This window comes from Gallinula chloropus (genome assembly GCF_964237585.1).
Source record: "Gallinula chloropus genome assembly, chromosome: Z".
NCBI lineage: Eukaryota > Metazoa > Chordata > Aves > Gruiformes > Rallidae > Gallinula > Gallinula chloropus.
The window spans coordinates 76,035,301-76,179,479 of record NC_140089.1 but is presented as its reverse complement, the minus strand read 5'-3'; the positions used below and the strand labels follow the sequence as shown (position 1 = coordinate 76,179,479).

General features: G+C 37.5%; 1 protein-coding gene across 2 annotated transcripts; it reads left to right on the top strand.

Annotated features, from left to right (window-relative positions):
* Nucleotides 1–49,423: 49,423 nt before the first annotated feature.
* Nucleotides 49,424–141,243, top strand: NIPBL (NIPBL cohesin loading factor). Of its 2 annotated transcripts, none has more exons than XM_084277870.1 (47): nucleotides 49,424–49,556; nucleotides 52,250–52,415; nucleotides 53,484–53,614; nucleotides 57,309–57,408; nucleotides 58,991–59,142; nucleotides 59,990–60,150; nucleotides 61,785–61,878; nucleotides 73,699–74,331; nucleotides 87,699–88,406; nucleotides 92,703–93,500; nucleotides 98,808–98,990; nucleotides 102,378–102,575; nucleotides 102,761–102,832; nucleotides 102,918–103,007; nucleotides 104,196–104,299; nucleotides 105,740–105,826; nucleotides 107,233–107,464; nucleotides 108,095–108,246; nucleotides 109,372–109,452; nucleotides 110,457–110,557; nucleotides 112,312–112,450; nucleotides 112,662–112,744; nucleotides 113,684–113,816; nucleotides 114,653–114,796; nucleotides 120,103–120,192; nucleotides 120,438–120,652; nucleotides 120,751–120,853; nucleotides 121,728–121,826; nucleotides 121,928–122,074; nucleotides 123,205–123,339; nucleotides 124,696–124,794; nucleotides 125,305–125,358; nucleotides 126,388–126,496; nucleotides 127,068–127,204; nucleotides 128,259–128,399; nucleotides 128,696–128,789; nucleotides 128,883–129,037; nucleotides 129,308–129,398; nucleotides 132,544–132,717; nucleotides 133,265–133,455; nucleotides 134,212–134,319; nucleotides 136,250–136,450; nucleotides 136,649–136,795; nucleotides 138,155–138,450; nucleotides 138,771–138,945; nucleotides 139,483–139,668; nucleotides 140,231–141,243. In XM_084277870.1, the coding sequence occupies exons 1-47, from the start codon at nucleotides 49,493–49,495 to the stop codon at nucleotides 140,594–140,596; spliced, it is 8,319 nt and encodes a 2,772-aa protein (XP_084133996.1). In that variant the 5' UTR covers nucleotides 49,424–49,492; the 3' UTR covers nucleotides 140,597–141,243. The 2 variants fall into 2 exon arrangements, with proteins under 2 accessions (XP_084133996.1, XP_084133997.1); XM_084277871.1 differs by having other exon boundaries at nucleotides 87,699–88,446; nucleotides 92,743–93,500.
* Nucleotides 141,244–144,179: the final 2,936 nt, after the last annotated feature.

Genomic DNA, 144,179 nt, shown 5'->3' with positions numbered 1-144,179 from the left:
TCTCGTAAATATTATCATGTATGTCAAAGCATACAGACAATAGTATCAACTATGTGGTTCTTAAAGCTCTAATTTATGGTTTCCCATGGCAACTATTAGAGAGAAAAAAAAAAGATTATGAATTGAGATATGTCCCTGGGTCATGTCCTGTAAGTTTAATGTGAAGAATATATATTTTTTTCAGAGATAAACAGCCTGTTGCCACAGGAACAGACCTTTTCCTTGTTGCTGCTACTTCTCTCAGATGTATGTTGTATCACAGCAGTTGGTGGTAAATTGGTGATTACACTACTGGAAAACAGGACAGAAACTCTGACCTGGATGAATAGGTAGCAAAGGACAGTGTCCCTACTTGTGTAAGTGCCTCAGCATCTGATGCCAAAAGGAAAGACTGACAGCTAGCTACTCCTTATTGCTACCATAGTGCATATGACAGTTTTGATGCAGGTTTGAGGTAGTTGAGGCCTGATCCATTTCAGTTGTTTCTGATTTCTGTTCAAATGATGTGTGAGTGAAACTAGAAGAGTATCACGCTTAGTTTTTAATGCTTCTGTATTGCCAGAATGTTCCCATAAATACGTGCAGTCTCAGGGTCTCCTTCACGCTAAAGTAATTTCCAGTTTGGAAACCCCCCTGCACATATTGATTCTCTTCCTTCTACAGTGGCAAAGTTGCAGAGAACTGAGAATCATTTCCAAAATAGCCTGTGACTTGTGAAATAAATTCAGTGTTTCATGCTAGAAAGGTTGAGCTACCTCTCTAAAAGGTGGGTGTTATCACCTGTGTTTCAGGGAAGACTGTAAAGGGTCAGCTTCAGTTTTCCCTTAAAGGTGACATATGTATATTTATAGCTGTGCTGTGGCTTACATCTTCCTTTGTCCGTACTCATTTTCATTCATCAGTGAATGATGATAGGCAAACAGATGTAACAGTATTTTTCTCATAACTGGGTGACCTAAAATGCTTAATACACTTACTTTAGGATGTTTAGAATGTTTAGTTTTTAAGTAACTAAAAGACATAGTGATGATAATCCAGTTTCCTTGGGATTTTTATATGTTTTTTCAACATAAGTTAAACTCTTTGTGACACTTCAAACCTAATTTACCTGAATTTTAAAATCCATCCCTATAAAAAAAAGGAATACTTCATTGCAAATTGTTGCAGTTCAAGAAGTTAGGAAAACAAAGGGCTCAGCATGCAACTGTGTGAATTCTATTAAAAAGTAGGCATGATTGAGTAGTCTTTGAGTTATTTATTAATTTGATTTATCTACATGGTCAATTTGGTTCATGTATCTGTAGCATAGGGGCCACAGTTCACCTTTGCTGTAGCAGCAGCTGGGATAATAGCGCTGTCTGAATTCTGTAGCAGACAGTTTGTATTAAGGCCTCAGAGAAACCGAGGGCTGTAATTAGCCCTCCCTTCCACAGTAGTGAGTTTTTGGTCATCATTTGGAGTGAAGTGCCTGGAGAAAAAGTACATGAAGAAAAAAAAAAAGCAGAGTATCTCTGGATTGGATACAAGCAGGGATGGAAGAATTCAGTGTGAATTGTCTTGGCATGATTCTGTGAGGACTAATTTAACCTTCATGGAGCAGTTCTTGGCCTTCTCCATATGGCCATAACACAGTCAGCGTTCAATCAGTAACTTGGAACTGTGTCCATTGCCATGCTTCTCTTTGATTTTAATATCAGTTTAGAATTTAGAGTTGTATTTATAGGATGCATGTGGATTTTTATTTAATCAGTAAAACAACAGCTGTATCTCCCAGAAATAAAGGTCACAAATGGGAAAATACAATTTTTACTCTTACAGTTATTAATTGGTGACCAACTTTCTCATACTGGAATTTGTGACATAGAAAGAATGAAACAATATTTGTCATATGTTAATGAATAGCAGAGTAGCAGCAGTACATTTATCATCTGAGATTTTACCGGTCACTTACTCTAAGAAGTAAGCTTAAAAGCACCTTTTCCCTTTTACTCTGTAGGGTTTTTTGCCATGGTTTTTATTTGTCAACCTCATTATCTCCTTGCTTTTGTAAGTGAGAGCATGTATATGTGACATAATTAGAATATACTTTCTGGAATGGCCATGTGAATACTTCAGTAAGTGAAGTTTTAAGCAGGCTTAACTAAACCAAAACAAGCTGGTGTTATCATAGAATCATAGAATGGTCTGGGTTGGAAGGGACCCCAAGGATCATAGAGCTCCAACCCCCCTGCCACAGGCAGGGCCACCAACCTCAGGCCTGGATCTACACAAGGTTGCCCAGGGCCCCATCCAGCCTGGCCTTGAACACTTCCAGGAACGGGGCATCCACTACTTCTCTGGGCAGCCTGTTCCAGCACCTCACCACTCTCTCTGTAAAAAACTTGCCCCTAATATCTAATCTGAACCTTCATTCCTTTAGTTTTAATCCATTCCCCTTGGCCTGCCATTATCTATCCTTTTAAAAAGTTGAATCCCCTCCTGCTTATAAGCTCCCTTCAGGTACTGGAAGGCTGCAATGAGGTACCCCTGCAGCCTTCTCTTCTCCAGGCTGAACAAGCCCAGCTCCCTCAGCCTCTCTTGTAGGGCAGGTGCTCCAGCCCTCTAATCATCTTTGTGGCCCTCCTCTGAACCCTCTCCAACAGTTCTATATCTTTCTTCTACTGGGGGCCCCAGATCTGGACACAGTACTCCAGATGGGGCCTCACAAGGGCAGAGTAGAGAGGGACAATCACCTCCCTGTCCCTGCTGGCCACCCCTCCTCTGATGGAGCCCAGGATCCCATTGGCCTTGCGAGCTGCAAGAGCACACTGCTTGCTCATGTTAAGTTTCTCATCCACCAATCCACTTATACTGAGACTTAGATTTCTGCATTTCTTTAACATTAGTTTAAATATCCTAGGTTTTTCAAAGTGTAATCCTTTTTCATTATTAAAGACTTGCTTATTTCTCCCCCTTACCTCTCTCCCCACAATTTTGAAATCGGCTGTTTATTCACTAACCACTGAAGAAGCCACATAATGAAAGACTGCTCTGGGGATGGGGAGAATTAAAAATCTATCTTGTCCTCTTTTACTTTGGAACACTTGACAGAAGAGGTTGGGTGGATGGCAGCTGTCTTTCTCTGGTACATATGTTCTAACAGGTTAGCAAATGAGAGCCTTGCTAGTGTGTGATGTGATCAAGATGGAGAGGCTTTAGTCCTTTCTCACCTTGCAAAATACAAACAAATGTATTTTGACTTGGGTGAGTTAGAAGTTTTGTGTGAGAACTTGATTTCTGTGGGTTTTCTGAGAGGGCATGTTTGGTGATCTGTAATAATTTCACCTTTTATTTGCCAGTATTGTAGTGTTTGATTAGAAGTATTTCTAAATGATTTAGGAACCCAGACTTTTAAAATGTGTTACTAAAATAGATCCTGATAAATTTTTTGACTGATAATACTTACTTAGCAACCAAAAATTTTCTGTTTACCAGATGTGAATATAGAAAATGCAAGGCGTAATGTGCTGAGGTGTCTATAGTTCAGTTTGTCACCTCTCATCCACTACTCTGTCTAGGATGCTTTTTTGGTCAGGTTCATGTGACAGGACAGTGGTCCCATGGTTGTGCAACTTCCCATCTTCAATATTCCTACATCTAAATGTTCTTAAGCTTGAAAAAATACTGTACGTACAGTGACTCTATCAAGACCAGCTAGGGAAATTATGGTAGTCAATGAAGTTTAACTTAATAGCTGAATTTTCTAATTTCTTCTACTATAAAATATTCAGTGTAGGTATACGTTTTTGGCAGTATAGTATTTGGGGAGTATAATACAAACTTCTGAGGATACTGTGAAATTTATTTTGTCTTTTCAGAAGAGTATGGGAGCTTATTAGGAGTGACCATATTTAGTCATTGCACACCCCTATCCTAAATTATTGAATAGTTACTTTGTGTAGTCAGCTTGTTTACTTTCTCCACAATGTTTTGAAAGTTACTAAAATTAAACTACTTTATTCAGAACTGTTGAGTTTTGAGAAACAGTTGATACACAGGGCGATGATCTTCTGACTGAATAGAACTAGGAAAGTAAGGAAAAATGCTTTTATTCAAAATTAATAAATCTTTTCTATCAGGTTTTATTTATATTGTTGTGGTAAGAAATCTCCTTAACACTGCAGTTTAATTTACACCTTTGTAAAGGACACTCTAAAAAGCAGGTTAAAGATCTGGGATAGTGCTGTTGTTGCTTGCAGTCATTACATACTGACTGAAGTGTTCATTCTGGATTAAGTATTTCTGCTTTCTCTTGTTTCATGTTTGAGGTGGAAAATGTAGGTGTTTGTGTGTGTGTTTTAAATCTCGTTACAGAATATTGTCATATGCAAGAGTTTGTCAGAGAAAAACAGTAATAAAACTTGAAACCCTCGAATAATTTTCTAGTTCTACACTGTTTCTTTTTTTAAACCTCATTTTGATTTTGCTCATCCAGCCATGCCTGTAACCACAACTATAATTTTTTGCTAAATTAAAATAGTTGTTCATTTAGGTGTTGTTACTGTGGAAGTGTTACTAGCCAGAATTTTTTCTGCTTGTGTTATTTATCTGAATGTGCATTTATATGTAAAACACTGAGAACTGAAAAATTAATAATTTGAAAAAATTAATTATCAGACAAAAAGCCCCAACTGACAGACAATTGAGCAGTGACTCTTAAAAAATGTCCCTTCCAATTCCTAAAAAAAGTAGCCAGTAAGAATGTTTGATTATTTCAGTATGTTGTCAGTTGCCCTCCAGTCTGTTTTCTGAAACTATGGAGGATATTTGTCAGTATAGGAATTTTTTTTTCCTGAATATATTAAACCACTGAGAGAGTTTGAGACCAGAGCTTAATATTAGCGGTAACCATGTTACTTTTTTCTGTACTTAGACTGAGAGGGGATGTGATCAATGTTTATAAATATCTGAATTGTGTGAGATAGAGGCAAACAGCCAGCCTCTTTTCAGTGCTCTGTGGAGACAGGACAAGGGGCAATGGCTGCAAGTTGGAGCACAGGAAGTTCTGCACCAACATGTGAAAGAACTTTGTCACAGTGAGGGTGACAGAGCCCTGGGACAGGCTGCCCAGGGAGGTGGTGGAGTCTCCATCTCTGGAGATATTCAAGACCCGTCTGGATGCCTATCTGAGTGATACGTCCTAGGGAGCTGCTTTGGCAGGGGGGTTGGACCCGATGATCTCTCGAGGTCCCTTCCAACACTTAGGATTCTGTGATTCTGTGATACTTCATAGAATCATAGAATGGTATGGGTTGGAAGGGACCTCAAGGATCACAGAGTTCTACCCCCCCGCCACAGGTTACCTGTGTAGTATAATTTCTTAGCTTCTCAAGTTCCTAGCTTAGAGACCAAGTAGATGAAACATGGTAAGATCATGTAGAAGGTGGTGGCATTACAGGAGGAAAAAACCCCAAGAGTTTTCCAGTTTTCAAAGTTTCCAGCACCTTATTAGCAGAGACCATTTCTGTACCCTCTGTCTAGTCAGGTATCATACACGGCTTAGATTGCTTGTACCTTATGACTCTTCAAATATGGCGACTGATAGGAGTTACAAAATGCCTTTTTTTCACCTAATGCTTGATACATCTTGGTTGCTCTGTGGCAGTAATCCTGACAAATAGACAACTAAATACTTTTTTTTGTTTGGTTGGGTTTTTTTAGGCTGGGTTTTTTTAGGCTAACCACCAGAATTACAATGCTTTGTTTTTGGGAAATGCCATACAAATTGTTATTTTTAAAGAATGTGTCTGTTGGTTAAGCTGTGTATTTTGAATTTAACTTTGGATTTGTCATTTCTTTAGGTTTCACTGAATTCCCGTGTAAGCTTACTATATATCATACAAATTATACTTTGATTTCAAATATGGTTGGTGGTACTTGGTTGACGCAGTCTCAAAGATTCTCTAAGTTTCTATAGCCAAAGACTGCCTTTGTGTTCCTTGCTCATAATTTCTCAGAAGCAGCAGGTGTTGGAACATGCAGGCTGACACTGGTAAAAGTGAGGGAAAATTTTCTTAGCTGACCTAGGCAATTGAATTGCTTTTCAGAGCAATTAAAACCTCAAACAAGTGTTATAAGTTTATAACCTTAGAAGTGTAACCTTATAAGTGTTACATTAAAAGTTTTTGGAGAAGGGTGTTTTCCTTTGTGTTGGACATTAGATAATATGAGATCTATTCTTAATTGAACTCTTGCTGCTAGAGGACCTGCGTCTGATTGTGAATAGTATAAAAACTGACATGGCCTATCCTTTGTACTGTTTGGTAAAGAAGAAATAGTAGAGAGAAATACTGCACCTAAAAATGCTGTAGTGTTAAAAATTGAAAGTGGATTGAATAACAACAAAATACTGGAAGCAATTCTAAATCAATATTCTCCAGAGACAATTTTTTTACTTCTCTTGATTGCTACTATCCTTGTTTTTTAAAATCCTATAGAATATACTGAGTAGGAAGGGACCCATAAGGATCATCAAGTCCATCTCCAATCCTTTCCAGCTTTGCTTCTGCAAAGATTAACATGTGGCCGAGGAATTGCAGGAGCCATGCTCTCACACAGGCATTCAGTGACCTAAACAAATTTCTACAGGGTCAGTTAATACCTTAGCAGCTTTCATCCCACACAGAATGCTGAAGTATGCTTCCCCCATCATATCAGAGTAATGAAATATCAGTGATACACTAGTGTTCGCCATTCTTTCTTTTTTTAAACAACCTCTCTTCTCCCTCTGTTCTGTCGTCTTAACAGTGCAACAGAAGTACCATGAATGCCTACCTTAGCACAAAATCTAACAACTGCATCAAACTGAGGCCAACTATTTTCTTTAGCTTTCTTCTCTATGCAGCGGACAGCCTCACCTCCACAACTTTTTCATATTTTGATATTACAATTTTCAGATAGCACATGTTGTGTTCAAAATTACCTCTTTGTGATCAAGAGGAAGGAAAGCCACAAAATGAAATAATATCAGAAGTTATGTACTTCGAAAGTGCTTGTTCTCAGTAAATTTAATTACATATTTAATTTTGTGATATTAATTTCCCAAAATATGGAAAGGATGTAGAGGTACAATGATGATGTCATTGTATAATTATGCCTTATTCTTTGCTCACAGAATTTAAGCGTAAGATTTTTTGTTTTTTTTCCCCTGAAGGCTGTAAATAACTACCTATAGTTTAATGAACAAGCCCCTCTCCCTGTCCACTGTATCAGTATAACTGTTGATCATGCATTTTTGCCTATAACCTTCGAAAACTTAGGCAACTTTCTGTTCCTTGACAAGCCAGTGAACAAATCTGCAGGACTTCAAATATTTTTGAGAAATATTGCTCCTTAAGACCAGGTTTTTACTTGCCTCTTCATAAAAGTGCAACTTATTTTTTAGTATTTACTAAATACTGTTACTGGTAAAACGTATATCATTTTGGGTCGTTAAGGTTTTTGAAGACAGCATTGGAGGTGTTGCCAAAATACTCCTGAAGTTTTGCCCAGAAGCTGTACTACTGTAAATGCATGTATGTGTAAATTGGAGTTTAAAGTCAGGCTGCAGACTGAATAGAATTCAAGTAAGACAAGAGCTTGCCCTTAATATCTGAAATAAGAACCTGTGTAAAATAAGCCGGTTTTAGTGGACAGTGAAAATTAAATTCAAGGCAGACTATATATTCATGACTGCCATCTACGCAATGTTGCATAGCATGTTAAGCATCTACATACATACAGATATTCCAGACCTCAGCTGTGAGTTGGCTTCAGTCAGTCTGTTCAGTGGACCAAAATTTCCTTCCGTTGGACTGCTGGGGGTTTAGGGGTTTGCTGGCAAGTGAAACATCAGGTGGAGTCCGAGTTCAGTTCTCCAGAGATGAACATGAGTAATTCTTGTACAGTATGAAATTAGAAATCGTGATGATTTTGCTGACTTCCCAGTAACTTAGTTAAGCCTTCACTGTTCTTCTCTACAGTAGTATCAGTGAAAATGGACAGAGCTCGCCAGTGTTGTTATTCTGCTGTATTGTAGAACAGTGTAGGGTAAAGTTCTATGAATTCTACAGAAAAGCATGATGGAAATTCTTGAGTGACTAAAGTCTTTGAATAATGGATGTTACAGTGGTTGTATGTATTTATTCAGATATAAATATACTAGAAGGTGTTATTTAAATCCAACTTTTTTTTACACTGTTCTTGCACATGATTTTTAGCATACTGGTGTCATTATATAGTTACCCTCCCAGAGGTAGAGGTAATACTAGGTTTATGCTAGAATAGCTGAAGGCTTTTGCAAATGTGGGACCAAATAGGGTGTTTGACAGTGGACTGAATGTTGGTATGTGAATGTTTTATGTGACCAGTTGCCCCATTTAGACCAACTCTTGATAAGATGGAAGCAAGATGTGAAACAAAAAAAATTACCTGTTTAGATCACTAGATAGTCTCTGTAGTACTGGGAGACAGGAGCATTTTCATTAGAGAGTAATTTTCATCATTGATGATCAAGTTACCCTGATTTTTTTGTTGTTGTTGTTGTTTCGTTTTCTTGTAGCTTTTTTGTCCTCCTGTGGCTAGGATCAATATACATCTCAGGTTTAAATTATTACCAAAGCAATCACAGAGACATGGTGGGACAGTCTGGACGACTGGCACACTGTCATGGATGGCTGTGTGCTTTGTAGGAAAGACAGGCTAGGGCGGCGTGGTGGAGGAGTTGCTCTTTATGTGAGAGAGCAGTTAGAATGTATTGAGCTCCACCTGGGAAAGGATGAACCATCCCTCGAGTGCTTGTGGGTAAGAATCTAGGGACAGGCAAGTGTGAGTGACACTGTTGTGGGTGTGTACTACAGGCCCACTGATCAGGAGGAGTGAGTTGCATTCTGTAAGCAGCTAGAAGCAGCCTCGAGATCCCAGGTGCTGGTTGTTACGGGGGACTTCAATTACCCAGATACTTGCTGGGCGAGCAACAGGACCAGTCGTATGCAGTCCAGACAATTTCTGCAGTGTGTAGAAGACAATTTCCTGCTACAGATGGTGCAGGAACCTACAAGGGGAGGGCGGGTACTGGACCTTGTTTTTACTAACAAGGAGGGACTCGTTGGAGAAGTGAAGGTTGGGGGCAGCTTGGGACAAAGTGACCATGAAATGGTCGAGTTCAAGTTCTGGAGTGGAAGAAGCAAGCCAAAAAGTAGGATAACAACCCTGAGTTTTGGAAGAGCTAACTTTGATCTCTTCCACAGCCGAGTAGGAGCTATCCCGTGGGCTACACTGTTAGAAGGTAAAGGAGACTGAGAGCTGGGTAGCATTCAAACAGCGCTTCTTCCAAGCACAGGACCAGTGCATCCATTTGAGCAAGAAATCGAGGAAGAGAGGCAGAAGACCTGCATGGATGAGCAGGGAGCTAATGAGTAAACTCAAAGGGAAGCAGATGGTCTATGAACTGTGGAAAAAGGGTCTGAGCACTTGGGAAGAATATAGGAACATTGTCAGGCCCTGTAGGGATGCGACTAGGAGGGCTAAAGCCCACTTGGAATTGAAACTGGCAAGGGACATAAAGGATAATAAAAAGGGTTTTTTTTAGATATGTGAATAGTAAGAGGATGACCAGGGATAATGTAGGTCCCTTGCTGAATGAGGCGGGTGTCTTGATAACAGGAGATGATGAGAAGGTGGAGATAGTGAATGCCTTCTTTGCTTCGGTCTTCACTTCAAAGGCCCCTGGGGACTCACAGACACTGGATGAAAGAAGTAATGTTTGGGAAATGAAGAGCTTCCCTCTGGTTGAGGTGGGGGTGGTCCAGGAGCGTTTCAAAGGGATTAATGCACACAAATCCATGGGCCCTGATGGGTTACATCCACATGTGCTGGGGGAGCTGGCAGAGGTGATTGCTGAGCCACTCTCTATCATCTTCAACAGGTCTTGGAGGACAGGAGAAGTGCCTGAAGACTGGAGGAGACCCAATGTCACTCCAGTCTTTAAAAGGGCAAGAAGGAGGAACCTAGTAACTATAGGCCAGTCAGCCTCACTTCTGTCCCTGGAAAGGTAATGGAACAACTTGTTCTGGATGCCATCTCCAAGCAATTGGAAGAGAAGAAGGTCATGAGGAGCAGTCAGCATGGATTCACCAAGGGGAGATTGTGCTCGACCAATCTCACAGCCTTCTGTAATCTCATAACAGGCTGGATAGATGGAGGGAGAGAAGTGGATGTCATCTACCTTGACTTCAGCAAGGCCTTTGATACTGTCTCCCATGACACCCTGATAGCAAAGCTGAGAAAGCATGGGATAGATGAGTGGACAGTGAGGTGGGTTGAGAATTGGCTGTCGGACCGAGCCCAGAGGGTTGTCATTCGAGGAGCAGAATCTGACTGGAGGCCTGTTACTAGTGGTGTTCCCCAGGGCTCGGTGTTGGGTCCAGTTCTGTTTAATATCTTCATTGACAACCTTGATGAGGGAAGAGCATCCACCCACAGCAAGTGCCCGATGATACAAAGCTGGGAGGAGTGGCTGACACGCAGGAACACTGCGCTGCCATCCAGCAAGACCTGGACAGGCTGGAGAGCTGGGCAGGGAGAAACCAGATGAGATTCAACAAAAGCAAGTGTAAAGTTTTGCACCTGGGAAGGAACAACCATTTGTATCAGTACAGGCTGGGGGATGACCTGCTGGAGAAGAGCTCAGTGGAGAAGGACCTGGCGGTCCTGGTGATGACAGGTTGGCCATGAGCCAGCAGTGTGCCCTGGTGGCTAAGAGAGCCAATGGGATCCTGGGGTGCATCCGGAGGAGTGTGGCCAGCAGGTCAAAGGAGGTGATTCTCTCCCTCTACTCTGCCCTGGTCAGGCCCCACCTGGAGTATTGTGTCCAATTCTTAGCTCCTTGGTATAAAAAGGACAGGGATCTCCTGGAGAGAGCCCATAGAAGGGCTATGAAGATGATTAAGGGCCTGGAACATCTCCCCTATGAGGAAAGGCTGAGCAAGTTGGGACTGTTCAGCCTAGAAGAAAGAAGGCTAAGGGGGATCTAATTAATGTTTATAATTATCTTAAGCATGGGATGCAGGGGGAAATGGCCAGCCACTTTTTAATGCTCTGTGGGGATAGGACAAGGGGCAATGGCTGCAAATTGTAGCACAGGAAGTTCAACACCAACATGGGGAAGAACTTTTTCATGGTGAGGGTGACAGAGCCATGGGACTGGCTGCCCAGGGAGGTGGTGGAGTCTCCTTCTCTGGAGATATTCAAGACCCGTCTGGACGCCTGTCTGAGTGATATGTCCTAGGGAGCTGCTTTGGCAGGGGGGTTGGACCGGATGATCTCTGGAGGTCCCTTCCAACCCCTACGTTTCTGTGATTCTATGTTTAAGAATTTTGACATATTGGTAGACTAGACAGAAGAATTTAGCACATCTGTGCTCCCAAAGATTACATCACGTACTGTTTCTACTAAGTCTTCTCTACCAGAAGAGAAGGAGGGCAGGATTAATCCTAGATTTCCCTGACATTTCTGTAGTAATTGTTTCTCTTAATCTTCGTGTGAAGCAGTGAGGACAGCGTGGAAGGAAACATGGCTAATGAATAGAACTAAAAGAAAAGGAAAGCAGTAAGAGGAATTGAATTTGAGGATTTTTTTTTTTTTGCAAAATAGTTTTATTGAATTGTTGCCGATAGCAACAGTCGTAGAAAAGGAGTCATATTTGGTTTGCTTTAGTGGTAGAAAATACACAGAAGGAGGCAAAAGCAGTTAAAGTAGTAAATGGCTTTGTCCTGTTTCTTAATACAGTTTTTAGTTGGATTAGAAATTTAAACTGGAGAATCATAGAATGGCTTGGGTTGGAAGGGACCTCAAAGCCCATCTAATCCCACCCCTCTGCCATAGGCAGGGACACCCTCACCTAGCCCAGGCTGCCTAAAGCCCTGTCCAGCCTGGCCTTGGACACTGCTAGGTAGAGGGACAGCCACGGCTTCTCTGGGCAGCCTGTGCCAGGGCCTCACCACCCTCACAGGGAAGAATGTCTTCCTGATGTCTAATCTAAATCTACTCTTGGATCAAAACCGTAATCCCTTGTACACTCCTTGTTAAAGAGTCCCTCTCTGGCTTTTCTGTAGTTCCCTTTAGATACTGTATATCATGTTCCTGGAGCCTTTTCATCTCAGGGATGAACAAACCCAGCTGTCTCAGCCTGTCCTCACAGCTGGGGTGCTACAACCCTCTGATCATATTTGTGGACTACTCTGGACTCACTCTTAACAGGTTCGTGTTGTTCTTGTACTGTGCACCCCAGAGCTGGATGCAGCGCTCCAGGTGGGGTCTCACCATAGCAGAGTAGAGGCAGAGAATCACCTCCTTCAATCTGCTGCTCTTGCTTCTTTTGATGTAGCCCAGGATCTGCTTGGCTTTCTGGGCTGCAAGCACACGTTGCTGGCTCATGTTCAGCTTTTGGTCCACCATCATTCCATAGTCCTTTTCCTCATTGCTGCCCTCGAGTCAGTCTCTACTCAGCCTGTATTTGTGCTTGGGGTTGCCCTGACCCATGTTCAGGAACATGCACTTGGCCTTGTTGAATTCAATGTGGTTCACCCAGGCCCACCCCTCTTGCAGTTTGTGTAGCTGGGTGCTGTTAGAGAACGGGGGTCTGCAAAGATGGCAGCTGCAGAAAGCAGCTAAAAGCTCTCTGCAGGCCCCAGAGAGTAAACATCAGCCATTTCAAGGCCAGAGTTGCTGCTGACCCCATGGAGGCTTGGGACTGAGACATTGTGATTTAGGACTGCCCACCATAGAAGTGACTCATGCCAGGGCAGCTGGTGAAGAGCTGAAGTCTCAAGGGAAAGGACTCGGGTTGGAGAAGTTTGTGAAGGACACAGTGCAGCAGGGGAAGGGTGTGTGGAATGAATGCCCCCCCAGCCAAGAACAAAACCAACTTGTAAGGAACTGTCCAAAGCCCCCGTTCCTCCAGTCCCTGCCCCTCCCTGTGCCACAATGTGGGGGGAGAAGAGAGTAAAATCATGACTAAAGTGAAGTCTGCTAAGAAGAGGGGGGGGTGGTAGGAGGAAGATGCTTTAAGATCTGATCACGTTTCACATTACCCCACTCTGGTTTCACTGGGTGTGCAGTGCAGTGTCATCAATTAGAGAGTTTTGTTTCCTTCACTCTCTGTTGAGTCTGTTTTGCCCATGTCATTGATTACAGGATGATCTCTCCCTGCCCTTACCTCGACTCCTAAGCCTCTCAATATGTATTATCTCCCTTGTCCAACTAAAAAGGGGAGTGATAGACTGACTTTGGTGGGTGTCTGGCCTCCAGCCAGGCCTAAACCACCACAACTCTTCAAAGCTTTCAGGGGGCCTCTGGATGGCATCCCTTCCCTCCAGCATGTTGACCTCACCATACAGCTTGGTGGTGTTGGCAAACTTGCTGAATGTGCACGCTGTCCCTCTGTCCGTGTCTGTGACACAAATGTTAGACGACACTGGTTCCAGTACCGTGTGAGGAACACCACACGTCACTGGTCTCCACTGGGACATTGAGCTTTTGACTGCAAAACTTTGAGTGCCACCATCCAATTCCTTATCCACAAAGTCCATCTACCAAATCCATGTCTCAGCAGTTTAGAGACAGGGGTATCATGAGGGACAGTGTCAATGCTTTGCACAGGTTGATGACATCTGTCACTCTTCCTTTACCCACTAGTGCTGTAACTCTGTTACAGAATGCCACTGAATTTGTTAGCCATAATTTGCCTTTAGTAAAGCCATGCTGGCTGTCAGCACCCAGCTCCTAATTTTTTAAGCACCTGAGTGTAGCTTACAGGAGGATGTGCTCTATGATCTTGCCTGGTATCAAGGTGAAACTAATGGGCCTGTAGTTCCCTGGAACTTCTATTTTTCCCTTTTTAGAAATGTTTCCCTTTCCCGGTCCATGGGAACTTCACCAGAGTGCCATGAGTTCTCACATATCGTGGGTGGTGGTTAGTGGCTTAGCTATTTCATCCCTCAGTTGATTCCTTCTTGAATATTCCTTTTCAGGATAAAATTAGTTCATCTCATTCTTACATTCCTATTTGTGTACAGTATTTTCCTTTCTTGTTGAAATAAATAACGAATCAGACACAGTGCTGTGAGAGCAATGGCTTTCAGTGGCTGTAAGCCACTGAAGCAGTTCAGCTGTTACATGGAACTTTATCCTGTGCTTTAAGTCAGTACCTTGAGTGCTACTGCTTCACTCAGCATCTCTGATTCCCAGGTTGTCCTGCATTTATTGTTTTGTATAGTAATTTCTATTACTATTCCTGTTTCCTCATACGTAATTTTAGAGAAAGTGATGGACTAACTTTTGTCAACTGATCATGCTACTTCTTCCTCCAGTTTTTCTGTTTATATACACAATGCACTAAAGCCATTTAAATTATCTTGTAAATGGTCTAAATTAAAAATATATGAACAACAGTGAAATGAGTCAGACTCCTGCTTCTGCATCCTTAATTCAAACTTACAATGTGAACACGTATTTTGATAGAATTACCACACTAATACAAAAGTAAATGAAACCAGAAGCTTCCCGAAGTATAAAGCGTATCTTTTGTAGGGCTAAACTTCCATCGTCAGAGTATGATAGCATTTTGTATATTGACAAAGGCATATCACAGAATCATAGAATCATAGAATTGTAGGGGTTGGAAGGGACCTCCAGAGATCATCCAGTCCAACCCCCCTGCCAAAGCAGCTCCCTAGGACATATCACTCAGATAGGCGTCCAGACGGGTCTTGAATATCTCCAGAGATGGAGACTCCACCACCTCCCTGGGCAGCCTGTCCCAGGGCTCCCTCACCCTCACTGTGAAAAAGTTCTTCCACATGTTGGTGTTGAACTTCCTACGTTCCAACTTCCAGCCATTGCCCCTTGTCCTTTCCCCACAGACCACTGAAAAGGGGCTGGCTGATTCCCCCTGCATCCCATGCTTCAGATAATTATAAACTTTAATTAGGTCCCCCCTTAGTCTTCTCTTCTCAAGGCTGAACAGTCCCAACTTACTCAGCCTATCCTCACAGGGGAGATGTTCCAGGCCCCTAATCATCTTCGTGGCCCTTCTCTGGACTCTCTCCAGGAGATCCCTGTCCTTTTTAACCAAAGGAGCCCAGAACTGGACACAATACTCCAGGTGTGGCCTGACCAGGGCAGAGTAGAGGGGGAGGATCACCTCCTTTGACCTGCTGGCCACACTCCTCCGGATGCACCCCAGGATCCCATTGGCTCTCTTAGCCACCAGGGCACACTGCTGGCTCATGGCCAACCTGTCATCTACCAGGACCGCCAGGTCCTTCTCCACTGAGCTCTTCTCCAGCAGGTCATCCCCCAGCCTGTACTGATACAAACAGTTGTTCCTTCCCAGGTGCAAGACTTTACACTTGCTTTTCTTGAACTTCATCCAGTTTCTCCCTGCCCAGCTCTCCAGCCTGTCCAGGTCTCTCTGGATGGCAGCGCAGTGTTCCTGCATGTCAGCAACCCCTCCCAGCTTTGTATCATCGGGTACCTGCTGAGGGTGGATGCTATTCCCTCATCAAGGTCGTCAACGAAGATATTAAACAGAACTGGACCCAACACCGAGCCCTGGGGAACACCACTAGTAACAGGCCTCTAGTCAGATTCTGCTCCTCGAATGACAACCCTCTGGGCTCGGTCCGACAGCCAATTCTCAACCCACCTCACTGTCCACTCATCTATCCCATGCTTTCTCAGCTTTGCTATCAGGATGTCATGGGAGACAGTATCAAAGGCCTTGCTGAAGTCAAGGTAGATAACATCCACTTCTCTCCCTCCATCTACCCAGCCTGTTATGAGATTACAGAAGGCTGTGAGATTGGTCGAGCACAATCTCCCCTTGGTGAATCCATGCTGACTGCTCCTCATGACCTTCTTCTCTTCCAATTGCTTGGAGATGGCATCCAGAACAAGTTGTTCCATTACCTTTCCAGGGACAGAAGTGAGGCTGACTGGCCTATAGTTACTAGGTTCCTCCTTCTTGCCCTTTTAAAGACTGGAGTGACACTGGGTCTCCTCCAGTCTTCAGGCACTTCTCCTGTCCTCCAAGACCTGTTGAAGATGATAGAGAGTGGCTCAGCAATCACCTCCACCAGCTCCCCCAGCACATGTGGATGAAACCCGTCTGGGCCCATGTATTTGTGTGCATTAATCCCTTTGAGCCGCTCCTGGACCTCCCCTACCTCAACCAGAGGGAAATTCTTCGTTTCCCCAACACTCCAACTTTCATACAGGATCTGTGGGTCTATTGCACTTCTACAATGTATGAGTTGCAAGGCGGCACAGTGTCATCACATACAGTTAAAATAGCTCAGCTGATGCAGTGTAGCTTGAAGAAGAGCCCATAGCCAGGTTACTGACAAATGTATGGATAGAGGAAATCTTGATGAGCACAGTTCTTGTACTGGACTAAACTAACACTCATCTCACCTGTATGACTGCCTTCTAACCCAGAAGTTGCAGTAACATTTGAAAAATTGGGTAATTTGTAGTTAGATAAAGTAGGTAAATGCAGTTATATTTACAAGTTTATATAAACAGGATGTACAAGTTGTACCTTGTGTATGACAATCAGCAAGTGTTCCACACTTTTCAATGCGATCATTGTGCAAAAGAGATTTCAGGGTGGAGAAAACAAAGGTCTTGTGGTCAATTTAGGAAATGCAAGTTGCATAATAAAAGAACAAAGCATTTGACTGTGTGAAAGGTATAGGGACCTGACCTTACGGAGGGTATGGAGGAGGTATGGAGGAGGTGAATAAAGTGTGAAAGTGATACGTAACATCAAATGTAGCAAACCATGCACAGTATTACAGGTATTAACATTGTGTGGTTAAAGATGGAAGCTTGTTGAAGATAGAGGACATAACTTGTGGGACGTCCCGTAGTAGCCTGACTTTGAAGTTGCTCCTCCTTTGAGCAGAGGGTTAGTCCAGAAGCCTAAATAGAAGTATCATTTTGCAGCAATTTCTGTTCAGAATCTTCATCTATACTTGTAGCAACAGGAATTACTGAGGGTAGGCATTATTAAAACACTGGATGAATTAAATCTTACTTGGATGTTATATTCAGTCCTGTTTAATATCTTCATTGACGACCTTGATGAGGGAAGAGCATCGACCCTCAGCAAGTGCCGATGATACAAAGCTGGGAGGAGTGGGTGACACGCAGGAACACTGCGCTGCCATCCAGAGAGACCTGGACAGGCTGGAGAGCTGGGCAGTAAGAAACCAGATGAGATTCAACAAAAGCAACTGTAGAGTCTTGCACCTGGGAAGGAACAACTGTTTGTATCAGTACAGGCTGGGGGATGACCTGCTGGAGAAGAGCTCAGAGCTGGAGAAGGATCTGGGGGTCCTGGTTGATGACAGGTTGGCCATGAGCCAGCAGTGTGCCCTGGTGGCTAAGAGAGCCAATGGGATCCTGGGGTGCATCTGGAGGAGTGTAGCCAGCAGGTCAAAGGAGGTGATCCTCCCCTTCTACTCTGCCCTGGTCAGGCCCCACCTGGAGTATCGCGTCCAGTTCTGGGCTCCTTTGGTTAAAAAGGACAGGGATCTCCTGGAGAGAGTCCAGAGAAGGGCTATGAAGACGATTAAGGGCCTGGAGCATCTCCCCTATGAGAAAAGGCTGAGCAAGTTGGGACTGTTCAGCCTTGAGAAGAGAAGACTAAGGGGGGACCTAATTAAAGTTTATAATTATCTTAAGCATGGGATGCAGGGGGAATCAGCCAGCCCCTTTTCAGTGGTCTGTGGGGATAGGACCAAGGGTCAATGGCTGCAAGTTGGAACACAGGAAGTTCTGCACCAACATGTGGAAGAACTTTTTCACAGTGAGGGTGAGGGAGCCCTGGGACAGGCTGCCCAGGGAGGTGGTGGAGTCTCCATCTCTGGAGATATTCAAGACCTGTCTGGATGCCTATCTGAGTGAAATGTCCTAGGGAGCTGCTTTGGCAGGGGGGTTGGACTGGATGATCTCTGGAGGTCCCTTCCAACCCCTACAATTCTGTGATTCTGTGATTCTATGATTCAGTGCAATCCAAACGTGTGTAAAGTTTCATTTAAGCACAACACTTGGAAGTTATTATCCTAAAATGAGGTATAGGAGTTTTGATGAGATTAAGTATTACTGTAGGATTAAGATGTTTATCTAAAAGGTAACTTTTAAAAATTGTTTCTGACTTACTGCATTTGCATATCAAGTTTTTGAAAATCTATGTTTAGAATATGAAAGAGTAGAAATATTTGTACTGAAGTATCTTGCATAGAGGTATTTCCTACAGGATGTTACTCAAAGCAGTCGTAATGACAAGTTCAGTTTTTTCCTAATACTTTGTATTCTTTCTCCCCGTTCCAGTGGCTGGACTTTTTTTTTTTTTTTGTGGTTGGAGGCTGTTGTATAGCTTTAGTTCAGTGTTCTTTCACAATAGTGATACTTAAAGAAGCTAATTTGATCTTTTGTAAAGAACATTTTGTTCTTTTAGCTACTGAGAAGTTATTTTGTATGTAAGTACAAGAAGAACACACTTTTGTTGTAAAGCAGTGTTAAGCATTAAAATAGTGTTAATAGTAAATACAAGTTCTGGAGATGGATCTGCCAGCTAGAATACCTGTCATGAAAAATGTGATGACCTTGAGAGCTGGAAAACCAGAAGTATGGTGAAATTTAAGTGCCAAATGTTGATACAGTTAGAGATTCATTACTAGAATTTCTGCTGTAAGCAGACAGCTTTTCAGCTGAGTACGATCAAGGAAGCATAAGATCTGTGTATATTAATATTATTATAAAATACCTAGTCAGTCATCAGTAAAATGATACTATTAAAAAACATAAGCAATTTTTTTTTAATCCATCACGAGATGTATGGCTGTGTAGAGATATTAAAGTATCAGTTTATAGGTATTGAGAATTTACTGGTTCACAGTTCCTATGTGCTCATGAAAAAAATAATCAGCCAGTATCAAATATCGAGGTTAATAAGAAGATTGGGAAAATTTATTTTATGTGAAACTTACTTTGTAAAAAGTGACTTAACTTACAGCACAGCAGGCTGAACTAATTTGTTTACATGGCTTCTGGGGTACAGGTGGCTCATGTCTTGACTAGCTCAGAGTGTTTACTGAGTGCTGCAGTACTCTTAACAATTTCACCTTTTCATTCAGCAATTCTAAATCTTTTCTTCTGTCTTGTTCTGTTTCTGAGCCTGTGACCATGCTTCTTTTGGAAGTGATGTTCCTGCTGTTAACTTTGTAAAATCTGTAAACTCCTTGTGTTCTATACCTTCGTCTTTAGGGGGTTGCTGAGGGGCAGTACAAATGAGCTCTCTAAATATACAGGAAGGAATCACATCTGGAAAGGAGGGGAGCTTCAGGCAGAGATGATGCAAGAAAAAGGGAATATTAGCTGACTGAATAATTCCAGTATGGAAATGGATAAAAAGCTCTAAAATGCAAAAGAATGAAATACTGGAAATACATTTCAATATGAATGAAGAAAGCAAAATGTTTAATTAGTTAAAGTAAGTTGATTGAATGCTTGAAATGATATAATGATGATATAAATGATAAGGGTCAGGACTTAATGATCAGGGAAATAATTTCTTAAGCAAACAGTGGGATAAATTAATAATTTATCACATATTTAATGTGAAAAGATGAACTCTCTAAAAGAGAGTAAAAGATACAAGAAATAGAAAATTACATTACAGGAGTACTATATTTAGCCGTATTTGCTGTGATGGAATTACTGCTATACCTTAAGCTTCTGGTACTTTAGACTGCACCTCTCTCTGGAAAGGAACTTTGTATCTAATTTACTCAGATAGCTTTCTGAAGTGGATTCTGAATATCAGATTTTTTACAGAGATAGCTAAAATACCTGTTCTTACTTTTCTTTTGCGAACAAAGAGTCACTGCTTCTACTAGAAGGTGAGATTAGTTTGTCCCCCTCACTTTGCTTAGCTGGAATTTACTATTCATATGTAAATGTGTTGGTCCTAATAGGATTAATGTTTCTGAGTATCTTAAGGTGGAAATTAAACAGATATTTATAGTGGTGAATTGTTTTCATTGATGGATTTGTGCAAGTATAATGCAGAATCTAGGAAAGTGGTGTGTTTGAAAGGACGAACCGGGTTTGATGCTGTGTCTGTAGGTGAACACATGTAAAAATCTACTTGCTTTGCATGTTGGGGGGTTTTTAAATTAATGTAATAAATGGTGATGTTTTGTAGTCATAGTGCTATAGGAGCTACTTGTTTCAGATACAAGAATGGCATTGTGCTATGTGATTCACTAAACAGTAGTTAAGACCCTGTTTCAAAAGCCTACTTCTAAATGCATATTTTTATTACTTAGTATTTTTACCAAAACTATTTCTATTGCTAAGGTACATTTCTTTGTTTCTAAGGAGTAGGCTTAGCTCTTTAATTTCTAGTTCAAAATAGTTTTAGATTGTCTTCATGACTTTTCAGAGGAGGCATTTGTTTTGTGAGTGCTTTTGTGAATGACTGTGTTTGCTAGGTTTTCAGAAATGTGTGTGGAAGGGAGGAGGGAGGCTGAGAAGTTTTGCATTCTGCTCCCTGTATATCTTATGGCAGAAATGCCAGATCCTTGAGCAGATGTACAATTCTGTTTCTGTTTAAATCTGAAGAAAAAATGAAGCACCCAGAGGTGAATTTGACTAGATCAAAATCATATAACAAATTAATTGATAGCCAAAGAAATGAAATGTAGTCTTTCTAGTGCAATTTGAAGCCCTGTTCTTGCGCTGTGATTTCAGTCCAAATGCTAGGAGCTAAAGAATGTGTTGGGTATGATAGAGAAACCTATGTTATATGAAAATCAGAGAGCACTAGTTTAATCACCACCATGGACTGCATCCCTGTAAAGGCGAAGGACTTCCCTTCTTTCCCCAGCAGGATCAGATCCTCAGCTGAGGAATGGAAGACAGTTGTCTAATTTCCCTATCCCACTAACGTATTAAATAGAGTGAATGGCATCCTGTTACTTGGCTGTATTATTCTTTACTTGGTGCTAATATAATGAAAGTTTCAGATAGTATTACCCATTTATTCCAAATCACTTGTAGTCATTGATACATAATTTCTGTCCCTGGCAATAGAAGAAGCATGAAAACTTTCAGACTACTGATTCTGTTGTGCTTTGTACAGTATTTGCAACTGCTTTGGAAGAAAAAACTTTTAAATTTGACAGTTACAGAGAGATATTAGTGCTGCTGTCATCTGTATCTGGAAGAGGACGGGTAGTATTTAAGTTTTAAGACAATTTTTTATTGCAGGCCTCATGAAAACTGTCTTGGCTGAATGTGATATAAGCTCTAATTAACCCACCACTGCAATGTTACCTCAGAATAAAATCAGTCATAACTTCACTTTATTGCACTGACCAGTATCCATGTAGCACTGAATTAGGAGTAAGATGCTGTGTTATCTATACATAACTATCCAGAGACAGCTATTACTAAGTGTTAAAGGGAGAAATTCAACTTAATATGAATATAGGATATAGAGCTACAAGTTCTCCTTGGTTGTGCTGCATGTGGGACAGTTTGTTTTGCTCTTTCTGTCTCCTGGTATGGAGATAGGGAGAGAAACAGAGAGTGTTTAAGGGTTATATCTAGAGCTTCTGATTATGCCTTACTTCTTTCCACCCTGCCAAAATACTTGGATTTCAGGAAGTGTGCCAGAGTTCTCAGATTACAGGCTGAGTAATTGTAGTTAAATTAGCTGTTTTAAACTGTTCTAGCAATAGGAGACACGGGTTTGAGAAGGCAAAACTTGCAATTTTAGGCTACTTTCTTATTAGGAGGTACACTTAAAATAATAAAAAAAAAATTCAGCCCCCCCCAACCTGAAAGCAGTTTTGCAGAGCTGAAATACAGTTTTCTCACATGCTTTCTTTCTAAAACCTAAAAATTCTTCAAATTACAAAGGTGTTAATTTCCATTATTCTGGTTATTTTTTTAAGATATGGAATTCTGCTCAACTGGATAAGTTTCTGTTTGTTGTTTTGGGGTTCCTTTACATTAAATTCTTCAGTTTGTGTTTAAATGATAATTCCATTCTCCTTTACTACTAGTTTTCATTGGTAATAACAGGTAGTTTGTAAGGTAAACTGTCTTGACTTGCCTGTCTGTCTCTCCTACTCCATGTGCAGTGTTTGTTGCAGAAATCAAGTGCTCAGAATTTTGGAAATACTTCCCAGCATGCAGCTTGAGCAAAAATGAATTTCATGGCATTTGGAAGGTGAAGAGTGCACACTCAACATAGCTCTCAATTGAGAAGTACAATAGTTAACTTTGAGGAGGAGCAGATGACTTAAAAAACCGTGGACTCTCCAATGGTGCCTCTTTTCCCATCCAAAATCTTAGAGAATCATTGGTAGATAGTCATCCTGTCCTTGTCTGTGCAATCCATGGTTTAAATGTGATTTAGCTGTCCTATAAGGGAGAATTGAAAATAACAACATTGTGTTTCCATTCCAGCATGATAATGCTACATTCTTGAAACCTTCCTTTAGTTATCTTAGAATATTTAAATTGTAACAATCTGGATCATGTTAATTTGTGTAGGTTGTGTGTGATGCTCACTGAGGATTTTTATTGACAATGACTTGCAATTTTATAGTCAAAGTATGCAAGTTTAGTCTTTATTTTTTCCTGCCATAAATTCCTCCTAGCTTCTACAATCTTGAGCTGCATTAGTTTCCTGAGGTTTGACTTGTGATCAGGCAGCTAGAACTGTGAGCGTAAACTTCATGATGTGTAAATACATAGCATATGCTTTCTGGTCTTAATAAGTAAACTGAAACTTTTATTTCTAAAAATTACCGAAATCAAAAATGTAGACTGTTGTCATCCATGTTGTATTTTGCAGGTAACATGTATAGATATAAAATATTAAGGGATTGCATATAATTTAATCACTATTTTTAAATGTTACATTAGTTACTGTTTTTAAATGTAATCTTACTAGTTTACTTAAAGTTCATATAATATTACTATGTTTTAAAAAGAAAGAAATGTGTTCACTGTTCTCAAGGTAATGTTTGAGTCATTTCTTGAGGAAGATTCTACACAGAATCAAGAGTCAGTTTTGTTTCTGATTTGAGATGGAGGACAGACCTTTAGGAGTTCCTGCAAAAAGTGCAGAAACTAAGGGATAAATGTGAAAACCAGTATTAGGAAGTCTAAAAGTTTAATTGGTTGTGTTTAGTCCTCAGTAATCTGACAATGAGGAAAACCCATCCGTGCTGGTTGCTGGTCAGTTCTGAAGTTTCTTACACATTGTGTAGAGTATTGATGAACAATGTCAAAATTACAGAATAACTTGTAAAAAATGGTTGTGTTCACAGGTAAAAGAAAATGGTAACGTATCTCAATATCTGTACAGTAGTTCAAAGCAGTAGTAGTCCAGTAGTTGACGGTATAATTCTTTGCATCCAGAAACTGTAGCTAAAATTTAAAACAATCTTGTGTTACTGAGTAGTTAAATAAAACAAACAAAAAGCCCAAACAAAACAAACAACAAAACCCCAAACAAAGCCAAAACAAAACTATGCAACCATATAACTATCATATGCTTCAGTTTTGCAAGGGCCAGTATTTGTTTACCTTCATGAGATAAAACTCCAACTGAAACCGTAGGAAGTGTGTAAAGTAAGTGCCACAGGATCATACATAGTTTTTATCTTGGTTACTCAATACATACACGCTTATTTTAGATCAGCACAAGTCGATGGGTCTGGATGGGATACACCCAAGGGTACTGAGGAAGCTGGCAGAAGTGCTCGCCAAGCCACTTTCCCCTATTTACCTGCAGCCCTGGCTGACTGGGGTGGTTCTGCTTGGCTGGAAACTGACGCATCTGATGGCCATCTACACTAAGGGCCATAGGGAGAACCTGGGGAACTACAGGTCTGACGGCCTTACCCCAGTGCTGGGGTAGGTGATGGAACAAATCATGCAACACATGAAGTGCACATGCGATCAGGCCCTGCCAGCATGGGTTTATGAAAGGTGGATCGTGCTTGACCAACCTGATCTCATTCTAGACCTGCTTAGTGGATATGGGGAAGGCTGTGGATGTTGTCTACCTGGACTTCAGTAAAGTCTTCAACACTGTTCCCCACAGCTTCCTCCTGGAGAAACGAGCCACTCATGGATTAGATGAGTATACTCTTCACTGGGTTAAAAACTGTCTGGATGGCTGGGCCCAAAGAGTTGTGGTGGACAGAATTAAATCCAGCTTGTGGCAGGTTGTGAGTGGTGTTCCCCAGAGCTCAGTGCTGGTGCGAGTCCTCGTTAACATTTTTATTCAAGATCTGGATAAGGGGATTGAGTGCACCCATGGTAAGTTTGCAGGTGACACCAAATTGTGTGGAAGTGTCAATCTGGAAGGCAGGAAGTGTCTGCAGAGGGACCTGGACAGGCTGAATCAATGGGCAGGGCCCAGCTTTATGGGGTTCAACAAGGCCAAGTGCTGGGTCCCGTACTTTGGTCACAGTAACTTCAAGCAATGCTACAGGCTTGGGGCAGAGTGGCTGGAGAACTCCTTGGAGGAAAAGAACTTGGGGGTGTTAGTGGATAGCTGGCTGAACATGAACCGGCAGTGTGTCCAGGTGGCCAGGAAGGCCAACAGCATCCTGGCCTGTGTCAGGAATAGTGTGATCAGCAGGAGTAGGGAAGTGATTGTTCCATTATGCTCAGCTCAGCTCTGGTGAGCCCACACCTCCAGTCCACTTTTGGGCACCTCACTGCAAGAAAGACGTTGAGATGCTAGAGCATGTCTAGAGAAGGGCAATGAAGCTGGTGAAGGATTTGGAGCACAAATCCTATGAGGAGTGGCCGAGGGAACTGGGGCTTTTTAGTCTTAAGAAAAGGAGACTGAGGGGGGGGAGACCTTATCACTGTCTACAAGTACCTGCAAGGATGGTATAGGGAGGTGGGGGTCAGTTTCTTCTCTCAGGTAACAAGCGATAGGACAAGAGGAGATGGTTTCAAATTGCACCAGGGGAAATTTAGGTTAGATACTAGTAAGATTTTCTTTACTGAAAAGGTAGTCCAGCATTGGAACAGGCTGATGGAGTCACTAGCCCTGGAGGTACTTAAAAGGCATATAGATTTTGTGCTTGAGGACATAGTCTAGAGGTGAACTAGGCAGGGTTAGGCTGTGGTTGGAGTCAGTGATCTTAAAGGTCTCTTCCAACCTAAGAGATTCTATGATTCTCTTTTTAATGCTGTCATAAGAGGTTATCTGAATTTACCCATATAAGCTATATCTCATGGCTTTAACTATACCCAGAGAAGGAGCCACTGCTGTGATTTTTAGGATAGGCGTTTATTAAAACAAAATTCCTGGGGATTATCTCTTCAGAAGATGGAAGAATTTAATCTTTATTAGTCTGTAGATAATTGATCCCTGAAAAATGTAGAATGAAGCTTACTGTAAGTCTATCAGTGTCAAACCTGTAGAGACAATTTCTCTATTGCAAGACTTGCTTTGTCAAGTGAGATACTGAATCAGTTGGTGCTTTGGTGGGTAATTTAACTTAAGTAGATAATAAAAAAATTTAAGGATCTGTCATCCATTTCATAGAGATTTTCAAAGATGAGATTTTAGTTAGAAAAACTAAGTTCAACATCTCACAAGAGATCATATGCTGAGATCTTGACTGTTCTATAATTGTTACTAATTTTGTTTCAGTGTTCAGAAGGATATTGCCCTGAAACTTTTAAATGCCTTGTATGTCCAACCAGAATTACTGCAGAAGTTGCACTTAACTGCAACTGGAAATCCTAAGTGTATTACCTAACATCTGACATGAAGCATGACACAAAATAACTTTGTATTGTAAGGAGAATCTTCTTTTTAAAAATCTCATTACTATAACTGAGTCCATATGATTAGTCAAACACTCGAATGAGATTTTTTTTAATCTTTGGCAGTGTTTCTGATATTAGAATTTTCGATTTCTTTCACGGTATTTTGTGGTTTAGTTTGATCTTGTTGGAGTAGGTCTAGAGGAGGGCCACAGAGATGATCAGAGGCCTGATGTACCTTTCATATGAGGACAGGCTGAGAGGGTTGGACTTGTTCAGACTGAAGAAGAGAAGGCTCCAGGGAGGTGTTATGGCAGCCTTCCAGTGACCTGAAGTGCAGGAAAGCTGGAGAAGGGACTCTTTTATCAGGGAGTATAGTGATAGGACGAGGGGTAATCGCTTCAAGCTGAAAGAGGTAGGTTTAGATTTGGTGTGAGAAATAAATTATTTGCTGTGAGGGTAATGAGGCCCTGGCACAGGCTACCCAGAGAGGCTGTGGAAACCCCATCCTTGGCAGTGTTCAAAGCCAGGTTGGATGGGGCATTGGGCATCCTAGACTAGTGGAGGGTGTGCCTGCCCATGGCAGGGGTGTTGGGACTAGCTGAAATGTGAGGTCCTTTCCAGCCTAAACCAGTCTGTGATTTTATGATCTTTGCTGTATTAAATGTTGAGATGTTATGCATGTTGTAGAGCTGTTTGCCTTTTTCTAGTGTTTTTGATCTTTGATTTTATTAGCCAATATAACAAATGCTCTGTGAAAGCGAGTAATTTTATTTCCAAAAATACTGATGATCAGTGTTTTCATCAAGTTACAGCTACTTTAGGAAAATTCTGTTGGATTCCTGACTTGTTGGTGATTGTGGGGTTTTTTAAATTCTAATAAATCATCCTTAAAAGGATACTGTTACCTCTTTCCTTTCAAGTTACCAAATAGATTTTGCTAAACAAATAAGAAAATGAAGTAGCTAATCAACAAAACCTGTCTGATTAAGCCCAAGTCTCTGTTTTAGATGGAGTAAGTGGGGATGTTAAAATTGAGAAGAGTTTATTTGATTTCTTTCTTGTTCTACACACTCTCCCCCTCTCTTCTTCACGGCAAAGCTTTGTAGAGAGTTTTTCTGCTTGCCTTACATTCTTTTTCATATGTGGCTTCACTGTCTTGATGGAAGTTTTTGTTGCTTGTTCCCTGTGTAGAGGGAAGGAAGCATACTGAGCCGGGGTGCCTCTGGATTATCATCAGTAATGGTGATGTTATTCTGTAACAAAAAGGAAATTGTGAGAACTTGTCATGTGCATATGAAGACACCTTAGACTCCAGGAGAGCCATTTCTTTCCTGCATAGTACATACTTCAGATCTTTTGTTTGTCTCTCTGCATAAAGTGCTACATTAAAAAATCATTTGCGGTTAGAAGCTTTCTGAAGTTGTATGTGAATATTTTCAGTCAGTCTTGTGCTGATGTTATGAAGGGCTGTGATATTCAGTATGGGCACAAGGACGAAAAGTCAGCTGCTCAAGGATTTTACCCTACATGTGTAGAGAGATTTTTAGTAGGCTTACATGAGCCTATGCAGGTGTGTTTCTGGTAAAATGATAGGGGCTTCTGGAAAGGAGCTCTTTGTTTTATCTTTATACTTGTTGGCCAGAAGAAAAGTTAGTTGAATATATAGTCCAGGTAATGTATGTTTTGTGGTGGCGTATGCTTACAGTTTATTGACATACAGTTTTATCTCAAGGGTTTTAACACCTTTGAGAAAAGAACATTTCAGTCATACTAATTCCTTCCTATTAATCTCCAAATCTAAATAAAATAAGAATTTGAACATGTAGTGGGTACACATCTTCCCTCACTATCTCCTTGTACCCTTTTTCATTTTGGAAATCAGTGCTGGAAGCCCCCAAACCCATCTTTTTTGGCAGTGAAGACTAGGCAATTTGAGGCTCTTCATTAATTGTTGGTTTTGAAGCCATAAGCTCCCCTTGTAACAGTATTTGAAACTCTGTCTTTTGAACATTTCCTAAGAAACAGTCATTTAGTGGCAGGAAGGTTCTTTATTCCGGCCCCCCTTCACATACTTTTTCTGCTATGGATTTGTTTTAACTGTTTAAGTATAACATATTCTAAAGGTTTAGATTTTTTAGTTTTAGATTTTTTTTCTTAAATCCGTGTAATAAATAGAACTACTTTTGCAGTTCCAACGAGATCCATAACTTTACTTCGGTTGGAGGTTAGGCATGTGAACCTATATTCAGGTGATAATGTGTGAGCTGTTCAGTGTGAAGAGTCAAAACACTTGCAGCTCACTAGGAAGGAACTGAGTATTTTAATTTATCTTTCGGTAAGCTTAAAACCTTTCAATTGTGGGAAATATGTGGAAATAAAATCTCAAGGTGGTGGTATAAGGTTGCATTCTCCAATAGTCAGTACACAGCTACAGTAGGCCACATATACCAGTTTAAATGTTTCTCTAGAATGTTACTGTACTGCCTCTCACATCTCCAACAAAAATAATCCTGTGCTGGAATGGAGAGATTGTATAAAGCTTACAATATTTATACCTGCAAATACATGTTAGTGGTTCAATTTATCACAGCTATATTTGTCTAGTTTTGTAATTCATTCGATTTCAATTAGAGGTTGCAAACATTTAATTGGGGGTGGTGATGGGGGGAAGTGTTAACGTGACTTTCATGCAGTTTTAGCACGCAACACAGAAATGCTGAATTTATTACCGCTGTTCTGTAGTGTGCACCACAGCCCCACAGAATCCTGTGCTTTTTTGAATACTGCATAATCCCTGGTATAGCACTGTTCCTCTTAGCCTTCAGCATTACATAGTCCAGCCAGACTGCTATCATCACTCACAATCCTTTCCCTATCCCTCATGGATGTTTGGAAAATGCTTATTATATAGTATGCAAGTAAATTTCATGCTTGAAGTTTATGATGCCTTATCAGGATTGGGGGACAGAGATACTTAAAGTTACATTAAAAATGTTCAGCTGTATAATGATAGTGTATTTTGGTTTGGTAGTTAAAGAACTTCCTGTACTTCGTCCAAGAAATTAGGGTGATATGGGACCAGTGGGGACCAGCCAGGTCGTCAAGTTTAGCTCCTGCAGTAGCTATAATGGTACAGCAGACATCTACCTCAGAAGCCATCACATAAAACTCACTCTGTGTACCATTTCAATTTGTCTCCTACTTTCATTCTGACATTACCATGCAGACATTATTATCTTCTTTCTTTTTTTTTGTCTTTTCTTTTTTTTCTTTCTTCTATCCAGAGTTGAGGGATTATTTATGATAGGAATTAATCAGGAAGAAGCCTGGCCCTAGATGGAGAGCAGAGTAGTAGTTTCTGCTGCTGAGGAGGCCTGAGACTTGTAGGGTTTGATATGGCTTTACTTTCTGCGACTCAGTCTGTCCTTCCTGTCCTTTCTTCCTTCTTGCCCTTCCTGCGTGAAATAACACCTTGTGCAATACATGTACCATATGGTAATATCAGTGGGACTGGGTACACAGGTTTTAGGAACTGATGGTGATGTTATTCTTGCAAAGCAAGTAGTAAATTTCTCAAACAAGTCATACTTCAGTGTGGAGTTTTAAATGAAAAAAATCTAAGCACAGCACATGAATCACTAGCTCGGGAAGAAGACACCAGAGAGATCTTATTTAAAAAAAACCCTAACCAACCATACAAACAAAAAAACCCCCAGCAATAACACAAAGCCAACACCACACCCTCACCCCCAAGCCCCAACAAAAACCTGCCTTGTTTTGGTAAGGAAAAGGGAAGGCTTTTGTTAGTTAAGGCTTTTAAAGCAAGGTACTTGGTTTGAAAGGTAAAGAAATTGTTTTAATTGCTTGGTGGTATGCAGTAAATGTTTATGCTTTTATGCCTCTCAGAGACAACTTGTAAAACATGGATGGTTAATTAGCAAGAACTGCTGCTTTTAAAACACTGTTTCGAAATACCTTGATGCTTTTTAGAAAGCACAAGCATATGAAGTTTGTATTTTAAAAATACCCTGTACTTTAAATACAGGATCATTTGTATATTGCAATGTTAAGCTGGTGTCATCATAATGCCTTTCTGTCATTTTAAGGAAAATTTAAGAGGAAACAAATTGACCTCCTTATGTTGTTTCTCTTGCTAAAGTCTTGACTATCAGTAATATGCGTTAATTGAACTAAGGACTGGTATTTTATGTGGCCGCTATGCTGTATTTTCCACTGCAGATGTGCTCTGCTGTGTATTGAGGATGTTTTGGAAAGTGGAAAAATAAGACACATAACACAGTGTGAAATATTTTCTCCAGTAAGAATTAGTATAAGATAGAAGAGATATGTAAAATTGTGAATTACAGAATGACTGACCTTTACCCGCTTTATCAGTCTTTACCTCTTACTGATATGATTTATCTTCTTTATCTATCGGATCATGTCATGAATCTCATGCCATTGATGATGGCAGTGTTTAAATACCTGTTCAGAAGGGGGCAACAAGAATGCTAAGGGTAAAGATATGCGAAGTGTTCAAAGATGAAGCAACTGACATCTTCTAGAACAGTGTACATTCTCAAAAGCAAACATGCCTGGGAAATCTGGTGGTCCTGCTGATCGTGCTCCCATATTTCTGTCATACATATCTCCCTATTTAGTTCATTTATTAAGGTCTTGGTATGCAAGTATAAAGCAGTGGATAGAGAGAATATGTGTGGCAGGGTGTTCTAGGAGGGGTTTTTTTGCAGTTTTTAAACTTATTTTCCAGCTTTTCTGTATAAGAGCACTTATATGGTACTTTGTTGCTGTATTGTGTTAAACAGCTGTGAAAGGTCCTGCGTTGAGTAGTTTCAGTAGTGATATGAAAACTGTTCTGTGGACCAGGAAGTTCATACTTGCATTTGTAATTGGTGTATGTCCTATAGGTCAGCTAAAAGCAAAAACTGTTCCTGTTGCCACTGAGAGACTTTCAAGAGAGACTTTCGTTATTAATTTTCAGGCTTTATGTGGAAGTTTCTATTTTGAGGGCAGAATATTTCAGCATGCATTTATACATTAAATTTTAAAAATCTGTTGTAGTATGTTGTTGTATCCTAACAGTTATTTAATCATGAACTTATGATCTGATAAGTCTTAAAGTGAAAGAACACTAAAAAAGTGCATATTTAAATGCAACTATATAGTTTTCTAGTTTTGGAAAGACATCTAACATTGAATGGTCAGGTTAAAGCAAGATGAGGAAACAATGTGTGGCAGATTGTGATAACGCATTTGAAAGTATTGCTCAGTTCTTGATTGAGTGTCTGTGCTCAGCTCTGATCATTTAGTCCTATTTCATAAGGTTTGTGGGTTTTGGTTTTTGGGCTTTTTTGTGTGTATGCCTAAATCAGCTTTTAATTTACTTGCTTCTCTCTGCTTGCTTAGTCACCAGTTTCTGTTATGAAGTCTCTTACAAGTTGTTCTACAAACCGTTTGAAATCAGTTATATGTAATTTATGTCTTCACAAGCAATCTGTAGCCATACTTTTCATCCTTACGTAGTTCTTGCAGTTAAAATGCCATAACTTGGAATCTTCATGAGTTTTATAGAATTTGGTTTCTGAGTATCATAGTTCTGTGTTTAATAGTTTTATGTTTTAATGGGCACTTAAGATAGTTTTTCTGATGCTGAAAGTAGGACTTCATTGTATAACAATCAGAAGGTCATTTGGTGCCTTTTGAAAGAGCTCTGCAGTTTTGACCACTGTACATCCCTTGAGAAACTGGTCTTGATCATTCTCATTTTTCAGTTTGTTCTTTGATCTTAAGACCTTTCAAAACTGTCAGATGAATGCCACCAAATCCTTGTCATTAATCACACTGCTTAAAGCAGCTCCAGTATTTTGGATAGACTCTCATATTTGACCATAACCTGTGCTAAAAAGTAGGAAACTTGCTTTACAGTTCTTGTCAAGACTGTAATGATGGTGTGAAATTCAGAAAATCATCTGGCATCTGATTGTAATTTCTTCTGTATCTGGAGATTGTCTTGCGTGTCCAGATATTTCTGCATAGCCTTAGTAGTGCAACTGTTACCTAAAGGGTATGTGTATTTAGGTATTTTATATTATACACAGAATTGAGCATTTAACTGCCTGCCTCTCCTTCATCAGTAAGTTCTGTTACAAAGTCTCTTACAGATCATTCTAGATTCAGTTTGAAATCTGCTTGAAGTTACACACTGAAAATCACCATCTGTAGTGGTATTGATGTTTACCAATTTCTTGGATTTAAAATGTCAGGAAGAAATAGCAGCTCAGGCCTTCTTCAGGTAACTGGAAGTATCCTCACATTTGTAGGCTCTGGTCCTTATAGGAGACTTTAACCACCACAGTATGTGCTGGAGGGACACAACCATTGAGCACAAGTAATTCAGGACATTTCTAGAGTTTAATGCCAAAAACTTCCTGGCACCAGGGACTTGTTGGCCAACAAGGGAGGTGATGTGCATCACTTTCAAATAAGCAAAACCCAATTGGGAATACGAGCTAAGGCAGCTTTCTCTGCAGCTGTATGAGAGTTCAGGATCCTGAGAGGAGGGAACATGGCAAATAACAGGTTTGTAACCATGGATTTAAGAAAAGCAGGCTTTGGTCTGTTCAGGGATCTGGTTGGAAGAATGTCTGAGGATACAGCTCTGGAGAGAAGAGGAATCCTGGAAAGCTGTTTAATGTTGTAAGGATCACCTTCTCCCAGCTCAGAAATGATCCATGCTAACACAGAAAGACAAGCAAAGGTAGCAGGAGGTCAGCTCAAAGAAAAAAAAAATGGAGCTCCTGAAATAAATCAAATGTAAAAGGAAATGTAGAAGAGTAATCAGGTGACCCATAAGCATGCTGGTCTCCTGAGCATACAGGGGTGGAGTCTGGAAAAGCACACATCATCTGGAGCTGTTGCTGTCAAAATGTGATGGGCAGGAATGGTTTCTGTGGGTAGAGCAGCAGCCAGTTGAAGACAAGGGAAAATGAGGAACCACTGCTCACTGGGTATAGGGACCTGGTGACAAAGAACGTAAGAGAGTGAAGTATGCAGTGTTTCCTTCACCTTGGTCTTAGTAGGTAAGACTGACCTGCAGGAACCCCAGCCACCAAGGCCAGTGGGAAAGTCCAAATCAGTGAAGACTTACCCTTGATGAAGGAAGATTATGCTAGGGGACATTTAAACAAATTGGATATACACAAGTCCATGGGAGCTGGTGAGATGCATTCACGAGTGCTGAGGGAGTTGGCGGATGTAATTTTGAGACCACTCTCAGTAATGTTTGATAGGTCATGGTGAGGGTAGAAGGCACCAGAGGACTGAAAGCTAAAAAAAAAAAAAGCACATTACCCACATCTTCAAGCAGGGCGGGAGGGAGTAATCTGGAAAAGTGAAGGCCAGTAAAGTTTACCTCATTCCCTGCGATGGCAGTGCAGCCAATAACTGCAAACTATTTCCAAAGATAGGAAGGATAAGAATGTGATCAGGAGTAGCCCACACAGATTTATGGAGGGGAGAACATGCTTAATAACCCTACTTACCTTCAATGATGACATCACTTACAGTGAGGATGGAGGGCATTTTTATTTTGTACTTTAGTAAGGCTTTCAGCACTGTGTTCCATAACATCTGTGATAGACAAATCAATGAAGTATAGACTAGGTAACTGGAAAATGAGGTAGATCAAAAAACAGCTGAACTGCTGGGCTTAGAGCATTGTGAACAGTGGTCTGAAGTGCAGCAGGAATCCAGTCATGGATGGTGTAGTCCATGGGTTAACTCTGGGGCTAGTACTGTTTAGCATCTTCCTCAATGACCTAGATGATGAGACCTTCACTCACAGCCAGCCAATTTGCAGGCAAAGTGGGAAGAAGTGGGTGATACACCACATCAGTGTGCTGCTATTCAGAGAGACCTCATGTACTGGAGAGCTAGACAAACAAAACCAGTGCAACAAAAGGAGGTGCCAAGTTCTGCACCTGGGAATAAGTAACTTCATGCAACAGTACGAGCTGGGAGGCAGGTTGGCATAAAAGGGCCTGGGGGTCCTGGTGGATAGAATTGAGTGAGCATAGATAAATATTGTTCCCTGTGTCAAATAAAGGCAAACAGCATTCTGTGCTTCATTAGGATGAGCATTGCCAGAAGGTCAAAGGAGGTGATTCTTTCACTATTCATCAGTGGTAAGACACATATGGAATGCTGGGTTCTGTTCTGGGCAAGAACTGAAAGTAGAAGCACGATTGGACTGAAGTGAGTCTAGTGAAGAAACATGAAGACAGTTCAGAGATTGGAGCATCTGGTACTTGAGAAACTGAGAGAGCTGGGACTGGGAAGTTACCAGTGTGTTACTAAAATATGTGATGAAGCCATACACTTCTCAGTGGTGCCCAGTGGAAGGACAAGAGACAGTGAACACAAACTGAAATACGGGAAAATCTGTCTAGAGGAGAATCTTTTTGACTTAAGGTTGATGAAAGGCTGGACTACGGGGTAGTGGAGTTGAGTAGCTGCTGCTCTTGGGTTACTCAAACCTGACAAGACACAGCCCTGAGCAACGTGCTGTAGCTGACACTGTTCTGAACAGGGGCATTGGTCTAGATAGACTCGAGGTCCCTTCTGACCTTAAATGTTACAGGATTCTATGATTTTTTTTTTTTTTTTGGTCATACTTAATTCCCTTAAGACATAAAACATACTTGTGTTATGCAAATCACCACAGCTGATAAATGTCAGCTATTTATTACAAAAGTTTTTTATATCATTACTTCCTGACTTCAGTAACTTACCTTTCACGTATATTTTACTGCCAGAAAATAAAATATCTGTTTCTTGTCCCACGTTTCAGAAGTGATGATCTATTGCTTCAATAATTTATCACATTTTTACTTTTAAGACACTTTCGTTAGCATATATGGGAAGTCTTATGGGAAGTAGCGATTAAAAAAAAAAAAACCTAACTAAATATGCCCTTTCATATGTGCTAACTGTACCAATTAAAAATACCTTTTTTCACTCTTATTTTGTTGTGGAAAGCCATTAAGTATTCAATAACTTACTTGGGCAACTTTAAAGGTATGCTAGTGGAAATTGTGATGACAGCTTTCTGCCACGAAAAACTGTGCTTTCACTTAAAGGCCACATCCTGCTGTCCTTACTGCGTTGTCACTTCATTCTGAGGAATACATATGATAACAAGATACTGCATTTAGATTTATGCCTGATTTTACTGTATGAGGAGATGTATTGGTTCCAAAAGGAGAGTGCATAGTTGTAAAAGATGCTACTGATATTTCATGAAAGCGGAGGAAAGTTGCTAGGCATTTCTCATGATCAGTGATGAAAAAAAAAAAAAGGCTATTGAACTGTTAGAGCTTAACTTGAGTTTCATTATATTTCATTTGAGCTTAATGTTTGATAAGAATTCTGCTTTATAGATAGATGTGTACTCTGTTTTTTGTACTAACTGTAGTAAGCATAGTCAGTCTTGATTTGGGGGAAAAAAAAAAAGATAAGCTAGGTCTCCTAAATGGTTTTCAAAGTCAACTATGCTCTAAATGACTAGAGAGGGAATCGTTCCTTTAGAGACTGGCAGTGTGAATCTTTCCAGTTTCCTCAAGTTATCTCAAATGTATATCCAGCTAGAATTTATTCATGTGTGATATGAAGTGGAATTAAAATTTCCTTTCATATTAGACACCCTTTTTGCCCATTATGTATTAATAAGCAGTGAGGTCTTTCTCACTAGATTTACTTCAAAAGAGGTAGACAAACGTAATGGAAATTTTATGCTAGTGATTGACTGCATACAGCTTCCCAAGACTGCTTGTCTCACATAGTATCCAGGACAATGAAATAGCACTTGTATTACAGAATATGCGGGGTTTGTGAATTCTAGATATTGAAATTGCCTTCTGAACTGAGAACTTGGTATCAGCTCAAGACCTATGGCAGGTCCACTCCTTTTTCCATCTGATTTTAAAGTTTGTGGTGATGAATGATTCCAAAGGGCTTTAATTTTTCCCAGAGAAACTGAGGTCTAGTAAAGGCATTTACAAGAACATACATCTGAAGATGTTTTGTAAGGTTTTTGTGGAGGTGTGAGTGGGTTTTGCTGCATGTGATTATTTTTGCTTGTTTAACTAGAATGCAATTTTCAGCATCGTTCAAGCTTTGGATGACATAATGCAAAGTTTTATGTGACAGATAACAATTATTTCCCTTGGGAGAAGTACTTGGTTACAAAGTGCTGTGGGAAGACTGAACTGAATTGAGAGAAGTCAGTAAAAGGAAGCCAGATGGTCATTGCAAGCAGCCACAGACATTTCTGCAACAGTTGCAAAGGCTACGCCCCTTGCTTTAAAGCCAGCAAAAAAGTTTCAAGTGTGTCAGGTGCAGTAGAAGTTCCTTCAGAAGAACTGAGCAATTGCCCAAAATACTTTGTTCCTTCAAGGCTTAGGAAGCAAACCTTTTTACAAAATATCTGTATGCTGAGTGTTAATAATTGTTACTTCAGCAGATGAAATGCATTTTACTTAGTGACCTAAGTGAAGGATCACTAGAAAAGGTAAAATTGTATTAACAGGGAGGTTTTCATCTTTATCCAATAGTGCACCTTATTGAAAATAGTTTGGTCTTATTGGAGCTCTTATTTTCTCTTACAGATTTTAGCAAAGTTCTGGGCATTGTAGTTAAGATTTTGCCATTTCCTTTTCATATTTCCGAACTGTATTTTATATTATCCAAAAGAAGACAGGCAAGCACAACAGAAGTAGCAAATGAAGTAGTTAGGTTTGATTAGATAACAATTGATAACATCTTGTAATCATTCTGCTACATCAAGGCTCAGCTTTGTAGTGCATCATCTACTGTTCAGGGTAGCTTACCTGTAAAATTCTGCTGATGTATTAAACAAAAGTTCAATAAAATGGAATATCAGGTTTATATATAAAGTGTTGTAATGCAGTAATACATGTAACTACTGCATGTAACTACTACAGTAATGCGTGTAACTACTTCACTACTACAGCCCACCCCCATTAGGAGAGGCATGGCTTCGCTGGTTGGAGATGTATCCTTCAGGGGTGAACATACCTGGCTGAATAACTCTAGTGGCTGTACTAAAGTTATAGATGCAGTATAGTGGGGAAGGAGAAAAGTTAGATCCCTGGATCCAGTGTTTCCGGATTGTTCACTTCATCTGTTTTCAGAAAGCTTATTTAACCAAGGTCTTAATATTTGTCAACACAAGAATAGGAAGCTTGTGGCATGTAGTGAATACTAACGCTTAAAACTGGAAGCCGAATCTTTTCCAGTTGCACCAAGGTGAATAGACCAGTGAAGACTTTGTTCCATTCACTAGTATCATACTGTCCTGGTTTCAGCTGAGATTAGAGTTAATTTTCTCTATAGTAGCTGGAATGGAGCAATGTTTTGGATTTGTACTGAAAACAGTGTTGATAATGCAGAGTTGTTTTTGTTCTTATTGAGCAGGGCTCACAGAGAGCCAAGACCTTTTCTGCTCCTCACACCACCGCACCAGCAAGTAGGGTGGAGGTGTACAAGGTGTTAGGAGGGGACACAGCTGGGACAGCTGACCCAGAAGAGATATCTCATACCATATGGTGTCATCCTCAGTCTATAAGGGGCTTGAGAAACAAGGAGGACGGGGGGTGGGGTGGTGTGGAGCAGCAGCATTCAGAGTGATGGTGTTGGTCTTCCCAAGTCAGCATTAGGCGTGATGTCACCCTGCTTCCCTGGGGATGGCTGAACACCTGCCTGCCCATGGCAAGTGGGGAATGAATCCCTTGGTTTGCTTGTGCATGTGGCTTTTGCTTTATTTATGAAACTGTCTACCCCAACTGATGCGTTTTCTCACTTTTACAGTTCTCTCCCCCATCCCACTGCAGGGAAGTAAGCAAGCAGCTTCATGGTGCTGAGCTGATGGGTGGGTTTAAACCATGACACATAGCAAAAAAATACCTCTGTCGTTATGTATATTTCTAATTTTGTTTAAAAATACCATTCCAGTTGGAGATGTTTAGATACCTATTTCTTTTTGCAAGATAGATTTAAAAAACCTCTGGTAGTTTGTGTTGGGTTTTGTTCTTTATTATTATTCTTTCTTACAGTAAAAGGGTTTTTTTTTTTTTAGTATAGCTATTCAGTGTACATGTCAACTCTGCCAGCAAGTAACTTATTTTCTGCCTTCCATATAGTAGTATGCAAATAGGATTATTATAAACCAAAACTAAAAACTTGGACATGGAATGCATTAGGAAACAAGCAAACTTAAGTGTAGATGTAATTCTTTGCAGAATTTAGTACATGTATGGATTGCTGATGCTTTTTTTAAGTTGTGATGACTTTTCTAGCTGTAAGTACTCGATGTGTGGTTATGTGTTAATTGTAACTTATTTGGTCTAAAGAGATTAAGGTGGTGAACTTCAGGGAAAGAAATAGGAGTTGAAATAATAAAGTATTCTGCAATTTTGAAAATATTAATTCTGTTAATATAATGATGGTCAATGGATTGCTTATGCATTTATTTTTGAATAGGGTCCTCAGGTTTTGGGACATACTTCCTTCCTCAGTTTAATAAATTGCATCTAGGTGGTTGAGTTGTCTTTGTATTTGTTTTGTTGTAGAGCAAGTCAGGCAGTTATGGGCCAGGTATAGTAAAGATTACTGCTATATAAAATAAATTTTGAGTACATCTTTGCCGCGACGGTGAGAGATGGGACACAGCTTGATGCAAGCAAGAGTCGATTTATTGTAAAGAATCATTCCGTTTTATATGCTCTGCAGACGGCTGCTTTCTTTCAAACATACGGTGTTCGTGGGCTGCATCTGATTGGTCAACGTTTTGCTGTCACAGCAGCATCTCTATCTTATCATGCTAATAGAACTTCTAAAACCTCGTCAGACAGCAGCTATACCTTAACAATAGAGGACACTTTTTCCTGGAGCCTGTCTCAGCAGGGGGCCGGCAACGATGCTGCCACATTGTTTAGTTTCCCCGAGATTCATGGCCTAAAGGCTCCATCCCGTTATCTGTTAACCTGGCAGTGCTTGAGCCTTTGTTTCTCAAGCTGCATGCCACACATCTTTTCTTAAAAAAATGTGGTTTACACCTCTTCCCTCTCCCCAGTTTCTGCCGAACTTTTCTTTGTGTCCCGGCTTCATGGGAAGATTATGATGTGACCTCCAGAAGTCACTTCTCACCTCAACAATTCTGTGAATTGGGAGAAAGAGAGTAAATTATGCAACATCATCGTTGTATGATCACAGCAGTAATCCTCTATTCCTTACTTCTGATGAGTGTAGATTGAGATGGGAAGACAGGTGTATGCAATGTCTTTGTTACTTTTCTCATGGATGACCTGCCTCATTGGTACTAAAAGGCATTGTTCAGTGCAGTGTAGGGTAGTTGCACTGTTGCTTGATGGTAATTTCCAGTCCTGTCAAATTTAAAGTGATTTGTTTTCTGCTGTTCTTTTTGTTGCATACTGAAAAGGAGAGTTCAGCAGAAATACATGCATGTGCAGACCATGTTTTATGGAGGAATGGGATTAATACGTAAATCATGGACACAAGAAAAATGAGAAGCAGTTGGGGCAGGAGGAGGGCAGGTCAAGAAACAATAAGTTTGTGTGCGGTGTCCTTAGTCCACTAAAGCTGTGGTCATAAAATTTTTGGGAAGTATAACTGTCTTCCTTTTTGCTCATTTGTCTTTGTGCCGTCTTCTGAGTCAGCAAAAGCCCTATTCTGTAAGAGGATGGGAATCCCAGTTGCAGTTACTGATTGCAAGTAATTCTTCTGTCTTCATCCCCAGCCTCTATACATGGGCATGCATGTGTGCATGCCCACTTGTCTGAGCTGCAGCTGTCTGGCTCTGTGACTCAGCCTTATCCATGGGAATTGTGAAAGACAGCTGGCAAAGCATAGACCTAAAGGAGCAGAACAAAACCAAAGTAGAATACAAAGACATGAAATTTAAAAAAATACAGTCTTGGATGTAGGAAAAAGGGCAGCAGAGGATAACTTGTTTTGTTAGTAATCACATTAGTTTCATAGACTGTTCTGTAAGCCCTTCGGCCATCTCCTGTAGCCTTGTGTCTTCGGGAACTGTGGATGCAGGAGGTAGCCATTATAGAAGGGGGTTCTCTGTTTTTACCTAAATAGTCTGCAAATGAAGTTAAATTTTTAGTGCAGTTCCTCAGTGGGAAAATTTATCTGCTTTTTATGTCATGGATTGTGATCAGGCTTTGCTCTTTAGAGTGAAAATAAAATCTACTATTGATCATCTACAGTCTAATCCCTTCATATGACCTGCATTACTTTTACTTGGTCTCCAGTGTGGTGTGCCATGGTTTTGACATTGTTCTCCCCTAGATTGACAGTGGTTCAATCTTGAAATGTCACAATGAATCTTCTTTTATATTTGTTCTACCCACTTTTATTCTGATTGATAAGCTTGTACCAGAAGTTATGGTAGAAGTTTATGGGAAACTTAGACTTTTCCCTATTCTTTGGGGGGAAAAAAAATCCCACAGCTATTTCACAAATGTATTATTTGTGTTCAGATGAACTATTTCAAGATGTGTGAGTGACTTCTTCCAAATAATTAGAAATAAAGGGATTACTCAGACCTTGTCTACATAATGACACTTGAGGCTTTTAATGTAAATTAACAGGAGAAATTAAAGTAATTTAGTTGAGCAGTGTTATACATTTGAGTTTATATTCATAGCTTGAATTTACTTGATTTTATTTTACTGTAAAATTAAGTTGCATTGAGTGAACTTTACTAAGTATGAAGAAAATTCTGAACTGCTTTGAGGTAGAAGTTTGTTGAAAAAAATCAGATGTGTGTTTTAGGGATTTTCAGTGCATAAGGAGATTTTGTTCAAAGTAATGTTCGTCATTGTACATGTTTTATACTAACTGGGTCATGGTAGTCCTGTTCACACAAATACTTACCTTTTGTTTTGCTCCAAATTACTTCTATAAGTATGACAGCTGTTTTGTGTTTCTTTGTATTGTTGCAGTGCCCAGTGGAGGTAAGCAGAGAATGTTTCACATGGACAGGCCAAAAATTAAAAATCTCCAAGCCTTTTTGTGCATAGTAATTATCTTACTGAGAATGCATCCGAGTGATATTGATGGAGTTGTTGATAAACATTGATAGGTTTGGAAAATTTAGAAGTTGGGGTGTTTGTTTGAAGCTATGAGCTTGACTAAGCCTGTGAACAGCTTTGCAAATGAATTAGTGCAATTCTTAGGTAGGTTTGGTTTAGTTTTCTAAAATCAATTACTAAAGAGATGAAAATGTTCATACATACGAAGTCTTTCACACAATTATTTTATTTGACACAACACTGCATTTATTTCTCTAACAGTTACTTTTGCTCTCATATTCAAACTTTCCAAGTAAGACATTATTAATCTTAATTAAAACTTTAAGTTGTATTGATTATTTTGGTTTTTTCTGTCTTAAATGTTAGAATCATGTCCTTTAGAGATAATATATTTTTTCTGTATGTTGCCTGAGCAATGTAACTTTTGCAGAATTAGTAAAGTGGAACAAATTTTGGGTAGTAAATGCTAGAAAATTACAAAAATAATTGCATTACAAGTAATTGTGCAAATGTGTACAGTAGGAAAGTATAACCAAAGTTCTTTAGGTGTTTCTGCACAGAGTCAGTAAAAACACTGATTTAATTTAATGGTTTTCTGCCTAATGATCATGACATTTGTTTATCTTTTAAGTCCCTCAACCTAATAATTTTGGAAAGCATCAGCTAATTTCAGTTATTTTTCAGGTGATGGAAGTCTCAGGACAATTTATTGCTGAAAATTGGTTGTTGGATAGAGGAGATACTCATGTCCACCTTGAGGAAGAGGCTGCATCTTGTGCAGTCTCTCCTCCATCTACCTGAGAGATGTGGAGATGGATTTGGTATGAGGGGAGGAACCTGGTTGTGTTACTGAGGGCCATTATAGATGGATTTTGGCCTTTGGATGGAGTAAATTGCACCTCTGTGGTGAAGGGGCAAAGGGGCATAATACACCACACCAGAAGAAAAGCATCTTAACCACTTGCACTGCTGCACATCTCTCTTGAATGTGCATGGTGCTTAAGTTCAAAAGCAACAGGCAACAAGATGAGTGTTAGGACAAGGAGAATAACATACCATGGGTCAGTATTAATTCCAGTATAAAAAGGCAGTGAGGTGCTTTTGAAATGCAACACTAAATCTGTTTATATAGAACTTTACATTGGTGCTTGTTGTGGATCTCTTAAGAATGTTACACTTGTGTATCTGTTTTCTTAGTGTGTGTTAAGCTTGGAGGGATTTTAATTGCTTTCCAAAGTCAAAAAGAGGCAAATCAGCTGCTACTTGAACAGGTTCATTTCTTCAGTGGCTGAAGTGTTCTCCCTTTGACAGAGCTGACCTAATGAACTGTTCTAATTGCTCTTCCACACATATTTTAGCTATTTTCTTTCAATAAAATGAACTGTATCTAGTACCAGCCACTGGATGTGTGTCTGAGCAAGCAAAAGGGCTATGCTCACCAAAGAGCGTTATTACAGATGTACTTTTTTGAAATAGAAGTTGCATGCAGACTATGTAGTGCAGATGGGAAATAAATGTGTGAACTGAGGTAGTTTGGGGTTTTGTTTTCTCTTTGTGTTTGAATTTCTCAACTACACTTAATATGCTGTAAAGTTAAGTGCTTTTAGCTTTTTATATAAAATAAATATGAATAATTTAAAAAAAGCTTTGTGTGCTTTTGATAGAAGGAAATGGGTTTAACAGAAAAAGGTCCTACTGCTGCTGGAGACCTATTCCTTCTTTTCAGGAAATTGTGTTAGTGAATTTTCACCCTTTGTAATTGCAAGATGGCAATAACAGTCAACATTTCCTGCTAAACATTTGCGTAGGGTGGGCCAGGGAAGCTGCATACTACACAGGTATCTGCTTTCTGCACATGGCTTAATCCGTTGAGTTTTGGTTTGTTTTTTTCATGGTGGTCTGATGGTGTAGATTTCCCTTTCCTCCCCGGGAAGGGTTGGTAGGTGTGCAAAGCATTATTTATGCTTCGTGTTACTTTAAGTGTGGGAGAGTGTGCGCATCTTTCCTTGAATCCACAGGCTGCTCATACTGTGCAGCTTCCACCACCTTCACTGGGGCTTCTCTTGCCACCGCTGTCGCGTGCCATTGTTACCAAACAGAACCGTGGAGACCCAAGGGATGTGGCAGTAGCCCGGCAGGAAGAAGCTGGTTGCGATAAAATATTTTTTGTAAAGTGTTTTTTTTCTGTTCACATGTAACAACAATTGGCACAGTACAGTACTTTAAAACTACCGTTTCTTTTCTTGCAGTGGTTGTCATTTGTAGAGATTTGAGCACCTACTGTTGGAACAGTTTTAGAAAAACACATTATGGTAATATTGGCTTAGAAATTGTGCTAGGTAATTTCTATCTCAAACCTTTTAATTTTCCACTTGCTTTGTGAACATCACTGATTCTGCTGGCTTATCTGTTTATGAGCCAAACACACATATTTCACTAGTCCACTGAATTTTATCTGGGTTTGTACTTCTGGGATTTCTGTATCTGTATTTTCAAACTTAATTTTTTGTAACCAGTGGTGGTAGAAAGTGAAACTATTCTGTACACATTGTGAACTTCCTGGTTTTATAAATGCTGAAATGCTTGTGTGGGATTTTTATTGTTAATAATGAGTCTTCTGAATTTCTGACACCACTCCCACCTCTCCACCCCCTCCATTCTCTTCACCTCCTTCCACATGGTGCAACCAGCACCCCTCTGTAGGGTCACATTCATACTGGGTGGCTTCACAGTTTCTTGCTGTACTGTTTTAACCTTAGACAGCTGTATCAGTGATTAGTAACTGTTCACTACCAATACGGACTTCCGAGATTGAATTAGTGTTAAGATGCTTTATATTGTGAATGTGGTTCAATTGGCAGCTTTTAAAATACTCCTGAAAGCGTTTAGGTCTGGAAGCTTATATCAGTTTTATCAAACTTTAGTTCTGGAACCAGAGCTCTGCCCTCTTGTGGGTATCTATGATGCACCTCAGTCACAGTGATGCCTTTCAATGAGAGCTAGAGGAGAATCATTCATTCTCTTTCTCCTCTGTCATTCTTAAAAGTTTTTTTGTTTTCTTTCAAGGGCAGTTTATGGACTGATAACTAGCAGAGAATCATGTAGTAACTAACCAGAAAAGTAGCTTATTGCAAAGCGTGGAAGTTTAAAAACTGGCTATTAGGCAAGGCTTCTTAAAATTATAATAGTGTGTTTGATAATCAGAAAGGAAAGAAAAAAGTCTAGTGCTCACCTAAATTATAAAATAGCTAATATATCAGTTTTACTGGTTTACTTGGATTGTTCAGCTGCAGAAATCAACTTTGATGTAACCACAGTGCTATGATTAATGGGATGCTACTCATAAGAAATGGAAACCACTTCTAAAAGTATTTTCAGTCTAAGTATTGATTTCGTAATCTAAGGAAAATAAAACATAATCTTGCTTAAAATATTCTATTTAATATAATGCTTTTAAAATGGAAAAATACAGAGACCTAATACTACAGCCCTTCTTTAAAATTTAATTTTAATCCACCTAATTTTGTCTGTAATCTTAGTCTCAGAGATATATTAGGTCAGTCATACATAAGTTTTTTGGTTTATGTTTTGTTGTTGTTTTGTTGTGTTTTTTTTTTAAATCCAAACATGTCATAAATTATAGAATACCCTGGAGTAGGGGGAATGAATCATTTAAACATACATAGGAAATTTTTGAATCCTGAGATTGGTTACTTATCTTTGCTGCTGAGCCTATGTATTGCTGCACATAAACATTTTTCCTTTTATTTAGTATTCTGGCCTTTTCATGCAAGCACATAGATAATCTACAGAAGAAATGGTGTGTATTTTTGTTAAGGAGACATGGCCATTTCTTAACCAAGAGGAATTTTTCATAAATTCAGAGTTTGAACTTTTTTGTGGTAACCAGTGGTCAGAGACCTCTCATTAATTGTTTTATTAGTTGTCCGATGCTGCAATATCTGAAAAAAAATACAATTGCACTTTGTTTCTTCTTTCTTTCTTTTTTATTTTATATTCTGTGTGAGGTAATGTTTTGTTTGCTTGAGTTGTGGTGGATTATTTTCCTTTGCTGGTTATAGTCTCTTTTCACTGGACAATCACTATACCTGAGGCGAGACCTTATCACCACCTACAGCTACCTGAAAGGAGGGTGCAGAGTGATGGGCGATGGTCTCTTCAGCCAGGTGACAGGAGATAGGACAAGGGGAAATGGCACAAAGCTCCCCCAGGGCAGGGTCAGATGAGATGTTAGGAAAAGATTTTTCACTGCAAGAGTCAGGGCCTGGAACAGGCTGCCCAGGGAGGTGGTTCAGTTGCCTTCCCTGGATGTGTTTAAAAAAGGGGTAGATGAGGTACTGATGGATATGGTTTAGCTTAGGACAGGGATGGTTGAACTCAGTCTTAAAGGTCTTTTCTAACCTTGTAATTCTGTGATTCCACTCTGCCATTAATCCAGTACCATGGTGGGAAATGCAGAATATGTAGATGTGAGCTGTAGAGAGGATCCACATAAAATAGATCTTGCCCCACTGAAGGCAGTCACTATCTTCCATGTTATGGGCTGTTTTGCCGAAAAAAAAAAATATATATACACATATTTACTTTTTACTTTTATAAAAAAACAAAACCACCAAAACCCAAGAAGGCACATTTTAAATATAACATATTGAATGGAGTTTTTTCTAAAATACTAATATACAGTAAAGGAGAATATGCATAATTGACTGAAAAGGAAGATAACATACAGAAGTAACACTTAAACTGTATACTTATTATCCATATTGTATACTTTTAAAATCTCACTTTCCTTGCTAACTTGGCTTCACTTTATTATTGTGTATTATGATAGATTTTTAATTTATTATTCTCAATACATGCTGCCATTTCACTGTTTTCCTTTCACTAAGGGGTTCTTTGTATCACTTCCTTTGTGTGTTGTAGCTTCTTCCTCCCTGAAACTTTATAATAAAAGTATGGTGTGAGTTACTTATTTTAAAGAAACAGAAGCCTAAATATGTACAGGTGGAATATGCAAGATCTCATTTGCATATATGTAAACTGCCTTTATATCTCTGTTTGAACTCCTACACTACACCCTGATGCAGTTTAAAAGCTTTCCAGTGCATCAGTTCGTTGATTTCCTTAATGCAGCTTCCTTTTTTCCTTAATTTAGCCTCATTTTTTCATTAATGCAGTTTCATTTTTTCAGTCTAGAGATGGAAATGCTGTACTACTTGTAATAGCTACAAAGCTGATAATACAAATTTTTCTAAATACTGAAAAACACTGATGATTACTAATTATGAGCTGCTGTCATGTAGTACTTTTAACTCTTTACTTCAGTTGGAGAAGGGGTGTTAGGAGGGGCACAGGACCAGAAAAAAAACAAAACCAACAAAAACCCCAAGCCACAAAAATCCCCAACCAAACCATAAAAAAACCCACTTGTCTCTCAATCAAGCCATTAATTGTTGCATGCTGTTCTGATGTTTCATGTCGATGAATCTGCCTCATCTTGAACTGTCAATTTTTCCGCCTTAGTGCTTGATACTGTAAATTCTGTAAAGGAATGAGTTTGCTAATGTTCTCAGTGACATAAAATTTTGAGTTCTGCTTTCCTGGGATCTCAGTTTCTAGTTCTGGAATTGACTACCACCTTTTTCACCAGCTGTATAACAGATGCAACTTTGCTCATAACAGATGTAATATTTGGACCCAGACACTTCTATGTGGTTTCTTCATACTGTGTTTGTTGTATAAACTAATCCCATCACTTAAATCCTATTGGTCTCTCTTTGTCTTTAGTTTACGCTGCTCATCTGTTTACTCACAACATCATACTTACACAAACTTTGTAGTGTAAGAGACAGACCTCTTGAATTTCTGTGCTTAGTTCCCAGCTGGTGCATGCAACCACATCCTGTCCCCTCTGTAACATCTCTATGATCCATCTTGCTGCTTATCTCTACCACACCTAATGGAAGACTGTACCAGAAAGTGCCCGCTCTGGTGAGAAGCTCTGTTCTAGGTTTCCACTCGCTTGTGTTCATGCCCCCATTTATTGTTGTGACAGCACTGTCTTGTGCATTCTTCCTTTGTAACCACCTTCGGCTGCCTTTAGTGCAACTCTTGCATTCCCTCTTCACCTTGGTTGTGTGAGCTAAACAAACCAACTCCTTCTTCTCTCCTCTTACAAAGAATTTACTCTTCCACTGACCATCCTAGCTTGCTGCACTTGCACTGCTCTGGATCTAGAATCAGTTAAGGTGTTTTTATCGTATCTGTGGAGAAGGTTTCTAATTTAAGTGTCTGGTTTTGGAGGATTTTTTTTCCTATTTAATATCTGCATAAGTGAATTTCTGTTGCAGTAAGACTAGGAAAGAACTTAAATTCGTACTGACAGGTTCTGATGTTTACAGCTTTCTCAGGTGATCAGGAAGGGAAAGTGAGCAGATTTATTTATCTGTCTATTTATTTATTTATTTTTGCATTGTTCCTGTGTTGCATACAGGATTTTCAACAATACTGACTAGTGACATGGCCTTGGTCAGCTTTGATATGGTTTCAGGCAGGAGAGAAGAGATCATGATGACCTTTTTTATTGTACATATAATTTATTTGTGAAAGGTATTCTTTTATGTCTTTAATTACTAAACTTTCAATGAAAACAAATTGTAAAGGTGTTAGCTCCTGTGGGTTTAATGTTGCAGACTTACTGTGGGAAAAATTAGGTCCTTTCTTTAAGTTACGTTGTTTTTAAGAATTGCTGATTTATGGAACTGTAATTCTATGTATATTGCTCTTCATTTCAGGTAAAAGATCTTGGGTATCCAGTAGTATTTGAAACTGCTCTGGATGTTTAAAGACTGTTTTCTCCTGGATTGAAAAACACAAAACACAACAGCCCACACAAGAATAACTGTCTGTAGCAGTTTCCTTAAGTAGATTTCTGTACCTGTACTGTACTATATTTTTTAATCAACATGCAATTTAGTGGTGAGAATGAGACTGTGGCAGGTGCAGCAAAGGAAGTCAGCTCATTCTGAGTTCTGTTTAACCTCAGTGCTGGGGTTTGTTTTTTGTTTTTTTTTTTTTTTTTTCAAAGAATTCGGTTGTGTGTAGATAGGGAAACTGAAAAGTTAACTTCAGTGGTGCATGAAAACTTTCAGCAGGAAAAAGACTGAGAACGTTTTGTTTCCTTGTTTTACTTGGAGTCTGTGTGTTAGACATGGTGGTCCTATATACTGTCATTGGTGGGGCATAAGAAAGAATGAAATAAAAATTACTAAGGGAAATGACAGTGATCATTTGGGTTGTATGTATTGTATATGCAGTGTTGGCTTATAAAGTTACCATAAACAAATTAAGATTTCAGCGTCTTCAGTAGAACAAATCTTCACTATTTCACAAACTGCTAACACAGGTGTCTCTCTTTAATAGGCACATATATATATACATAAAAAATTCCTTTCCTTTATTTTGTCTTCACAAAATATGCTAATTTTTTGTCATTTTAATTAGCATAATAGTGGATTGTAATCCTTGATCCGTGCAAATTTGTGTTGTTTTGAAACTGCAGTTGAAATTGTAATGAGTTGCTTGTTGTTGGAAAGTTTTAGGGGGTTTTTTGGTGCTGAGTTTTTTCTTTTAGCAGTATGGCCTTGATTACACGTGTGATCTTTATAATTAGTGAAAACTGAGTCAATCCCTTTTTCAGTAGTTGCATATTTCCTGTTTTACAGGAAATAAATTGGCTGTTTCTTTTTGTGGAAGGCATGATACAATTTCTGGTAGTAGTTTGATCAGGTAGTGTTTAATATTAAATATTTTCAGATCAATTTTGAAATAGCTTGTACTTATAAAATATATTAGTAAGGCTTTGTATTTTCCACTCAGTGTACTCCTTGATTTTTGCATTTGTAAACTATTGCTGTTTTTGCTAGCCTTTTCTTATGAAAAAGATCTCCTGCAAAGCTAAGAATATAACCGCTGATTTCTTAAATTGGTTGTGCATTGTTTTCCAGTGCAGTATGAACTAACAGGAGTTATATTACCAGTTTTTGAGTTGGTGCTGTATAACCTGGGCAAACTTTCTTTTGGTTGCTTGCATCTTTTTTTTTGGTGAAGGTCTTTGCTTCTGAGTCTAGAAGCTTGTCTTTAAATTGCTTAAAACAATTTGAAATTGTTCTACTTGTTCTTGACAAAAATAAATTAGTATACAGCTGAGACTATGGTCTAAGTTTCATTTATGTTATTGAATTGAAAATTCTAAAAAAGTAAAATGATAATTTTAATTTAGTTTTGTTCTTTTTTTTTCTTTTTTCTTTGTTTTCTTTTTTATTTTAGTGCTTGGGAGATGGGAAGTAATGATAGCTGGCACCTGAACTAGAATATCTGTGTAGGCACTACTATCCCAGAACTTCAGGATGAATGGGGATATGCCTCATGTTCCCATCACTACTCTTGCAGGGATTGCTAGTCTTACAGACCGTAAGTACTCTTAATTTTCTTGTCTTTGCTATGCTATTTTCTACCTCTTCAATAAATATCTGCATTTTCAAAATCCTAAAATGTGGTTTATTTTTAAAAATCTTAGATAAATCTAGTCAGAATCACATTTGGCATTAAATATGTTAATTTTTTCATTGCTTGGGCTTTAAAAATCTATTGAAATAAAACATGCTAATTTGAACCTGAAATGAAATGTACATTAAAAAAATCAGGGATACATGAAACAAAATATAGGGATTAATTATTTGCAGTACCATTCAGTAGCATGGAAAATATATAAATTATAAAATACTTCTCTAAAATGTACATCTCTGTCTTCACTGAAAAGAGGCAAAGAGAGATGATTAGATTGACTATACTGACTTTCTTGGAAAGAGTTGTGGAATATACTTGAAACTTAGTTCCTTGGCTTTTACAAGGTACAGAACAGTTGCTGTACTTAATGGGTGCAAAGAATGGCTGCTAGAATGGAAATCAGCAGCTGTACTTACCAGATTTCTTAACTGCTCAGCCTACAAGAGGAGCAGATAAGGTGTGTGTACTGTCTTTAGGTAAGTCAGGAGAAAATGTGCAAGGAAAGGAAAAGAACTATTTACATTTAAGGCTGATACTGGCATATAGGCAAAATATTATAACATGACTCAAAATAAGTTTCTAGTGAAAACTTAAGAGGACATTTGTTATTATTATAATGAGCTTCTAGAATAACCATTGCAGTAAGAGCATTTGGGACAAAGATGCATCTTGTTTACAAAGTCATAGAAAGAGTTTATAGCGCAGTTGTCTGTCTGAGGATAATTGGACTCAGTGGCTCAGATGCCTTTTCTGAGCTCTTTTTTATTATTTTACTGTTGACATTTGGAGACTTTCCAAAAGACACTGAAAGTTACATACCCAGCAACTGAATTTAATTGCTTATAGTAAAAAAGTATATGTATTGGAGGAAAAACCCACAGTTCTTCATGTCCTTCTGAAATATCAAATTGGAAGATGCTGCTTATGTGTATAGATGTATGCATACATGTATCATTATGTATGTCTGATAATGGACCATCAGGATGCAAATAATAAGTGTCTGGGCTATGGGCAATTTTCCAGCTTTTAAGTATTTGCAGGTAAGGTTCTAAAGTAAGTCAAAATATTTAACTGCTAGAAATCACTGGACAGACTCCTAGAGCAGGATTTTCTTGAAACACTGAACTGCCTTTGGTGGGATTAGTAATTGTGATTGGTGGATTTGCTCTTCATCTGTTGTATTTATCTGATGCTTAGAAACTCAGGAGCAGCTGAGAGTGAAAGGCTTGGAACTGCTGCACCATGTTTATATCTGTGTTAAAAGAAGGAACTGGTATGGACAAGACTAGTGCCCCTAAAAACATGGAAATTGTAGAGTAGAATAGTTAACTAGCTGAATTGATACTGTTTTAATTACTATGTTTTGATGATCTTGTTAATTTTTCCAAGTTTCAGGAACAAGTAATGAAAGCTAGCTATTTTAATATGTGATGCACTATTTGAATTGCAATTTATCTCTAAATGCAGTAATGATATCCATTAAGTAGGGGACAAAACCTGGGATTCACACACACACACACCCCTTTTGAAAAAAAAAATTCAAAATATAAAAAGAGTGTATTCCACGTAAGTTCTTTTTTTTTCTAAAGCTATTTCTGATGCTTCATTTAGGACCTTTATCTTAGAGCTGTAATCAGCCTGAGAACTTGAAGCTATAGTCTCTTTTTTTCCATGGACCTGTGAAAGTGACTGTTCCATGTAGCTAGCTTTTTAGGCTCTTCTGGCTTACTCTCCCCTTGCTTATGTAGCTCTGCCTGGTCAAGGCTTCTTATATGAGACACTTCCTTTTTATGCCTGTAGAGCTAAGACATTCTGAAGACACAGTGTGCTTGGTTATAGTCTGCTTGAAATACTGTCATGGTTGTTTTCATTAAATCTTTTACTAAGATTTACGAATGGGAATGTTGGGTGAACTGACATTTTAGTGATCATACCAAACTTTTCTTGAGAAGATGACTTGGCATAGACGTAAATATAGGAGAAGATTAAAGTGAAAACTTAATTACTGGATTAAATTGGGTTTTGGACGGCTCAGATTTTCTTGGTGGGTTGGGGTGGTTTGTTGCCTTTATTTTGTTGGGGTTTTTTATTTTTTTAAATATACCCTGACTGCACGAAGAGGGAATACTAATTAAATACGATGATCGGAGGAGAAGCCTTAAAGTATATGCTCACTGCACTTACAGTGCTGCACATGACCACAAGGATTTTGCATTTCTTTCCTTTATCAATACTTTCAGCTCCAAAAGAAAGCTGCCATAATGCATTAAGTAACTTAAAATTATGGAATGTTTAAAAGTGTGGTTTTATTCATAATGCTTGCCACAGCACAGTTAAATAGTTACAATAATGATATAATTTATGGACTTGACTGAATTACTTTTTTAAAAAGAAAGTTGAGCCTCTGTGCGTGTGTGTCTGTGTGTGTGTGTGTGTGTGTGTGTTCATGATTTTTAAAAAAAACCAGAAATTTTAACTTTATTTTAAATGTAGTTGACAAGTTGTCTTAATCACATGACGGAGTAAAGAGGTGTCCGTACTCATCTGATTGTGTTTCATTAAACAATTCTGAACTTCTTTCCCTTTTCTGGTAACAGTTTTGAACCAGCTGCCTCTTCCATCACCTTTACCTGCTACAACAACAAAAAGCCTGCTTTTCAATGGACGGATAGCGGAAGAGGTGAATTGCCTTCTGGCTTGCAGGGATGAAAATCTGGTTTCACAGCTCGTCCACAGTCTCAATCAGGTGTCAACAGATCACATGTATGTATCTTGAACTTCAGCTGTATCAGATCACCATCCTTATTCCTTCAAATCACAATTAACTGGATTGCAAAAGATGTTTGTGAGAATTTGAAAATTAGAACATACAGGTTTTTTATTAGTCTTGCTTAGCAGATGATTGCTGTGACAGCCATTACGCACAACTCCAGGTGTTATTTTATAGATCTGCTACTTACTCCATTCTTGCAAGATAGTAGTGCAGACTTCGGTGTTCATTGTGCAGTACTCATTTGTGCTCCACTTTGTTTAATAATGGGCATATACAAATTATACATCCAGTATATATATTTTTAAAAATCAAATTTTTTGAGACACATGTCAGTTGTGGGCAGTGTTGAGCTTAAATACTTCAAGAATTGAACCAGCAAGTGTACTTCCTGTTTGTTCATTTCCCACTCCCCATGTCCTTTGAGTTGTCTTACTTTGAAAGCTCTTTTACCTACATGTTATAATCAATTATTTTGACCAGATGGAAGTAGCTTTAAAAAGTCCTCAAAACAAATAATAAGTAAAAGCGTGAATGCATTTGCAGAAAATCCAGTACTTATATTTAAAATGGCTCAACAGGAATCCTGTGATGTTAAAGATATCCCAATTTCCCTTTATAAAATAAAAGATTCTCAAAGCATTGGGCTGCAACCTGAACAGTATACATTCATGTATATGTTATTTTCATTCCTACAATAATGCTCGATGTTAAGCCAAAACTTTCTTTTGTGGAGAAGATCACAATATAAAAGTGAGCATAAGATAATTTTGTAACAGTCTGAAACTGACAGCCATGTATAAATAAGTCCTTGGTAACCAAAAGAACTTTAAAGAATACCTCTTCTGCCACTAATTAAACAAGAGAGAAAAAAGAGGCAGAGAACAGTGCTTTTCAGACTATTTATATATATATTAACAGTAAATTGTCTTCTTTCATTTTGGTTTTTTGTTGTGGTTGTTTTTTTTGGTTTTTTTCTTTTTTCTTTTTTACTTGACTCATAGTTTCTTATAATTTGAAAATGCATTTGCCTCTTTATTTGCTTACTTCCACAATTCCAGAGAGTTGAAAGATAACCTTGGCAGCGATGATCCAGAGGGAGATATACCAGTCTTGCTGCAGGCTATCCTGGCAAGGAATCCTAATGTTTTCAGGGAGAAAAGCATGCAAAACAGATATGGGGTACAAAGTGGTAAGAATTTTTCATTATTTATTGATTGCAGTGTTATATTCTGTAATCTTAGGAAACTGATACTAGCACCAAATACATACGAAGCACAACTGTGGTATTTATGCTTTACTTTGTATTTGATTGCAATACAGCGCTCTGTATCTTGACATCTTCTAAGGGTGATTATCTTAAAATAACCACGGAAATGGACTCTACTGGGTATTTTTGTAAAAAATGTTTCATCACAAAATTTATTGTCTAGGATGAGTGATTCAGTTTTATTTTTAAATAATTTTATTTTAATTTCTTTATGTCTAGATTTATATATTTGAATTGGTAAATTGTTGAAATTTGAAGAACAGGCCTTGATCTTACTGAAGATCTGTATTGTGTCATTGCAATGTGTAGTTCTCAATAGTTCTGGGGTAACGAATAAGGTTAAATGAATCATACCTAACAGCTCTTCCCTGCAATTCCTCCGCTTAGAAGTATGTGATGCCCTACAGACTTTACTTATTTTAAGAGTTAATTCTCTTCTGAGGTGGAGTGAGATGTACTGCAGGATAGCAAAGATGAAGTAGTAGAGAGACCAAGCAAAGGATTAAGGAGGCAGATTCTAGTTGTAGATCTGGAGACTTGCACCTGAAGTATGTTCTTTAAATACCATGCTGTGAAGTAGCTAGGAGAATTTCCATGGTTTCCACAGCGTATGGTTAAAGCTTTGCTAGCACTGTAGAGATATAGATAGCAGTGTTAGAGGTCCACAAGGGATAGAAAGTGTAAGGTGGTTTTGTAGAAGATGACAATTAAAATGAGATTAGGCATATTCACCTAGGTTAATGAGTAAAAAGCCATTTCCAAAGTATCTGGAAATATTTGAAAATTGCTAAGGCCAGAGGATGTAATGCTTATTTCAAGAAGGCAGACCTTTCCCATTTTCCTTCCAGGAAATGCACTGCTAATTATTTTTTAAGTTCACTTATAAGTTCATGATAAGTTAATCATTAAATCTGAGCTACGGAAAGTCTTCGGATCCTGTGATCAGTGGATTGTCCTGTCAATTTGCAAAGAACTTGAGCTTGAATTAGGGTTTTCCACTGGCTTTGTAAGCAGAGTTGTTTTTTTTTTTTTTTTTTTTGCCAGTGGAAAAAGGAAGACAAGGTTTTTGAAATTACCTGTTCCAGGAGAGATTTTTAAAAGAAAAAAACAAAGCTAGTTCATTTCTTTGTAATTTTCACTTATTCTATGCTTCACAGTGAGAAATAGTTTTGTAGTTTGGTTAAATAGGTTAATAATAATAATCTTCAATGAAATAAAAGCACACTCTATCTTTAGAAGGATAATATACATACATACATAAATACCTTTAGGAAGCTGTTAGGACAGAATAAAAAAGTAAAATCCCTTGAATATTTAATTTTGTTTTACATGACTCTGAATACTTGTATGAGTGCAAGCATTGCAGTGTAATTGTGAATTATGAAAACAGGAAAGGAAGGGAGAAGAGGGGGAAAGCATATAGCTGTTGACACAGGATTTTGAGAGGAGGAGCCCCTTGGAATCAGAGTTTGGAAAAAGTGTGTGAGGCATGATGTCATTTTCAGTGAGAAAAGGCCACAGGCTTACCTGGAAATTGATGGTTCTTTAAGATAGATGTTAGCAAATTGTGGTAGCCTTATTAGCTATTAAATATGTTCTATTCAAATCTCCAAGGCCAAAGGAGGCTGTAGTGGTGTGTTGGGGCAGCAAAGGCTGCATTTTCTTCTGCTTTCTGAAGTAGATATTGTAATCTCTGTAGAGTCATTATGTGTAGAACAATTGGGGATTCGTAGAGATCTTACGTAATGCATTTTGCCAGCTAGAGTAAAATTTAGATTATTTTCTAGTATTTAAAACAATAGATTCTGCTTTCCTTGCTGTATTCCTTCTGAATATTGTTATCGCCTTCAGTTAGATCCAGCGTTCTGTGAAGTCAGTTCTGGGAACTGTGACCCAGTATTTGTAATGCCCACAATTGAGGAGGAGTGACAGCAGCAGGACCAACCCTCAGCCTGTTTATTCAGCCTGGGAAGGGTCTATGCACCATAATACCCTGACTGTCAGCATTAATATGGACAAAGTGAACTCAGATTAACTTCTATCTTTCCTTCCTGATGCAAGAACAGGAAGACAACCTGACCGAAGAATTACATTAAACACAGTTTGGTACAGTTTGTCAGGAAATGCAGGCATTGTCAGCAAGCTAAATACTATGTTTTGAATTCTTGTGAATACAATTTAAAATGCAAGCAGTATTCTGTGCTTATGCTTTTTCCCAAGTTCATAACGATTGAACATTCTTGTCATAGAACAAGAATTGGTTTTAGTCTTTAGTTATGATGGACAAATAGTGCAAGAAGGATATGAACGCTTTTGCAGGCACCAGGTGAAGTGCATTTCCTGATTATTTAAAATTAAGATATTACTTAGTTTCAGTTTTCATAATGTTTTTTTCTCTTTCCTCTCTCAACACTTTGGCTTTGTCTTTCAACAGATAGGTGTTGGAAGATCAGATAAAATAGTATGTTGCAATAGGTATTAATAGCATTGCTTAGGGTTCAGAAAGGACCTAATATTTGCTTTAAGCTATTTAATAGAACTTGTGAATTTGGGAGGAATAAAATCTTGTGCATCTCTCCATAAACTTTAATTATTTGCTTAAATTTTGTAACTTGAAGTATTCAAGTGCACATGTAGCTGTAAAAACAAAAGTTTAATCAGACGACTTCTGTGAATGCTAAAATGGATTTATGCCTATCACTTTTTTTCCAAGCAAAAAAATAATAATAAAGACTGAGGGTGTTAAGAAAACTCATTGGGGTTGGACCCGATGAACTCTTGAGGGGCCTTCCAATCCCGCAATTCTGTGATTCATTCTACTAATATTACTACTGGAATGATGTTTTCTGAACATTATCAACATTCAAAATTAAGGTTGCATTTAGAAGGAAATAACGATGTGAGTTAGAGTAGAATTGTTTCATTTGTAAGGGACCTACAAAGATCATGTAGTCCAATGCTTGACTGCCTCAGAGCTGACCAAAAGTCCAAGCAAATAATTCAGAACATCATCAAATGCCTCTTAAATTAATTAGTTTCAAGCACATTGGTACTTGTGACTTAGCAGCTAGTACAACTCCTGAATTTCCAAAGCAGAACTGTGGGGATTAACAGACAGTTGAGTTATTCGTTCTACTTTGCAATTGAAATATGTCAGCACCTTCTTTGGTAACATTCCTTATAAGTGCAGTGATGGTGGAAATAGCTTTTATCCCTAGCTATAAAGGAACCACTAAGGCACTATGGGAGCACTGAGACTATCTTGCAGCACTCAGCACCAAATGATTGTTTGCTGTACTTGCTTTAAAATGGGTGGTAAGTTTACTGTGTGCTTATGAATTGTGAGGTTTCCAAACCTACTAGTAGGTTTTGGCTTGTGAAGATCTAAGGAACAGAGGCAGGAACTATGTTAATATTTGTATCTGAATTAACACTGCCTTAGGGAACACTTTTTTATTGTCTTAATATAAAATGGACATCTTACACAGAATTGATAATTTCTAAAGTTTTCTTACAGTGTCTGCACAGTTCATAGTCTCTGTTATCTGAAGTGAGAGTCTTCATTGATTAAAAAGGAAATGTGTGTAAAGTAATGCTGCTATCTTCTTTTTATTAGGGATGATGATGTCGCAGTTTAATATTTCTCAGAATTCCATGCGTGGTAGTCCTGCATCTTCCAATTATCAACAAACCACTATCTCACATAGTCCTTCCAGGTAATGATTTCTTTAAAATGGGGTGGGAGGGCAGCATACTGTAAATTCTTCCTACAGCAACAGCTTTTGTTGCAAGTATGTGAGAGGAAAGTATCAGTGTCAAGGCAAATTTTACATTAGTCTGACAACAGGGTGAGTTTTTTGTGCTGGCAAAGGAACATCTTTGTCAGTGAATTAATTCTTGTATCCTAAGGATTAGTCACGATTCTTCGCTGTCTTTCCCCTAATTTTGGCAAACTTTGTTTCCTGCTTAAGGAGTCCTCTTGACAACCCTACAGCTGTTTTTCAACCTGTGTCAGAGGCTGTAGCTGGTGACAAGAGGGTAGGAAGAGACTGATGTGTTCCAGAATGTATACAGTACCAGCATGATAGGAGGGAGGGAAAGAATGCTTGTTAAAATATGGAATACAGCTGTACAAAAAAACACTCAAGTAGAACAGGCCCAGTAGTTTGGCCAGTCTTCCAGCAGCATCCTTGTCAACTTTCTGATTCTTTTTTTTAAACTTACAGGTGTTGGCATGTACCTACAATCCAGGCCTTTTTTAATATAATAAAATACTCTGAATTAGAGGAAAAATTTCTCTGTGTATTTTCAACTCAGATGCTGGGCTTTAACAGATATCGTCTTCAGTTCTTACTGAAGATTATGATGTCATTTATTATTTCATAACATGAAGTTATTATTTCATTTTGAGTTACTGTAAACATTTTGGCAAATGAAATACACAAAAACCAATACACTATTTACTTCTATAACTAAAAGGGATATTGAAGAAAGTTTTTTGGATTGTGAATGTTACAGTCAATACTACAAAGTTGTCTTGAAATCCATGCAAAATCCTTGTGTTGATTTCTTTTTATTGAAACTTACCTTCTTAAGAGCTGCTATCTAGAACTGAGGGTTGTGAAAGTGTTTAATGTACTTTCTCATTTATTTGGTTTATTTTTGAGAGCTCATGTAAGAATGCAATTTAGAAGGTGCATTTATTATTGTCACAAGTCTGTGTTATTTTTATGGCTTTCTATCTGCAGGTTCAGTCTAAGATAATGCCAGTGAAAGAATAAGTTCTATTCAGTGGACCTTGAGTCAGGTCCTACTGAACTGCCTATCACATTCCTATATCTTGACTATTCTATTAGATGACATTCTTTGAACACTTAGTGGAAAAATCACATTTAGGGTAGATGGCTCCTTGTTAATCCCGGTGACTCAGTTCTTAATTGAAATTTAGCTATCACTTTCATTCAAACTTCTAGGACCAACTTCTGGAAACTACAGATCTTATTTCAAGTGTATGTTTGTGTCACTGTTTCCTTTCCCTAGGTGGAGGTCTTAAAAATGTCCTTTACTGCTTTATTACTTTTACTAATGCAGTACCTTAGCTGTGACTCGCTGGTAGTAGTTGAAGTTTGGAAGGTATCAGTATCTTGAAATTCTGTGTTGAGGGAGATTGTTTATGGTGTTGGAATTTTATATCTTAAAGAAGTTGTAGTGTTCTGAATGTTGAATGTTAAAAAAAAATAAGAAGTTTGTGTAAACTTGCTTTTCCAACTTTTAAAAACTCTTTTAAAAATTTTTTAGCCGGTTTGTGCCACCACAGACGAGCTCTGGTAATAGATTTTTGGCACAACAAAACAGTCCAGTGCCTAGTCCATATGCTCCTCAAAGCCCTGCAGGATACATGCCATATTCACATCCTCCAAGTTATACACCACATCCTCAGATGCAGCAAGGTAAGTCTCTGATGTTTGTTTTATTTCCCTGTCTCATGCCAGGAGTCATATGCTTAGTGCAAATCTTTGAGCTGACAGGTATGTTTAAAGTTTGCTTTCCTGACCATACAGAATGGTAGTATATACTTCATTAAAAAAAAATACAGTGGAAGAAGAAAAGTTAAAACACATGTTAATGTTGCATTGCTCCCCTGTGCACAGCCATATTCCTTAGTTCTCGTGTATACATGACAATAGAAAATAACAACACAAACACAAAAGTTGTTTTCTTGTTAACTCTGAGTATCATTTATCTCTACCAGCAAAACCCCCTTATTTTTGCCATTGTCACGTTGGTTTTACTACCAGCTTATTTAGCCTTACCAAACTTATGTAGTGTCAACTAGATTAATTCTAAGTTGGCTAGAATCATCATGCTCAAGGTATGCTGTAAGTGGCAAATACAACATAGAAAATGAATGAATTTCTTTGTTCTTCCTTTTTCTAAAAACAAACATGACCAACATGAACTCTGTTTAAAGTACCTAAGCATTTTTTGGTTGGTAAGAAGAACTCTTGTTGGATTCTTTCAAATTATTTGTTCTTAAAGTTTAGCACTGTGCTTAGAATATATATAGCTGTTCTATATGTAATGTTGTATGTCTCATGAATACCTTGCAAGTCACTAAAAGTAGTGAATACAAATTAGTTAGAGGAAAGCAAAGTTTTCTATAACTAGTAGGAATGTCAGTACAATAGATGCAGAAAGTTTGCTGATCTGTACATGGAATTTAGGTTTTAAATCCTCTTGAAAATAAAACTCTTAGTGTGAATATGTCAGTATAGGCTTATGTTTTTTGTATTTCAGCTTCAGTATCCAGTCCCATTGTCACAGCAGGGATGAGGAATCTTCACGAAAATAAAGTCTCAAGTCAGTTGTCTGGAAGTGCAGCTAATCATCATGCTGATAATTCTAGACATGGCTCAAATGAAGACTACCTACAGATGGTGCACAGGCTAAGCAGTGATGTATGTTATCTGTATCAGTTTATTGTGATAAAACTAGTATTTTCTTGGATAAAGCAAGTAGGCATTTAGCTGCCTTAGAAGTCAGATGTTTTACTAGATTCTTGATGTATAAAATTAGCAAAAATTCCTTCAGAAATCTTGAGTCTAAAGGGGGAAAAAGAACCCCCACTCTATCCCACGCTTCTTTGAACCTGGTGGCAAATAGGCTTTTCATGTATGTGTGTGTGATTTATTCTACAAGTATACTAATAACACCAGACTACTTAAATTCCTTGACAGGATTAACACGGTAGAACTCCATGAGTTACTAGTTTTATTAGTATTTTTTGAAATGCAAGAATTATGCTGATTAAAAATACTAGGTAAGAAGTGGTATATTAAGAGATTGGTGTAATGAAGGAATCTATCATAATAATAGTTACATGTTTTTCTCAGTCTCCTCTTCAGCAGTACAGATTCATTAAAATGAAGCTGTCACATTAGAATATTGGCTACCAAAATAAGCATTTTAATTAGAAAACAGAACTTCTCTGGAAACTTCCTTTATAAGACTTCATTCTTTAAAAGAACAGACTCTTTGTAATTTGTTTATAATTACAGAAATTGTCTCTTTGTAGATGTAGGGGTTTTTAGTTTGTTCTTCCCCAAAACATTCCCACAGATGTTGTAGAGAAAACAGTGCTAAAAATGAGAAATACAGCTCTATAAAAGTTGAAATCTTGTTAGAGCATCGAGTAACAAGAACACCTGTGACCAGCAGAGGGCTCCATGAAAGCATCAAAACATGTAGAACTTTAGGCGCAATACTGAACACTGGCTTTCCTATTTAATTTTAAGATCTTGTGGAGGTGAAAAAGACACATTTACATTCTTAAAGATAGAATACTAATTGCACTCTAATGATGTCCATGGTATATTATGAAGAAGTTGGTCAGAAATAAAGAATTCCATTGAAGCAGGTTGTTCTGTGTGAAACTGGAGAAACAGTAGAACTTGTTTGCTTCATACCATTGAGTTCTTCCCTGCCTGACTGTGGAGACAGGCAAAAATAGCAAGCTAAAGTCAGTCCAGTTGTGTTTTACATGAGACAATCTCAGCTGCTGCAGTGGAAATGTTGGAAATTTTGTTCAGTCCTGATGTGTATATGCTGAAAGATAGAAATACAAAGTGTTATTTTAACTGTAAAAGTAAAATGCCATTCTGGACAAACTTTAAGGGTAGTCTAAGTGAAAAATCGGTGAGATTGTTTTTAAAATCTACATTTTATGTTCAATTTCTTGTAGTTGGTATTGCATAGATGAATGTGTCTGCTTTTCTGCTCTTTACTATGACTGCTAATAACAAAAAAGTTCTGAATGGAATCAGTGTAAACTAAAGCAGCTTATTTAGTCAAAAGACATGTACATACATTTATTGTCATGTCCATGATTTCATTATAGAGTCTTCATGCTGATTTATCTTTGGAATAACAGCAGTCTAACATAGACAGATTTTTATGAAAAAAATTTTTCCTAATACTTCTTTTATGCTTTTTTGTTAAAAAAAATAAAACAAAGGTCAGTTTATATACTAATTTTAGTCTTTTATCAATTGTTCACGTTCATAATCTTAATTATTCATCATTGTCACTTTAGGATGGCGATCCTTCAATAAGGAATGCTGCGTCTTTTTCCTTGAGGTCACCACAGTCAGTCTGCTCTCCAGCTGGAAGTGATGGAACCCTTAAAGGTAAGTCTAGCAATCATATATATCAGTGTATTTTTTCCCAGTTTTAAAGCATAGAGTATTTAAATAAATATTCAGTTATTCCTCCTGACTTGTTGTCAGATAGTTTCAGAGCATATGTCATTATGTTTTGGATACAAAATTATTTTGAGCCCTGATCCAGAAGAATTTTTTGAAGGTCTGAAAATTAACTAATCATCCTTCAAAACAAAGTTCAAATTAATGGAGGACAGAAGGATTTAAAATCCTTTCTAATAGGAGGATTTAATTTCTTATAAGAATGGTTTCAGTTGCTCTACATAAAAAAATGTTTTAAAGGCAGCATTACGAGTATCAAACTTTTAACCAGCTCAAAAGTGTTCTAACAGGGAACACTTGTCTTAATTGCAATCATGAAGTTTTAAGAAAATTAAATTAAAAGTAATTCAGTGAACTCAATACATATAGCATAAGCCTAGAAGTGTTAGCTGTTGAGAAGAAATAGAATGAGCTGTCAGTCAATTGAGAGGGAACAGAAAAATCTGCTCAGAGTATTTTTTTATGCTAAAATCTTGAATGCATACTGCTGCTTTTAATGCTATCCCTGAGAAGCGATGACTGAGATATGGTAGGGATTTGGGCATATTCTTGCTAATTTACTTTTTAATTGTTTCTGTATTTACATGGCAGTAGAATAGAAAGATGCATCAGTGCTTTCTTCTCTTAAGCCCCAAAACAGGTCTTTCTGGATAGTCAGGTTAGGGAGAGAAAGAGAACAGAAGATGATGGGGGAGATTTCAGAGAAAGTGAAGGTATTGGCCTTGTGCATCCAGATAAGTGACTTCTTTGCAGGGGTGAACCTTAGACAAGCCTTCCCGTAGGTTTGAGGAGATTATCAGGAAGATTTGAGTCAGGCTTTTCAGTTTTGTGGAGGAAGGAGAAGATACAATGGACTTAAATTGAAAAGGGAGGTTCCAACTAGGTCTAAGGAAAAGTTTTTCACTGTTAGGACAGTTGAGTTTTGGAAAAGGTTGGAGAATTTGTGCATTTCCTGTCCTTAGAGGTTTTCTAAATCAGACTGGGTAAAGCCGTGCATAGTCTGGTCTTGCTCACCCTGTTTTGAGCATGAGGATGGACTAAATGCTTCCTGAGGCTGCTTCTTAACTGAAGGGTGTCCTGTGGTCCTGTGACTGCTAAATGATCTCTCTGTGATTAATCTTCTATAAGCATATACTGTGTTAAACAGTAATAGAAGAAATGTGGCTCAAGTGGCAAGTGAGAAGTACATTTATAGCATGTCAGCAGCATTAGTATTTCAGGAGGTTTTGTGCTAAAGGACTTGTAAGACTTGTGTAAATGGTGAAGACTAAATGTGATTGTTTTCTTTGTCAAGCTTATCAGGTTAACAATATTGTGAATCTCAGCTGCTTCCACTCAGATACATGATTGCCACTTGGGCAGAAGAATATTTGAATTGTTGGATTTTCTTTGTTAAATTTGCTGCTGTTTCAATTGGCTGTACCAGAACCCTGTTTTGAAGGGATACCAGATTATTTCTGACAACAATCTGATTGTACAGTTCAGATTGTAATGTTTTGGCATTAGAGGGGTTGAAGAAGTGCAAGGGAGCTTTCTTATTTATTTATCTGTATAACACTTTTACGCAACTGAAATACTGGTGCTACTGCTTTGCCTTAAAGTAAGTAATGAATGCTGGTTGAGAGAACCAGTTCTTGATGTAGCAACAATCTTGCCAGACATTTAGTTTCAAAATGTATAGAAGAGGTGTGGAGAATTACAGTGTTATTTAGAATGCGGGATCCCTGACAGTGAGGTTTTTGCCCATGATTTGGAGTCAAAGTTGTGCTGATAAATTTGCCACTGATGACCAAAGAGCAAATATCTCTGCTGAGCTTTTCATTGCTACTCTCATTAGCCCATGGAAGTTTGGTTGGCGGGTTTCAAACTCTGATAAAGAAAGTTAGCAAAATAACTTTGGGAGGACAAAAAGAATGGCACTAGACAACATCAGTCCAGAGAGAGATGATCACAGAAAGGATGTTACAGTATCTAAGCTTTCTTACATAACAGATATGTGAGGCAATTACGGAACATAATGAGTACTGTACTTTTGATATGAAAGTAACAAGGACTTCGGGGGCCGTGGAGAATGTGATCGTACAGTCCTGAAGACTGAATGTCCAATTACCAATATCTCAGTGAGGAAGAAATTTTGTTTCTGACTTACACAAATATTTGACAGAAATTATTTTGTTGGTTATTCACCTACTTGTTGAAGTAAAATTTCTTTGCTGCAAAAATCTTTCCTTCTCTTCTGTTCCAGCAAAGGCATCAGCAAAGCTAATGTTTTATCCAGATGTTCTAGGATAGTCTTTATCTATTCTTTTTAGTGTAAACTTTGTATTCTTAGCTATGCAAACAGAATAATAGCATTCATACTTTGTTACCTCATCTACTTTCTTAAAAAAATTTCTATGAATTAATCTACAGAGAATCAACATAGAGTATTTTCCTTTTGTTGATCTCAAAATTCGTTCTGCTTTCTCACTGCTTTGGAACTTCAGGAAAGATTATTTTATTTTATTTAAAACAACTACTAAAAATCTTTATAGAGGAAAGCGTTCCACAGTGTTAGTCTTTCCAGTAAAAATTAAACTCACTTGCAGTCCTGTTTCCATACAGTTTCCTAAACTCTTGGGAAAACATCGGTAAGAAAAGCAACAGCCTTCATGAAGTAGTAGAATTTTGCACATATTGTTGTACAGTAAGTTCTGTTTCCTCCAGAAACTGTTAACGGGTATTCCATTATTTTCTGAAAAATTTGGAAAAATTGCTTTTATTTTCTTAGGATTTTTAGGACGTCTCCAGAGAGATTACTCTATACTTTGTCTCTGAATGTATAGTGGGTGGCAAGAATAATTAGCATTCTTTTCAAATTTGTAATACAGATTTCAGTGCTCTTAAAGGCACTTGTTAAGAAAAATCACCATCTCATCCTCTCCTTCAAAAGAAAGGTGGAAAAAAATTACAAAATTCACAGAATCGTAGGGGTTGGAAGGGATCTCAAGAGATCATCGGGTCCAACCCCCCTGCCAAAGCAGCTCCCTAGGACATAACTCACTTGTCGGCATCCAGACAGGTCTTGAATCTCTCCAGAGAAGGAGACTTCACACCCTCCTGGGCAGCCTGTCCCAGGGCTCTGTCACCCTCACTGTGAAAAAGTTCTTCCATATACTGGTGCAGAACTTTTTGTGCTTCAGCTGGAGGCCATTGTCCCTAGTCCTGTCCCCACAGACCACTGAAAAGAGGCTGGCTGTTTGCCTCTGTCTCCCACACTTCAGATATTTATAAGCATTAATCAGATCCCCTCTTAGTTTTCCTTTCTCAAGCCACAGTTCAGTCAGCCTTTTCCTCACGGGGGAGATGCTCCAGACCTTTAATCATCTTCATAGCCCACCTTGTCTTTTTTATACCAAGGAGCCCAGAACTGGACACAATACTCCAGGTGGGGCCTGACCAGGGCAGAGTAGAAGGGGCGGATCACCTCCTTTGACCTGCTGGCTACACTCCTCCGGATGCACCCCAGGATCCCATTGGCTCTCTTAGCCACCAGGGCACACTGCTGGCTCATGGCCAACCTGTCATCAACCAGGACCGCCAGGTCCTTCTCCACTGAGCTCTTCTCCAGCAGGTCATCCCCCAGCCTGTACTGATACAAATAGTTGTTCCTTCCCAGGTGCAAGACTCTACACTTGCTTTTGTTGAATCTCATCTGGTTTCTCCCTGCCCAGCTCTCCAGCCTGTCCAGGTCTCTCTGGATGGCAGCGCAGTGTTCCTGCATGTCAGCCACTCCTCCCAGCTTTGTATCATCAGGTACTTGCTGAGGGTGGATGCTATTCCCTCATCAAGATTATTGATGAAGATACTGAACAGGACCGGAGCCAACACTGAGCCCTGGGGAACACCGCTAGTCATAGGCCTCCATTCAGACTCTGCTCCACTGATCACCACCCTCTGAGCTTGGCCCATCAACCAATTCTCAACCCACCACATTGTTCTCTCATCTGTCCCACACTTTCTCAGCTTTGTTATCAGGATATTGTGGGAGACAGTATTGAAAGCCTTGCTGAAGTCAAGGTAGATGACATCCACTGCTCTTACTTCATCTACCCAGACAGTGATGATGTCATAGAAGGCTATGAGCACAATCTCCTCTTGGTGAATCCATGCTGACTACTCCTCATGACCTTCTTCTCTTCCAATTGCCTGGAGATGGCATCTGAAACAACCTGTTCCATCACCTTTCCAGGGACAGAGGTGAGCCTGACTGGCCTATAGTTGCTTGGATCCTCCTTCTTGCCCTTTTTGAAGACTGGAGTGACATTGGGTCTCCTCCAGTCTTCAGGCACTTCTCCTGTCCTCCAAGACCTGTTGAAGATGATAGAGAGCGGCTCAGTAATCACCTCCACCAGCTCCCTCAGCACATGTGGATACATCCCATCAGACCCATGGATTTGTGCACATCAATCCCACAGAGATGCTCTTGGACCACCCTACCTCAACCAGAGGGAAGCTTTTCACTTCCCACACTCTTTCTTCCCTCCGGAGTCCGGGAGTCCTGAGGGGGAATCTTTGAAGTGAAGACCAAAGCAAAGAAGGCATTCAGTATCTCCACCTTCTCAGCATCCCCTGCTACCAGGACATCCACCTCATTGAGCAAAGGACCCGCATTATCACTAGTGATCCTCTTCCTGTTCACATACCTAAAAAAACCCTGTTGTTATTATCCTTCATGTCCTTTGCCAGCTTCATTTCCAGATGGGCTGTAGCCTTCCTAGTCACATCCCTACAGGGCCTGACAACATTCCTATATTCTTCTCAAGTGCTCAGACCCTTTTTCCACAACTCTTGATCCTACTTTTTGCTTTGCTGTTTCTACTCAAGATTGTGAACTCCACCATCTCATGGTGGCTATGTTCCAAGCTGCCCCTGACCTTCACTTCCCTAACAAGCCCATCCTTATTAGTAAGAACAAGATCCTGTTCCTCCTTGCCTAACCCCTCACCCCCACCCCCCGTTGCCTCTTCCACCGTTTGTATCAGAAACAGTCTGGACCATACATTCCTGGCCCTGTTACTTACCCAACAAATACCTGGATAACTGAAGTCCCCCATAAGAACCAGTGCCTAGGATCACAAGGCTACTTCTAGCTGCTTGTAGAAGGTTTCATCAGCCTTCTCCTCCTGATCAGGGGTCCTGTAGTATACACCCACAACAGCATCACCCATACTAGCCTGCTTCTTGATTCTCACCCACAATCTCTCCACCAACACATCACCCACTCCTAGGTGGAGTTCAATACATTCTAGCTGCTCTCTCACATAAAGAGCTACTCCTCCACTTTGTCTCCCCACACTGTCTTTCCTACAAAGCACACAGCCATCCATGACAGCGTGCCAGTCATCCAGACTGTCCTACCACGTCTCCGTGACTGCAGTGAGATCATAGCCTTCTGACCGCTCAAAGATCTTTAATTCTTCAAATATATTCAAATATTATTTTGTGACAGTCAAAATAAACATTCATTCTTGTATCTTTGTTCATGTCTTCTTTTTTCTTGTGCGGTTTGCTGTTTTTTTTAATGCAGTAATGCTGCTGAATACAGCAGTTCTAAGCTAGGACATCTGAAGCTGAGCTTTTCATGAGGCATGTGAAGCTCTCAAGAAAGTGATGGGACTCTTCTCTGAAAACCATTGAGTTTGTAGAAGCTGAATGCAGTCTAGAATTTGTTCCTAAAACATCCCAAATACATGCTTTTCATTGTATGTCTCTTATGCTACCTCTTTATGCAATAATTTCTTTTCAACTAGTACAAAACTGGGGAAGATTTCCAGAGGAAGACACTGGTGTGATTCTAGAAAATACAGCAGGAAAGGACTCATGGGCTGCCCATGTTATTGTCATCTAGGATGAGCTGTACCAGTGTCACTCCCAATAACTTCCATCAGTTGTTTAGGGGTTTTTGGGGGGGGGACACGTTTGGGTTTTTGTTTGATTTTGGTGAGTGGGTTTTTTTGTTAAAATATCAGTTATGGAGTTTCCTTATTCTTGCCATGCAGCTTGTTTAGGTTCTTCATGTATGAAAACTTTTTTCCTAACGCTTATCCTGGATCACTGTTGTTCCAGTTAGGCATGATACTTCTTGACTTCTTTGTGGGCAAGGAAAAGCAATTCACATCCTTTTTTTGCAGCAGTCATTTACGTATCAAAGAACATTACAATATATTGTACTAATCTAATCTTCTGCAGATTGAACAGCATGGTTTCTTTCTGTCATCTTTACATAGGTCATAATTGCTGAGCTTCTGATTTTTTTTCTGTTCTTATCTTTCTGATTGGTTTGCATTTGTCCTGATGTTGTGCTGTCCTAAGTTGTAGATGGAACTCTATTTGAAGATTTACAGGGATGACAGTCAGAAAAGTACCATACACAATCTTGTATGATACTGTGAGAGTATAGTTTAAAGCAACTTTGCTAGTTGCTTTAACCATATTGCTTTCTGTGGAGCTTATCTATCTTCCTCTCGTTTTGTTACAATTCCTTTCTTGGAACAGAAACAGGTTTGATTTTTTTTTTTTTTTTTTAAATCATCATTCAAATTAGTCAAGAAAATGGTATCTTATTTTTTTTCTTAAAAGCATTTGTGGGCCTCTCACTCTTAAGGAGTCAACACCAAAAGCTGTTACTCTCTAATTTGCTTACATGAAAAGTTATTAATGACAAATATTTTTAACTATTATTCTTAAGAGAGTGCTCGAGAAAGCTGCACTTGTTCACCTATACTCCTTCATCCATTGTTACCAAGAACAATTGATACATCTGTGAACACAGTTTCACAGTACGTTATACTGCAAACCTACAGGGTTTTTGTGTGCATCATACTTACTCATCTTGTTGGTGAAATTGTTAGAGGCTATAGAAAGGCATCCAAAGTCCCAATATGGCATTAAGTTCTTTAACCCACAAGACCTACTACTTTATGGAATAAAATGTTTAGATTGGAAGATACTTGTTCTTGACAAACTCACTCCGGAATACTACCTCTTTATTATCATCTCAATCCTTACAGAGACATTGTTCTTCTAGTATGTACTTAACTCATACAGATTATGTGTAATACTTCAGGCAGTCTATCACCGTATTCTGAAGGGAGTGTTTTTCCTGTTTGAGTGGGCTGGAGGCACAGATTCTGAACATGATTGTTACCAGTTCTGAGATTGATTTAACCAGAGTTTCAGGGTAAATTTGTCTGATGCCATTTCCATGAAAACATTGTATTTCTATGAAAGAGGTAAATAGGATCATATTAAATGTAAGAAATGAGCCATTTCCATTTACACATTGTGAATTTATTCTCTTAAAACTTTTTGCCTATAGTGTGTTCATTATGTTCTGTCATGGCCAGGTTGCTAGCTTTTCCAAAACACAAACATGAGCATGAATGCAGTATGGATTCTGCTTCTGCCTTTAGGTACTTATTTGTAATATACTTACTTGGATGTGAAGTCATCTAATAATGCACATATGCATTCTTTAAAGCCTGTCTCTCCAACGACTTTTTCAATAAAAATTCTGGAATACTGTGTCCAGGTTTGTAGAATGATTTGGTACGCACTTCCATAACATTCCCAGAGTCTCAAAGATCCCTTTGCTATGGATTTAAGAGGGCATAGCACTTGAATATTCCTGAAATGTCTATTTAATATATTGCGAACCGAGTATTAGACAATAATCTTCATTTGTTCACTGGCAGTGTTTTCCAGGTTTCATATATTGGGAACAATACTTATGGTAAAAGAAGGATGTAGTTTAGGTGAAATACATTATTTATGTCAACATCTGGGAACCATCACTTGCCAGGTAGTTAGAGGAACATGAAGATACTGTTTTGAGTGACCATTTGGAAGTTGTTCTGTGGGTGGAGAGCTGATAATTTAAAGTTCTGCAAAGTATGTGAGTCCCAAGTTTATGGTAACCTTTATAGATGTTTTTTAAACCATGTGGATCACAAAAAATAATGTGGTCAGCAGTGAGAGTTTTGTGCACCAGCTTTGAAAGGCAGGTGGGCTTTCATCTGAAGAGGCTGAGATATGATCAGAGAAAGTATGATGAATGCTTAAAAATATGTGACTACTGTGGAATGATTAGAAATTGTGCAGACAAAATACGTATAATGGACATGTCAGTGATGTGTGCTTTTTATTTGTTTGCTACCCAAGTTACTGATGCACAATGAGCAATTGAAGCCATTTTTACCAAGGGGTTAAGAAAAAGAAAAAGCAGCATTTTTTAAACTTCACATTTTTAAGCAGGCTAAGTCACTGTCAATGCAATGCATTTTATAGTTGTTTGCATTATAAAGGAATTTGGTAAGAAATCAGTCAAGAGTCACAGAAAAAAGGTGTTCACAGATTGCTGAAGCAGTTGATAAAAATTATTTTATACTCAATACAATCTAGCATTAGGAATCAGGGAAACTAATAATTATTAAGAACCAGTCCCAGGATTATCATGGATGGTCAGGATGCCTGTTACTGAAAGATTATGGAGGTATTGTTGAGGAGTGTATTTGCTCTCTGTAGAGGCCTTATTTCATATTGATGCTACCTGCTTCTCAGCTACATTTGGTGTTATCCAGTTGACCATCAGGATTTGCTGTTCAGTAATTATACAGCAGCTATCCCAGATAGGTAGCAAATCTCTGTCTCACGGGTTTTATACATTCCTGCAGTATAAAAAGAGATTGCACAAAGTTATTTTACTGATACTGTGGAAAATCAACTAGAGAAAGTCAGAGGGGTTTTTTCTTCTTCTGAATTACTGCACAACCACAGGTGTAGAATCAAAAGCTGCCTACATATTTTTCTGTTCTAAAGAATATTCTGAAACTTGGTTCATTCCCAAAGATCATAATGTGATTTACTACATTGACAGCATTTTGTAGAGCAAACTTTCTCAACCTTGAAATCCCAACTGGTATAGCAAGCCTGGCATACCTGTCTGTGTATTCTTTCCACCAAAACATTTCTTCTGCTATCAGTAAGTTTTGTAAGATTTTTGTTCTTAGACATATAATGGCTCAAGCCTTCTCCTATAGGAACACATAAGGTCAGAGACCAGTTTGAGTTGGAAGGGACCTTAAAGACCGTCTAGTCCCACCCCCCTGCCATGGGCAGGGACATCCCCCACAAGACCAGGTTGCCCAAGAGCCCATCCAACCTGGCTTTGAACACTGCCAGGAGTGGGCAGCCACAGCTTCTCTGGGCACCTTGTTCCCATGCATCACCACCCTCACAGTAAAAATATTTTAGACAGACTTCAACAGTAATAGGCACAGCTCTCTGTATAATGGGTGATGTTTTTCCTGAAGTCTAAGCATCCAGAAGAACATGGTATATGTTCAACATGTGATACCTGTTAAAAACTGCAGATGTTTGTAGTAGAGTGAAACTGTTCCAGAATGCTTCATCTTTTCCAATTGCTTCTTAACTCAAATAGATATGCATTGTAGCTTCTAAGCCAGAGGCATCTCAGAAATATGTGGAGTTATTGCCAGCATGTGTATTCTTAAAATGCAATTTACAGGCCATACTATCAACACCTTCCTGGAATGTCATTCAGGAGGAAGATACTTTCAAATATCCATTCGTAGTGCTGCCTAGGAGAGGGAAAACTTTACTTTTGTTTCTTCATTTACTGGATTCTAAAGATGTTTAACCAAGTGCACTGAAATCCTTCTGACCTCCTTAAGTTACTCAAAGATAAAAAGAACTACATTATCTGTTGCTGCAGTGTTATTTTTCAGCCTAACACCTCTAAAATCAATACCAAATCAGAATAATGTTGTCATATTTACTTAAAAGTTTAGGACAAGGGAGAATCAAATCTGTGTCCTCTATTTCAATTGTAACTATGAAAAACAACAAATCTTCCATTGTTGCAACTTCAGAGATAATTCAAGAGTAAGGTGTTAGTAAGAGCTCTTTGATAAGTTTGAGCTGCCTCTAATATTTGTGGAAATAAAAGTGCAGCTTTTATTTCCTGAGGGTTGTCACTGGTAGCTAACAATACCTGTAATACCTTGTACTATAAGACAATCTTGTAAATTATTAAAAATTACTAGTAATTGAGAGGAGGGAAGAATCACAAGGTTAGGAGTCTGGTGAAAGGCGGGTGAGACCTCTTCATAGATTGTAGCCAGGGCTTCAGTACTGGTGGCTAAATGTGATATCTAATTTGATGGGGAGTAGTGGAAAGACCTTGACATTCAGGATGAGACAAAACAGGATTTCCCTGTATTGTAGGTGGTATTGGTAGAATATAGAGTTGTTGCTAATAGTCAAGAAGGGGTAAGATTAAACAAATTCCGTACCCTGCTATCTACATTCAGAAGTTACAGGACTTTATAGAGTGTACTAGGTAAAGTATAGCTAGGTAGAGTATATACTAGCTAGAGACAGTATAGCTGTCTGAGGAAAGAAGTCATCAGTAAAGGCTCATTTTACATGTGAACTGAAGCTTTGTTAGAGGTATCCATTCTCCTTTTCATCTGCAGGTCAGTACATTGCTCAAATATTCTTAGTATTTCTTAAAATATCTGGTAGAAATTCAAGCTGCAGAATAAAGCTGCTTTCTTGCTTGATGGTGTTTCTTAAATTAAGCAGGTGGGGACCTGTATTCCAATTAGGTTTTGATTTTGTTAGAAGTACTGACCTATGATGAGCTAAACAAGAATGACTAATAATAATCTCAGTCACTGCTTTCTGCAGATTAGTATTTCTCAGTTGATGAATGGATTCTGACAAATGTTTGCTTTACCAAGAGGCTGTACCTATTGTCCACCCAACAGACTTCTCTTTTCTTCTCATCCCCAGTCTTCCTTTTTAGGTCAAAATTATAGCTCAAAATTCTAATTGGGACAGATCGAAAACCTTCTCTGTCTCTCAGAGTGGGGTTTTTTCAGGACTAACAGTTATGGGGGAGCTGGTTTAGCATAAGAAAAAAATTTAAATGTGATTATTTGGAGATTTTTTTTTTTAATGGCCTCTTAAAAAGAAAATTCTCTACATGTACTCATTCCAGGCTTTGAGTCTATGTAGAATTAAAAATATTCTTAATTTTTTCTTTTTTTTTTTTTTTTTAAAGGAGGGGAGATAAGGCTGAGAATGGTAGAAAATTGCCTTAAGACAGTGTTTTCTAGATAGTAATGAGTGGGGGAGGTTGGAATAAGTTTACCTTAAATTAAAAAAAAGAAAGTTGAAAATGACCTGTCAGAAATGAAGTTAATGAAGTTGTGTATGTTTCAATCTTTCTATTTTTAATTAAAATTGTGTGTCTGACATGACTAATGCCTTTACACTGATCATTAATTCTTCGTCTTTGGACTTTATTAAGAATCTTTCTGATCTTTCATTTTCTGTAGTGAGCTTGCTTTCATTGACTATTTTCTAATACATGATATTCTGAACCTGAAGATGCTATTTTTATTTATTCTTTTTTGGTGGTGGGTTTTTTGTTCCATCTTCTCTGAAATGATCACGTCTCTACCTGCCGTGGAGCATGAAAATTCATAGGAATCCACTGCAAGTACCTGGATTACATCTTGATCTAGGAATGATGTGCTTCCTAGACCTTATTAAGAACTTTTATGAACACAGATATTTATAGAAATACACCTTAAAATTATGTAGGTTATATTTAGTGTGTTTTTATATAAACATGAAACAACATAACTGTTCAGTTTCTCTGAATTATTATTCTAGGATCAAGACAACCTTTAATCCAACAATCTCAGCCTCCACCTTATTCATCACCTAGAGATGTTCCCCCAGACATATTGTTAGATTCTCCAGAAAGAAAGCAAAAGAAACAAAAGAAAATGAAGTTAGGCAAGGATGAAAAAGACCAGACTGAAAAAGCTGCAATGTATGATATCATTAGTTCTCCTTCCAAGGACTCCACTAAGCTTACATTAAGACTCTCTCGTGTAAGATCTTCGGATATGGACCAGCAGGATGATATGCTTTCTGGTTTGGAGAACAGCAGTGTGTCAGAGGGTGATATTCCTTTTAATGTGCAGTACCCAGGACAGTCTTCTAAAACACCCGTTACTCCACAGGATGTTAACCGCCCACTAAACGCTGCTCAGTGTTTGCCGCAGCACGAACAGACAGCTTTCCTTCAGGCACAACAAGTGCCTGTTTTACAACAGAACACTTCACTTGCTGCAAAACAACCTCAAACTCCTGTGGTACAGACACAGCAACAGGTTTCGCAACAAGGAACTATAACGTCATATGATGAAGTAGAATTGGATGCATTGGCTGAAATTGAGCGGATAGAACGTGAATCAGCTATTGAAAGGGAGCGATTTTCAAAAGAAGTGCAAGATAAAGGTAAAAGGATTGTGTGTGTGTATACACTAATATATTATATAAATATATATGCATATAAACCCCATATATATATATATAAGAATCCTTCCTGTCATTGTCACATAGTTCAATTCTGTTGATTCAGTGTAGGTTCTTCTGCGACATTCATCTCCATTCCCCTCCAACAATTACCTGTAATCTCTCATATTTGCATATATTGTTTTAATATCTAGTATTCTTTATTGGGGGTCTTAATGGATGGGAAGTGAAGTTCTGATGTTTCGCAAGTTTTTATATACTACTCTTATTTTGAACCATGAGACTGAATGAAGTACAACTGATGCGTATAACTTCTAAAATTCCATCAGTACCCAAAGTCAAAATTTGTATTAAGTTTCGGTGGTTGGATTATTAGTTAACTATTAATGTTGCCTTATATAAGAAAATACAGGAAAAGTCTTTAATTGCATTTCTATTCATATCACCATTTGAACTTAATGTGAAGGAGGGTTTAGATTCAAATCACTTCTACTCTTTTAAAGTCAATGTAATGATGGGTAATATTTACTGCTATGTTTTCTCCACTATTTGTTCAACAGGATATTCATTATTATTCAGGCTTTAGAGGACTACTGTATATCGTTTTGGTCTGTAGCAGAGAACCAGATGAGCTTCTGATACATTTTTACTTCACTAGCTGTACTGGTTGTCTGAACTGATTTCATTTAATCTCTCTTGTTTGACTGGTTGGTTTTGGTGGTTTTCAGGTTGGTTTGGGGGGGGTTTTTTTTGGTTAGTTGGTGGGGTTTGTTTTGTTTTCTTTTCTCTGTTAACTGCTTTGGAGGTCTTAGCTTTCAGAAATCTCAAAAGTAGGTGTGAATCCCACATGTAAATCATGAAGATAAGATTTCTAAATTCGATAGCAATAGGATAACATTAATACTTTTCAGAAGCTCACTCTGCACTCTGTTTTTACAATATTTTATAATATAATGCTAATGTATTAGGTACTCCCAAGAAAAATTTTGCTAAGTTGAAAACATTGCAAATTCTGATTTTGGAAGTTCATAGATGAAAATGGTCATTTTTGGACATATTTGCATGAACACAACTAAATTACATACGTCTTGTATGTGCAGAGAGAGCACATATTTTCTTTCTATTCAAAAATATTTTTTTTTCCTGTTCTTAAAGATGTAGGGGCATTGAGGGGAGAGAGGGGGAAAGAGAATTTGTGTGTGTGCGTTAGTAAATGTGGTTGTTACGATTACTAAATGGTTTAACAACTTAGATATTTCTTATTTGATAATTAAATCAAGTCATTTTAGGAAACCTTGTGAATGTGGAGAAAATGTGTGCTCGCCTCAAAAGATCTCTACAGTCTTTAATTTTTATTTAATGGAATGGGAAACTTGTTACTTTGTTTAAATCTCTTCTGTGAATTTTAAATTTCTTGATGAAGAGCTTGTAGTTTGTCTCCTAACACTTCAAAAGCTACTTTTATATCCATACACTCCAGGTAGAAACTCCAGCATGAGAAGCACCTGAAAAAGTGTACTGTATTTTTGATGATGTGCAGCACTGCAAACATTTAGAGCAAGACTAAAACATGTCTTTTATTCTGGCTTTCAGGAAAAGCTGAGCGTTCGTTTTTTACCACAATGACATAGCCATGGGCAGACTCTGATTTGTTTCTTTTGGGGAAAGGAGTGATTTGTATAGAATCTTTCCCTTTCATCTCTGCTCAGTAATCATCTTCCCAGATAAGGATTGCAGCTTTACGCTTCCCTTCTACCTGTATCCTCCAGCACATCCCAGTTCTTCCCAATTTCCTGCAATTCTGTGAATCAGGGGCAAGTGTTGCTGCCGTACACTGGGACAAATGATCACCATTTATTCACTTGTGTTAAGTTGCCCTATGCTGAACAGCAGCTCTTTTCACTTGGCATTATTTTTAGGTTAGGGTTTTTTTTAAGTCTTGGAACAGATATCCTGAAAAGCTGTTACCTTGGAGTAATGTGGTTTTTATTTTCTAGCAAGACTTGTTTGTATTCTGTCTACAAGTTGATACACTCTGGCATTGTTCTAATTCCAGCGGTTTGGTTTGGTGTGAGGAAGCTTTCTCTTGTTTCTATGGGAATATGACTATTAGAAATCCATACGATAACTCCTAAATATGTCATTCATTTTTGCAAAGCTGCTCACTGTATTTATGCAGAGGTCTGGTATTTGTGTGTTTTGGTACATATGCTGTAACTTCAGATCATGTTATGTCAAGAAAGTAGCATGACTGTAGCAAGTAGTACTCTGTCTGATTAGAATGGGAATGCATAGTACTAGCTGATGCTTTGCAATATAGCAAGTGTCCCTCCAGATAACTTACTCAAGATGCTAGCACATGCCAAAGTCTGCATGAAAGCACCTTTGTGACTTTTTTAATCAAGGCATGAGAGTACAGATTGCAGTCACACTACAGTTTCTGTGTAGGCATGTGTTGTCTTCTATAAATGAGTTTGAGAGGAGTTGTACTCATAAATTTTGATAGGAGAATAGTAGTCTCTTCAGTTCTCTCTCTTTTTTTTTAGACAGAAAATCACTGTAGTACTATGCTGAATCAAAACTTTTCAGATGCTTTCTTTTTAACAGTAAGGCTCTGGATGGATATGATATGTTCTTTCTGAGGCTTGGAACCAGTAGTGTTTTGGGGTGTGGTGTGTGTTCTTGTGCTACACTTCTTTAAGGAAATGTGAAAATTTGGTTTGGTGTGTTCTTTGTAATGCTGAGGTCCTTTTATGATGTTTGCTGTAAGGTGGGAAATGGGGATTGAAGCCCTTTGGTAATCAGGGTTAGTTTCCATAATAAATTGTTAATTGCATCAAAACTGTTAAAATATTTAGTTCCCACCAAAGTCTTCTGAAGTGGGAGGCAGTCTGTTTCAGAGGTGGAATTCATACAGGGTTTTGCAGAAGTGCCTTCATCTTTGAAAAGCAGCATATCTTTCTGGAACCTGAATGCCAGACTTTTACTTTATGAAAAAGGAATTCTTAGTGCAAAATCACTAATGCAAAATCTGGAAGATGTGACTTAATGTGTGTCAGATATGCCTAAGGAGTGATTTAGAATATAGACTTTATGCCTTTTATCTGAGTGCTTTTCAGAGCTCTATTTTTATAATTCTATCCTTCAGGTCTCTTTGGATATTGGATTAAGTGGATTATATGGTGTTTACATCATAGAGCAATATGAAATTTGAAAACGCTGGTTTCATCCTTGTCTTCCTCTGTGTGGAAGAACAAAAGTCCATCTCTTCTTTTTTTTTAAGGAAATCTCTCTGTATTGATTTATTTTGAAGTGAATTTGTCTGATTCTGTACACAGAATCAGAGTCACAGAATGGTTTGGGTTGGAAGGGACCTTAAAGTCCACCTAGCCCAGCCCCTCTGCCATGGGCAGGGACACTCTCCACCAGATCAGGTTGCCCAAAGGCCCATCCAACCTGGCCATGAACACTGCCGGGGAGGGGGCAGCCACAGCTTCTCTGAGCAGCCTGTGCCAGGGCCTTGCTATCCACATAGTAAAGAATTTCTTCCTAATGTCTAATCTAAATCTACCTTCTTTTAATTTAAACCCATTCCCCCTTGTCCTGTCATTCCCTGTCCTTCTAAACAGACCCCACCCATCTTTCTTATAAGACCATTTTAGGCAGTAGAAGGCTGTGTAAGGTCTCCCTGGAGCCTTCTGATGCCCAGGCTGAATTTTTCTCTTATGTTTGATAGCTTCAGAAGAAATAAGTAAATCCATGGAACATGACATGCATAAGGTCTTCAATTCTCATTCAGTTCTACACAGTGGGCTCTGTATCCTCATCAGGTGCAAGATGTCAGTCAGTACTAGGCCATATCTTCTTTTTTTATAAGGATGCATAATATTACAGATAGATCCAGCTATTACTTATCATGACTTATATTATCTGAGTGGGGAAGAAAGTGATTCAGAAGGGCTTACACAGCAATGGATTATATTTTTCCACAACAGTCAACAATAAGTGAACCATTCTCTGCTTAGCTGCGTTGTGGTATTTTGCCTTTATAATTTTTTTAGAAAAGCAATGAAGCTTCATGCACATTTTCATCTCTTTTAGTCACCATCAGTAGTCACATTTCCTATACTGCTTGGTGCTTTTTTATCCTTTTGAAACAAGTAGAGATACATTATTCTGAATCTGTTTGGTTCACTTACTTGGAATTGTGCTTTGCTCACGTTCTGAAGTTGTCTGTTCTGAGAGAGTACAGCAAGTCCTGCTGAGTTTTAGAAAATTATGTCCAGTGAATTTCTGTACGTAGGAGTCTTGTTTTTTTACCTTGGTTGGAGGGAGGATGCTGAGGGAGAAATTTAATTTTGCTAACCTCAGTTCTTTGCATTACTTCACGTGTTGCCACTGTTCTAAGTGGGTTATTTTATTTTGTATGTAGCTAAGTGAAAGCGAGTCAGTTACTTCCAGTCTAAACCTTTCTTAGAACATTACTGTTAAGTTTTCTTGTTCTTTGAGATTTATACCAGCTACTGAACTGATTTTAAAGTTCAAGGTTTGTACCTCAAGATCTTCCATGCTTTTCTAAAACCCCCAAATACTGTCAATCAAAAATATTTGATACTGGTGTTAAAAGAATCTCTTGAATCTTGCAGGAAGAAAGAACCTTGAAAATTACTTGGAAAAAAACATAGAAAGCAACACATCTTTTTTGAGAGATTCTTTTTCAAATTGCTTTAGGTTTTTATTTTACTCAGATTCGCTAAATTTTAATTTGAGCTCTTCCATAGCATTGTGTGTTCATTGTTACATTTTAGGCTACTTCAAAGACACTTCTACATAGTGCAGCTGTCTTAACAAATTAAGGAATTCAGTTGTAAAAATCACTGTTCTCTGTACTTTGTGAGTAGAGTAATGAAAACATTAATCACTAACCTTTTACTTGGGAAGCTGTTTTTTTACAAAAACTTAAAAGCAGTAGATGCATTTTCTAAAAATGAGATAAAACATACTTATATCTGTGGGGGTTTTCCCTATATATTTTGCCTCTGGGGATCCATCTGTACATTTCTTTGGAATCTTGCTGTGGATTCTTTGAATTAGGAAGAAGTGAATCGGTAATAACTTTATTTCCAATAATCGGATCAGTTAGGAGGCATTTGGATGCCTGCTGTGGGCCCTTCTTTTTTTAGTCCATTCCAAGCCCATAGCAGCAGAGACACACATCCCAAGAGTGTGAATCTGCCGGAGCAAAACTCTCAAAACTGCAGTTATAGGTAAGTAACCATTTTTCTCTTACCTTTTAAGTTCTTATCCAGGTCCTCTCCCTTTCTCCCCATTACCCATCTCCCCCTACAAGTTCCCCAAAGAGGAAACTAATAGAAAAACAGTATTAAGAATGAATACTTTGCTTATGTCTAATTTTATGTAGTCAATTAGTGAAATGACAGAACGTGTAATTATAAGCAGTATATTATCATTCATTTCCAAAAATGTTGCAGAGGGTCTATTTCCTTAAAAAGGGAGCTGGACGTGAAGTCACTTGTATAGTAATCTTGCAGAAGATTACAATCAATTATACCAGAAGATGAAATGAGACAGTGTAAAATAGAAATCATTATGTCTTATGTAGTAGGACAATGTTAGAATTAGGTGTAAAGTATTTTGTGTATACAAGCTTTCATTAGATCTGCATTTTGTAATTTGATGTAATGGGTAAACTGACAATACATTTGGCTTTCCAAAGAAAAAGAAGCTTTGCAAGCTCCAGTTCCTATACAGGAGAAGGTTTTTTGTGTGTGTGTTCAGATATGTTTTAAGAAAAGTACAAGGTGGAAATTCCTCTTTTATGTAGAGAAGTCACAGTGAAGTATGGCAATGTTTTTATCTATCTAGGAAAAATTACTTTCCTTTATAGTTTTTTATAAAGAATGAAATAGTGAGTGAATGAGGAACATGTCTAAAGATAGAAATTAGAGGCATTTTTTTTTTAAATGGTGTTTGTTTTGGTGCACTTGTGTACATGAAAAAATTCCTATTTATCCCAGGTTGTGCTTCACATAGGGTAGTGCAGAAACCTGCTCTTAAAAGCAGGCATAGAAAATAACTGAAACATAGCAGTTTGGTTAGAAGTCTAATTTCTTTAAATATAAAATTTGAATGTGGCATATGCCTTTGATTATACCTGTCAGACAGGAGGATTTATAATATTACCTACACAGTAATGAATTTATTTTTTTCTGTGACAGTCGTTTCCCATGGCATGTATAATTAATAAACCTTCTTAACTACAGCATTTCTGTAGTTCATAGTCACTAAATTCACTCTGGCATCAACCTAAGAAGATGCAGACTTTTTTCATTATTATGCAGTGTAAAAGTTACTGGATCTAGCTAATTGAAAATATTTTTGAGTGCAAGATATGATGTCAGAATAAAATCAACATCTAGAAGGGAGACTTCAAAGTCATTCCTCATTTCGAAAGTTTTCTGTTATAGAAATGAATTAAAAACTAATTAGGTTATTCTGTAGGAGATACATAAAATAATTTTCATTAAGTCTAATGTTTGTGTGTCACATTTTTTTTCTGAAATTAGATGCCACATTGTGTATTTTGAAATAATTGCACTTCAGGTTTTCTTAGCTGTTTTAACAATTGAGTTACTGTAATACATCACATAGCAACCACATGGATAAAATCCAACATTTTAGTTCAGAAAATTCAAAATAATAATGTCATAAATGAAGAAAAATCATGTTGTACATAGAAATATTAAATTCATTGAGGTTCAGCTGTAGCTCCCAGTATCAAAACGAGTATAGGTGCTTGATTATACTTCCCTGTACCTCAGTACTTGTAAATTTCTAGTGTAATATTTCTTTTGCATTATCACAGTTGAAAGGGAATAATGAGTGACCAGACATTCTTAAGTAGAAAAGTTAATAAGATCATATTTCATTCTCTAGTTAAGCTTGTAAGGTCACTGTTACATTTAAGAAAACAAGCAAAAACTTTGCTGAAATGAAGGTCCTGAATCCGGTATACCCTAAGGCATGTCTTGAGAGTCCTGTAGTCCTGTCACATGTTGTCCTGAATGAGTTTGGATATCCCTCCCTATGGGCTTTCCTTTTTTGCACTGTGACCAGAAGTTTGATAAAGTCTTAAACCAATTGCTGTGATTGGCAGTTGTTTCTGTTCAGATTCTGAGAAATCCATTTGTCTAATCTGCAGCAGCTGGAAGCCCTCTGGTCTCCACTTTGGAAACTTTAGAATTGCATTCTGTTCTCTAAAGCTTCTTACCTATGCTTTTCTAAGTCAGCAACAGTGAGAATAAAATTTCTGACTTATGTTTGCTAAGTCTCTCCTTTAAGGGGAAGAGCTAATGCTGTGGGAATCTCTTGTACTGATAGAAAGAGTTCTCTTGGGTTGTGCAGTTCTTTATTGGAATATGGTTTTGGAGGGATGTCAAGTGAGACCAAACTCTTGTGGTCAGTAATGCTGAATGTTCTTGAAGGAGTAGAAAGATAAGAGTGGATATTTGCCCTCACTCCATTAATAGGTCATCCACTAGTACCATTGAAGTAATTTTAAAACTTTCCTTTCACCCAGATTAGACTGGTTTAGATTCTTGTCATCTGTGGAACAGTTGTTAGCTGCAGGGACAGGGTTCTCGGACAACTTTGAGACCTGTAAAAAATAGCCAAAAAAGTGAACAATTGTCAGTAAACATAGACGTGTTATTTAGATGTCTAGTTATTTGCTAACCTGTAGAAAACCCCTAATCCTGACTGTTAGTTTAAGTAACATAAGTTTGTCATTGGCCTTGTCAGACTTGTCTCTCATGTTGTTGAAAAAATGAAGGTTTGACAGTGAATAATTGCTTAGGAGTGGTATATTTTGGCTAAATTTATTTATTGCTGATTTAAAGGAATCAAATAAGTGGTATTCAGATGAGTGGAGGCATATCCCAATAATCTCTGGAGACCGTTAGAGCTTTAAAATAGTCTTTATTGCTGTGCTTGAAGTGCTGGAATCATCTAAATGCTTCGTCCAGAATTTAGCATTAGAGAATCAGTCCTTATTGTGGCTCTGAAGAGGAGTACGTTCTCTTGTCTTGGGTATGTAGAGTCCATTGAATCCCTTGAAAGGTCTAAGTGGAGAGGTGATGATTTACCTGCTCTAACTTCAAGAGCATCCAAGATCATTCAGAAAAGTCTGGGTTTGAGAGACCACGAAACAGTATTAATAGGCTGGAGTGTTGCCATTCTGCTATAATGAAGTGTAGCAGTCATACATGTGGTAATTATTTAGATTTGGTACCTTTTCATAGAGATTTTTAAAAGTCCCCATTCCATTTGCTAGCACAAGCAGTTCTAGAAGTTTTGAGGCTGTCGTCCTACAACACTCATTTGTTGAAAAGAGTTGTGCCTGGAACTGAAGGCAATCATCAGGTTAGCAAGAAAGCAGTAACATTGGAGACTTCAGCTCTAGTAGTATGCCGGCTGCTGCTTTGGAAAAGGTACCATTTAAATAGAAGAATGCAGATACTTCTTTAATACAGATCCCTCATCCAGCTGCTGTCCCTAAGACTTGCTCAGCTTCCAAACACAGCTGTTTTCAGGGTAGATATTGTTCGAATTATGACCGGCTGTCAAGTTTTATCAGAAATATATTTGAATATCTGGTTATTCCATGTTTTTGCACAAAGGTTATCTTGTAAGTAATGCATTTCTAAATCTGAAAATACTTTTCCTTTCCAAATATGAAGGCCACAACCTGTCTCCCACAATACTGTTCATAAAAGGACTAGTGAGAGATAACTGCTTGGAAAGCCAGCAGATATTTTTTCACCATTTCAGGCTTGTGGTATCTGTAATACTGTTTCTTGTGCCACAGTGACCCATTTAATTTGACAGCATATCTGTGCTATTTTCTAGAACAAGGTAGCTTATGACCTTGCTTTGCATACCAATGGTTCTGCCTGTTTGTGAGCATGCTGCAGTATACAGGGAACTTACACATGAATTTGCCAAGCCTAAGGGATGTATACATAAGAGAGTAACTATGTTCAGACTGTGCTTTGAACTGTTGTTGTAAATTTGTTCAAGGAATAGAACAAAATGGTAGATACATTTTATATGCATCAACGTTGGGGGCAGGGAGTGAATAATGTTTCTAAAAAGAAGGCTCTGAAAACAATAAACTTGGATACCTTATCTCTAAGATACTTAGAAAGCTATTCTGTGGCTTACTGCATATTCCTTTTTTTAATGAATGGAGTAAGAAGATCCTGATTTCACTTAATTGGTCAGAACTGTGGCAGGCTTTAAATCTAGGTCTGCAGGATTTAAAAGAAAAACATTAGCCTTGTATTTTGGCAAAGTCCTAGACCTTGATAATAAAAGAAATTCTACTGTATGGAATGAAATTGATACAGCTTGGATACTGATGCCTTGAAGGATATGAAGTCTATTTGGATAGATGTTGCAAAACTTCTTAAGTTCATCTGTTCATCAGAACTCTAAGGGGTCCTGTGTCCTCATGCCTTAACAAAATTGAAGTGTGCAAACTTGTATATGTTTGATAGTAGAAGAGAAGATACAAAGACATTTGTTTTCAGAAGGTCATTACTCTCTCATCACCTCTCTGAATCTGTATTGATTATTCTCGTATACTTCAAAGTGAATTCAAGATTTATATACCCCTGAAGCCCAGTGGCGTATTTCAGCTTTCAGGCTTCTGCAGCTCTCATGGCAATATGAAAAGATTCTGTGCTCATTCAGTGGAGTTTTTTTATTATACTTGGTGAAGATAGTGGTACTATGTACCTTATGACTTAGTTCAACTTTGTATTTTCATATACTTGGGACAGCTTTTTTTGTCCTAGATAGAGAAATCTCATAGAGACAAAACAAATCTAGTTCTGAGGGTAGCCGTCAAGATACACTGGAAATACAAAGAAATCTGTGAGTAATCTGTAACTCTGCAATCGCCTTGCCATTTAGGAAAAAAAGCCTTTGAAGGTGTTGCTTTCTTCTCATTTAAGATGTCAACAGGTTGTGGTTATAATAATTTACTAAAACATCAGTATTCGTTTGTCAGGAGAAATGAAGAAAGTGCATCGCAAGGCCAATGGTATCCTGGGCTCCATCAGAACAGGAGTGGCCAGCAGGGACAGGGAGGTGATTGTCCCTCTCTACTCTGCCCTCGTGAGGCCCCATCTGTAGTACTGTGTCCAGATCTGGGGCCCCCAATACAAGAAGGATGTGGAACTGTTGGACAGGGTTCAGAGGAGGCCACAAGGATGATTAGAGGGCTGGAGCACCTGCCCTACAAAGAGAGGCTGAGGGAGCTGGGCTTGTTCAGCCTGGAGAAGAGAAGGCTGCGGGGGGACCTCATTGCAGCCTTCCAGTACCTGAAGGGAGCTTATAAGCAGGAGGGGATTCAACTTTTTAAAAGAGCAGATAATGGCAGGACAAGGAGGAATGGACTAAAGCTAAAGGAGGGAAGGTTTAGATTAGATATTCTGGGGAAGTGTTTACAGAAAGAGTGGTGAGGTGCTGGAACAGGCTGCCCAGAGAAGTAGTGGATGCCCCGTTCCTGGAGGTGTTCAAGGCCAGGTTGGATGGGGCCCTGGGCAGCCTTGTGTAGATCCAGGCCTGGAGGTTGGTGTCCCTGCCTGTGGCAGGGGGGTCGGAGCTCTATGATCCTTGGGGTCCCTTCCAACCCAGACCATTCTATGATTCCATGATTCTATTTAGATAGAATATGTGTGCCAAATTGTGGTGTGATTATCTACTTACGTGTTCTCAACTTAGAATTTTATGTTTTGGATGATGAAGAGCAGTAGCATTTTGAGCCTGGTCAGTTAGAGAAGCTCAAGTGAGAAAATTAGTTCTACTTTACTTGTTTTGGTTGTTTAATCTCGGAGCCTTCATTGTGAAGGCTCTGAAAGGTGACTTTTAGTTGACCCACCTACAGCTGTTAAAGGCAACACAGCTTGAGGCCATCTACCTTGCTCCAGTAGTACAGGTAGCAAAGGGACACATTTGCTTGGCTTTTAAATGACATGTTCAGGCTGGTAGGTTAGTGCAGGCCATCTTCACTAGTCCCTTAAGTTGATGTATTGAATGATGAAATGCAGTTGCAGAAATGTGAATGTGTGTTCCCTTCTGCTAAACATGATAACCTCAGTTAAAAGAATGGGACAGATTACTGATACCAGTAAATTTTAAAACCTACTGTTAGATCCACCATCAGAGTTTTACAAGGCTTTCTCAGTGTGACTGGCTTTTCTGGATGAAAATAAAAAAGCTGATGGACTTTCTCCAAAGAACACAAGGTTCTCAATTTGTGTTTCAAAAATTAAAGAGTTTTAATTGAGAAATGAGGTAATCATATGTGTGAATGTATATGTATTAACTTGGTTGTTTGTAAATAATTTAATTTGAAACCTGTTAGCCTATAAGCCTCTACTTCATGACATTCTTAAGACCTGCCATGAAGCTCAGTGAAGTCAGACCCCTGTGAGTCACAGGAAGAAAGAGACTTTTTTTGTCACTTCCTGAAGGTTTCAAAAAACTTTATTCTTTTTAATCAGTGAAGTAGGGAAATTAATCTATATGAGTACTCATAGGAATCCAACTGTTCCTGTAGTACAGAAAAGTCTCCATGCTAAAAAGCTGCATCTTGGATTTGGCAAATTTATTTTGCATCATTTGTCTCAAATTTGGCAGATGTTCTTACAGGTTCTTGCGTAATTTTGAAAAGTTCCTTGTCAGCAGTTGAGTTTCTGCATGGAGTTTATTGTATCTGTTTTAACTGTCTGCCAGCCATTAAATATTTTACATAATTTTGGAGTTTTAGGAAGAGATGTGCAAGTAGATTTGAGAATGGTGATATGGAAAGAAGCCTGTACATGTCACTGGAATTGACTCGGTTCGTGCTTGTTGTTGTGTTCTAATGTAAATTTTGGAGATGATCCTTTGGAGGTTTAATCCTTCTAAATAATAGTCTTCTACAAATATGGAAGAAATTAAAAGTTATATGTTACAGTTTTAGAGGGTGGGGGGCTGCTTTTTTTATCTTTCTCCCTTTAAAGCTTATTTCCTTATTCCATGATTGCATCCTCCTTACCATTGGCTCTCCTGCTCCCAAAAGAGAGAGCTGGCTCATTGGATCTGGTGACAAATCACTATAAGTCTAGGCACAAAATAAGTTATTTTTCTTATATTGCATTTGTGAACTAGAAATTTTTGACAGTAGATGTACAACAGAATTTCCAACCTATGTTCACTCATTCCTTAGACTTAAAGTCATATTCCAAGATTACAGAAAAACTGTTTATTTGACAAATTATGCAATGATAGTTGAGAAATTAGAATAGTCTTAGTGCAGGTAGGGTTTTGGTTTTCATGGCAGAAATTTATTCTGAGTACCATGCTGTTACATAAATACATTACAGTTTAAATGAATAGAACATACTCTTTTGGATATTTCCATGAGCTTTTTTCACTAGAAAATAACAGGGTGTGTGGTTGGCTCACTTTATTTTCCCGTGTTTTAATGATATTTTTTTCTATATATAAACTTAAAGCGTTTTTGCAGAGTCAAGCTTTTGACACTACATAAAATCAGTGACTTATTTTATCCATGAAAGGCATTGTGGTTGCAAAGGGAACATACCAAGCTTTTAAGTGTGTAGTGACCCCCGCACCAAATATGTATATGGTATGACACAAACACCAACTCTTGGTATACTGTTTTGCTCCAAAGAAGTGTGGAGTGTTAGAGTACTTTTTACAATCATTTTTGCTCATTGTCTGTGTGTTCCCTGGCTACAGTATGTGTGAAGTCCAACTGAAACAAGTAGGGAGAAGCTCTGTATTAATCACTGCAGATCCTCGCTTAGTTCAAGCAGGCTGAATCTGCAGAAGAGAATCTTTGATAGTAGTATTCCGCAAAAAGAAGTTGTGGAGGTGCACCTTAACTTTGCCTTTGCAGACTTTTGCTTCAAGCATAATTTATGAGCTTGAGGTTTTTAAATACTTTTTTTTCCCCAGCTTCTTTATTAGATGGTTCCCTTGGGAATTATACAGGGCCTTTGCTTGGTTATGTATTTTTGCATAAGGATTTTTTTTTAATGATTTATTAGCACCTGTGGTAGACTGGCAATGAATCAAAATCTGAATACATTAAATGTATTAGCTAGTGCTAATTCTTGCTTAACAAGTCAGTGGATTTTGTTGTGTGCATGCATACATACTGAAGAGAATTAATTGGTGGGAGTGGAGGGGAATGGACATTCTTGCTTGGACTATATATGTGAAATCTGTGATTTTTCTCTTTTAACTTGTAGATAAGCCTCTGAAGAAGCGAAAACAAGAAAACAAACCACAGGAGGCTGGAGGTGCTACTGGAGGAAATAGAGCAGCTTCTCAGGAGACAGGTTCTACGGGAAATGGTGCGAGGCCGGCGTTGATGGTTAGTATTGATCTGCAGCAAGCAGGAAGAGCAGACTCTCAGGCAACAGTAACTCAGGATTTGGACACCATCAAAAAACCTGAAGAAATTAAGCAGTACAATGATGGTTTTGTGTGTGTTCCCCAAGAAGACACTGTTGGAGTTCTTAAATTTAAACCTGAAAACCTTCCTGAGATTTTTAGGAAAAAGTCAGACTTCGAGAGTCAGAAGATGGATATTCAGCAAAATGAAAACAGACAAATGGAGTTTCAGCAAAACGAGAGCCGACGGTTGGAAAGTAGACACAATGAGAACAAATCCTTAGAAGCTAAACATGAAAGCAAGCATGAAAGCAGACAAATGGAAATGAAACAAAATGAGAACAGACAGACAGAATCAAAACAAAACGAGAGCAGGCAAATGGAGATGAAACAAAACGAGGGAAAACAAAATAATGGCAAACAGGAAATAAGACAGAGGCCTGAAACACCAAAACAGAAGAGTGAAGGCAGGCCTGAGACACCAAAACATAGACATGATAATAGGAGGGACTCCAGTAAACCATTGTCAGATAAGAAAATTGAACTATCCAGGCATAAACTAGATATGAAACCTGATATTTCAAGGATAAAACCTGAAAGTAGATCTGATCCAACAAAACAAAGGCCTGATGGGCGTTCAGTTTCTGATACACCAAGGCGTGACCATGATAGCCTTAAACAAAGATATGAGGACAGGGGAGAGTCAGAGAGATACAGAGGAGATCCATCCAAGATTAGAAGGCCTGAATATTTGAGATCGTCAAACAAAAATGAACATGACTCTAAACATGGTATTAAATCTGATGGTTCAAAACCTGAGAAATTTGAAAGGAGACATAGACATGAGTCTGGTGAAACAAAGGAAAGGTTTTCTCCGGGGGATCAGAAATCAAGACCTGACAGCCCTCGTATTAAACAGGAAAGTAAAGGAGATTCTAGTAAATCAAGATCTGATAAACTCGGCTTTAAATCACCTAACAGCAAGGATGAACGAAGGACAGATGGTAGTAAGACTAAAGTAGATAGTAATAAAGCACATGCTGACAATAAAGCAGAGTTCCCCAGTTATTTGTTGGGGGCAAGATCTGGTGCATTGAAACATTTTGTCATTCCAAAAATCAAGCGGGATAAAGATGGCAATGTTACTCAGGAGTCAAGGAAAACTGAATTTAGAGGTGAACAGAAGGACAAAGTAGAGAAGATTGGGCTGGTTGAAGATCTAAATAAAGGAGCTAAGCCGGTAGTTGTCCTTCAAAAGCTTTCTTTGGATGAGGTGCAGAAATTTATGAAAGATAGAGAAGATAAATCAAGGGGCTCTTGTTTTAAACAAAACAAGAACAAGTCATCCAAATCTAATAAAGGTAAGATTTTTTCCCTAATACTAGTTTCATTATATCTTGTACACTCTTTGTTGTTTAGGTTTGCTACTTCTGTAGTTAGAAATGAAACACAAGCTTCTGATAATTCATTTAAATGCTTTCCTCTGGTGATTTTGGGGAACAAAGTGAAAATCATCTGTGCGCTTGCAATCAGAAATCTTGCTAAAAGGTACCTGAAATGATACATTTACTCTAATGCAAATACTTACTGTGGGAACACTTAAATGGTCTTGAACTGGACTTCAGGTACATCCGTTTACCTGGTAGTTTATCCAGGGAAACATTAACTGTTGTGTATTTGTTTTAAACTTGCTTCGGCATGTCTGTATAAAGGACTGGTACAACTGTGGCTTCATCAATGTATCTGGAGTGGTGGGAAATACTATGTATAAAAGCCCTAAGATTCTTTTCTATTTTTAATTGGAACTGAAATATGTTTTTCAAAGGCGTGTTTTCACAGGCAATAAGAATGTAGCTAGAACATCCCATCTGCCTTGTTTACCCTCCAAATACAACTCTTGGGGAAGCCACCACACGTGAGACTGTGTGACAATAAGCTTACTTACAGAAAAGTTCTGTCTTTAGGAGAATTCACACATCATTTTCTCTAGGGTCCACTGTATGCGGGAAGAGGAAAGGAACTGGCAAACAATTGGCTGGCAATTTTTAATTAGCAATATGGACAGGAAATCATTCAGAATAGGCTTTAGATTGTAGGTTTGATATCTGATTGTTCTGCAGATGTAACGCTTCCATAGATGACTTGTTCTTGCTTCTCTAATTTTAGCTTCTTTGCTTTCAGACTGAAGTAAATAATTTCACATTCTGAACTCAATGTTAGTATCTGGTCAGGGTTCCTTTCTTTTTTTAATGTTCAGTATTTAAAACATTGAAATTTCTTAGTTATGTCTATAGAGTTATGTCTCAAAATAGACCAGTCAAGTGGCGGCAAGAGGATTTCAGCTGTATGCAGGATGATTTATGAATCAGTTCCAGGTATAAGTTGAATTCAAGATTAAAATGTGTTCTTACATAGTTAATCTGATAAGAAAAGTTGTAGAAATCATCTTTGTGAATGTATGACTGTGTTTATGCATATGTGTACAGAGGTGCTATCTGTGTAATGAATTTGTTGTGCTGTGCCTATTTTCTATCTACTAACCTCTTTGTGTTAACTCTAAAAGGCGTAATAGTTCAGGATGCGTTTTACTTATTTCTACTAGCTTCCTTGTTATCCTGGAAATAGGAACATTTCCCTTGTGCCTTTTTGATGTTCAGTCGAGCAAAAATTTCCATTTCTAATAATAGGTATCAAGAGTTGGGCAAAATTATGACAATTTTGTTGTCAGTTTCTTCTAAAGATTTCAGGTGAAACCTTTATGTCCTTGATAGACAACACTGAAAATGTTCTCAGGATAGACTTTGATTTCACATAATTCTGTGTGCAGAAAATCAGTAATTTTTAGGGCCCTTGTTTATTGTATGTATGCTTTCTAAAATTTTTCTGGATCACTTTTTTTGTAGTCTGTATTTTGATATTTAGTGGAATGTTTTGATAATGTGCGAAAGATTTAATGACTGATTGGCATGACTGTAGCAGCTGTGTCACACATGATCAACACATTAATTTCAAAGTTAGGTTTATAACTTTCCTGCAATTTTTTGTGTTATCTTTTGTCTTCTGCAGTCATATATTTCTTGTGTACTCTGAATTAACTTGGGATATGGCGTTAAGTGAAAGAAGATGTTTTAATCTGGTATCACTCTTTGCTGCTGTCTCTGGAATAAGGTTTTTACAATGACACTAGAAATAGGTTCAATGGAACGAATAATGTTGTAACTATCTTTCTCTTACAAATTAAGTTTCGTGTGTTCAGCCAGGCAGGTTTTGGAGAAAGTGTCTTTGAACTTCAAATATTTCAGGTGTATTTTTAGTATTACTTCCCTCCTCCCCCAACTTCCTGGTAGCTTACTTTCTAGGGTACACACACCATGCTACATAACTAGGTGAACTCAAATGTTTGAAATCTTCATGTTTTATAAAGGTATCTCTTCATATGCCAAAGTGTACTTTTCTGGCTGGTATAGAAAATATTCATGCCATTTCCACAATGTCCTCAGTCTAGTTGAGAGAAACAGTGTCTACTGTTTTACTGTCTGCTATTTTTAGTTATAAACATTTTAATAATGTAGAAAATGTAATTTTCATAAACACTTTATTTAACTCATCATATATTTCTTAACAGATAGTAGCAAATCTTTTCTAGTGTTGCCTTTTTAGCATCATTATTCCACTTCCCACATCATTCGTATTTCATGTAGTGTAGTATATTTTGCTTTATTGTTCTTTATTTTACTTCCTTGTATTTCTCATTCTTTGTTTTTGCTTTCCCATCCATCCATCCATCCATCCATCCATCCATCCATCCATCCATCCATCCATCCATCCATCCATCCCCCAAGAAAATGTCTTCTCCTGGCTTTGACACATACATCACTGCTGTTGTTTATCTGAAATCCATTTTAAAATAGGATTAATTCAGCTGTTCAGCCAGTTCAAAACATGATTATAGTTTAGACATTCTGTCTTAAGAGACTGATGCACATTCATTAAAAAGCTCTGTAAAATTGGCTTGTTTTAAGCTAAATGTAGTCCTTTACAAAAAACCCTTTGTATTGTTTCCATAAATTCAAAATTTGAAAATTGTACCTTTATTTGAGCCTTTCATTGTAAAGCAAAAAGACAGGTAACATAAAGTTTTACAGACAGTTTTGTTGTTATACAATGGGAGAGGTAGCCTTAGTATGGAACTGTTCATATTGAATTATTCCAACAGTCACTTTAGGCAGTTTCAAGAAGAAGTGACAAGTTATCTGTCTCCTGATGCTGGAGCTTTTTTCTGAATGATGCAGCCTCACACAGAGGAAAGCTATGGAAATGTTTTCCATAGTATCTTTTGTTATGGGGTCTTACGGTGAAGTTTGTGGCCCGTCTTGTCCAGTTCAGCATGAATTTTAACACTTTTTTCCATATCATTTTAACACCTATGGAATGCCTTTAATTCTGCTCTTAATGAAAATGTATGTTGTTAGGGGATCATGTTTCATGTCCTTTCTTTTCACAGCTTCAGTGAATACCTTCTGTGCTGCTTAGAGCTATGCAGATCAGCTGTGTTGGGATGGGAGCTATTAGCAGTCTAACAGTCACTGCATTCTGAACAAGACACATTTTCTTTTGTTAAAGTATGAAACAGATTTGAGAAATGAGAGAAACTCGTAAAGGATATGTTTGAAGGATTACCTTTCCAAATTTACCATCATCTATGTAATGCTAGTTTTAGTCCCAGGACAAATGAGCGCATGTTTTTCATGATTTGTGCAGAAATACATTGTGCGTCTTAAAGTGTCATCTAAAAATAGTCTGTTGTTTTTTAAAAAAATAATGTAATCTGATATGAATGCTGCTTCTTCATTATCTAGATATGAAACCTGATATTTCAAGGATAAAACCTGAAAGTAGATCTGATCCAACAAAACAAAGGCCTGATGGGCGTTCAGTTTCTGATACACCAAGGCGTGACCATGATAGCCTTAAACAAAGATATGAGGACAGGGGAGAGTCAGAGAGATACAGAGGAGATCCATCCAAGATTAGAAGGCCTGAATATTTGAGATCGTCAAACAAAAATGAACATGACTCTAAACATGGTATTAAATCTGATGGTTCAAAACCTGAGAAATTTGAAAGGAGACATAGACATGAGTCTGGTGAAACAAGGGAAAGGTTTTCTCCGGGGGATCAGAAATCAAGACCTGACAGCCCTCGTATTAAACAGGAAAGTAAAGGAGATTCTAGTAAATCAAGATCTGATAAACTCGGCTTTAAATCACCTAACAGCAAGGATGAACGAAGGACAGATGGTAGTAAGACTAAAGTAGATAGTAATAAAGCACATGCTGACAATAAAGCAGAGTTCCCCAGTTATTTGTTGGGGGCAAGATCTGGTGCATTGAAACATTTTGTCATTCCAAAAATCAAGCGGGATAAAGATGGCAATGTTACTCAGGAGTCAAGGAAAACTGAATTTAGAGGTGAACAGAAGGACAAAGTAGAGAAGATTGGGCTAGTTGAAGATCTAAATAAAGGAGCTAAGCCGGTAGTTGTCCTTCAAAAGCTTTCTTTGGATGAGGTGCAGAAATTTATGAAAGATAGAGAAGATAAATCAAGGGGCTCTTGTTTTAAACAGAACAAGAACAAGTCATCCAAATCTAATAAAGGTAAGATTTTTTCCCTAATACTAGTTTCATTATATCTTGTACACTCTTTGTTGTTTAGGTTTGCTACTTCTGTAGTTAGAAATGAAACACAAACATCTGATAATTAATTTAAATGCTTTCCTCTGGTGGTCGGGTACGTGCTCATCTTCTAGGTAGGAATGACAAGAAAGGGAGTATTCCAGGATGAAAATATGTCTTGATTCTCTTGGCTCAGTGAGTTGTGTGAGAGTCTGCCTCTCCTAGACTTCCTTGTTAGCACAACAGAGCTACACCCAAATACTTTGTTACAGATAAAAAATGTGGACAAAAGAACGTATCAATTTTAAACATTTACTGAAATCCTTCATTTGTAGGATTTTTATAAGGACAAACTATTTGCCAAAAATAGCTTATGGATGTTAACACTTCAAGTAAATTTTAGAGTTCACTCCATTTTACTTCCAGAATAACTATCTCTCTAATTCCACAAATCTGAAATTTGAAATCAATCTTGGAGTTCCTATTAACTGCATTTGGATGTGGGAAGGCTAATAACCAACTAAGCATATTGCATGTGCATGCACCAGCAGGTACATCAAGTATGTCATAACTTTCTTTAAAATTCTATAGAGAATTATGCCACACTTCAGAGAAAAAAATCATAGTTTACAGCAAGTCTCACCTGAGGTCGTTAAAGCTTCTCTCAAACTCTAAATTGAACTGGCATTTTAGAAAATAAGCATCATGTTCATAAGAATTCTATAATTTTCCTGCTTTTCTTCTATTCTGAATTATTAGTGAATACCTCTTTTCAGCTTAATTAGAGTAGAAGAGGAGCTGTCTGTCCCTTGTGGCATTAAAATTTAAATATATTTTAGGTTTGCAGGGGATCCATTTTAATATACACTTTGTCTGTTTTGCCCTGGTTATTTTTTTCTCCTTTCTGTACTGAAGAGGTTTACAGATTGAAAAATATATCCAAACCAAACTATATGTAACACACTAAATGCAGTAGTCTAGGAAGATCAGTGGTTTGCACTGGAATGGATTGCTCCTACTTGTGTAGATTTTTTAGGTATAATGTGTCAGTTCTATCCCAGAACATATATTGGGATTTGTATGGGCATTGAAGATACTCTCTGGGACCTGTCTTTTTGGTGCTGGTTCTTAAGAAGTAGATGTTGGATAAACTGGTATGACTAGACAGCAGGACTTCAGCCTTGGTACACTTTGTTGCGTTGATCGGTTACCATGCAGTAGGAGACTGTTTCAGCACAGGGCTTTGCCTGCAGGCTGCTTTAGTTACTTTCTACTTTTGTCTTTGACACTAAGGTAAATAATCCAACTCTTGGTCTTGTAGTTGTTCTTTTCTGTGGGTAGTTAGAGTGAACTATATATGTTACACATCTAGTTCTTAGCAGCAACAATACCCGTGGTGAAATCCACTAGTTTCATTGCACTCTGGTTCATCAAAAATAAGATGCTTTGTCTGTTTGCAGATTTAGGAATATATTTTCTAATGAGCTCATTTTTGAAAAATTACTTTGGCACATGTAACTGATAGGAATTTATTGTCTAATTTGTCATGGCAATTTGTTGGAAGTCTTGAAATGACCTTTGTTTCATGGATGTGGATGCTTGATCAGGTTCCTCTTACTTCTGGGAAAGGCTCTTTTTGTATAAGTAATTTTTGCAACCATGCATTGCAATATGTAAAAATGTGGTCCAGCAATTTGCTTGATGTCAGTTACAATATGCAATGCAGACTTGTTCATGTGTTTAAAGGATCTAAATATGGATGTTATTTCTTGGCTTATGTGCAGAAATACATGCTTAATTTTTTGAATTTTCTTCTCAACAAAGAGTAAATTTGGGAAAATGCGAATAGAGGAAAGCCTCTCATTTGCTTCTGGTGAATTCAGTTTTCTGTTGATTGATGTTTTCAGCTGGTTTTGTGTAAGAATATCTAAACTGTTTATTTCAACTTTGGCATTTATTTTTGCTCCATGGGAACATTACCAATGAACAGAGAAGAGTTAGAACATTTCTGGTTCTTCAGATTACCTAGTTGTTGTTCTTAAGTTGTCATGGTTTTACCCCGTCTGAGAGCCAAGATCCACGCAGCTGCCTGCTCCCTAAAGGAAAAGAGCAGGGGAAGGCCTTCCTCCCATCAGCCCCCTGATATCCTAGGCAGGACGTAATTGGCATGGAATACTCTCTTTGGCCAGTTTGGCCACCTGTCCTGGCTTCGCCCCTCCTTTCTCGTGAATAGAGAAATACAAAGAGCTGAGAAAGTCCTTGACTGTCTGACAGCAACTAAAACCATCAGGGTGTTATCAGCACGGCTTTCATTCTAACTCTCAAACACAGCATTCCATCCGCTGCTACAAATGAAGTTAACTCCATCTTGACCAAAACCAGGACATAAGTATACATATTGTTTTCATTATCTTCTGGTCAACTTTCTTGTAGTATTTTATGTTAAAAGCTAAAACATCAACATTTCTTGTTGCTTATGCAATTAAGTTACTTTGAAGAAGCAGATCAAGAGTAGCTACATGCAGTATTTTCAATGGTAAAGGATGAGAATCTGTACATGATACTGAAGAAAACACTTCATTTTGATCAGATGTGTATCATGAGATTTCTTTTGCTTTTTCTCTGCAAAGATCTTGATTGTATTATATTGCTTATATGAGAGTTTTTCTTTTATAAGGAGAGAAATCACAGAATCACAGAATCGTAGGGATTGGAAGGGACCTTGAAAGATCATTGGGTCCAACCCCCCTGCCAAAGCAGCTCCCTAGGACATATCACTCAGATAGGTATCCAGACAGGTCTTGAATATCTCCAGAGATGGAGACTCCACCACCTCCCTGGGCAGCCTGTCCCAGGGCTCTGTCACCCTCACTGTGAAAAAGTTCTTCCGCATGTCGGTGCGGAATTTCCCGTGCTCCAGTTTGCAGCCACTGCCCCTTGTCCTGTCCCCACAGACAACTGAAAAGGGGATGGCTGATTCCCCCTGCATCCCATGTCTAAGATATTTATAAACACTAACTAGGTCCCCCCTAAGTCTTCTTTTCTTGAGACTAAACAGTCCCAGTTCACTCAGCCTGTCCTCATACGGGAGATGTTCCAGGCCCCTAATCATTGTAGCCCTTCTCTGGACTCTCTCCAGGAGGTCTCTGTCTTTTTTATACCAGGGAGCCCAGAACTGGACACAGTATTCCAGGTGGGGCCTGACCAAGGCAGAGTAGAGGGGGAGGATAACCTCCTTCGACCTGCTGGACACACTCTTCCTAATGCATCCCAGGATCCCATTGGCGAGGTCTAATTTCATTTGATTTAACTGTCTATTTTCTTAGGTGAGACCCCATGGCACAGTATTTAAATTAATCAGAACAGGTGTCTGGGAAAAGGCATCAATCATAAATTTCATATTCCACAGTGTAATAGTAACAGAAAGTTACATGCTGTGTTTTGCACATCTTAATATTTTAATAAAATAGAGTTGGCTTAAATTTCTGTGCATATATTCCAAAGGAATGATAGCAAAATCCAAAGCAATTCTCTGACACTGATATATAAAAATGATGGCCTGTGGTGCCTGAGTGCTGTACTATAACAGTATTTAACTGTTTTGAAAGAGTGTTTGTTTTCCAAACATCATTATAAAGTACGGAAGTACTTTAATCCCATCATTTTCTTTTAGTTCTTTATCTAAAATAGAACCTTACTGGCATGAGTGCAGAGAACTTACTGTTTGAGCTAATCCAGAAAGAAACTGCTTTCCTTCCTACATGTATGTCTGATATAAGAGGTGCTATCAGTGTAGTTACTGGAACCAAAATCATGTGAGAAAGACAATAAGGTCATGATACATAAGGGAGGAACATTTATCAAATACTTAAAGAGGAAATACAAGGAAGGTGAGCTTGGTATCTGTGGAATAACAGCAAGGCTGGACATAATACTTAACAGCAAAATAAGAAGAGTCCAGTAGCAGGAAATGTCTTCTGTGGCAAAAAAAGGAGGGAGAGCTGCAGTCTGTGGGTTTTAATTTCTAATGTCAAAATGAGGATGGCAGTTAATTGGAGTAGAAATTCAAGAACACTGAGAGGTGCTAAGATTTGTATCCTCACCCCAAACAAGTGACGCTTTTCCCTATTAGACTGTTCAGTGTTCTTTTATATAATATCTTGATAATTGCAAAAAGTTGCTTTTTAAAACATAGGCTATATAGAGAGATTGCAAATATGAAATTGCATTAACTGCTGTTTCTTTTGCTTATTACAAACTATTAGCACACAGAAATATAAAAGACTATATTTATGGGTAGCTTATTTAAGCAAAAGAGTTAATTAACATAAACCTCAACTTTGAAATGAACTTCAGGGCAGTTTTTCTTCATGCACTCATTCATTGGCTACAAGAGATGTATGTGCAAACAAGCCATATTGATGTCACAACTATTTTAAAAGTAAACATTTAAGCAATTCATATGGATTAGTTCTACCATATTAACTGTCTGTGTTACAGTTATGGAAGTAGCAATTTGGAGTTTAGGTTTCTAAATGTCTTTGATGGCTTGTTAGTTCACAGGAAATGACACCAAATTATAAACTATACTATGTTTTGTAGTTTGGAAAGCAAAGATAAATAATTACTGAGTAGGTAATGGAGTTTATTAGTACTGCTTTCAGTTTTTATAGCAGGAATGGCCTCTCTGATCCTGGAAAGGTGACTCTAGGCAACAAAATCAAGCAAAAATCTGCATTGCATTAGAAAACTACTGGTAAGAAAAAAAATCTGAAGCAAAAGTTGGGCTGTCAAAGGTGTGGATTGCATTTAAGGATAAAACCCCAGAGGTTCTGCTGCAGATCGGAGAAGAGGAGGTTACTGTCTTGTGTACATGGAATAATATGGATGAAAATGAATTCAACTGTTAATGAAGCACAGCAAATCTTTAATTTACCTACACTGGCAGAAGACCTGTTAAATTCAGAGGATGAACTGAATTAAGACTGTTTGTGGAAGTAGTGCAGGGATATATTTCTACAAAGGAAACTGACCAGTTTGCATTTCTGTATATTCATATGCCTGACAATATGTTTTATTGAATATCTGTATGAAGTTTATTTTGTTCATTTCTAATTGTAGTGTGAACATCAATGCAAGTTTAAAAAGGGATGTGAAAAACATCTAGGTATATCTAATGGTGGTGTTATTAATGGATATACTGTAAGCCGTTTCTGAGAAAGGACTGTAGTATTGGGCCCTTATTTTATATTCAGGTTCACATTTGCTCTTCTTACTCTCCATTAATAGGCAGCATAGATCAGTCAGTGTTAAAGGAGTTGCCTCCTGAGCTCGTGGCAGAAATTGAATCTACCATGCCGCTTTGTGAACGTGTGAAAATGAACAAGCGCAAACGTAGCACAGTTAATGAGAAACCAAAATATGCTGAAATCAGTTCTGACGAAGACAATGACAGTGAAGAAGCTTTTGAATGTAAGTAGTACATCATTCTGTTCCTACTGCTAAAGAAAGCTAATATTTTGGTTTTACAAAAAGACACCTTTTTTAAAAAATTTGGCTACCTTAAATGTATGAAAACAAGTTTGCTGTCCAGACAACTACTTGACCAAGAAGTTTTGGGTTTTTTGAGAAGAAAAGTTATTTCAATTTGTCATTCAAAATGAGAAACAACTAGTTGTTACATTTCGCTTCGTAACTACCTTATGGCAAGCCACTGCTTAGAGTTGTTTGGTTTTTTTTCAGTTGTACTATGAAACATTTTTTGCCAGTGAGATTAAGGAAAAGATCCTCTAAATTGGCACAAAACACTTGCATACAAATGTATGCAAATAAGACTTTGAGTAATTAGATTTTAAATAATTCTTTGTTTTAGTGAGAAGAAAAGCCCCCTCAAGTTTTTCTGATGTGATAAAGTGAGTGACTCTTACTGCCCAGGTGTTTCCGGGAAATGAGGAAGTTTGTAGTTAGAATTCTGCTGTGCAGTCGGATAAAGTTCCAAAGGGCCCAAAAATGCCACTAAGTTAGGAAGTGACTTCCTAATGAAGAGTACTGTTAGTTATGGTAGTTCAGTTAGTCAACACTGAAAAGAAACTATTAAAACAGAGTGAACCAGTCTTAGCTGTGCTGCACGTGCAGGGGTACAGAAGCATCTGTTGCTGTTAACCTGAGAAGAGATCTTGCTTGTAATTTTTTTTCTCAAGTTGATACTCTTTCCATCTTTGCTTACATAAACATCCTACTGATTTTTTTTAAAACATAGAGTTTTGCTTTTAATCTTTCTTTGGGTCCAAAAGATAAAGATTTATTTGTTGATATTTAATTGTTTCAAGTTCTCATCCAACAGGTACACAGTGCTGATACACACATAAAAGCTATAGCAATACATCCGATCTTTATCAGAGAAGCAGAAAAGAATATCCTTTTGTTTGTTGCTTTTTCTTTTCATTATAACTGAATAATGTTGCTTTGAGTGAGTATAAGATCTTGATGTAGTTTGTAGTAAGTCTTGGTTATGGTAAAGAAGTAGTGATGATTTGCTTCATTCAGGATTTTACATTCTTGGTTTACTGTATCATGTCACCTGTTAATGATGACAATAATCTGGAGCAGTGAATTAAAAAAATAAGTAAAGCAAAATAATTTCAGTTGGTTGGGAATGGAGAGAATTGTCAAGAATTTCATATACTTTACCTATTAGACACAGTGTTGTGATTCTTAAATACGAAGTAAAGCAAATTAAGGGAAACTTTTCACGGTCATTATATGCTTTAAGTTATTCTAGGTTCATTATATCCACTTGAGATCTGGACATAATTCTAAGCAATACAGTGAGGGCATCTGGTTTTAAAATAAATATCATGTCTCAGAGGATACTGTGGAACTGAATAGAGTTAAAATGACACAGAGTGATCAAGATAGCGAAAGATTTGTGACAAGTACACTGAATAAGTTTGCATTGTTACAAATCTTTATTTCAGAATTCTTTTGGTTTTCTAGAACTGACTTTTTAAAAATACGAAATAGTGTTAGATTCAAAAGGAGAGAAATTTCTTTGAGTGTCTTATGAAAAGGGGCAATTCCATTAAGTGATAAGAAATTAAAAATTCATTACATCATTCTTATACAATAATTGCCAAATGTGTTATTGCATAAATGTTTCATAGAAGTCAGAAGAAAATTAGGGGGTTATATTCCAAATATATGTATAAAATCGATTAACAACCCTTGAAATTTATTAATACTTAAATGTTTAGTCAATTTTATCTACTTCAAAATATAGAGCACTGATTGTACACAGCTGTTCCCATATTTATTTTATTTGCCTTGCAGAGCCAGCACAACTGTACTACTGGCTGTTTTGCCATGCAGCATTGATAAACTGGTCAATTTAAAATTCTCTGGGAAATCAATATTCAAAATTACTTTTCTTATGGAGATGTAGCTGGGGTCAGAATTCCTCCTACAGAGCTTCAGTTGATACTGATGATTTAAAAACTGTGGTGACAGATTATATCTGCCTCTCCACAAAATACTGGCTCATGGGGGAGAAAGAATTGGTTAAGATGTGTAAAGTCTTTTCCTCCAACACACTTCCTTTCTTCTTTGAAACACTCTCTGCAGGTATTCAAGATGGCTGTCCATTTCTTCAATCACAGTTAACTCTCAAACATTGTAGAGTGTGTTAGTCACTCAGGCATCATGAAGATTAGTGACTCCATATAAGCAAAGCTGATCCAGAAGCAGCTCAGCTCAAAGCTTAAGAGTTATTACCTTAAAGACTTGAACCACCTCTGTGCAGAAGCTTTGTACTGCGTTTTCAGAACTAGGAGCTATCTAGGGTGCAGTGTAGAGCATTAGTATTGCCTAAGGCTTAATGGGGGTTTTATTTAATTAATTCTGAGCCAGGGCAGACTATTGATTGTATCCTGGTTTGTATACCAGGTGTGATTATATCTTGCTAACTTCCTGTACTTCTAGTAAACTGGGATTGTGGAAAGAACAACTCAGGTCAGTTCAGCTCCAGTTCTTTACAGTCATATCTCTAAACTTCAGGAGATTTTGGTGGAGACACACAGATGTAAGATATTTGAAAACAACAGAGAACTCCCTGTTTCACTCCCCCACTTTATTTCCACCAAATCTCTGCTTATGTATAAAATATTTTTCCCAGTTTAGTCATCATTCACTTCTGCTGGGCTTTTTGGTCCTGACTGAAAACGAGTTGTAATAACCTTCTGTGGTATTGACTTTATCTCTGGCCCAGAATTGTGACTCCAGCTTTCTCTTCCATACTGAAATTCTTACAGCATATACAATGACAAAATTTTAGTTTTGTGGGCAAAACAGAGTATCTTTAAGCAACTAACATTACAAATCTCATTAGAATTGCTGATTTAGATGGGCAGAGCAATCACTGAATTGGAATATGTACACCCAGTAATAGTCACAATTTACATTTTCAAATGCTCTTTTATGAAAGGATGAAACTTCCCCCCCACTATATTTAAAGGGTAAATGCCTTGAATTTGGATTTTTTTAATGTTTGCTGGTGCCTTTGCCAGTTTCAGGCATGATGTTCTTGTAATTCAAAATTGTAAGAATAATGCCATAACAGAATTTTATAGAATAGTTTTAGAGTATTCAATCATTTCACAAAAAAGCTCTACTATAGTGTTTAACATGCAAGTCATAGAATGATAGCGTCATTTAGGTGGGAAAAAACCTTTAAGATCAAGTCTAGCCACTAAACCATATTCCCAACTGCCACAACTATATGCCTTTTAAATGTTGAAAAGTGTTGAATTTTGAGCTATTGAAAGTATTATTTGTTCTTCTAATAAAAATGCTTTTAATTTCTAGCTTCTCGTAAAAGACACAAAAAGGACAGAGATGAAGCTTGGGAGTATGAAGAACATGACAGAAGAACTTCTGGTGACCATAAGAGAAGTGGTCATTACCATGAAGGAAGGAGGACTTCTAGTAGTGGCCGTTACCGTAATCGCAGTCCCAATGACTCTGATATGGATGATTATTCTCCTCCCCCTAGCCTCAGTGAGGGTAACTGATAATTTTTAAAAATCATTTTTATTCTATAATAAAATACACTATAATATAGTGTATTTTAATGGTTTTAAAATAAACATCTTTACATGTAGTATTGAATGCAAGTGTAAGAACTGTAAATAATTCTTTATTCTGTTTCTGAGAAAGTATTTGTTTCACTCTTTATTATCTTTAATTAGTGGCTAGAAAAATGAAGAAAAAAGAAAAACAAAAGAAGAGGAAAGCTTATGAACCTAAATTAACACCTGAAGGTAATTTTAGAAGATTTATTTTCTACAGTGTGGATTTTCTGTTTTGGATATAAAATTATTCTTTATAAATTTCTTTTTTCTCCAGAAATGATGGATTCTTCGACTTTCAAAAGGTTTACTGCTTCAGTAGAGAATATTTTGGAAAATTTGGAAGACATGGATTTTACAGCTTTTGGTAATGCCTCACAAATTTTCAAAATGCTTTCCCAGTTAGAAATGCAACACAAAAATCGTGTATCAGTATTTTCGGTCTCCTTTTTGTAATGTATCTGCCTGTGATGCATGCTAGGGCATACTTCATTTAAGTAGCTTTCATCTTGAGCAGTGGTCTTCACCTGTCCAATTTCACTGGCTGCTCTAGGAAGATCTTTTTCTGCCTTCCTGCAGCCTCAAAAAGGGGTATAAATCATCATGAGATAAATTGTAGTTCCCTGGAATGGAAAAGTTATCTCTTTGTTCTGTCATTAAGGTGTTACCTTCTTTCAAACTTACCTTTATAAACAACAATGTGAGATGGTTCTCTTGCAGTATTGTCTGAGGCACGTAATTTTGCATCTTTTCCTGCGTTTGAGTCAACAGAACTTACTTAATTCAAGCAGCAGAGTCCTTATGTAATTATGGCTGACACAGAGTCACTGTATGCTTCTTACCCATTCCAGTGGAAACCCAGCCAGTTTACCCTCTGGTTGAGTAGTATTAGTATTTCAGGTTGACCAGGGTGACATTCTATTGAAACACATAATAGTGTTTGTTACTTTTTCCTATCACCTTTGCCACAGGATTATTACAAGGAGAGGAGCATAATGAACACACCACTAAAGGTTTTAAAACCATAGTGTATACAACCTTGGACTTAGAAGTGAAGTCATTGGTTCTTTCTGTTTCTGGTAACGCTATGGTGTTTTTTTCTAAGGGTAAACCTGATGAAAATGTAGTGTATCCCAAGGTACTGGGTTTCGTACATGTTTTTCATCTGTTGCCCTTCCCCAGATTTGAACTTTAGAATTAGGACTACGATCATTTAATATTTGTTTTATTTATAGTGATAGCGGAACTGCAATAAATGGGTTTTGCTATCTTAAAAAAGTTTGGTTTGTCACCTTCAGAAATGGATGCCTCATGTTAAGCTGTTAAATATGACTGGTTCTGAAATACCATTTAGCAAGAAACTGTAGTTACAACAAAACTAAAAGTCCTTGGTCTTCATTAGATGGAATATTAGATGCTAACTATTTGAAAGTGTTACGTACTATTCATTCAGAAAAACAGATCTTTTTCTTCAGTTGTCATTTTCATATTGGCTGTAAAATACTGATTTCTATTAAGTCTAATTTGAAATATGATGGTTAATTTTTTTTTAAAGGTGATGATGATGAGATTCCACAGGAGTTGCTACTGGGAAAACATCAACTTAGTGAGTTGGGTAGTGAATCTGCAAAAATCAAGGCAATGGGCATTATGGATAAGGTACATGTTCACAATCTGTAACTTTTTAAACATAAAATTTTGATGAACATAAAACTTGTGTGCTCTGTAATAACATGCCATCCTCTTCAGGTGCACATGACAGATACTGTGAAAAGTTGTACTTCTGCTGACTTAGTTGCAAGTCATAAAAAGTTATCATATCTTAACCATTACTGTCTCTCAAGCTGAGACATCTTTGTCAAATGGTCCTTCTCTGTGTATATGCCAACAATACCCATGCTTGAGCAGCAAAATCCAAAATAATTACTTCCACAAAAGCACATCAACATACAGGCTTTCCTGTTTTGATACAGTTGGTGTTGAGCAGCCACCATAAATCACAGCCTTCTGGCCAAGAAAAAAAATAATCCAGCCGTTCTGGTATCTGGCATCAGTGTGGTGTAAATGTATCGTGTCCAGTCAGAATAACACTGAATTGCCTGCTTCCTCCATCTCTCCAAAAAGGCCTTTCAAACTTAGATTTAACAGCCCAGATGATATAAGATTAATCTGTAAACTGCATATTGCAGTTTCTTCAACATAGTCTTAAGTTTAAGGGTACTTTGTCGGTGCAAAGTGTATCACACTTTTGGAAACAACGCTCTTCCTGGAACTTCTGGCTTATGTTAAAATCTAACCCTGCTCATGACCACTTACTGTGTTAATAAAGTGACAGTGAACCCTCTTATTATGACAGTCACTCTGAAGGGTTTTCCTTAATCTAAAATTTAGATTTTTTTTTTCCTGCACTTTAATTTCCCTGCCTTTCTTTGTAGCTTGTCAACTTGTTTCTCTTTCCAGATAATTCTGATCCTTAACTTCTGTTCCTGATTTTTCTAACATACATAAAATCAGAATTTTGTTGTTTCTAAAGGTGAATGGCCATAGTATCTGGATGAAAGAAACTGGTTCTTCTCGAGTTAAACTAAATAATATGTAGAATATGTTAAAGTTTCTTTTTGCAACTTGCTAGTTCTTACTGCTAATAGTAAGAACACATTTCCTTCTTATTAGCTCTCAAGTATCAGGGAGTTTTATTTTTCTTTGTTCATGGAATTTGGAGTTTCTTCTAATACACTTCTATAGTTAAAATTTGTGATTGATACTTGGATTTGATTTCTGTAATAACTATAAAAGTAAGTAACTATAGCACATTAACATCCGGTATGCAGTTTTGAATGTATTTTTTTGGATTTTGCTGGTTGAAAATGCAATCTGAGAGTCTAGTTCACCTAGTGAAGTTATATTATCAGCATTCTCAATTATGCAGTGTCAGATACCGTAGAAGTCCAGATCCAATCCTTATCTCAAATTGCTTACAATCTTATGTGTTTCAGATTCTGTAGCAAATTCTGTCTTTCATCCATAGATATTCTTTTCACCAATTTGGAATCCTTTGTGTTCCTGCATTTGTTTGATATATTTCTTTTCGTGTTTTAGCTCTCAACAGATAAAACAGTAAAAGTTCTGAATATTTTGGAGAAGAATATTCAAGATGGATCAAAGCTGTCTACATTACTTAACCATGTGAGTTTCCAATTACATAATTTCACAACAGTGTGTAGAATATTTTCTTCACTTAAGTCGTATTTAGTGATGGTTTCAAGTATTGTGTGTGAAAGGAATTTCTGTATATGAATGACATTGATGAATTTTATTATTTGAAGAAAAATTAAGTTGATTGTTTTTACAGTACATTTTTCTATATTACTGATAATTATTAGGTATAATGTGAGGACTTGAGTGTTCTTTTGCTTCCATTTTAAGTATTAGTTTCATCGTGAAATATTAATAATAACTGGTGTAATTTGCACTCTTAGACATTTCTTTGCTACTTTGCTATGTTTCCGTAAAACATCCCTTATGCAGTGAAAGAAGTACTGCAGCTTCCATATAGAGTATCCTTCTGAGCATTAAGACAGGAGGAAGTGCTTTGTTTAGGTCTGTTCTTACACTGCAAAGTTAAAGTTGTCAACATAAAATCACCAGGAACTTTAATATTTTTTTCCCCCAATATACCTGAAAATGCGTGAGGATTTGGAGATTTTATAAAAGTTTGGAGTTTTCACTTATTTATTTATTTGTTTCTCCACTCTCTGGTCAATATTCTAGAGAGACAGAGTTCTTGAGTGCTAACAGAAAAAAAACCGCCTTGATCTGCAAAACAGAGCGTAATTATTTACATTTGAACTTGCAAATGGCAACCAGAGACACGTTATTTGTACCTAAGTACTTTAATCAATTATAGAGTTTTCAAAGTTTCAGTGTATAACAGTTCTGAGCAAAAATGTCAGAAAATATTTAAAACTACTTGGAGGTTTTTTAAATCTCATTTGTGTAAGAAAAAAATTACTTAAAGTTATTCTGTGCATGAAATTTACAGGGATCTCGTGATTTGGAGATTTATATTCATTTTACAACATACATACTGTTTTAGAACTTTTATATTTATAAGGAAAGTCAACTGTGTTAAACTGGTGTCATACAGGCAGGGAAGATTTTCTCTGTAGGCTATATCTGTACCAGAAAAGCTATGAAAACTTTACATTTTTTTTCCATGAATAATGTAATTACAGTGTTTAAGTAAATCCATTCATTATAGATGGGTTGGTCTGTGAAGCAGAGAAAGTTGTACAAGTACTTAAAAGTTTCATGTGTCTTTTTGTGTAAGAATTCCCTCTAGTGGCAAAACCAGGCAGATCAACTGGTGTGCACAGGCCATTGAAGAAAACACTACATGAAAGAGTTTAGGTTTTGCTTGAGGTAAATCAGTCTTAAGTAGACGACTACGGGTCAGTCTGTCCTCATAGTGTTTCCCAATGTTACACGGGAAGCTTCTTTGTGTTCTAGCAGAAGAATACAGTGAGAATTTTACTTTGTAAGGATGAAAGTATGACTTGTTCACGCTATTCCATTTTTCTTTCCTGTTACAGAACAATGACACTGAAGATGAGGAAAGATTATGGAGAGATCTTATTATGGAAAGAGTGACAAAATCTGCTGATGCTTGTCTTACTGCTATCAATATTATGACTTCACCAAACATGCCTAAAGCTGTATATATTGAGGACGTAATAGAAAGAGTTATACAATACACAAAATTTCACTTGCAGAACACTCTCTATCCTCAGTATGATCCTGTCTATAGAGTGGATCCTCACGGTGGTTAGTATGCTAAAAATTTTAAATTTTTAAAGAAAAATTCTTCCACATTAAAAATGTCATTTAATGTATAATGACGCATGGGATAGCACTTTTTGGAGTAAGATTTTTTATGTGCAACTCTTAGACTAATAGGTCTTCCATATCATGTACAGCATCCTGAATTAACACTTTTTATTAGTTTGAGGGTGGTGAAAAGTAAAAAAAAAAAAAGAATGAAATGTATACTCTGAATAATTTAGTCATACAGTATCCTTGTTTACTGCAATTACGTCAATGTAAAGTATTGAGGTAAGGCATTTTAAGTCTGTAGTTTTATGTAGAAATAAGTAATTTTATAGTTAGATTTTTAACTTAATATTTAGCACTTAGAGTTTTGTTGTCAAAGACATAGCTATAGATGTAGCTGTCCAGCTTCAAGAAATGTTTTTAAAACCTTAGCTCCAGTATTTAGAACAACTAAGAAACATTCATGTGAAATTTTTGCTTTACAGTTTCTTTGCTGTAAGTCATTGCTTTTACAAAGCAATAGTAGATTTACGGTTATTTGGGGACACGTGCTGAGGAAGATCATTTTTCAAATATTTGGTATGAAATATCGAAAAATCAATGAGAATAATTTCTATTTTCCAGGTGGTGTTTTAAGTTCAAAAGCAAAACGTGCCAAGTGTTCCACCCACAAACAAAGAGTGATAGTGATGTTGTATAACAAAGTTTGTGACATTGTCAGCAGCCTGTCAGAGTTATTGGAGATACAACTTCTTACTGATACAACTATTCTTCAGGTAAGCTTTATCAGAATTTCTGTCTGAGAATGTTTGGTTTTCTTTTCACAGAGAGAATGTAAAGTACGAATGTCTCAGTGAAATCAGTACAGACTGTATTAGGTAATCTGCAGGAGATGAGCATTTAATTTTGAGTTCTTCAGTGGCTTTTCTTTTTTAAGAAAAGTTTGACCTGTTGTGTTCTAATACAGAGCCATAGAATCACTTAGATTGGAAAAGACCCTTAAGTCTACCTCTGAACCACATCCCATAGTGCTTACTTGTCTTTCAAATACCTCTAGAGATCGTGACTCCACCACTTCCCTGGGCAGCCTGCTTCAATCCTCAATAACCCTTTTGGTGAAGAAGTTGTTCCTAATATCCAGTCTAAACCTCACATGGTGCATTTTGAGGATTTGTCCTCTTGTCCTATCGCTTGTTTCTTAGAAGAGACCACCACCCTCCTGGCTACAACCTTCTTTTGGGTACTTGTAGAGAATGAGATGATCTTCCCTCAGCCTCCGTTTGTCTAGGCTAAGCAACCCCAGTTCCCTCAGCTGCTCCTCATCAGACTTGTGCAATAATATGCTTCGATATTTTATTTGCTGTCACTTAGAAATATGCTTTATTTCGGGTAGACAATGGCAGGACAAGGGGGAATGGATTAACTCTATAGGAGGGAAGGTTTAGATTTGATATTATGGGAAGCTTTTTACAGAGAGAGTGGTGAGGTGCTGGAATGGACTACCCAAAGAGGTGGGGGATGCCCAATCCCTGGGAGTGTTCAAGGCCAGGTTGGATGGGGCCCTAGGCAACCTTGTGTAGATCCAGGCCTGGAGGTTGTTGGCCCTGCCTGTGGCAGGGGGGTTGGAGCTCTGTGAACCTTGGGGTCCCTTCCAACCCATACCAGTGTACGATTTGCAAATAATCATAGAACCATATGAATAATATTAAGTAATACACCTTGTTATTACATATTAATATTACATATTATTGACATATTAATATTTCATATTAATAATATACATACTATTCCATCATAGTTATTAAATCCCTTACCTGTTGAATGAATAACCTACTTGTGAAATTACATAAATACCAATTTATTAGTCGAACATACTTACAGTACTTTCATTCCCTTGATAGGTATCGTCTATGGGGATAACACCTTTCTTTGTAGAAAATGTCAGTGAACTACAGTTATGTGCCATCAAATTAGTGACTGCAGTAAGTACTTCTCAATTTGTGGTTTCGTGTTCCTGTACTTCTGAGAGTTATTGGGGCATTTACATAGATGATATTTTCTTTCTAGTAGAGGTGGGGTTTAGAGCTGATTTTATTCTTGCATGTGTTTACAATTTGGTAGTGTGATCTAGGAAGAGTATTAAATCCACCTGAGCTGTATGTATTTGCAGAGTACTCCATGGGATGAAACGTTATACTTAAGCAAGGGACTTTTTAATTTTGATGATGTCGTTTGAAGTGTAAACACAACCCCCCTCCTTTTACATGTACTTTCTCACCAGTGTGGTTTCACTTATTTCCTATTTTAGGATTTGATTTTATGCAAATTAGTCTTTGTAATAGAATACAATCTTTTCCTCAGAAGAAGTGGCTATGTGAAAAATTACAGGAGCAGGTAAAATATTATTTCAGGAAGAATGCAGCACAGCACAGATGTGCTTGATCAAGTGGGAGTTTTCCACTTCGTAAGGATTAAATACTCCAGTATTCTGCTGAAACCAAAGGAGAGGCAAAATCTACAGTCCTGACCCTGTAAATTGAAAGAACATATATTGTCAGGCAAACATTAAAGCTTAAGACATGAAGTAAAACTGATTTCTCAAATATGCTCTAAAACCATACATATATTTGCATAATTTTTTGCTACCTTAGAGTTTTGCCCTGTACTGGAGTCTGAACATACAGCATCACACTATTTGACTTTCCTGTATAGTGTGTTCTACCACTGACAGGAATTTTTTTAAATTTCAAATAACATAAATGTGTAGTAGCTTTTAAAAATCTCATATGTTTTTGAAAACTTAATACAAAATATGACTTAGCTATTATCTAATTATAATTAAATCTTTGAAAAAATAATTAATGCATGAGAAAGTATACGTTAATTGTAATTTAGGTGTCATGTAAAGTGTTTCTATGTGTAATTTTTAGCAAGTGGTATTTTATGTACTAAATCATTTTCTAACAATCCTGTAACTGTTAAATAGGTGTTCTCCAGGTATGAAAAACACAGACAGTTAATACTGGAAGAAATTTTCACTTCCCTTGCGAGACTGCCAACCAGCAAGAGGAGCTTGAGAAATTTCAGGTAATTTCTGACATGCATTAATAACTTGTAGACAGTAGCATAACTCTTTTGTTAGATGTAGGACTTTAAGGTTCAGTATTTACTACTACTTTAAAAATCCGCACCTCCACAAGCTGCTGTTTATTAGAGGTTGGTATTTCAAAACATTGAGAGCAGAGCTGCCTGACGAACGTCTTGTAATATTCACTGCTTCTCATGCATACGTATTTGTGCCTGCTTACAAAAATAATTAAAATATCTTAGTATTTGTCTCATTAAGGAAGTAAATGAGTGTAATGCTAGTGTGCATTCAGAGTTATTTTGTTGGAAATTTCTTCGTTTCCATTTGTATGGAGTTACATAATTTATTTATTGCTGGAGCTGGAAAGTTCTGGCTGAATTTCTTTGCAGACACATTCAGAGCACTCTTCCCACAAGGAAATCAATTTAATAACCTTTTGAATGAGTTTCATTTAGGAGTTGTCCTGTTAACATTAAGTATCTTTTAAGCACTTTGGTTGGATTTCGGTGCATCTTCGGAATGATACTATATAGGCTCAGGTTAAACCTGAGAAAGAATCTGACCTGAACTGGATTTCGGTTAAAATTGAAGTTGGGATACTTTATTCTAAAACATTTGTTCCTGATGTTGACTTTGTTTTCTTGCATAGAGAGACAGACAAATTGTCAATTGAATACTTTGCCCCAGCGTGGATAAACAGGAAATATTCAGGAAAAGAAACACACTGAAACATTTAAGTTGAATTCAGCAATCCTAATGTTAACATAAGTGTGTTCTCCTAGTATTTGCTATTGATTTGGTTGTGACTTTATAATTTTATCTGTAGAGTCCTAACTCTGATCTGTTAACGGACATTTTTTAACTGTGGCTGCAGTCATGAAGGGTACAGCATACATAATATTGGATGTGAAAAGTTTTTCTTTCTAAAACTAGTCAGATAACTTTATAAACATAATAATTACAAACTGGTTTGTGACCAGTATTTTTATAATATGTGGAGAATGATGTCATGGTTCTTTGCATTTTCATATTGTTAAGGGTAGCAATAGCTGGTATTTCTGAATGCATAGATGGTGAACACCATATTATATGGTTATATCATGGAAGAAACATGGAGTGTATTCACACTGGTCTTACCAACCTAAAGACAGACTTAAGATATACTTAAAGACACTTGGATGCTGAAGTTCATAATGTGTTACGCTACCTCTCATTACCATAAGTGTAACTCTCGTAGAAGTCAGCCCAGGTCATGGTCACTCTTTTCCATTGTTTAAGTTGTGCACATTTCACATACATTAAATAATATAGAAATGTTTAGGGCAACAGTTTGGTGTATTTTGTGTTGTGTTGGAAATTAATATTGCATTATATATAAATAAAAAGCCTATTACTAAGTTCCTTAACATGTAGATGTTTAATTTATTAAAAATTCATGTAGCTCTTTCAGCTGCTGAACTTCATGCATACTCTTGTAGCACATCTGTGGGCTGTTTCAGCTCTTTGCTTGAGATAAATTTTGGACTAGATGATCTTTCAAGATCCCTTCCAATTCCTAACGTTGTGGGATAATACTGGCTTTGTTAGACCAAATGTTACACTGGATAAGAGAGAAGCAGATCACTAGAAAAAATATCTGCCACACAGATTTCTAGGTCTGGTAATAACATCAGATCGATACTAATTAGGATAATAATTTTTGGCTTGCATTGTCTTTTTTGTTTAATTTTAAGCTGTCTTTTCTTATTAACAGGTTAAACAGCAGTGACACTGATGGAGAGCCTATGTATATTCAGATGGTTACAGCACTAGTTCTGCAGCTTATTCAGTGTGTGGTGCACTTACCATCAGCAGAAAAAGATTCTAATTCAGAGGAGGAATCAAACAAGAAAGTAAGATTTTCTCTTTTCTTCAATAAAGCTGTAGGGGTTTTTTATGCAGGAATAACTTTATATGTTTGTAGGTATAGTATTTATTATGGTGCTGTCATAATCAAATACAATTTTAATGTCTGCTGTAATTATTTGATGCATGGGCAATGCTGATCTGGAAATCATATTTCCGGTAAGCTAAAATAAGACAAATATATCTTGTTATTTATAGGTGGATCAAGACGTGCTTATTACTAACTCCTATGAAACAGCCATGAGAACAGCACAAAACTTCCTTTCTATTTTCCTTAAGAAGTAAGTACTTTTGTAATCTTTATCATGTTGACAGAAACAACTCCATATACTGTGTCAAACCTTAAGACAAACCTAACCGCTTCACAATGCTAAATATCTACTCATAAAATTATTTATAATTGTATTTTTTATAGATGCCTAAGAGTCTGGACAAAAAATATATTGAACAAGAATTCTACAGAGTTCTTTATACATTTAAGAATCTGTTTTATATTTCACATTGGATCCTTTTATTAGGGGTCAGTTACTTATCTGAAGCATGGAATAGAAGGCTGAGTAAACATTTAAGCAGAGAAACCATACTCAGTCATCAGAAAGACAAAGATATAAAAAAGCCTAAAGATTAATTCCTATTATCTAAAGTTAGGAATATCAGTAGCTCAACAGGGGAAAAATAAGTTGTATACCTGAATAATCAAAGGATTTTTAAGACTTAAGTTCCGAGCTTTTTATCATGTTAATTTCTGCTCTTAAGCTGAAAGTCTGTCTAATAACCATCTAACAGTCTCTGCATACTTCCAGTATCATTAAAGATAGGGATGCCACATATAAGGAAAACACTTACCAAGTAAATATGTTGTCTTTTTAATTTTTTATATTCCACTCCCAACCTTTGTGGAGCATTATGCATGATGTCTCCTCACTGTCACATATATCAGACCAAGCTTGAGGAATATAGACACATCTCCTAAATACCCCACTCCAGCTTGAGCTTTACAAATATACCTACTTTTGCATCCAAGTTAATGCAGACTTGGAGTGATAACTCTTTAAGCTATTTATCTGTAAATTAATAAAACATTTTCTGATCGTATTTCAGATGTTTTTATTTTCATAATGCTGTTTTTCTCATTAAACAGATTATTTATGTTTTACATTAGAGGAAAAGCTTAAATGGCTCTTAAATTTGCTTACAAAGTGAACTTTTGTTTCAAACAGGTGTGGCAGTAAACAAGGGGAAGAAGATTACAGGCCACTGTTTGAGAACTTCATTCAAGATCTTCTTTCCACAGTCAATAAACCAGAATGGCCCGCAGCAGAGTTGCTACTTAGCTTATTAGGAAGGCTATTGGTAAGGGATTCTTACATTTAAGTATTAATTTGTTTCTTATTATAATGAAGACATGTCTATTTCAGCTGAAACTACTACAGGAATGCTGTTTATTGATGTACATGCAGCATTTAAGGATTTTTTTACTTGTATCACTGCTGTATAGTACATAGATGATAAAATTTGTTAAAGATCATCTGTAAACAGTTTCTTATGTCGGTCTGCTTCCACTATGCCATGAAATTTTCAACATGATAAAATACCACCCTATTGTATCTAATTGAAATCAGACTAATAGCTATAATTATTCATGTTAAATATCTTTCTCTAGCACAGAACCTGAAAAACAAATAAGTGGAGTTTTGTTTTGCCAATTATAGCAATTACTTATGATATTTTACAGAATGTCAACATTTTTGTTGATTTAATTTTTGAGAGTTTAAGTACTACAATGTAATTAACACAGTATGTTGGACTTTCTTCTGGTAAGATATTTTATGGTCCTGTTACTGCTAAAATGGAGCTTTACACTTGTGTGAATAATGAGGAAATTATTTATGGTACTTAAGATCTGTGCTATTGCAAAGGATTTTTGCTGCTCTAGTTGTCCAGTTTAAAGTATATATTTTCATAAAATAAAAAACTAATTAGTGTATTAATGAGGGAGAGGAGAGAGACCTAATAAAGGAAAAATAATTAATGTAAAGTAAGTAGTATATCTGTGATGTAATAGTAAATGAAATAAGTTTATACAGCATGGAAGTTATGTGGAAGTTTTAATGAGTGATGTCTTGTGGGAAGAGTCTCAGTTATAGAAACAAATAGTTGTTTTTAATAGTTTATTCGTTTTTTCTTAGGTTCACCAGTTCAGTAACAAATCTACAGAAATGGCATTAAGAGTTGCATCGCTTGACTATCTTGGAACTGTAGCTGCAAGACTGAGGAAAGATGCAGTCACTAGCAAAATGGATCAAGGATCTATAGCCAGAATCCTCAAACAGGTGTGTGAGAGTTCCTGCGCCAGCTGGATTGAGATGTATCCATTCAAATACTTGAAATTTTTAAAGGTGTTTGACAAACTGGCATTGTGAATAATGAGTTTTCATTCAGGTATCTGATTGAAATACACTCTAATTTATAAGTATCACATTTGTTAGCACCTCCTCTGTGGAGATCATACGAAGTGGTTATTTACAGTGGTTAAGGCAGTTTTGTGAAAATACAGAGGAAATAGTGGAGCAACAGATGGATTGTTGTATGTATGTGCATTTGCTATTGCAAAGTGGTAACAGCATCTGGCACTCATACAAGCATTAGAGAGTTAAACTGTTAGGACTTCTATGTATCTTTCATTAGAGAGTGAATATATTTGCATTTCTTCTAATGCTGCTCCAAAACTGCAAGGGCAGCAACAGTTAGCAAAGCAGTGTATGCACTTGGGCTCTATATAGTACATACTATGATGAGAAAATCTCAAACCTTAGGTGTTCTTTTAAAAATGTGGTCTCGCACATCTTACCAACACTATACATTTCTTTCTGAACTAACTTAGCCTGATCCAAAGTTGAATAGTCATATCAAGTTAATCTTATTTGGGTTGGAAGGAACCTCAAAGATCATCTAGTTCCAGGCCACCTGCCATGGGCATGGACACCTTCCGCTAACTAGTCCAGGATGCCCAAAGCCCCATCCAAGCTGGCTTTGATCACTGCCAGGGATGGGGCTTCCACAGCCTCTCTGGGCAACCTGTGCCAGAGCCTCATCACCCTCATAGTAAAGCATTTCTTCCTAACATCTAATCTAAACCTACCCTGTCTCTCTGAAGCCTTCCCACTTGTCCTATCACTACACTCCCTGATGAACAATCCCTCTTCCACTTCCTTATAGGATCCCTTTAAGTATTGGTAGGCTATAATTAAGTGTCTCTGAAGCCACCTCTTCTCCAGGCTGAAAAAGCCCAGCTGTCTTAGCCTGTCCTCATAGGAGAGGTACTCCAGCCCCTGGTCATCTTTGTGGCCCTCCTCTGGACTTGATCCAAAAGCTCTATGTCCTTCCTGTACTGGGGGCCCCAGAGCTGGATGCTGCACTCCAGGGAGGGTCTCCGTCAAGAATAGTTGGCCATGCTGTTGCAGCTCAGGACATGGCTGGCCTTCTGAGCTGCTAGCACACACTGCCAGCTCATGTTGAGCTTGTTGCCAGTCAGCACCCCCCAAGTCCTTCTCCTCTACATCCATTCTCTACCCAGCCTGTATTTGTGCTTGGGATTGTATTGACCCATGTGCAGGATCTTGCACTTGGTCTTGTTGAACTTCAGCAGTTTGCATGGGACCACCTCTCCAGCCTGTCAAGGTCCCTCTGGATGACATCCTTTCCCTCTAGCATGTTGACCTCACCACACAGTTTGGTGTCATCAGCAGACTTGCTGAGGGTGCACTTGATCCTATTGCCCATATTGTCAGCAATAATGTCGACTGGTGCTGGTCCCAGTACCGTTCCCTGAGGAACAGCACTTGTCACGGATCTCCGCATGGACATTGAGCTGTTGACTACAACTCTTTGAGTATGACCATCCAGCCCGTTCCTATCCACCAAGTAGTCCATCTGTCAAATCCATGTCTCTCCAATTTAGAGACAAGTATGTCATGAGCATCAAAATGCCTTGCACAATTTGAGGAAGGTTATATCTGTCACCATTCCCTTGTCCACAACTGTTATCCCATCACAGAATGCCACCAGATTTGTCAGGCATGATTTTTGCCCTTAGTCAAGCCATGTTGACTGTCATCAATCACCTCCTTATTCTCCATGTCCCTCAGCATAGTCTCCAGGAGGATCTGCTCCAGGAGGATCTGTTCCGGGATCTTGCCAGGCACAGAGGTATCACTGATTGGCCTTCCTTTTTTCCCTTTTTAAAAATAGGGGTTATTTTTCCCCTTTTCCAATCAGTGGAAACTTCACCAAGCTACCAGGACCTCTCAGATATGATGGGGCATGGCTTGACCACTCTATCTGCTAGTTTCTTCAGGACACATGGATGCATCTCATCAGGACCCATGGACTTGTGCACCTTCAGGTTCCTTAGGTGTTCTTGAACCTGATCTTCTCATCCAGTGGGCAGTTTCTCACACCCCCAGTCCCTGCCTTTTGCCCTTTGCGACTTGGGTAGTGTGGCTAGAGCTCTTGGCAGTGAATACTGAGGCAAAATAGTCATCAAGTTCCTCAGTCTTCTCTGTAACTGAGGTAACCAGGACTCCTGTTTCATTCCAGCGAGGGCCCACATTTTCCCTGATCCTTTATCATTGATGTACTTGTAGAAACTGTTCTTGTTGCTCTTGATGTCCCTGGCCAGGTTGAGTACTATCAGGGCTTTAGCTTTTCTAACCTGATCCCTGCCTGCTTGTACAGTTTCTCTGTACTAGGGTACCTAGTCTCAGGGTACCTGCTCTTGCTTCCACCCTCTGCAGGCTTTCTTTTTGTGTTTGAGTTTACCCAGGACCTCCGTACATGCCTCCGGGACATTTTGCCTGACTTCCTCTTTGTTGGGATGAGTATCTCCTGGGCTTGGAAGGAAGTGATCCTTGAATACTAGCCAGCTGTCTTGGGCCTCTCTTCCCTCCAGGGCTTTGTCCCATGGTACTCTACCAAGCAGATCCATGAAGAGGCCAAAGTCTGATCTCCTGAATTCTAGGGTAGTGAGCTCGCTGTGCACCCTCCTCCCTGCCCTGAGGATATGAAACTCCACCATTCCTTGATCACTGTATCCAAGGCTGCTCTTGAGCTTCACATTCCCCACTAGCCCCTCCTTGTTGGTGAGAACAAGGTCCAGTAGGGCAGCGCTCCTCATTGGCTCCTCTATCACCTGGAGAAGGAACGTATCATCAACACATTCCAGAAACCTCCTGGATTGGTTGTTGTTCCTCCAACAGGTATTGGGGTGATTGAAGTAACTTTCAGTTACCTGAAAAAATGTATTACATGTACTTCAGAATGACTTGTTTCAGATGCATGTTGAAGGAAAGCCTTCTCACGTTACAGGCATTCAAATGAAGTCAAAATTCATCTACTTCCATAACTTTTGTGGTTAGAATATTCTACAACATATAATGTCAAATTTTTGCATCCTGATATAATTTATGTTTTATGGGATTATAATTCTCTATTAGTAATGATTCTGGCAGTTGTACATTAGACTTCGTAAAGTAGTAGTTTAGAAGAATCTCTTTCCTTATCTCCAGAAGTTCTTATATTATTGGAAGACATTCTATAAAGCTACATACTTGAGCGGTGACTTGAATTTTTATAGGATAAGGCAGTTAGTACGCATTGACATTGCAGAAAATACAATTGCCGTGGGCAATTGAGTGCCAAAATAATTTTTTTCAATTAATCAGGAAGCTTAACCAGTGATATTAAGTACATCCTTGTACCACCAGTACCACCCTTGCATTGCAGAAGGTGTGTCTTTTTCTGTACTGTCAGTCATGATAGACTGCGTGTTTATAAATGATTTGTAACATAGGAACACAGAAATACTTGGAAATGTGTATGTGACAGCTAAGCTTCAGTTTCCTGTTGGAATGGCAAGAAAAAAAGTTCCATTGGTAGAAATACTCAGATATTGTCATCAGAAACTTAAAGTTATTGTTTCCATTTATAAATTAATTTACACATCTACAGATTTTTCTTTCCTGCTGAATTGAATACTTGAGCTCTGTTCAGTTTTTCTCTATGTTCTGATATCATTACTGGAATATTCCCCATGGATTGCTGAATGCTTATAAATCTGCTGTGGTTTGGACTCATGACCTATAGAATTAGGGGTTCTGTTTTGGCATTTTTAAGCAGATTAGATCTTTTTCATAGAAATCTATCATACATTATCAAGTTGATTTGAACATTTATACATGTTTTTCACTAGTTTACCTCATGATACACTGATTTTCTGGACTTTACCTTTCTCCACTTGCTGGTGTTTGCAAGGTACATTATGTACTGTATTTAGTGACAAGATTCATTTTGGAAAAAAGAATAATGCAGTGTCTCCAAGTCCCCCTCTGTGGGGCTACTCTGAATACCCTCATCCCACTGCCTGTTTCGGATACTGTTTCAGTTGCCCTCACCCATATGCAGGACCTTGCTCTTGCTCTCATGCAGTTCACACAGGCCTGCTTCTTAAGCCTGTCAAGGTCCCTCTGGATGGCATCCTGTGCCTCAAGTATGTCCACTGCACCACTCAGATTGGAGTCTTTTCCAGACTTTATGAGGGTGCACTCAATCCCACTGTCTCTGTCATTGATGAAAGTGTGAGACATTACTGATCCCAATATGGGCAGCGGAGGGACACCACTCATGACTCATCTCTATCTGGACATTCACCACTACCATGTGGGATCATCCAGCCAATTCCTTATCCACTGAAGACTCTATCAAATGTATGTCTCTTCAATTCAGTGAGAAGGGTGTTGTGGAGGACTGAGTTAAAGGCTTTACAAAAGTCCAGATATGAGATCTCCTTCCTTATCCACTGATGTAGTTACTCCATCATAGAAGTCCAATAGATTGGTTGGGCAGGACTTGCTTTTGCTGAAGCCATGCTGGCTGTTTTAAATCACCTCCCTGTCCTCCATGTGTCTTACATATACAGGGAATACAAATATTTCCTGTTAAATAGCTACTTGAAAAAAATACATTTTGTTCTTAAAATTAAAATAGCTTACATATTACAAATCTGTTGTAGATTTTTATAAAATGTGTTTGCTCTCAAGCTTTTTGACTGTGAGAAATGTTGAATCTCAGAGAGCATGGTTCTTCAGTGCTGGAGATCAGAGGTGTTTGGTAACAAACTAAGTTCTTTCCTACATTGAGCACACTTGTTGCACTTCGTATGGTTGCTTTACCCCTGAAAATATTCATACCAAATATTTTGCCTTTTATCCCTTGTTCACCTGAGAAGTCACTGTTTAGCTATTCAATATAGATTATAGATATCTTATAGTGACTTTTATAGGTTAAAACTTGTCAGTCTGCTACATGTGATTTCAGCCTTTATTTTTTCCTCCATGTCAGAAAAACACTCCATTTTAAAAAACAGTCTAATTCTGCTCTTAGTGGTTTTTAGACTTTAGAGCTACTGTTTGTTTCAATCACTGTGCAGTTTATAAGTATTTGGTTAAAAAATAGTTCATGTTCTGCAGTTACCAAAACAACTGACTTCCATATATCTTATATGTAAACATGTATATCTTCAGATGATAATTACCACTTTGCTAAATATACCTTTTTATAACTATCTTTCTATTGGGGACAGGTTTCAGGAGGAGAAGATGAAATTCAGCAGCTGCAAAAGGCTTTGCTAGATTATCTGGATGAGAACACAGAAACTGATGCATCATTAGTGGTAAATTTCAGCTTTCTGGTGTCAAGTGTACATAAAGATAATTTCAGTAACATGTCATGAACAAAATTATTTTCAGTTATGCATATTTGTGCTTCAATTAAATTGTCATCCTAACATGCTGCTGGTTTTATTGATCAAAGTATTGTTCATACATTAGATTCACTTAATTTCATTACAAATCTGTTAATTTTCCTCTTCTGTATCTGTTGCTTTTCTTTTCTGTGCACTGTGCTCCATTTCTGCAGTTTTCTCGGAAGTTTTATATAGCTCAGTGGTTCCGTGATACAACTATGGAGACAGAGAAAGCAATTAAATCTCAGAAGGATGAGGATTCATCTGAAGGAAGTCATCATGCAAAAGATGTTGAGACCACAGGACAAATCATGCACAGAGCAGAAAGTCGCAAAAAGTTTCTTCGCGGCATCATTAAAACTGCACCATCTCAGTTCAGTACATTGAAGTATGTTTCAGTACCCCTTATTTCTCTATTAACCGCACGTTTGATTTTTAAAGTAGTTTCTATTAAAGATCATAATTAACATGTGGAATTTGTTGCAGGATGAATTCTGATACTGTGGACTACGAAGATGCATGTTTGATTGTTCGTTACTTGGCCTCTATGAGGCCGTTTGCCCAGAGCTTTGATATTTATTTGACACAGGTAAACAATGTGAGAAGTCTTAGTGTGTTGAAGCATTGTTTCTGGTTCTGAACTCTTACATGGTAGTACACCATATCTGTTCATTATTGAGCACAGGTATTTAATAGGCTATGATAACACCATATGCCTTTCATATTCTGTGTGGATGACATAAGCGATAAAGTGACTTTTTGTTTCATGCATTTCATATGTACGTACAGTATTTTATTTGTCCAAAATCATAATTGGGTGTACACAGCAAGAAGATAATTACAAAATGTTGACTTAATTTTCACAGTTTCTGTAAGATATGTGCTCATTTGAGTTTAGTATGATATGAAAACACAAGACAGCTTGGTCAGCTCCTTTCAGTGCACATTTCTGTTAATTTAGAAGATGTTGTTAGGGCAGTGTCATTTATTTGCTGCAAAGAGTTAGTGAGAAGAGCATTTTGGTATGCCTGCATTTATGAATTTCAGTACTAGTTTATGTTGCTTTACTTACATTGATCTGCATACAGAGCCATTCTTAAAATTGTAGTGCCCAAATTCAGTTCTCCTGTTAAAAGATCTATCGTGAATGCCACAACTGAAAGACACTAGATTTTAAAATGAAGGGACTTAAGGTGAACATACAGACCATGTGTATATATTATCTGGAACAGTCTTAGACACATGACAAATGCTAGTAAAAACACGTGCTCAGTTTTCAGTAAAAGGTGACATCACGTGCATGCACCTTTTTACTGTCTGAGAAGATAGATTCCATTTTTAGTAGACAGAGACTCTTATTTTAGTAAAATTTTTTGCATGTTGTTCTGCTACATCTTTGACTGTTAAATGTTGTTCGCTACCTTCCCAAAGCAATTGAACCTTTCTTTTTGTTCTGTTACTAGATTCTGCGTGTACTTGGTGAAAATGCAATTGCTGTTCGAACAAAAGCCATGAAGTGTTTGTCTGAGGTTGTTGCTGTAGACCCCAGTATTCTAGCCAGGGTAAAAAAGAAATTATCCATCATAAACAGACGTTCTTTTGTCATGTTTGTAATTAATCTTCATTTCTTATTTTGAATCTGTGTTTCATTTGTTCTTTTTAGCTGGATATGCAACGAGGAGTTCATGGACGGTTAATGGATAACTCCACTAGTGTTCGAGAAGCAGCTGTGGAGCTGCTTGGCCGATTTGTGCTCTGTCGTCCTCAGCTTGCTGAGCAGTATTATGACATGCTGATTGAAAGGATATTGGTACGGTGGCTTGTGATATTTATGATAAAATAAGTTACATTGGAGAACTTGTTTTTAACTATTTTTTAATAATAGGGAACGATGATCCCAAGAATATTATCTTACTGTTTTAATGGGGAGCATCGTATTTTAAGACTTTGTACAATGCATCTCTTATTTCCCATGAAACTTTGTTACACCAAAATATAAACATATACAGGAAGTGGTACTGCATCAGAACTGGGATTATATTTCTTTTGAATCCATTATTTAGCCACATCTCTGACGTCTCAGATAAGATTCATTGAGCGAAGTTCAGTAGTGTGGTGATGAAGGAAGATCTACCACACAGTGTTCTAAAGATGTAATTTGTAATCACAAAGGGGAAAACCAAATAAACCTATTTTGCTTTTCCTTGCTATTTTCAGTGTTTATTAGACTTTTGTAGAAAAAGTGATGGGTTTTTTTGGGGTATTCAGATAAAATTGTGTTAATTTAACTGAAAGATAATACTAGCTCTTGGCATCCATCAGATTTTTAGTTAAATATCATTTGCTATAGTTACATGATAAAACATGCTTGTGAAACGTTTTAGAGATAAATAGCTTTAGGTGCCAATGAGCATGCATGAAGCAGTTCATGCTGATACTCAGATTCAGCAGGTTTTGAAAAATGTGGTAAGTGAAGTTCCTTATCCATTAACTTAGATGAAGCCTAGGAATGTGGAAAGGATTGCTGTTTGTATCTTATGCATACACTTTATCTAAAAGCTTTTGAAGTGTTACAGTCCAGATCTACAAAGAATCTGGTATGTTCCTCAAAGTGGTTAAAGCGTCATCCCATCTAGCTTGTAAACTCCTTAATTAAGGAGTGGAATTATACATTCGCAACATCGTGAACTCTTAGATGAGAGGGTATGAATGAAGGAAGAGTTGCAGCATTCTGGGGATTCTGCCAGAACCTTTATAACGGTTGCAAATAAAGTTATGGTGACCTTTTGTATAAATGCACTCCAGAATATTTTAGCTACCTTTTCTAAATAAATTTTGCAAGGCAGATTGGATGATCTTCAGATATGAAGTCATATTATACATAAATTAAGTAATCTTTCTTATTTGTTTTCAAGTGAATAATGTTTTTTCTATTGACAGGATACTGGTATCAGTGTCAGAAAAAGAGTCATAAAGATACTTAGGGATATCTGCATTGAACAACCAACATTTCCCAAAATTACAGAGATGTGTGTGAAAATGATTCGGAGAGTCAATGATGAAGAAGGCATTAAGGTAGAATGAAACATATAATTCACAATTTTAATTACTGTTATTTTAGTGTTTCTGCATTTTGACAAAAAAATTACTGCATTGCTCCTTTATAATATTTAAGACTTTTATTTACTTTTAATTTTTGAGAGCAAATATCTTAGCTTTCCAGAATGCTCACTGACCTGTTTTCTTTCTTTTTGGTCTTCTACTTTCTTGAAGTTCTTGCTGACTATCAAACGATTTTTAAAATTTACTTAGTTATAGAGATTTTTTTCCTTCTTGCAAGGGTGTCTCTGGTACTTCTCTTTTCTAACATGTAAAATCAACATATAAATTTTAAGTCAAAGTAAGGTACTTGGTGTTAATATATGTCATATTTCTAAGTTCTGCATATAAAAATACTAAGCATTCATCTGTAATAATTTTGCATTAATTCTGAATGTTCAATGGATCAGTTATTCCCCTTAAAATGATACTTAAGGGATCATAATCTACTCTGCCATGTATACACGGAAGGGCACAAAACTGAGATTAAGTCATAAACCTGACAATGGCTTTGTTTGATTTGCCAGATAATTTAAAAATCTTTGGGAAATTAAGAACACATCTATAATAATTGCAGCAGGATTTGAAATCTGCAGGCTTAAAGCTGCAGCATGTATTTTTGCCACTTGACACACATTAATCTCAGGTGGCTTACTGAGAAGTTAGTCAAGAAGCAGATGAACAGCTGGACCCAGAGTGCTGCTGGAGATGAGAATGATCTTGTTCTCTCTCCAGCTTCCCCTCACTCACCTTTCTAATAACGTCAGAAAAAATGAGACATCTTCAATATATTTTAATGTTCCAATGAATAAGGAGAGCTTCTTACAACTGTATGCCTTATAAGTAATTTTGGAATAATATTGTACATTTTATTCTATTTTTTTCCTCCATACAAAAAACTTTGGAAAGAAAAATGCTTCCAGTGGGTGGGTGGTGAGATATAGCTTCTCTTTCCCTCCTTGTCGCAGGTGCTTTGAAAACACTAAAGTAACTGATACCTGCTGTTGATTCTGCTGTAGAAATCATAATCTTGTGTTCAGCTGTCAGCTTCTCAGGGTAGTGTGTTTTCTTGAGGAATGCAAATTAATGCAGGATTTTTTTGTAGCATCAGTTCCCAGTGATCATTTTGCTGAAGCTTGCTTTAGAGGTCAGTATAGCTTCTGTAATAATAGATCTGGGTCTGTCTCAGTTAACATTTCCTTCAACAGTCTCACATTAAATAATTAAATGGCATGCATCATGAACAAATCTATTGCATGGATATATTAGATAGAATACCAGTGTACTAAGATAAGTTTGTTTATTTCTGCTAATATTTTTTTTTCCTTTCAGAAATTAGTAAACGAGACATTCCAGAAGCTGTGGTTTACTCCAACTCCACACCATGACAAAGAAGCAATGACAAGGAAAATATTAAATATCACTGATGTGGTATGTTGAACAAATTTGTGTGCAAGATTTGGTTAAGTTTTTTTGTATCTTTGAAATATCATCTGTAGTTTTTTTAGAATACAGTAACTTGTCAAATGGTTTTCTTTTTGTATCTCCTGGGATTGAATATTATTAATCATTGGAACATGGGAAACTGTAAATATTCACTAATCTGGGAGTGATAACTGGGAGCACACTATTGAAATAGTATAAAATACTTGTTCATTAGAAACGCAACAAATTGCTATTGTATTTGACACTCTCCAGGAATTGCTAGTAGGAGCATATAGTTAAACCTAACCAAAATGTCTCATATTTGTGCTTTAATCAGTACAAAATTATACCTAAAACCAAACATAAGAGCCAGGAATCTCCAGTAAACCATGTAAGCTTTGTGTTTTATGGAATACAAATTCCATGTCACTTAAATGGTGAGAACTATCTGTAGTGAAATAATTTTTAATCAGATTCCTTTTATATTAGCCAATGTATTCTCAAAAATATTTTCAGGTTGCAGCTTGTAGAGATACAGGGTATGACTGGTTTGAACAGCTTCTTCAAAATGTAAGTAGTGAATTTTGAATGTATGGTACAATCATTGTTAGAACTCTGACATTTCTTTTAGTATTTAAACACACAGAAGGGGTACTGCAAGAGCAATCCTTCATAGTAGACAAATTCAAATCATGGATTATAAACATTTATCTTCACTGGTGCAATATTCTTTGTCTCTGACACCAGTTCGTGATCTATTTTAAAATACTTCTTGGAGGGGTTTTGTTTGGCTCATTTTTAGTTTTATAGTCTGTTCAGCACTGAGTGGCATAAGTATCTTAGATGTGAACTTCATTAATCTGAAGTGAGGCGTCTAGTGTAATATACATTTTTTTAAATGGTAGATAAGTGACTCCAGAGTATGGGTTTAGTTCTACATTATAGTTTATTCTAATTTTCTAAAAATTGAGCTTGCTTTTGATTTTGCATTAGCCTGAAGTTCTGTGAAAGTAGGTAGAAAAGTAAGCCAGAGCCTCTAAATGCCTGGGCTGAAGAAAAGGTGATAGTGTGGTCGTCTTAGATGTTAAAAGATTTTCCCATTACAATTTCAGTACTGGAAATCATAAACAAGACGACTAACTGATTAACATGTTAATGAAATTATGTTTTGTCTTCATTTGATATTATTGCTTAGTGTCAAAAACTATCCTTTTCAATTTGCTCTCTATTCCTAAGCTTTTAAAAGCCTCTTAACTGCTACTGGTTACTGATGGCAAATATGCCAACATTATTGGTTTTTGCATTACTTCATTAAGCAGAATGTTACCTTCCATCCCAATGCAAAAATGAGTAGACATTTTCTCTTCTGTTGTTCTTTTTTTTTTTTAATTATGGTTAAATTTTCTTCTGTTGCATTTTGATTGTTTTTTCACTTCCTTTAACATTTTCTTCACCATGTACCTTTTATGGAGAAGTTAAATAAATACTTTTACAGTGTAAAATTCTTATGTATCTAGTAATTGTTATAAAACCAGCATGTACCCAATGTAAATGAATGCACCCTTAATACTAAATAACTTTCTGTTTCATCTGCTACAGCTGTTAAAGTCAGAAGAGGATGCCTCATATAAACCTGTGAAGAAAGCCTGTACTCAGCTTGTTGATAATTTGGTTGAGCACATTCTTAAATATGAAGAGTCTTTATCAGGTAACACTATTTGCAGCCCATTAGCTAAACTCCTTTAAATAACAGTGGTTGTTCAAATTACTGTTGCAAAAAGTTAGCTACAGAATTCCTGTTACAAAACTAATGGTAATTAATTATTGTTTTAAAGTCCATTATGAAATTATGATGATAATAATGCTTCCCTAATTTTCACTAGCTAACCACAAGTGCAGAACTAATTTTAAATTAGCTTGTTCAAACTTTTAGATCACTAAAACCAAAACAAACATGGTAAGTTTTATTCGCATCAGTGTATTATACAGTTGTAACTGTAATCATTGTCTTGGTCAGTGTTCTGTGTGGTTTTACAATATGTAGTTTAAAGGCTAGTGGTATCCTTGAAGCATCTCTGTTTCATTTTTCAATATTTTGTCATCACATAGAAATGTTAAAATAATGTATTCTCATTTCTAATCTAATAAGAATATTCTGTCTTGATCTTGAAAGAGGTGCGCTGAAAGAGATACACGAATTATTTTTAAGCCATATGTTTTTCATTGCTCAAACATTTCTTGGACTGGATAACCTTTTATTATTTTCTGATCTTTTGCAGATTCTGACAACAAAGGTGTGAATTCTGGTCGCTTGGTTGCTTGCATAACCACTTTGTTCTTGTTCAGCAAAATCAGGCCCCAGTTAATGGTCAAACATGCCATGACCATGCAGCCATACCTGACCACTAAATGTAGCGTAAGTAGAGAAAATCAATCTTTTTTTCTTTTCCCCACATAATTAAGCATGAAAATGAATGGCTGTTTTGTGTACTTGATGAAATTGGAGGTAGGAAAAGAAAAAATTTTAGTTGCATTTTTATTTCATGGACATGATAGCTTCTGAAGATACTTGGTCCTTTTGAAGATCTATGTAGCTTCTAAGATGCTGTTCCTCACCTTTTTTCCCAGTTCAGCCTCAGGGTGTTCTCTAGGCACTTCTACAACAGACTTACAGAGCTGCTTCTGAGCAAACAATACAGGAAAGGGTTATCAAATTACTTGCTGCAACCCATTTAGTGGGTTACATCAGTTTTGCATTTACACAGGTTGAGATGAATTTTGGAATTACCACTGTCAGCTTGAATGTGTTAAATAGCTTGATAACATTTGGGAGCTATCTTATACTGGTTATTGAGCTTAATTTGACAAAGAAAGTCAACTTCTAGCAGGATGTATTTTTAATAGATAAATGTTTTCCAAAAATCCTTCACTTCAAATGTAGGTATTTATTTTTTTCTTCCACAGTCATGGTAATACATACCAGTAATAATTTAATGTTATTTCTACATTTGTGGACATTATTACCCATTTTGTGTAAGGCACACTGAGTCATAGCGCCACTTCATTTTGTTGCTTGTTTTTTGTTTCCAGGTGTAATGTGTTCTCTAGTGTGCATGTTTCAGTAAGAGTTCCTAGATTTATTGTAGGCCTTAAAATTATTAGGACCAAAAAGTTTTCAGGTGTGTCACAGCCTTGATGAGAGGTGAACTGCTTGTACAGATTTATTTTTCTTTCTAGAAGTACCATGGAAAACAGAACTAGCTTTCATAATACTGTGCAGTTTAAAAGCAGGTGTAAATCACAAATACTTCTTTACATCTTTAGCAACTATGCTTAATATGCACCAATATCCAGAAATCCCTGCTCATTTGCATGAGCTGGGATTTCTGGATATTAGTGCATATTAATAATACTTAGCTTATAGGTAACACATCCAGAAATATTAAATGCTATAAATTTTGTTGTTTCAGACCCAGAATGATTTCATGGTGATCTGCAATGTCGCAAAAATCTTAGAGCTTGTAGTGCCACTAATGGAGCACCCAAGTGAGACCTTTCTGGCCACTATTGAGGAAGACCTCATGAAACTCATCATCAAATACGGCATGACGGTAGGCTTTTAATTGCTACTATTCAGTTGATTCCATTTCACATTGGGAAACATATGGTTTTGACTTAAAGAAAGTGTGTCCTACGAAGATAACTTCTGAGCCATGAAAAATCAGTCTGCTTGGTTTGCTGGAGTTTGTATGTGTTGTTCCTGTATTTTAACAAGTTTGAGCAGGTTTTCAGAGCAGACTAGGGGATGGACATTATGTCCATAAGATTGCTAGTTTTAGTTCAGCATAGCTTTTTCCTATATAATTTCACAAAACACTCAATACCATTTGGGGTTTTTTCATCCTAGGTGGTTCAGCATTGTGTGAGCTGTCTTGGGGCTGTTGTGAACAAGGTCACCCAGAATTATAAATTTGTCTGGGCCTGTTTTAATAGATATTATGGTAAGTAAAATCACAACATGTAACAGTCACTTTTCAGTTTTTTGCTAGAAGTCTTATGGATAGACCATCATCAAAACTCTTATTTTACTGTAGGTGCACTTTCAAAATTAAAAAGCCAACATCAAGAAGACCCCAACAATACAATACTTACTGCCAATAAACCAGCACTCCTTAGATCACTTTTCACAGTTGGAGCACTGTGTCGGCATTTTGATTTTGATCAAGAAGATTTTAAGGGCAACAGTAAGGTAAAATAACTTGTATTGTTCTCCATGTCTTAGTTATATTGAATGTTCCACTTTAATTTGAAAGCATATTATTCCTAGTCCTTCAAAGCCGTATAATCTTTCATAATGCACATGGTATGCCTTTTTGGTTTTTAAATACCTGGTTTTACAAAGGCTATGCAGTAAGATTGTGTTTCTCCTTTTCTTTTTGGCATTTGTACTTTTTATAGGTGATCAAAAAATATCTATCTCATCTTCAGATAGCTATTATTTTTGTTTTCATTTCCTCAGGTTAACATTAAGGATAAAGTGCTTGAACTGCTGATGTATTTCACAAAGCATTCAGATGAAGAAGTACAGACAAAAGCCATTATTGGCCTTGGTAAGAAAGATTAATAGTTTTTATTGTTCTGCTATAGTAAAAATGCATGCTTATCAATCAGAATTAATTTGTTTGGGTAGTAGCAAGGGAGTTTTATTTGAGAACTGGCTATAGAGAATTTGTCAAAAGGTTGCTAGTCCTGAAGCAGAGTGGATGCTTTTGACAGTCAGTGCCTTTTGAGGCAGACCAAGTCTTGAACTGCAACAGACTTCTGAAGTATTGGAGGCATTTCTTTCTCCACATGCAAGTGTGTTGCAACATCAGATCCTTTTTTTCAGTCCTCAGTTATGGTTAAAGAACAAGTGAAAAAGTGCTGAGAAACCTTTCAACTAAATATTATAAGTGCAGGACCAGATACTCTGTAGAATTCAAGTCAACACTGGTCATTTATACCAACTGGGTGATGCTTTGTATTTTTGAGATCATGTATCTTAGATATTATATTTTGTTTGGAGATTTCTAAATTTTTAAATAGGTAGTTCATTGTTTTGCAGTAGAACATGAACTGCCATTCAGTAGTTTGTATCACATTCGTTTGGGTAATGACAGTAACTGTACATGTGAGAGAATTTAATTTGGGCAGATATCCCTTGTTTCTGAATGAGTTCAGTGTATGTTTATGGCTTAGTCTAAGGAAAGACTTCAGGCATGTGTAGCTTGCATTGTGTAGTTAAACAGTGGTCAAGAATATGTATGTTGCTTTTTTAGGTGGCTTCTTAGATATTCTACTTTACTTCAGGCTAGGGAGGGCTCCAAGGATAAGGACCAAGACTGAATCTTGATTTCATATTGTTTGAGAAACCATTTAAGATAGATGAGTGGGATGGACTTCAGAGCTGCATCTGTTGCAGGAGCAATGCTACAATTTTGTGGAGTGGTTGAAGTTTTTCTAGGCATTACATTGAGATATACAGCACTTACTGTGGTCCAGTCTAATTTAATTGTCCTTTACAGAATATTGCATGTGGGAAAGGGGCTGCCTTCCTAGTCATAGACATGATTGCTTTGCTCATGGATATAGAGAATGTTTTATTTGCCACAAGCATTGCTGAATTACAGACTGAACTGTGATCGGTTTGGGGAAGTAGGGAAAAGAAGAATGGCTTTTCAGATATTTTTTTTTCCTCCTTCTGTAAGGATATCAGGTTCTATTTGAATTAGACCTCAGACAACTGTTTTCAGTGATATATTGATCTCACCTAAGTACTGGTTCCATTTTGAGGGTAACTGTTGGATGTATGGAGATTTGGTAGGCAGTGCAAAGTTCCACCTTACAGTCTGGTAATAGAGCAAAGTTGTCAAAGATCATTCAGTGTAAATGTGCAGCAATTAGGTCAAACAAATGAGCAAGCTAATTCAACATTTATACACTGTGAAGGCTTCATGTGAAGAATGTGTGCTTTCCTACTGGCAATTACTAATGTTTTGTTTCAGAAAGGACACTCAATAGGTTTTGCCATTGCTGTTGTCGCTGCTGTTCATGGATTAATCTAACCATAAGGTTAATTGTTACAGTTGTACTTATCTTCCAGATATGTATTTGCAAGACAGGTTGAGGATATAAAATGGGATAGGAAATTTAGCTAAACTTCTGTGTACCTAATGGACAATATCTGTCTTAGCCATGTTCAGTGCCTATTGACTCTTAACAGGGTGAAATCAAAGGTATGAAGTGGTGTGAGAGCAGCCCTGACATGTAAAGTCAGTCCTTAAAAAACACAGTAGGGGCCTTTTTTTCACCTCCTATGACAAATTCTTACACTAAGTAAGGTTTCTTCCATGCATACAAAAGATGGAAAAATAAGAATTTCCCTGAGAATACTGGTGGTTTAGAGTCCTTTAAGTGACTGAAGGAAAAAAGAATTTATATGCATGTGCTTTTTAGTTTTAAAATTAACCATAAGAAATGGGTTAGACTTGCTCGGATATGATAAACTTACAAATATCAATCTAAACTTGTATAAGGTGCACAGTTATTCCACATACTTTGAACACAGTCATCACTCCCTTTTCTTTTTCTTCTCTTCCACTCCACCTTACCTGCTTCTCTCTGTTTCTTGTTCTGAGGCTGAAATGAGATCTTAAACATCATGAGGTCTTGTCCTGGACTTAGCCTTTACCTATGCTGTCTTTTCTTTGTGTGTGTATGGAGTCAGTTTTAAAAACTTCACTCAGTGTTCCCTTCATTACAGCTATTTCTATACATTGCTTTTACATCATTTTATTTGCTGTCATTTTCCCCTCTCATTCTTGTTTTATGTTCATATGTTTTCTCTGTTTTCATTCAGAATCTTATTTTCATGTCGTCATAAAAATACATTTACTGTCTGCTTTTCGTAAAGATGAAATTTAAAATGTGATGTTACATTATGCTTTTACACAATACTCTGTAAGAATTTGTCAGCAGCCCTTCTCAATCTACATATCTGATCTATATTTGTATATACTGTAACAATTTTGGAAAAGATTCATGAAATACAGACTAAGAACAAGCTGTTCCATGCCAAGGGTAAGGCTACAGCTAAAACCAGTTCTATAGTGTATGTATTCCAACAGATACAGTTTTGGGAATGCTTCAGATAATTTTCAAAAGAAGACCTTAATAGGTATATGAGTAATTACAGTGAGAGGTATAATTTTTACTATGTTCACTGTTGTGTTTTTTTCCTTTTAAGATTTTATTTTTAAATATTTGTGATATTTATCAGTTTTTCTGTGTTTGTCCTGCTTCCATGTAAGCAACTCTTTGATTTCAGCGAATGTTTTTCTCCAAATGTACTGGAAAATCAATGGGAAATTTTTAGTAATGTTCCTCAGTTGTACTTGTGAGAGCTCCTAGTCATCAGATGTAGGCCACTACAATGGACACACTTCCAGACCTGTATAACTCTTCCTGCACAAAGCTGCTGTGCATCAACAAGCCATCTTTATCCATCAGTCATGGGTAGTGGGACTGTCATGGCTAACAGAACTCTTTATTGAGCTAGAGATGACATTGGTACAGAACAATACTGTTTGTACTAGAACTGTGTTGTTGGGAGGAGATAAATTTCATATCTCTGTTTTGAAGAAAGGATTAAAAGCAGAAATACAGTTGCTGGATGGCAATAATGGAAATTATTTCCCCTTTATTTCCCACCATTAGGATTTGCATTTATACAACACCCAAGTTTAATGTTTGAACAGGAAGTGAAGACTCTCTACAACAGCATTCTTTCAGATAAGACCTGTTCTGTAAACTTAAAAATCCAGGTATTGAAAAACCTCCAGACCTACTTGCAGGAGGAGGATACACGTATGCAGCAGGCAGACAGAGACTGTAAGTGTTGAATTATTCTGTGCTAATACGGCTTGCAAAACCCAGCTTTACTGCATACAATTTTCTGTTTATGTGAGCTACATCACTTAAGATTGTTCTAAGATCAGTAATATTATATCCAAAGTAGCTTAGAATAATTTTCAAAAATTTATTATCTACCCAGTTATATTCACATAGTGGGTATATATTATTTACTTTCAAGATGTATAAATCCTGAAAGCAATACAGAAAGCTTAGCTGCTGTAATTATGGTAGTTATAATTCTTATTAAAATCTCCTCTAGGGTTAAGTTGTGGATAGAGAATACTAAATACAACATAAGAAATTTTGAAAATTTAAAGACCTTTCTTTAAGTTAAAATCATGTCTCCATTTTTTTGATGTGTATTTACCATCAGAATGTTCTACGTTTCATGAGATCATAAACCCATTTTAGGACAGCTGAAATATGTATGTATTGTAAAACTCAAAGATAGCATGCATTAAGTAATGGACAAGTAAATTATTATAGTGTGATGGGTGTGCTATTGTTTTTGTTCTTCTTACAGGGAAAAAAGTAGCAAAACAGGAAGACCTGAAAGAAATGGGTGATATTTCCTCAGGGATGAGTAGTTCCATCATGCAGCTGTATCTCAAACAGGTCCTTGAGGCTTTCTTTCATACCCAGTCCAGTGTACGCCACTTTGCTCTAAATGTCATTGCACTGACATTAAACCAGGGTCTCATCCATCCTGTTCAGGTATGGTAGGCTTTTATCAAGGGAGTTTTTGTTATTTGGGTTTTTATTGGTTTTCATACTTGCCACCTAATGTCCAGTTTTCCTCTTCCAGCTATGGTGCAGTAATTTCTTCTTGCAGCAAATGGTCTTTACAGAAAGCACATTGTGGAAATCTGTTTTATGTTGTTTAGCTAGTGAGATTCCAAATGTTGTATGTTCTGTTTTTGTAAAGAGCTACCCAGTGCCTACAGCATGTACAAATCCACACTGGAGCATATTTCTGTTATAAATTTCAGGTGTATACCCAGCTGTTTTCTTCATTTGATTCTTTATGACGGAAAATTTGTCAGCTTGCCTCTACCTCAGTCCCCATGTCCTCCAAAACACTATGGAATTCCAGTGTCAGAACTGCAGTCGTCATTTCCATTATTCTTGCTTACATAATGTTTTTGTAATTATTATTTATAATGCAGCCATTGTGCATGTTTGGTCATAAGTGGCAGTCAGGTGTTTTTTTTAATGGAATTTTTTGTAGTGTAAATTGACTTTAGAGTGTGAGAGAACAGGGAACACTACCTGAAACCTCATTTATAATGCTGGTATCTCATGTATTTTGTACTGTTTGCTTGCAAAAAATAGTAGTAAGTTGCACAGAGCTTTGTATGCTAGTTTCTACAGTAGTGAGAGTATAACAGGAACAGCAGTGTAGTAGAAGAACAAAGAGTGAAAAAGAGGAGGTACATTGACTCTGAATAATCATTTTGTTTGTTTTTCAAGTGTGTGCCATACTTAATTGCTATGGGCACAGATCCAGAGCCCTCTATGCGAAATAAAGCTGACCAGCAGTTGGTGGAAATAGACAAAAAATATGCTGGGTTCATTCATGTAAGTAATTCTAATCTATCATTTTATAAAATACTGTTAAGTTCTTTAGAAGTTTAACGTCTGAATATGTCTCAGCTGCAGAAGAGGAGTCACAGAATCACTAGGTTGGAAAAGACCTTCGAGATCATGGCGTCCAACCATACCTGTCCTCTACTAAACCATATCCCTGAGCACCTCATCTACCCATCTTTTAAATACATATAAATTAGCAAATAACTATAAGCAGTTCTAAAGGTGATCTTGATATTTTTCCCTGTTTGGAGATTTCTGTTCTTAGAAATAGAAAGGATGTAATAGTTTGAATCATCTCTCCCAGTCCAGAATTCCATTTAACTTCTAATTCACAGCAGTATTTTCATCACTGAATAATATTTAAAGCATTTATTTGGTAAGAGGTAAGGATGTTTTCACAATGCTAGGACTACGAATAGAGATCCACACAGCTGCCTGCTCATTAAAGCAAAAGAGGAGGGGGAGAAGTGGGGGGGTGGGGGTGAGGGAAGGGAAGGGAAAAGGAAGGGGCAAATAACAACCCAAAACCAAGAAACCAAAAGCCCATGGGTTGGGATAAGGATATTTTACTAGAATAGCAGAAAGATAAAATATAACAATGCCAACAGGACTTTAGAGCAAAAAATCTATGAAGCTGTTGATACACAATGCAGTTTCTCACCGAACCCACAGCTCAGGCCGTGCCACCCACAGCCATCCCGGAACCCGACCGTCCCCCGAAAACCGCGCGTCCTGGAGCCGCCCCCTCCTCCTCCCACCAGCCCCCCTTTATACTGAGCATGACGTAATTGGCATGGAATACTCTCTTTGGCCAGTCTGGATCACCTGTTCTGGCTTCATCCCCTCCTTTCTCATGAATAGAGAAATTTGAAGAGCTGAGACAGTCCTTGACTGACAGCAACTAAAACCATCAGGGTGTTATCAGCACGGCTTTCATTTTAACTCTCAAACACAGCATTCCATCCGCTGCTACAAAAGAAGTTAACTCCATCCTGATCGAAACCAGGACAAATGCCTTGAAAAATTAGGTCCTTAGTGCACATGCCTTGATGCCTTAAAATTCTAATACTTTATAAATAGTAATGTAAGCAGAAGGAGCATAGGGGGCTTTTTAGGTCTGAGGGATCTTGCTGAATGGAAAACCTGATGGCTAAGTGAGGACTTTTGTAGCTGTGGTATAGTGCAGATAATTCTGAATGAGATCTGAAACTGACCTGCAGCACCTACTTGTACCAGAAGGCCCCAGTTGAGGTTTGGTATGTGTACTACTACATTGTGGGATGCACCATATCTGTGTGTATTCCACTGCAACAGGAGCATTGCATTGTTGATGGAATCCAGACAGATACACCTGATCTAATAGGTAAAGACCAGCAGATGAAATCTGCTATATAAGCAGCTGAGATTTCAGACAGTGTTTAGATGAAGAGCTACATTTGCTGAACAGCAGCAGAAGTGGTATGAGGAGATTTGGATATGCAGCTTAACTGGAGATTCAGTTTGTTCTCAAACTAAAGCAGGAGCTTTGAAGTAAGTAAAGTCAGCTGGAAATCACAGGATACATGCAAACATCTCCCCACCCTCTCTGTTTAATAGACCAATTACAGGTGATATCAAGCATACACATCTGGTAAAATATTCTGATCCTGTACGAAAACATTTCTGTATTCTTGAAAATTGTTTAAATTTGAATTTGTCTGTAGTGGGTAAACAGATGAGCTGCATGTTTCTAACAGAATTTGCAGTGAAAACAGTTCACAAAGATGTTCTGCTCTCTGCCACAAGTTCTGTTTTAATCTGCTTGCCAACCCAAAAGGTAGTATCACCTCAAACTTCAGAGAGCATCCACTTAAAAGGAAAAAAACCCCTGCTTTGAAAGCCATGATTTAAATAAAAATAAATACAATTTCCATTTCAGATGAAAGCAGTGGCTGGTATGAAGATGTCTTACCAGGTACAACAGGCGATTAATAACTCCCCAAAAGATCCTGTAAGAGGTTTTAGACACGATGAATCATCCAGTGCATTATGTTCACACTTGTACTCCATGATCCGAGGCAACCGTCAACACAGACGAGCGTTTCTAATTTCTTTACTCAACCTCTTTGATGATACTGCAGTAAGCATCACATTTCCTTTACCTAAAATAAAGTAGCCTAAATTCCCCTTTTACAATGTATTTTATTATATAATTATTGATAACTTAATTTTTGATGTACTTTGCAATATTACTTATACAATAGAATGCATTTGTTACTTCTGCATCATTCTGTAGCTTTCTATGCCCAGTTACGTACTTTTTTTTTTTAACTTCCAGAAAACAGAGGTGAATATGCTTTTGTACATTGCAGACAATCTAGCCTGTTTTCCTTATCAAACGCAGGAAGAGCCACTATTTATAATGCATCATATAGACATTACGCTATCAGTTTCTGGTAGCAACCTACTACAGTCATTTAAAGAGGTATGTGCATTTATGTTTTAGTATATTTATTATGGTGGCAACATAAGCTTCTCTGTAATTTGGCTGATCAGTATTTTTACTTTGTAACAAGTAGTTCAAAATAAACAACACTTTATTTCCTGGCCTGCATGTGGTAAACACCAGTTAGGAAACATTGCTGCTTATATTTAAAAAGAACAATGAATTTTGAGATCTTCACGTGAAAATAGATCATTCCCTGTTATGGCTGAATTAACTGCATGTATCTAGAAGCACGTGAACCCAGAATCATAATGAAATGCTAGTTTAGTGTGGTTGCTGTATAATTTCCATAATAAAATCCAGTTGGCTGTTTGTTTTGTTGTCAAGTAGCTAATGGGTAGTTGTATGTGTTCTGCCTGAGAGACCTTAAATGCATTGTTTGTTGCAAGAATACAGTGTACAATATGCCTCTTATTCCGGTATTATATAAGAACCACCTGGTATCTGTTCTTATGGCAATACACAACCCTGTAAGAAAAATGCCTCTGCTTCTTAAAGGCTTGAGTGTCTTCATTTCCTGGACAGCCGTACAGTAGAGGGCGCAAACTGTCAGGAAGAAAACTCATTTCTAGCATGTTCTGTCTGACTTAACAAGTACATGCCAGCATATGCCTAGGAAGTACACTGCTTTGACTCCTCATCCTACCAAAGTAAATTTTTAATCTGCTAGAAAGAGACAGCATGTTCTTCAGACTGGGGACCCATGTGAAACACCCAGGACAGAAAGAATAAGATCCTAGTGACATCTTTAAGTTCTGTGTTGTGAAAATTCATACTTTGTGCAGTAATAATGCATGTTTGAAATTCTGTATTCTACAAAGAGTAAACCTGATCATTACTAATACTGTGTATGATCACTGGAGGATTTCTCTGGTCAGTGTAATTAGTGTCATTAAATTTTAAGAGACAAGGATTAAACCAACTTGGACTTGTCTGTGCCAAAGTACGTAAGGAAATCAATGTGTTGCCTAGAAAAGTTATCCAGGTGAAAGAAAAACTAGTTTTTCTTCCAGGTTTCTTTTATTTGGCTTTCTGCCACTTTTTACTGTCACTGCTAACAAACTTCAGCAGTCTTTTAAGCATAACATGCCAATAGAATACTTGTTGCATCAGTTCCTTCTGTACATGCCTGGCAAAATGTGTGGGTTCTGGATCAAGTTTTCAGCATATTTTTGCCGTAAATAATTCCAATTTTCGGTATTGAGTTATAAATTAATAACATTGCTTAGGGAATTCTTGCTAATTTAAGCTAGTAATGATTTTGGAAAGATTTTTAGAAACTTAAACACTGCTACTTACTCTGACTTTTGAATGTGTATTAACTTCTCTGTCTTGTAGTCTATGGTGAAAGACAAAAAAAAGGAAAGAAAACCTTCATCAGATGAGGAGACTGAGAGTGACAGTAACAGTGGTAGTGAGAGCGAAAGTGAGGAGGAAGCATCTAAGCCTCGGAGGTTACGGAAACGAGTAGACTCTGATTCAGATTCTGATGAAGAAAATGATATAAATGCTGTGATGAAATGTCTACCTGAAAATTCAGCTCCATTAATTGAATTTGCAAATGTCTCCCAAGGCATATTATTACTTTTGATGCTGAAGCAGCATTTAAAGAACCTCTGTGGATTCTCTGATAGGTAAGGATATCTACATAATAGGCCATCTTGTTATCTAGTGAGTTCTTTGTAAAGATTACATTTCCCAGGTTTGTTTTGGTTTTATTCTTGGTTTTTTAAAGTTGATTTTAATTAATTGTTTCAGCAGTGGATTTGTGTAGGAGAAAAAATGTAACTATGACCAGTTAAATGTTAGAAAAAGCAGTGATTTCATTTCTTACCAGGATGTCTAATGTGTATGGAATGATTATAACTACTTATATTGAAGATTTGAAAAGTTTTTCCTTGAAATTACTTTGGACTTTTGTTAAAACCTCCTTCCATTTGTTTCCTTTAAACAGTAAAATTCAGAAATACTCTCCATCTGAATCTGCAAAAGTTTATGATAAAGCGATAAACAGGAAGACAGGAGTGCATTTCCATCCAAAACAAACTCTGGATTTTTTGCGGAGTGATATGGCTAATTCCAAGATCACTGAAGAAGTGAAGAGGAGTATAGTTAAACAGTACTTAGATGTAAGTAAAGTTGCTTTGCAGAAGACCTGAAATCTTTCCAACCTAGGCAATGCAGTATAAACTTGAAAGTAGACGCTGAGGTATTGGATGAGCATTTCACCGCTTCTTTTCAGGATGTTTAGCAGGACTGTTTTTCAAAAACATCTAATACATTTAAACACAATAGGAATGAATTTCACCTGAAGGATATTCATCTTTATGGAGTGTTTTCTAATGTCTGTATCCATCTTGTATACTTCTTCACTTTATCCAGTGAAGAAGACTGGATCTCGTGTATTTACTTCCACCCTGTGAATCTTTAAAGATCAGGTAGAGGAAATTTGCAATTTTGGAAACACAGGATTTAAGCTTTTACATATCTATGAAATAAAGTAAAAAAGTTTTTAGAACAAGATGTTAAGCTGTTCAGATTTGAAATTGTCTGCCATTTGTTTTACCCTGTTTATTTTCCTTACCATTTGTTGGATTTTTTTAATTTAACGTAATGTGTTATAAAAGTCTATTCAGTTTTTTTAAAGGGTTTTTTTTTTTTAATAGTTCAAGCTCCTTATGGAACATTTGGATCCTGATGAAGAGGAAGAAGATGGAGAGGTGTCAGCTAGCACAAATGCTCGGAACAAAGCAATTACCTCGCTGCTTGGAGGAGGCAGCCCTAAAAACAATGCAGCTGAGACAGAGGACGATGAAAGTGATGGGGAGGATAGAGGAGGAGGCACTTCAGGGGTGAGGCGGAGGAGGAGTCAACGTATTTCGCAGCGTATTACGTAAAATGATTTTTATGTGCTTATAAATGTCAGTCTATTATATTAAATGTACACCAAGTAATGTAATCCACATGAAAGAAAGCATTTTGTAGATAGAGGTTCTCTACTTAACCGTTTATACAACTTTTGTAGAAAGTTTAACAGAAAAGACAATAAAAAAAAAACAAACTAGAAAATGAGATTTATCCCGTATAAAAAGTTATTAATTTTCCTTTGGAATGTACTGTGTGTTATCCTTTTTATTGTTGCCAAGTTTTTATGTAGCTTTATGATTCATGTGTATATATAATTTTATATATCAATAAGAGATAAAGACACGGGTACAAATTAAGAGTATGTGGTTTTACAAGGATATGTTAACCCCTTGGCGCTGGCGGTCGCGGTGCGTCTCATTGCCGGCAATGGAATGTGTGCCGGGGAATCCCAACTCCCGGCGTCAAGGGATTAAAAGCAATAAAAGCAATAATTTCACTAAAGTTCTTTTGTGTAACACTTGGTCTTTTTTCCCCCCAATGTTTTAGTCATTGAGAAGGTCAAAACGAAATTCAGACTCTACGGAGTTGGCAGCACAGCTGAATGAAAGTGTTGATGTCATGGATGTCATCGCTATTTGCTGTCCAAAGTACAAAGACCGACCACAAATTGCAAGAGTAGTACAGAAAACCAGCAATGGCTTCAGTGTTCAGTGGATGGCAGGCTCCTACAGTGGCTCCTGGACTGAGGCTAAGCGCCGTGATGGCCGCAAACTGGTGCCTTGGGTAGACACTATTAAAGAGTCAGACATTATTTACAAAAAAATTGCTCTAACGAGTGCTAATAAGCTGACTAATAAAGTTGTGCAGACTTTACGATCGCTGTATGCCGCCAAGGATGGAACTTCCAGCTAATGAATTTGTACATGCAGCCAAATTTACAGGAATTGAAATAACAGAAAAACTTGAAATACCAACTTTCTGGCAAAAAAAAAAAAAAAATCAGTTTAATGAAGAGTAAGAATGGAACCTGGGACGCGGGAAAAAAGGAGGAAATGTTTGGTAAACATTTTTGTGGGAGCTTCCTTCGCTGTTGTGCAGCAGAAACTTCTCAGTTCATTTTTACTCCCACTGTATTATAGTTTAACAAAAAAAAATTGTTTATATCTTGAAAAAAAACTTTCTGTTTAAAAAAAATAAACAAGTGAATGTTGGAAATTAGTCTGTTAATGTTCTTAATAAAGTGTTCTTGGAGTTTAACCTAGCAGCGGATGGCTTTCTTTAGCTTAGCCCAGTTTCCAGGGAAGCATTGTTTTTCCAGGCTGTAAAATGGCAGAATCTCCTGGATATATAATTTATTCTGTTGAAGAAAAAAAAAAAAGGAGAAAAAAAAAAGCAAAAAAAAAAAAAAGCATGCAGTATCTATGACCTATCTGCAGGAGGAGTTTTTGTAAATGTAGATTTTGATGTATTAGGTCACCCTGAAATAATACAAGAAAAGGGATCCCCAGCAAATCTGGTGGAACGAATACTGCAATAAATTTTTTTACTTCTCTTTGTTACTTGTCTGTTTCCATTTGAATTTCTTATTGTAAAGATCTGTTAAAATCCATTTATATTATTTTGCAGTCTTTTATGTAAAATTTACTATATCAGTGGTTTTCAAAACAAGACATAAAAATATTGTTTATACAGTTTGTATAGGCTGACTTCTGAATAATTGGTATCTTTTTATTTTTATCCCTTAAAGGGTGTAAACACAAGTTTAACTCCAGGGTTTTATTGTATCCTGCAATATTTAGTATTAACTATATGATTTAGCACTGTGCCAAACACATTTTCAAGAGTACATTTTGATATAAAAAGAAACTATAGTTTATTTCTTGTATGCTTCAATTTCTTTCTAATGCTGTCCAAATGGTAATTTATGGTAGTTTAAATCTGGGGAAAGCTGAGTGACTCTTCTGCTTGGGCTAACTGGCTATGTATGCATTTCTCTGGGTTAATAGAGAGAGGTTTGTGTCACGAGGAGATAGCTACCAGTATCTGAGGAGTGAATGGGTATGAGTCTGGCTAATTATGCTACATTCCTTCACAAATGAATTTTTAAAAGAATGTTTGTATATTAGACTATTTTTTTTACTAATTGAAAGATGTTTTCACATTTTGTAAATTGAAAAAGGAAAAAAAATAACGCTATTGAAAGCTTTCAGAAGCATTTGCTTCAACGGTGTTCCCACAGCCTTTCCTGAGCAGTTTAGTTTGCCTTCCCGGAGAGTAAGGAAAGCAGCAGATTTGCTAACAGAAAAAAACTAACCCAGCTAAACTTCTTAGGGGAATATATGAAACCCTTCTGTGTTTTTAAACCTATTTATCTAATGCAGATGTTCCTCAGAAAAAAAGATTTACTTTTCTTGTGGTTTACAGATTTAATTTGTGGTAGGAGCCTGTTTTTTATGAAACTAGCTTGCAGTGTTCTAACACACGATTCAGTTTGTGAGGAATAGTAACAGTATTCCAAAGTAGTCCTGAGTACAAAAGAAACCACCAACCCCCCAACATTAAACTGAATTGATTCATAACTCCTCAGAATCTAGTTAGTAATTGTTCCTATGGGAAATGCTTTTTTACGGTTTCACCACTGGGAATTTTAGGAACAACAATATTTTAGCACCTTTCTGTTCTCGCTGTCCATGGTGTTACCTGTGCTGCACAACCAGCCATGTGGCTGGCTGAGAGGGGTGTTGTTACAGCAGGGAGGTGCTGGGAGAGCAGAGGTCACCCTTGCAGCTCTGGAAGCAGGGCATTTTTGTAGCAAAGGGTGAAATACTGTATTTCTCAGGGCTGGGGACAGCTTTGCAGTGCAAAATTCGTGCTTTGAGAATAGAGGGGTTGTATGACATGTCACGTGTTATTACCAGAAAGAGCTGGAAGTGCTTCACAAGGAAACTCCCAAATAACAAGAATTTCATACCAATACAATACAGTTGGTGAAGTTGTCTGTTAGCCGTTTCTGATGCTGTTTGTGTTAAAGCATCTTATTTTTAATAGGAAAAACAACTATTTCCCTGTTCTTAAACAAAATGTTTCTTGGTTATGTGGCTTTCCAAATAGCGAAGAAGTTTATTTCAATTTATGTGGTATTTACTGGAATAAAATTGTCAGAAAGAAATTACAATTAAACAATAGAAACCTGAAGTCTAAAGTTGTCTTAGCGGAGAGGATTTGGACGATTTCTGTGTGGTGTGAGATGCGAGGGGCATACAGGTTCCTTTGTGGGACCTGTTGGCTAGAGTATACACTTAGTAATTACTGAATGAGTTAAGAGTTGAATTCTCCCCTTCGGTGCCACCCAGAGCAATACTTAGTTTTGCCTGTCAAAAGCATTCAGACAGTTTGCTGTGAAAGGAGGTGACAGCAGCACTCATTTTTGGGAAGTGAGCTTCTGTTTGCTGTGTGTAGCATGAGGTGATGACTTCCAGCAGGATGGATTTGAAAGCACTGCAGTGGGTGCAGTGCCCAGCCTCTGGGTAGCAGGCGCAGTGTTACCAACATGAACCACATTATGGCAACAGCAGGTACCAGGAGAAGGGGGGTTTTCTAAGTTTAAAGAAAAAAAAAAAAAGAAAAAAAAAAAAGGTTTATTGGCTTTTTAAAGTTCTGCAGAGCAGGAATTGATAACAGTGACAGAGTTCTGCCCTTTTGTGTTGACATGGCTGTGTAGTAGCTTTTCACTGTATGGCTATGGAGTTTTTACATGCATAACTATAATTATTAATGAAGTTTTTTATTCTTACTGCTCTCCATTTGAGTACAGGTTCTGTATGTGGAAACTTGTTGTGGTAGCTTACCAGACAAAGGGATACTGTCAAGCGTTTAGCATTAACACTAGCCATATTGTACTTGCTAAGAAAACACAGACACTTCCACAATCTTAATAAATAAGAATGAAATTATTATTTTTAATCTTCCACTTCAGTACTGTAAAATTGCAGAATAATTCTTGAGTATTTTCATTATCTGCAGCTATAAAAGAACACAATAGTTTTTGACAAAACTAAGTATAAATAAGTATTTTTTTAAATGATTCAGTGATGCCCTTTTGTATTTTTTTGAGGTTCTTTATTGCTTATATTAACAACTAACATGTATAAAGGTAGGCATGGGCAATATTCAGCATTTTAGTGAGGTGTGGCCATTAAAACTATTTAAAATTTTAAAATCTGAGTCAAACTTTAGCCTTTGTTTTGCTGTTGTGGTGTCACTAGTGAGAATATTGTTACTGTGGAATAATTGGGTTGTGCTAAACATTAGCTTTAACTTGAGATACCTTGTAGCACTGAAATAGTTCTTAAATGTGTGTGTGGCTCGCCACAAAGAAGTTTGTACTCAAGTCTGACTCGTCTGGTGCTAGTCCAACAGCAGGACGTTCTGCCTGAATGCAGGTGTTGGTAACGCTCCCGGGTAACAATGGACCCGCGTGACTGAGCCTTGCTGC

Bases quoted from the DNA above. Each gene is read 5' to 3' on its own strand.
- NIPBL (XM_084277870.1), top strand. From the start codon at position 49,493: ATGAATGGGGATATGCCTCATGTTCCCATCACTACTCTTGCAGGGATT. The intron at 120,854-121,727 runs GTAAACAATGTG...TTCTGTTACTAG, and splicing joins TTGATATTTATTTGACACAG to ATTCTGCGTGTACTTGGTGA. The intron at 125,359-126,387 runs GTAAGTAGTGAA...CATCTGCTACAG, and splicing joins TTGAACAGCTTCTTCAAAAT to CTGTTAAAGTCAGAAGAGGA.